General features: G+C 47.4%; 1 protein-coding gene, 2 non-coding genes and 1 pseudogene across 6 annotated transcripts; 2 read left to right on the top strand and 2 right to left on the bottom strand.

Annotated features, from left to right (window-relative positions):
* Positions 1-15,715: 15,715 nt before the first annotated feature.
* Positions 15,716-44,138, bottom strand: Incenp (inner centromere protein). Of its 4 annotated transcripts, none has more exons than XM_047519491.1 (19): positions 44,006-44,138; positions 40,986-41,138; positions 40,473-40,586; positions 38,861-39,627; positions 33,516-33,567; positions 32,316-32,373; positions 32,101-32,203; positions 31,125-31,176; positions 30,593-30,707; positions 30,386-30,520; positions 29,920-29,931; positions 24,185-24,294; positions 23,989-24,109; positions 23,492-23,614; positions 22,530-22,717; positions 21,042-21,117; positions 20,794-20,898; positions 18,973-19,123; positions 15,716-17,580 (listed from the first exon to the last, which is right to left on the bottom strand). In XM_047519491.1, exons 2-19 carry the CDS (start codon positions 41,123-41,125, stop codon positions 17,366-17,368), a joined length of 2,637 nt encoding a protein of 878 aa, XP_047375447.1. In that variant the 5' UTR covers positions 41,126-41,138; positions 44,006-44,138; the 3' UTR covers positions 15,716-17,365. The 4 variants fall into 4 exon arrangements, with proteins under 4 accessions (XP_047375447.1, XP_047375446.1, XP_047375449.1 ...); XM_047519490.1 differs by having other exon boundaries at positions 38,861-39,630; XM_047519493.1 differs by lacking the exon at positions 29,920-29,931.
* Positions 42,912-48,526, top strand: LOC124958457 (ubiquitin-conjugating enzyme E2 variant 2-like; annotated as a pseudogene).
* A 10,579-nt stretch (positions 48,527-59,105) lies between these two features.
* On the top strand, positions 59,106-59,211 carry LOC124960794 (U6 spliceosomal RNA). Its single transcript, XR_007104124.1, has one exon. It is a non-coding gene; the product is annotated as a U6 spliceosomal RNA (small nuclear RNA).
* A 25,080-nt stretch (positions 59,212-84,291) lies between these two features.
* On the bottom strand, positions 84,292-84,364 carry Trnaa-cgc (transfer RNA alanine (anticodon CGC)). Its single transcript has one exon. It is a non-coding gene; the product is annotated as a tRNA-Ala (tRNA).
* Positions 84,365-119,858: the final 35,494 nt, after the last annotated feature.

The following is a 119,858-nucleotide window of genomic DNA, read 5'->3' on the forward strand; positions in this document are numbered from 1 at the left end:
TTTATTTGTAGGTGAACTCCCGCCTCTTTGAGATCACAAGTCTATTATAAGTGGGGTGGGGAGCTGCCTACCCCAGACAGAGGTTTTGGGTATGAGATGTCATACTTCAAATCACCGAGTCCTTTCTTAAACCAGGAGTCCCCATGCCCTGGAGCTAACCTGCCACTGGGATTTTAGGACTGTGTTGCTCACTGTTCAGTCACATCTGTCCACATGGTGCTCAGTGCCTGGTATGTGTCCAAAACCTGTAAAAGATTGAATTCTCCTGGATGCATGAGATGTATGAGGATGTAGGGGTAGGAATTAGGGGAGGGGAAGGTTATGGTTCTCCCCAAGAGACTATGAGCCTGTGAAAAGTGGAAACCCTGACCTCTCCTTTCTGTGATGGTTTCCAGATGGAAGAAAGTGTCTCCATGTGGTGCCCACTGCAACCAAGACAGAGCCCATCTCCCCTCTTCCCTCTCTCTCCACCTCTCATCCCTCTCTTCTCAGAGACTTGGATAAGAAACTCCATGGGTCACAGGAGGGAGTGAGAACTTCCTATACATGGGAGATTCCTGGCTCAGAAGATCAGAGGAGGGTTCGTGTAGAGAACAGGTGGGTTGAACCAGACGAACTTTGAAGATGAGGCAGATAGGATGTGCTCACCTAGGTCAGGAAAGAGGAACCAAGAGGGAGAAACCCTCACTCCAGAGTCTGGTTCCTCCCCAGTTGGACATTCCCAGGCACCTGCAAGGACCTGGGAAGGGAGGGTCTGAAAGCTGCACCTGTGCTCAGAGACCCTGTGTGGAGCCCGGGGTCACTTGTGTGTTATTTTTTTTAAATGGAGTCCTTCAGAGGAAAAAAGAGGACCTTAAATGGATGGTATACAGGGACAACATAAACCAAAACTGTCACAAGAAAATTGGGATGTGTGGTCACTTGCTAGGAGCTGGGCAAATCATTTCACCCCAGCTGCAGGAAAAGGACACAGAGAAACTCAGAAACCTGCCGAAGAACACACAGCTAGGAATTGGTAGGACCAGGATAAGAAGCCAGGACCTCAGGCTGCAGAGACTCTATTTACTTCTTCAGCCTGACCCTCAGGGACGTCCCCTGCATGGACTGGTAGACTCCTGGGGCCTTGACTCACCATGTGCCTTCCAGGTGGACTTCTGTGCAAGCCCCACAGTTTTCTGCTCCAGGTCTTTACTCCCTGGGGACTCCCTTCCTCCTGCCTCAGTCACTCTGGGCTGAACACCTGACTCATTCCCTCAGCCACATCTAAGACAGCCCACGTCCTGTGCATCTCCAGGGACCTCCAGGTTCACAGGACCTCAGGGCTTGCCAGGAGCAGGGCTGTCCTGATGACCCCAGAGCCCTCCTTGCTGCCTGCTCTGTGTTCCTTGAGGGTGTGGCCTGGGAACCTCTTCTCTTCTTATGGCAACACCATAGACTAGGTACTTATAGTTTCTTTTGATATTAACGTTTTCAAGCAGAATATGATGTTATATGAAAAGTTCACTCTGCATGGTATTTTTGTTTTTACTAGCTCCATTTGGAAAGAGAAGACAATCTAACCAGAGACGTAGTGAAGGCAGAGACCAAAACCAACACCCAAACTAGACAGCAGTGTGACCTCCTGGGCACCACCACTTTGCACTTCCCTGGATGAGGACTTGGGCTGGGGTGGGAGGAATCAGAGATAGTTGGAAACTGGCCAAGAGGGCCTCAGTCTCTCTTTTCTCCACAAGTGAAGGTCACTGCACATGATCTAACCCTGATTCATCTAATGAGGTAGCCCTGGGAGTCAGATTTATAAGCAGAGCAAGAGTTAAGCCTCACTCCCTAGCTAATGCTTCTCGACTTCTTCCCCCAAAGCCTAAATTCTATTCAGCTTGACATTTGCCTACAACCTGTGGTTAAAACCTTCATTCTGTACACACGTGACACTGAATGGTCTCTTCAGATGTACACCAATATCTTCTCCACTGAGTAATTTTTTATTCTTCCAAAAGCCCACTTTTCCCTGTAGTGATCCCACAGTTGTGGATATCTTGCCCCCAGGGACATCAGAAGACTTATTGAGGACACGTGACAGTGAATCTTTCCACCAGTAGAACAGTGATTCCCAACAGGGACAGATTTACTCCTGACTTCCACCTGCCCCTGTGGACATTGGTCACTGGCCTGTGATCAGGTTCAGCAGGTTTTTGCTCAGATCTCAGCCTCATCTTAGAGGGACAGGTGCCGGGTTACTAGTCAATAAGTCAATAACTTGTGCCCAACTTCCCTTACGTTCTCCCAAGTGGGCAATTAATCTCTTGGTGATGAGCTGCCTGGGCCTGGGTCATGATTGACTTGGCTGTACTGTGGATTCCAATGCTGCAATGTGGATCACACCTGAGCCCACACCCCACTGAGACCAGCCCCAGGAAAAACACCGTAAGTCATTTGCCACGGGCAGCCTGCTCCTGGGTAGGCTCGTGGCCTCAAACCACGGCAACATGCCACAGTCTGCACGCTGGAATACAGTTCTGGTGCAGCTGCTGAGTTCTAAGCCTGGCACTTGTCTGAGTCCCGAGGCTCTGTTCGTGGGCACTGACCTGGAAAGAATGCCTGTAGTGTTGCTGGCTCTTTGCAGTACCAAATCCGCGGATATTTGTTACCGCCTGCAGCAACAATTTGTGTGGGTCTTTATGAGTGGTGGACTGGAAACTGAGCTACTTCTATTTCTGAGCTACTTCCTTACTTGCTTGCTTATTTATAAAGGATAGAGGAAATGAGGCTTACTTGCTTTGAGAGGAGAAAGAGAGAGGCTTTGCTTATTGGAGAGAAAGAGAGACTTTGCTTAAGAGAGAGAGAGATTACACTTTCAGAGATCATGTCTTCTTAGTTCTGCTGCTTCTTCTTAAAGATGCGTCCTGCATCCTGTGAACTAAGGGTGCATCTACCTAAGGAGCTTTAGTGATGTGTCCCGCGTACTGCGATCTGTGATCTGCAACCTAGAGATGTGTTCTCAGTTCTCCCCGCTGCGATCTGCCTTCCGCCGCTGCCCCTACTCGCTGCTTCTATCTGCTTGCCACTTCTTCTTCTTCCTTTCTGCTAATGGCTTCTCTGCTTCTTTCTGCTAGCTGCAGCTCTTTGCCTTCTATCTACTGCCCGCTTAATTCCCTCCAGGAGGCAGAGGGCAGGGCCACGCCAGTTGAGATCCGGTGAGGAGCCAGCTGTCCAATCATGAGCAGGCGCGAGCAGGAGCACTAGGGAACACCTGTGCACGTGTACCTCCAATGTGATCAAAACAACTTCTGGCTGGCTGCCAGGCGCCATCTTGGCGAGTCTGCATGGCATAGCCCCCAACATTTAGGATCAGCTCAGTTCAGTTTCAACAAAGGGCACCTGAGGCCCTTTCCATGGCTGGCAGTAATATGGGCCAAAACAAAAGCATGTCCCTGGGTGGGGGTCACGGGTCTCTATGCCTATGCACAGGGGTCCTGGGACTCTGCCCGGTGGTAGATCTTGCAGTGTTGAGCTGAGCCCTGAGCTCTAAGACAAAGCCCTGTGCTCGCTTCCCTCCGCTTCCCTCAGCAGATTAATCTGCAGACTGCTGGCTGTCTGAGGTTGGGAAGGGATGGAGGAGGCAATTCCTTGGCTACCTGGCCAAGGCAGGGCCAGATTCTCAGTCCTCGGGCTGGGCTGAGGCAGCACTGTTCCAGGTGCTGGGCTTTACCTTGGTGGCCTGGGACCAGCTTTGAAGTCGCAGGCTTGGTCTTAATTCCCTTTCCCTGCTGCAAAGGGGAGGTGTATCTCTGCATGCTGCGTGCTTACAGCTCAGGGCAGCATGACATGAGCAGCTCTTCCGTTCCTGCCATCTTCGATGTGTACTTTCCTGATATTACACTAAAAATAGGCACTGGGTTTTCTCACCTGGACTCCAGACCTCCTGTGAAAGTCGTCCTAATTAGAATAAGTTGCATTTCATGTTTATATAATTTTATCACAATGGATTCTACTGTCATGTATAACTAAGAACCAATAAAAAAAAAAAAATGTAACTTGGTGTGTGAGTAGCTGTTCAAATTGTGTCTCTGTGAAGACAAGTCAGGGAAAGAAAACTACACAACAAAATCCCCGATGAACATAGATGTGAAATAAAATATTAGCAAATCACAGTCAAAAACACATCAAGGAGATAATGCACAAAGATCAAGCAGTTTCATCCCAGGAACATGAAACTGGTTCAACATATGCAAGTCAATAAATGCAACTCACCACACACCACAATTAAGTACAAGAATCATGATCATTTCAGTAGATGCAGAAAAGGCCTTTGATAAGGTCCATTACCCACTCGTGTTAAAAACACTGGAGAAACTACAAATAGAAGGACCTTACCTCAATATTATAAAGGCTATATGACAATTTCAAGGCCAAAATCAGACCCAACAGAGAAAAAACTGAAAGCATTTCCTCTAAAATCAGAAACAAGACAAGGACGTCCACTCTCACCAATCCTATTCAATACAGTTCTTGAAACTCTAGCCAGAGTAACCAGGCAAGAGAAGAAAATTAAAGGGATACAAGTAGGAAAGAGAAGTCAAATTACCATGGTTCACTGATGACAGCATCCTATGTATAGAAGACCTAAAAACCTTCTCCAAGAGGCTTCAAGAGCTGATAAATGGCTAAGGAAATGAACAACAGACACTTCACAGAAGAAGATCTACAAGCAATCAACAAACATATGAAAAAATGTTCAAGAGAAATACAAATCAAAACTACCCTAAGATTCCATCTCACCCCAATTAAAATGGCAATTATCAAGAATACAAGCAACAACAGGTGTTGGCAAGGATGTGGTGAAAAAGGAACACTCATACATTGCTGGTGGGGTTGCAAATTAGTGCAGCCACTCTGGAAAGCAGTGCGGAGATTCCTCAGAAAACTTGGAATGGAACCACCGTTTGACCCAGCTATCCCACTCCTCGGCCTATACCCAAAGGACTTAAAATCAGCATACTACAGAGATGCAGCCAAATCAATGATCATAGCTGCTCAATTCACAATAGCCAGATTGTGGAACCATCCTAGATGCCCTTCAATTGATGAATCGATAAAGAAACTGTGGTATATATATATACAATGGAATATTACTCGGCCATAAAGAAGAATAAAATTATGGCATTTGCAGGCAAATGGGTGAAATTGGAGAATATCATGCTAAGTGAGATAAGCCAATCTCAAAAAACCAAAGGACAAATGATCTCGCTGATAAGCGGATGATGACACATAATGCGGGGTGGGAGTGAGGCAAGAATAAAGGAAGGAGGGACTGTATAGAGGGAAAAGAGGGGTGGGAGGGGTTGGGGGGAGGAAAAAATAACATAATGAATCAAACACCATTACCCTATGTAAATGTATGATTACACAAATGGTATGCTGTTACTCCATGTACAAACAGAAACAACATGTATCCCATTTGTTTACAATAAAAATAAATTAAAAAAAAAAAACAAAAAAAAGATTAGGAATAGAACCACCATATGACCCAGCTAGACCACTCCTCAGAATTTATCCTCAAGAATCGAAATCATCATACTACAGTGATACATGCATGCCCATGTTTATAGTAGCACAATTCACAGTAGCTAAACTATGGAACGAGCCTAAGTGTCCATCAGTAGGTGAATGGATAAAGAAAATGTAGTATAAATACACCATGGAGTTTTATTCATCATGAAGAAAAATGAAATAATGTCATTTGCATAATGGATGGACCATTATGTTAAGCTAAATAAGTCAAACACAGAAGGTCAAGGGTCATATGTTTTCTCTCATATGCAGAAGCCAGAGAGGAAAAAGGAAAAGAAAGGTGCAGAGGAATCTCATGAAAATCAAAGGGAGATCAGCAGAGGAAAGGGGATGGAGGCAGGGAGGGCAGGAGGGAATGCTGGGGAGTGATATTTGTCGAATTATATTGTTATATTGTGTGCATGTACAAATATATAACAACAAACTCCATCATTATGTACAATTATAATGCACCTCTAAAAATGTGGAAACAAAAACATAAAACAAAGAGAATCATCAAGTCCAAAAAAAAAAAAAATAGCTGATAAATGAATTCAATAAAACAGCAGAAGATCCACATTCGTGAATCCATTGCTTCCCTGTAGTCTGACAGTGATTCTGCTGAGAACAAAATCAGGAGAACTATCCCATTCACAATAACCTCAAAAAAAAAAAAAACTTGAGAATTAATCTAACCAAGTAGGGAAGATCACTGTGATAAAAATGAAAGAAAACCAAAGAAAAAAGTTGAAGACCTTAGAAGATGGAAAGACCTCCCATGTTCTTGGATAGGCAGAATTAATATTGTCAAAATGGCCTATCTATGCAAAATCAGAAGAATGAGAAGTTGTACTCCATTTATATATGATTTATCAAAATGCATAAATGCATTCTAATGTCATGTATAACTAATTAGAACAAATTTTTAAATTTAAATTAAAAAATGGCCATACTACCAAAAGCACTATACAGATTCAATTCAATCCCCATCAAAATACCAAATGCAGTCTTCACAGAACTAGAAAAAACAGTCCTTAAATTCATTTGAAAGAATAAGAGACCCATTAATAACTTCGTGTGTTGCCTATGGTCAGGAACAAGCAAATGGTTGGGGTTTTTCTTTGGCAGGGGCAGGTACTGGGGATTGAACTCAGGGGCACTCAACCACTGAGCCACATCCCCAGTCCTATTTTGTGTTTTATCTAGAGACAGGGTCTCACTGAGTTGCTTAGCACCTTATTTTTGCTGAGAATGGCTTTGAACTCGTGATCCTCCTGCCTCGGCCTCCCGAGTCGCTGGGTTTACAGGCATGCACCACCACACCCAACCAGCAACTGGTTTTTTACATTAATATCCTTAATAATGAAATAAGAATTAAATGGCCTACACTGAACAGGCCTCCCAGTGGAGAAAACCCTCCCAAGATCATGATGGACTTGCAGGCAGTGTTCCAAGGAGCTGTAGGGCTCTGCTCCTATGAATTTTTCACAGGTTGATAAGAGATCCAGTTAAGTTCCAGCTGTTTTCCTCCAGCATGTAACAGTCACTTGAATATGAAGGATTCTCCCTCAGGGCTAAGTTCCTTTTCTGCAGGGGCTGAGACTGCTAAGCTAATGTAGACTGCTAGGCTCTGCTCCAATACTCTGGTTCTACCTAAAGAGTTCAGCTTTCTTAAATGGTGTTGCAAGAACTTCCTTGTAGTGAGGCCGTCCAGGTCCTATCAGCTCTTCGTGACCACCCTCACACACTGTAGGTTGCAGAGCCTTGCTTCAGAGCATGAGGCTGATTGTAAGTTGGTACCAGGCTGTGGGACAGCAAGCCAAAATCGTCAGGGGACATTTCCAAACAAGAGGATCTTGAGTCCCCTGCAAACACAAGAGTCACTTAGAATGATGAAAATCCACCAAAAATTTCATGTTTAGCCTAAGGAGAAAAGAGGCATATGTTGGCACCCTGAAGAGGTTGGATGTTTTTAAATTCTGGAAGGACTGCGAGGAGAAGCAGACCAAATCAGCTCAGGACTTATGAGATGGAACCGGAAACGAATGGGCTGAGACCCACTTAGGGTCCTTGATACCATTTATGTTGCTTAATTTCACTGTTGGCTGTCACTGACTGGAAGAATCTTTCATCCCCAAGAGTCTCTCACACTAAAGGGGACAATAAAAGTGTTATGTGGGAAACCACACACGGAGGAGGGATGGAGAGAACTGAGAAAGCTGTCCCTTTGCCCTTCAATGATTTTCCAGCTTCTACCCTAAACTTCCCTTCTTCTTTTCTGCAGAACTCCTGGATCTAAACTGAGTTTTTCTCAGCACATGTTTGGATCTGTTTCCTCGGCTCTTCTCTCTGGTGGATTTCGTTCTCTCTGTTCTCCATCTACCAGGACTTCAACACTTCCAATCACGTAATGTCCCTGTGTTTTCTCACCACGCTGTTGAGTTCACTACTTTGTTTTTTGTTTTTTAAATCTCCTTTTTATTATTTTTGGAGATTTCAAAGCATGGTGAACAGATTAACCTCCCGCTTGTTCTGTTTTCCTGATGCAATCAGGGGCTGTGTGTTATGTGTTCGTTTTCATTGTCATCAGGTGGTTTGACTGACAGATAACTGTGACAATCACAGGTTTGTGCTAGCAAAAGGAAGTATTTTCCTTTGTAGGCAAATGTTACTCCTCCTAAACCCCCTTTGACATTTGCTTCTGCACACAGAGTCCCTAATCTTCCTAGATTTCTGGTAAAAACAGAGGAAGGTAATTCCAAGGAAGACAGTTGTTTGTAGCCACAGCAGAACAAGATGTTCCAGTTTCATTTACAGAAGGGAATTAACCTAACTGCCCATAGTCCATTTAGAATTTGTCCCTCTGTGGGACACAAGAGGTTCTCCAGAAACAGGGAAGAGGCTCAAGGCCAACTAGCACAACCAAAGACGTGAGATGGGAGTACATTTTTTCTCTCTGGGTTATATGGACTACATGGGTTTGGAAGAGCCACTACTCTTCCTGTGTCTCAGCAATTGGAGACAAGACCTTCTTTACATGTGGGTCCCAGGTTAAATGATCACATGTGTGTGAGACGCTCAGTGCCAGCAGTACTCAGGTGACCCCTTCCACGTGAGCCAGGCAGAAAGTTTCAACCTCTCCAAATAAGGCAGCTCTATCCTTCAATTCTCACGTCCTTGACCTTCCAAAAGACACTAAGACAGCAGTATCTTTCCTCTTTATTCCCCTTTATTAAGGCCAACCCTCAAGAGAGTCTCTACTGAGTTTCTATCTCAGTGTCTTCAGCCATGTAGCCCTCCATTTCTTATCCCCTTCTTTGTGGTTACGAAATATGAAATGATAGGCATAATAAGCAACCACTATGGGGGTGCAGGGCACTCTTTTGTCAAAAAAAGAAAAATTGGTCAGCTGCTTTGAACAAAAATAAACACGAGTGAAACGCATTTCCTTCGGTTCACTTTGAGCGCGAACTCAATCCCCACCCACACACAGGGACTAATGGCAGACTATAAATGTTCTGTGAGGTTCCAGATTCTACAGGAAATGGTGCCACCTTGAGGTTCAAACTGTACACTTACATTCGGTTTTAGAAAAACACTCCTCAGAATTGCTAACTTTTGCCCGTGCCTACACGCAACTTTGGTAATTAGGACAATAAGCACAATATTCCATGTTGTGCCAGAAGCAGACACGTAAGTATGACACTTCAAGACACCGTCTTTGGTAGAGATGAACTTAAGGAATTGTGGAAATACAGAAAACGGCCATGTAGCCCAGTCTGGGTATTTGGAGGAGGCTTTGTAAAGGGCAAGATTAAGAGAGAAAGAGAATTATTTTGTCAGAATGAACCTAAATATTACGTATAATTCTCTAATAAAAAAAGAGAGGGATAAATAAATATCTGGACCAGAGCATCATTCAACGTTCACCTACTTGCACAGGGACCTTGCAGCGTCAGCAACTTAGCAAGGCCCTAAGCAACTCAGCCAGACCCCGTCTCTAAATAAAATATAAACAAGGGCTGCAGGTGTGGCTCAGTGGTTAAGCACCCCTGGGTACAATTCCCAATACCAAAAAAAAAAAAAAAAAAAAAGCAGGAAAAACCTGTAGGGGTTCCAGACAGTTGTTTAATCAGAGAGCTTGGGGTTTTTTGTTTGTTGTGCTTGTTTGTTGTTTCAACAGTGTCTCACTAAGTTGCCCAGGCTGGTCTCCAACTTGCCATTCTCCTGCCTCAGCCTCCCATTTCCTCTTTACAGGCATGTGCTACCATGCCCAGTAAGGGAGATTTTCTTTTTTTACATAATTATGATAAATGTATTTGGTGAAATAAAAAACAAGAGGAAAACAATAAAAATCAAAATATGGAATTAAAAATATATCTGCAATGAAGAACACAATGTTTGCTTGTAACACCTTTTGCTACCTCGATATGGGATGCTGCAGTAAGAAATGTCTAAATGTGGGTGTGATTTTAGAACCAGTAATGGGAGGAGACTGGAAAGAAACACAGGCTCACACATTAAGGCCACACTGCCCTGGACAGACTTGGCAGAAGTCTGAGCTTTCACGGCACTCCCTGTTGAACACCCACAGGACAGAAAAACGTGTTATTAGAATGCAAAAGGCCAGGACTATTTGTGATGTGGTGGCATAAAGTTATCAAAATCGCTTGCTTGCTGACCAGATCGAGATACCAGCACGCCTGGGTTCTTATGTTACCCATGTCGTTCCAAACCAATCATTCTCTTTTTCAAAGACACTGCTCTCTGTCAATCAGTTTAGAGTCACACAGTCACAAACATGCAGATAGCTACACCCTAAGTGACAGAAGCAGGAGCCCACTAAGCTGTCAGTGTCCCTGCCACTCTTGCAGTGGTGGCCGCCCCCCGGCACCTCCACAAGGTTTCTGAGGTCAAGCCCACGTTGGGGGTAAACCCACGGTTATTTTGTTAAAGCATCCCAGCACAAGGACCATAGGGACATTCAGTGGGTCCCTTTCTCTACTATTCTCAAATCACAATTGAGACGCTAAATATACTCTTGAAGTTCCCCTGCTCTGCTTCTCTGGAACCAATTCTCCACTTCCACATACCCTTCCGGACTAGAGGCAGAGCAGACAGAGATCCAAACAAAAAATGTCATAGCATGCATGAGTTATTACCTTTTAACTCCAGATTAAGCTGAAATGAACCTTATATTACCAAGATTAAGGTTCGTAGCCCAGCGTAGTGGCCCACACCTGTAGCCCCAGCAACTCAGGCAGCTGAGGCAGGAGGATCACTAGTTTGAGGCCAATCTCAGCAACTTAGTAAGACCTAATATCAAATTAGGGGGGGTGTGGTTCAGAAGTAAAGTGGCTTTGAGTTCACTCCCCAGTACCAAAATAATAAAAAATAATAATAATTAAAACTGTGGAATTTTGTTGACTACCCTGAATCAAGTGTTGGCCTTCACGTCCATGCTCTCAGTAAATAAAACCAAGTGTCTGTCAAAGGCATGACTATGTGCAATGCACTACAAGAAAATAAGTGTGCTTCCCTTCCCAGGATGCAAGGTAGATTGCGTCTATGGAAATTTTTCAAACATATTAGACAGCAGTGGGGTGTGGTAGAGAGGACTATGCAAGTTATTTTTTATTCAGCTGATTAGGGAATCAAGCTCAGTAGGGAATACAAAGATGGTGCTTTGATGCTCCACTAACTCAACTTCCTTGGTTTTTTATGTGCTACCATCCAGGTTTCTGCAGATGTCCAAGGAAGCCTCAGAGTTGAGCTCCAAAAGGCTCAGACGACGACTCTAGCAAGGCTCCACGTAATTTGTAACTCCTTGGAATACAGGTGATGGCTTTACATGGTTTATCTCTTAAATGTCCTCTCCCTGCCACCACCCCCCACCATGAGGTGACAGTCTCTTCGCTCCATCCACTGCATGCTCAGCCAAAATGTTCTGCCTTGCCTCAGGCCCAAAGCAATGGAGCCAACTGACCATGGACTGAAACCTCTGAAACCTGAGAGAAAATAGATATATCCTCCTTTAGTTTTTTTTTTCCCTAGGTATTTTGTCACAGTAACGAGCAGCTGACTGACATAGGACTACTTCCCTTCCTTCCTCAAACTTCTCTAGGAATCTTGCACCATGGAAGCCCCAAGGGAGCAAAGGCTATGATGGCTCTGGCCAAGCAGAACCTACCCAGCTTCAGACTGCCATGGCTCATGGTCCTCAGTCCCACTACAGCACACGGACCTGGGCTTGTGCTGTCGCAAACACAGAGGGAGTCAGAAAGGTATGTGCCCCTCACGTGAGCCCTGCAGGGCAGGTAACTAGCTGCGGAAAGGTGTTGGGTAGGGAAGGAGTGGGCCACAGTGAGGGGTGGGGTTGGCAGTCAGGATGGGTCCTGCTGAAGCAAAGGAGCCTGGGTAAGCCTGTGTCCACTTCACTCTGGCTAAGGGGTGGAGATCTGGCCCACTTCTATCCCTGATGATGTAGTAGGATACATTGTTTGCACCATCCCTCCAACGGGGAGGTCAAAATAAGTTGGTGACTAACAGTGACTTCCAAAAACACAAAGGGGTTACACATATGTAATGGTTAATTTGAATTGTCAACTTGATTGCATTAAGAGATGCCAATGATTAAGAGACTTCTGGGTGTGTCAGTGAGGGTGTGTCTAGGAATGACTGGAATGTGGAGTGAACTGAAGTGAAGCCCCTCCCTAAGTGTGGGCAGCACCGCCCCATAGGATGGAACAAAAGCTGGAAGAACAAGGAAGCAGAGGCAGGTGCAAGCTCAGCTCTTTGTGAAAGGGTTCTTGATCACTGCTTCCACCGCATGAAGATACTGGACGCTCACTTCTTCACTCTTGCAAAGCAGACTCTGCCGGTGACTCTCCAGGGAGTTTCCAGAAGCCTTGGTCTAGGACCAGAGTAGCACTGTTGATCTTTCTTGTTCTGGGGCTTCTGCATCTTGGACTGTGCAGCTGCTGGTTCTTTCGACTCTCCAGCTGCAGACGGCCATTGTGAACTATCCAGCTCTGGTCGTGTCAGGCAATCTAATAATCCCCTTTCTGTAATCATACTTCCTGTCGATTCTATTCCTCTAGAGAACCCTAAGACAACATGACCGTAGAATCCATGTGTAACTAAAAAGAACCAATAAATTTTAAAAAATAAAGGGGTTTAATTTTGATGAACTATAATTTATTGAACTATAATTTATTGTCCTTTTTATAGTTCATACTTTTTGCGTCATGTAAGAAATCTCTACCAAACACAAAGACACTTAAGATTGTTTCCTGTTCTCTTCTACAAGTCTATATTTTTAGCTTTTACATTTAGGCTTATGATCCATTATGAATTAATTCTGATATATGTAAGGTTCTGATATATCCAATTGGACCAGACAAGATGTTGAAAAAGTATGCTTCCTACACTGAACTTCCTTTTTACCTTTATTGAAAACAAACCAATTATTTATGGTATAGATCTATTTCTAGACTCTTAAAATTCCACAGATCTCCATCTACCATTATGCCAATACCGCTCTATCCTGATTTCTGTAGCTTTGTTTCATCTTAAGAGTCCCATTGTGTGACCTCTCCAAATTTGTTATATTTGTTACTTGGGCTATTGAAAACTCTTTGTAGTTATAATATAAATTTTTAAACCAAATTTTTATAAACTTTTACCCTTCCATCCTCAAAAAAGGAAGACATTAGACTTGGTTAAGGTTGAATGAAATCACTTGGGGGGGAGTGACATTTTAAAAATATGAAGAATCCAACCCATGAACACAGTATATATCCCATGTCTCAATTCCTTTCCCTCAGAAAAGCTTTGTACTTTTCACTGCATAGGACTTTTTAAGTCTTTTTCTCAAATTTATCCCTAAGATTTCAATATTTAAATTACTGGAACTATTATTTCAATTTAATTGTGCATAGCCAATACACAGAAATATAATAAATTTTTGTGTATCATTCTTGTATCCTGCAACCATACTAAACTGACTTACCACCCACTAGTGTTTGGTAGTTGATAATATTGGATTACCACGACTCGTTTGTTTTTGTGCTACTAATTGAACCCTGGGCCTGTTGTGCCAAGCACGTGCTCTGCCACTGAGTTACACTCCCAGCCCCTGAGGTTTTAATTCCTTTCCCAATACCTTTTCCTTTTACCCTATTGCACTGGCTACGATCTCTAGTGAAATGACCAGAAGTAGAGTGGGCATCCTTGCATTGAACTCAGCAGGACTGCATTCAGACATTCAACACTTACTAAGATTTGTTTTGTGGGGTTTTTTAATAGATATCAAGGTGAAGAAATTTTCTTTAAATCCTAAATGTACTTAGAGCCTTTATCATGAATTATTCGCATAGAATTGTTAAGTGAATTTCTCCATCTGCTTAGTCATAATTTTCCTTCAACATTGTTAACATGGTGAATTTCATTAACTTTCCCAATGTTAACCCTACCTTGCATTCCTGAAATAAATCTCATTTAGTCTGTTAACCTGTATATATGAAGATATTTTGTAGAATCTGATTTGCTAAAATTCTGTCGAGAATGTGTTTATGTTCATAAGGGATGATGATATAGTTTCCTTCAAACACCTGTGTGTGGTTTGGGGATCAGGGCAATACTGGTCTCAGAATTAACAAGTATTCTTTCCTCTTCAGTTTTTGGAAAGAAGTTGTGTAGAATTGGTATTATTTCTTCCTTTAAAATGTAGTAACGATTACCACTAACGCCATCTATAACTAGAATGTTCTTTGTGAGATTAACTAAAAATCAAATTCTCGCATAGATAGGACTACTTAGGTTTTCTATTTCTTCTTGAGTGAACTGAGATAATTTCTACCTTCCAAGGAATTTGTGTTCATTTCATTTAAACCATCAAATGTGTTGCCCTAAGTGTTTCGGATACTCTTATGATTGTTAATACCTGTATGATGTGTAGTGTGTGATCTCTCTCCTCACAGTGGTAATCTGTCTTATCTCTTTTTCTCCTAACCAGTCTAGACAGAGGTTTATGAAATTTTTTAGGCTTCTCAAAGAAACAGCTTTTGATTTAGTTTTGTTGTTTTTTTCTCTGTAGTATCACTGATTTCTGCTCTGCTTTATTACTTTTCTTCTTATACCTCAATTTAAGATTTTTTTTTACTTTGGAAAAGTGGAAATGGAAGCTATTACTGAGACCTTTTTACGCCTATCATAGGCAGTTAGTCCTACAAATTTTCTTCTGAATATTGCTTTAGTTGCACCATAAGATACAAGGCCAACACACAAAAATTCATTTGTATTTCTATATACCACCAATGAACAAGAATAATTCAAAATTAGAACAAGAAAATTATTTACAATAAATGCCAGAAAATAAATATTTAGCAAAATATGTACAAGATATATATGCCAAAACTACAATGTGCTGATGAGAAAAACTATAAAATGCAAGTACATGGAGAGATGTCACATTCATGAATCAAGACTCACTATTGTAAGTACATGAGTTTACCTCCAAACTTATCTCTAATGAAATTCCAATGGAAACCCACGCAAGGCTTTTGTATAGATAGCCCTATTCTAAAATTTATATAGAAAGGTAAAATTAACAGAATAGTCAAAATAAATTGGAAAATAAATTGGAAAAGAAAAAGAAAGCCGGAGGGTTTGAATTATCAGATTTTGAGATTATTACAAAGTATGGCAATCTTGGACATGTGGTTTTGGCAAAAGGAGAGACACAGAGATGAATGAAGAAAAAAAAAAAAAGGCCAGAAATAGGCCCATATCAATGATTCTTGACAGCAAAATAAAAGACATTCAGTGGAGGAAGGACAGTCTTTTCAACAAATGCTGAAACACCCAGACATCCATCCACATGCCCCAAAATAAAACAAAAAGCATGACCCTCACACTTCAAAAAGTTATCTCAAGGTGATCATAAATCTAAATGTAACATGTAGACTAAGAAAACATTTAGAAGGAAACATAGAAAATCTTTGAGTACTGAAGTCAGACAAAGATTTTTTTTGGACATGACACCAAAAAAGTACAACCCATAAAATGATAAGTGGACTTGCCGAACTTAAAATTTTTGCTCTGTGACTGGTAAGTAAATGAAAAGGCAAGCTGCAGAATGGCCAAAAATAGTACAGAGCACACATCTGGCAACAGATTTGTATTCACACCATACAAGGATTCTTAAATTCAACAGTAAGACAATAACCCCATTTAGGACTGAACAAGACTTTAACAGATTCTTCACAAAAAATAATATACAAATGGAAAATAACCACTCAAAATAACATTCACCCTCTTCAGCCTTGAGGAAGAAGTAAATTAAAACCATGAGAAGACACCACTACACTCCTATTAGAGGATAAAGAAATACTGGCAACATCAAATGCTGGTCAAGACGCAGAACTGGAATCCAACTTCCTGCTGAATAACGGCTTCTTCTTGGACACGTTATATCGATATGCTTATCAGAGAGATACTTTGATGTTATGATCTCCAACAAAGACGCTCTCCAGTTAACACAAGTTTCCAGTCAAGAGAACGGAGGGAACAAGCCTGCATTGTCCACCACATTTGAATGAACCGTAAAATGGCTGTCTTTACGTGGGCAGTCTCCTGGACTTCGGTCTATCAGGTATGTTCACTATTTCCTTCCTTTTTAAAGCCTTCTTATATTTAGCCTTTATTTGGTCCTACAGCAAGGGTCAGGAAGTTTTTCTGTACAAGTTCAGACAACAGAATTTTTGGCTTTACAGGCCACAAGGCTTCTGCTGCATAACTTAATTCTACCTTCAGGAGACAGCAGATGGGGATGGACAGACCAACTGGCATTTCCAAAAAGTATGTTCCAATAAAACAAAAAATTTACTGCAGCTTGATTTGGCCCACAGGCCACAGTTTACCCGCCTCTATTCTAGGGACTAGAGCAGCGGGGCACCTAGTAGCCAGAACCAGGGTCACTCTTGACTGGCACCCACCCCTTAACCGGCTGCTGCCTGGTTTTAACATTGAGGAACACTCACTGCCCGCCAGCAGGGGTCCAAGTAGTCTCAAGGGGCCACCCCGCGCCAATCAGACCTCATGCTTCAGTGGCACCTGACCTTCTCAAGTCCTTCCAGCATCCCTGCCGCGAGGGTGGAGCCCGAGGAGCAGACGGGCTGAGGGACTACGTGCCAGAACTGTGCCAAGGCCCAAGTCTTTCCCAAAGAATGAAATTCCCCTACAAACAGGGAGCAACGCCCAAAACAGGAAGCATCTTCACCTGCCCCATGATGGAAGCCATCAGAGTGTCTCCCAAGGGTATGGGATTCGGCCGTCAGGTCAGCACTCTGGGGCGGGACCCCCTGACCAGTGACCACGCAGCAGACCCCAGTGAAGGAGCAGTGCCTTGGTTCTCCAGACCATCTCGTGGCCAGAGACACAAGAACGCAGGGCCAAGATCCAGGACATTGTGCTGCAGCGCCTAGTCTTCATGATACCCACAGCCGGCTGGAAAGAACACACTTTATTAATCTACCTCTAAAACACCACAGACTAAAATTCTGCTGACTATAACAATCTATTTACACAGTGCTGCCTGCAGGCTGGTTGGGGCTGGGCCTGCTTCTCCCCAGCCACCCACCAAGCCCACCTCCCACAGGCCTGGGGCCGTGTCCATCTCCACACAAACAGCCACATACAGAGGAGGCTCAGATCCACCTGACCAAGCCCTCAGCACTGACAGACCAGGAGGAGGGTGTCAGGCAACAGAGACAGACAGATGGGCGCTGAGACAGCAGGGAGGCGTGGGCCGGCTTCAGTACTTCTTCAGGCTGTGGGCCAGGCTGCCAGGGACCCTGATGCCCTGCAGGGGCGGTGAGTTCCAGACAGCCGAGCTGGTGCGCTTGTGGTAGCGAGGCTTGTTCTTCTTGAAGATGTCCTCCAAGTCCAGCTGGAGAATGGGTCCGAAAAGCTCAAGAATGTCCGGTGGGTCGTAGTATTGTTGGATGACGGCCTGCCTGAGCTGGGCGCCTGCGGGAATGCAGAGGCCTGGGTCAATGTCGGGGGTCCCCAAGAGGTTCCCTGTGCCTCGCCCCACACACTGAGCCCTGCCACTCTCGCACCCTCGCAGTCGGGCCTGCTGGTTTGCAGAGCCTTCCACGCGCGCCCACCACCTGACGCTGGTCACGCTCTTGATCGCACTGGAGTCTCTGGCAGCTGAACCAAAGTTCCCCAAGCACTGACAGGAGCAGGCACTTTACTCTCCCCATTTTGTGGCTGGAAGACTTGCCCCAAGGAACGCGGCCAACAGGCAGCAGAGCCAGGTGTGAAGACAAGCCCAGCTCCAGACCCAAGCGCCATCGTGCCGCCAGCCTCCCTCTCCTTGGCCAGCTACTCCCACCAGCCCCACAGGCCTGAGGGGCAGGGCACAGGCTGCGAGGGGACTGACTGAGGCTGCAGGAAGCATGGCCCTGCCAGCAAAGCTGAGGAAGACCTGAGACCAGAGGTGGGAGGCGCAGCCAGCACTCGCCAGGCAGTGGGTGCCACTCCTCACTCACTGTATTCCCCAAAACCTCCTCTGCCAGGTCTCGCCGCCAACCCCATAAACAGATAAGCCAAGGTGGCCCTGCTCGCTGCCGCCTCGCGTCACTTGACACTTCTAGTTAGAGAGACCAAGATTCCAGCTGTGGGGGTTCCAAGGAAGTGAAATTCACAAAAGCGAGTTGTCTTCTGTGGAGCACTGAGCCCTGTGGGGCTCCCAGCCCAGCCCTCTGGGGTCTGCACCCGCCCTGAACCCCGTGCAGCACACACCGCAAGCGCTACTGAGGGCACCAGGCCCTGCTCCACTCCAGCAGGCCTCGCACCCAGGCCCAGGGCGGCAGGCTCACTCGCCCACATGCTGTTTAGATGCTGGGGCCCGTAAATCCCAGGTCAAATCCTACTCAAGTGCCCCATGCCCCTCCTCAAGGTCTTTCCTGCCATTCCCAGTGAGCTGGAAGCCCTGACCCCAGTCCTTGGCACTCTGCCTAAAACCTACTACCACTCTCAGCCCTTTTCCTGCCTGAGGTTGCTTATTTGGGTCCAAGCCTCATTGGCCCTCCTGGGTGGGACTCTAAGGCAGGGCCCAGAGTCCATCAGAGCACCTGGTAGCCTGCCTTGCCTGGCTGGTCACAATGCTTTCATCGAGAAAACAGGAACCACCACCCTAGGCCTGGTCCTCAGATGAGCCCACAGGCCAGAGGGTGCCCCATCCTGCCCTAGGTGCATGCCTAAGGCCCAAGCGGCTTCTCGGGCCACTTTCTCAAGCTGCCAACACCAGCACAGCAGCCTGGACACCTGCAGCAGTCCACCTGCCACTTCCAGGGCCTGAGAAGGTGAGGACAGGCAGAGACCTGAGTCTCCTGAGTACTCGGGCCTGTTTACCTTCAGCCCAGCGGGGAATAGGCTTCCGGGGGTTGGCCTCATCGTCCGTGGAGTCATCGCTATTCAGGTCCATCCCGTAGTTATCCGAGACGATCTTGGGGCAGGTCTTGGGCCCTTGTGGAGTCATTTGATATGAGGTACAAACTGGAGACTGGGGGGAAAAAAAAAAAAAAAAATCAACATGGCCGTCACCTCCCTTCCCCTGCGTTCCGGCTCTCGCCACCTTCCCTCATCTCGCAGGAAGAAACAAAAGGTTTAGGGCCACATTTTAACCATTTTTTTTTTTATTTATTTATTTTTTTTGTAGTTGTAGCAGGAGAGAAATGCCTTTATTTTATTTTTTTTTTTTAATGTGGTGCTTAGGTTCGAACCCAGGGCCTCACACCTGCTAGGCAAGCACTCTGCCTCTAAGCCACAACCCCAGCCCATTTTTTAATTTTTAAAAGTCACAGAATAATATACTACTCTGTCTCTTCCTTTTTGATGAAAAAGGCTGAAACGCTCAGCAGGAACTGGCTAAATTCCAGTAAAATGAACTGAGACACAGCCCTCAAAAATAAGAAGTGCAGGGGGAAGTGTGGGGGAGAGACGCTGGCCAGAGCACACTGTTACACTGTGTGCACGTACAGGTGTGCAGCAACAGAGCCTATCACTACCTACAACCACAAGGCACCATGGGAAAATCTGCAACAAAATTGAAAAATGCACATCTCACTCCGGTTACAAGGGCAGACATCAAGAATAAAACAAAAATAAATGCTGGAAAGGGTGTGAGAGAAAAAGAACACTTTTTCACTGTTGATGGGATTATCAGTACAACACCATGGAAATCAGTACAGTGGTTCCCCAAAGACAGGAATGGAACCATCATGTGACCCAGCTACAACACTGCTCGATATTTACCCAAAAGAACTAAGTCAGCACTCTGTAGCAATACATATGTATAGCAATATAATACACATACAATGCACAATACCAAGTTATGGAACCAGCCTTGATGTTTACTGATCGATGAACTGATAAAGAAAACACGGAATATGTACACAATGGAGTTTTATTCAGTCATAAACAACAAAATTATGTCATTTGCAGGAAAATGAATGGAACTTGAGATGATGTTAAGTGAAATAAGCTAGATTCAGAAATTCCAGGGTCATATGATTATCTCTCATGTGCAGAAATTAGAGAGGAAAAAGGGAAAAGAGGCAGTGGGAGGGGAAGGATCTCATGAAAATAGAAGGGAAACCAGAAGAATCGAGGAAGGGTATCAGAAAAAGGAGGAGAGAGAGGGAAAGGGGAGGTTATGGAGAATGAGACTGATCAAATTATGCTGTGTGCATGTACGACTCTGTCACAATGAATTCCACTATTTGTATAATTATAATGCACCAGTAAAAATATAGGGAAAAAAAAAGAAACACATGTGTTGAAATGTCTATAATACATACTAAATGAAAAAAGAAAAAAAATCAAACTGCCAAATAGTACATAGTCATACTCATTCAAAAATATGCAAGTGTCTATGTATGAGAAAGTGTGCTTGTGTGTTTGTGTGTAAGACATGGTCACATACGTAAAAATCTAAGAAATATATTGAGTTTAGTAGTTTTCCAAGGGCCCCCTTTTTTAAACTTTATACTCTTATTAAAACATTGAATTTTTAAATAACAAATTCTACTTTTAGAATATAAAAATAATATACATATCAAAAACAGTAGATACGACAAGGAGGTGAACCTCCTCCTTGTGGTCCTAATACATACAGCCCCTGTCCCGGCAGACACGGGAGGGGGCCCTCGCCACCCTGGGCACTGGCCTCACCTGCACATCTATGGTCACGTTCAGGCCCTTGCTGGCTCCGGCTGCCTCCTTGGCTTTCTGCTCCTGCTCCTCCTGCAGCCGCTGCTCGGCGCGCTGCTGCTCCTCCTGCAACCCCCACAACAACGGGGGACTGTGTATGTGTGGCCCCTCCCTTCGCCCCGCCGTCTCCCCAGGCAGCAAGGCAGACAGGCAGACCCTGTACCAGCCCAGAGCTCCGCAGACCCGGGAAGCCGCGCCCCGGCCCCTACCTTCTTCTTCTCCTCCAGTTCCCTCTGCAGCCGCTCCTTCTGTAGCCGCAGGGCCTTCTCCCTCTCCTGCAGCTCCCTGGGTGCCCAGCAAGAGCCCGTCAGGCAGGAAGCAGAGCCTGGCCCTGTTCCCACCCCTGCTGGGAAGCCAGGCCCAGTGGGCACGCCTTATAGGACGGGCACCGACCCAGAGCCACAGCTGCGCTTCTGCCCCAAGGCGAGCGCGCTGCACCCTGAAGGGCCCCGCCTGGGACACCGCCTGGGATTCCACGCAGCTCCAGCTCAGCCTCGCTCTCCTCTTAGGCAATGGGGACGAAAAGCCTTTCATCTAGCATTGTCACAAGGCTCAAGGGAGGCCATCTGTGCTACCCGCAATCACTCTAACCCAGAGCAGACACCAGCTCTACGTTGGAGGCAGAGGAGGGGCCGTGGCTGGGCTTCGGCATCACCTCTACAACTCACTAGCTCATGACCTTGAACAAGTCATGTAACCTTTCGGAATCAGTTTCCTCCTCTGTGGAGCTGACGGTTCCTGCCACAGTGAGCTTCCAGTGAGGACTCGAGGAAGGGTGGTAAAACAGCTTGGCACCCACCGGGTGCCATTATGCCATTATGATTACCCTGCAGCCCCTTGTGGCCCCCAACCCCACCCTGCACCAGTCACTGCTGAAGCGACATTGGCCCGTCACTCCTTTTCCCTGTCTCAGACTCCTACATCTGACTCTGCCCACAGGACCGGGGACACCTTTATGTCAATCAATAAGTACCAGAAGCCGGCACTGTCAAGTCCAGCCTTTGCCTGCGACTCCTCACTTTTCTGTTAAGCCTGTACCCACCGCAAAGGCAGTGCTGCCCAGGAGATGGGCAGGAAGGAAGGCCCCGCTGGCTGCGGATTTTGCACACACGTGGGCACAGCCTTCTTAGATCTCCTGGCCAACAGTGAGAGTGGCTTTTGTCCCTGGCATCCCCAGAACCCTGCGTGACCAGGCACAGGGTGAGCCCCAGATAACAGCGTGTGAAACTGCGGGATTCTTTTCTGTTTCACAGAGCCGCTGCCTCTGCAGAGCCGGGAGATCCCAGGGCTGGTGGAGTCGTGGTTCCCCAAGTGGGCAGCCTGGGGAGGGAGGCAGCCTGAGTTGTCATCATCACTAAGGGAGGTACGTTTAGCAGGAGCAGAGGCCAAGGGTGCTAGAGGCCCTTCAAGCACCACAAAGATCCCTCTGGCCCAAAAGGCCAGCTTTGTTTGTAGAAAAACACCAGTCGCTTCCGCCGCGGCCCGCGCCGACCACAGCAGCGGAGGAAGGCCAACAGAGGTCAGCACCGCTCGAGGCAGAACCAGGACCAATCCAGAGGGACCCTGCCGGAACCTCCAGCAGACAAGGTGCACCCCATCCAGGGGCCCAGCCACCGGCACCTGGCCCTGAGGCCCCTGAAGCCGGGGAGAAAGCCTGCCACCCCCAAGAGAAGCCGCGAGCCTGGCGGCCACCTCACCTCTCAGCCTGGAGCCGCGCCTGCTCCTGCCGCCGCTCCTGCTCCCTCCGCCGCTCCTGCTCCGCCAGCTGCCGCTCCTGCTCCCGCTGCTCTGCCAGCCGCCGGGCCTCGGCCGCCTTGCGCAGCCGCTCCTGTTCCTCCTCCTTCTTCTTCTGCAGCTGCTCTTGGTGTCGCCGCTCCTCCTCCTCCTGAGACAGCCGTGCGGAGGGGTCAGGGCACTCCGGTCAGCCCGGCCCGGGGAGGAGAGGGGCTGCGCCACCACCAGACAATGGCAGGGGCTAAGCCGCCAGGTGAGGCTGCGTGAGTGCCGCCAAGGCCAGCCTGGCGACACCCACAGAGCAGATTTACCAAGCAGGGAAGAGGGGCCGACCCGCTAGCTGTGTGACACTCGGTAAGTCCCTTAACCACGCTAGCCAGGCTTCCTCATCCAGACTGAGAACAAGAGTAGCGCTGAACACCCAGGGGTTGCTGAGTATTCACACTCAGGACAGTGGCCAGCATAGAACTCAAGGCTGACAGATCTTCATCCCTAGGCCTAAGACGCAGTTCCCGGGAGAGGCAGGCCCTACTGTTCAAAGGATCGATCGCAGGGCAGTGATGTGGAAAACGTTTGGCACGTGCCAGGCACGCCTATTTCACATCCATAACACTTTTAACCCTCACAACAACCCTATCGAGAAGATACGCTACCACTTGAAGTAACAGAAGCAGAGAGGTCAGGTAACCTGCCTGAGGTCACACAGCTAATAAATGGCAGAGCAGAGACAGAAGTGAGAGCACGCACAGCACCCTCAAAATGCAGCCTCAGACAGAGAGGGGCAGTCACCCTCCCGCCCCAGGGTACTGCTGCACCTCCTGCTGGGCTCCAGGGAACAAGATCCACCAGGACCAACTGCACAAAGCAGGTCTCCCAGCAGGTCTTCAGGGCACCACCTCTTCCCTGCTGCCCCCTGCACTCGCACCTGCTGGAGCCACCTGAGCCTGCGCGCCTCCTCCTCCTGCTTCCTACGCGCCTCCACTTCCTCCATCTTCTTGGCCGCAGCCTTTTTCTTGGCCTTCTCCTCTGCCAGCCGCTCCTCCTTGGCCTGCAGAGCCCACCCACATGTGCCCATTGGTGCAGTTCCTCACACAACTCTGCAGAGCAGGGCCCAGAACTCTGTGACGGGTACCCATGCCACTATGAACCCCGACTGCTCCCCACAGCCCAGAGAAAGAGCAATGGCCACCATTCCAGAGGGCCAGGTCTGCCCACTCGCAAAGGGCTGCTGGGAAAACCCAGAGCCCAGGATTTCAACTCCTGGCTTGGCTCAGAATGGACTCCAGGGCCCAGGATACAGACAGGACAAGGGGTTAAACCCTAACTTCCCGAGAGGCCCAGACGACCCTCAGCCGACCAGGCCTGAAGCACGTGGCCCCAGGGCAGAGCCCACCTGCACTTGGCCACCCCGCAGGCCCACACCTTCTCGGTCTTCTCATCGATCTGAGCGAACTTCTGCTCCATCTGCTTCTTCTTCTGCTCCTTCATCTGCTCCACCCGCTCTCGGGCCTGCAGCACTTTGCGGAGGCGCTCCTCGCGCTTCCTACAGGCACAGAGCAGGCGTGAGGCCAGGGAGGGCCGCGGCCGGGGAGGCCAGACCCGGGGCCAGGCCACTTACAGCTTCACCTCCTCTAGCCGCCGCCGCCTGTCCTCCTCCACCTTCCGCCTCCGCAGCTGCTCGGCCTCCTCCTTCCGCCGCAGGTTCTCCAGGCGTTGCCGCTCCTTCTCCTGGGGGTGAGAGGGGCTGGGACCTGAGCAAGGACCAACCCCAACTCCAAAGGCTGCCCAGCCTCAGCCAGGTGGACGGCAGCATGAGAACGTTCCAAGAGGCAGAGATGCCCCTGGTATGCCCTCCGCTCACCCAGGCTGGGCCGGGGGCTTCGGTCTCAGCTCCAGGAGGACCCAACTGCCTCCTAGGGCCTGAGTCACCAAGCACCCTCAGCTGAGCCCTGCCAAGTGGAGGCAGCACAAAAATCAGGCTCAAAATCAGATGTGTATGCTGATTATATAAATGATGCATCTGAAAAAGAGAATGGAGACTGAGATTGGGAAGGGACAGAAAGGCAGCCTTGACAGCTCTGGCTAGCACACACACAAGCGCTAATTCATTACTAGCATGCTTTGTAACGTACACACTGTGTACACTTTCTTTCACGTACATCAACTCTTTCAGAAGCGTTGAAAAAATAAGTATCGCCAAGTGCTAACAAAGGTTACTACAGTGAGGCAAACTAAGGATGGTGTCTGTTTATTTTCCAAACTTCCCATGATATAATTTTTAAAACAAGTTTTTAAAAGTAGGAGTGGCTGTATAGCAGATTAATATAGCATCCCGTCCTGGGCAGACCCAGGAAGCCACAGGAGAGCATGGCCACAGCCATGGGCAGCCACAGGGGCCCCAAGCCCTCCCTGGCCAAGGACAAGACTGGTGTTTTCCCCCTGAATGGTCTGGGGCTGGAAGCAGAAGCTGAGATCCAGACCATGGCCCTCAATGGGCTTCCACTCCCACTGTGGACTCAGCTTCCAATAACCAGTCACTCCCACCTCTCTGAACTGGTCACTGTCCATTTCTCCCTGGCTCTGGCCAAATGGCCCGACGAGAGGAACACTCCCACCCAGAAGTCGGGCAGTGAGGTGGCACGATCCTCCTGAAGATGGAGAAGGGGCTCTGGCTAAGGGTCACAGCAGAGGAGAGACACTCCGCCTCTCCTTCCCACCAAGGCAGCCAAAACCCTGGGCAGATGCGAGCAGCAGCTACTTGAAGCCTCTGAAGAGTGAACAGTGGCAGGCAGATCTGGGAACAAGACCAGACTCTGAAGACCAGTCACGGGTTCTCCTTTATGGCCCCGCCCCAGCCCAGCCTGCTTTCAATGCAGCCTGAAGCCCCAGGGCGGTCAGGGTCACCTGGGTACAGAAGGAGAATGCCGAGAAAAGCCCCCTAGATCTGACTCAAGGAGCGGAAAGAGAAAGACTAACAAGACAGTACCAATACCCTGTTTGGGGTTTTTTTTCTTTTCTCCTTCCCATCACGGTAACCAGGGGCTGCAGCAGCTGCAGGAACCTGAATGCTCCTGAGAGTCTGGGCCAAAGTCTGTTATTCTTTCCTTCTTGATCCTCCTGCCAGGTGGCCCTGGATACAGTCACAGAAGAACGCAGCACAGAGCCAGGTAACTGAAGTCCTAGCTCCCTGGCTGCAGGACGGAAAAGGAGAGTCCTAGAGAACTGGAAATACTGAAGGGATCAGGAAAGGGATCCCATGGACTATTTATGAGCTCTGAGGCTCAGTTCCAGGCTGCAGATACAAGCATGTGACTCTAATTGTCACATCAAAGACAGACTAAACAGATGGGCACACACCCCGGACAGACCCATACAGGAAAGGCTTGAAAACCTGAACTGACCTTGGATGCACATGCCACAGAAGGCAGAGGGGAACCTGCAGCCTGAAACAAACCAGGTCGGTTGCTGCCAAATTGCAATGTTGGTAAAAACATCATCACTCCCCGTAAGATTTAAACAAGACCCAGAGCCTCAAGCCTAATATGAAGAACATTGAGGATACAATCCAAAATCACTCAGCATGCAGAGAACCAGAAACACCTCAACTGGCATGGCTTGTTAATCGTGGCACAGTTGTTGGAAATATCTGAAAAAGACTTTAGAATGGCTATGTCAAAAATGCTCCACCAAGTCATCGCAAATATTCTCCTGAAAACTAGATAAACAGAAAAACCTCAGCAAAGAAATAGAGGAGATATAAAGAACCAAATGGAAATTTTAGAACTAAAAAATACAGTAACTGAAACTCTGAAATTCAGTGAATAAGTTCAACAGCAGAAAAGAAAAAAACACAAAGATAGCAAAATTGAAGATAAATCAATAAACATTATTCAAACTGAACAGAAAGAGAAAAATTAACCAAACTCAGGGAACTGTAAGACAAAACCAGAAGGTCTGCAGGCTCAGTGGCCCATGCCTGTAATCCCAGCAGCTCAGAAGACTGAGGCAGGAGGACTGCAGGTTCGAAGCCAGCCTCAGCAACTTAGCGAGGCCCTGAGCAACGTAGCAAGACCCTGTCTCAAAATAAATAAATAAATAAATAAATAAATAGGGCTGATGATGGGACTCAGTGGTTAAGTGTGCCTGGGTTCAATCCCTGTTATCAAAACAAGAACAGAAGGTCTCATGTGATTCGTCAGTATCTTACAAGGAGAGGAAGGTGATACTCAGAACATTTAAAGAAACAATGACAAACAATGACTGATAATTCTCCCAAGTCCAGTGAAAGATATAACCATGGGATTCCAGTTCTTTGGGATTCAGTGAACTACATGATCTTGACCAGACAGATTCATCCAGAACTCTAAAGAAATCCATGACCATATGCATCATAAACAAACCTAAAAACTAGAAACAAAAGTAAAATGTCAGAATCAGCCAAAATAAAAGGATACATTCCCTACAGAGGAATATTTGGAATGATGAAGATTTCTTAGTAGAAGGAAGTTTTTAAAGTTTTTAAGGAAAAAAAAAAACCATATCCAATGTAAACATCCTACATAAAGAAGAAATGAGCTAATCAAACTCAGATGAAGGAAAACTAGAGAATGAGTTGGCAGCAAGCCTATTCTAAAAGAACCATTAAAAGTTTTTCCTCTCCAGAAAGAAACATAGAATATCCGGAAGAAAGGAACAGCAACAGAATTGCAAGATAGTTGGGTCAAGAGAAAATTCTTTTCCTCTTGAGAGCAACAAGATACATGGCAGCTGAAATTACAAAGTATCTAAATGGAGCAGTCAAACAGCGCGGATGTCATTTATAAGAGGACGGTGGAGGCGGGGGTCTCTGCACATCCCCACGCTGGTGAGATGGTGGCTCTCAACAGACTGGGCTGAGCAGAAACGCCCGGAACACCCACCGAAAGAACACTCCAGAAAGACACCAAAGTCACGACAGACAAACACACACGCTTTCTAGGAAGCCTCTGAAAAAAGAAAAGGGGAAAGAAAATAAGTAAAACGGCAGACCTAAATTCCAGCCTATCATTAAATATACACACATCAAATCGAGGCACTGACAGATGACTTTTAGAAACCAACGACATGCTACCTGTAAGAAACTCACTTTGAATCTAATGATTCAGGTGGGTTCAAAGACCTTAGGCAGAGAGGAGGAAGCTAACCGCCAAAGGTAACGTAGGCCCCAACAGAGTTTTCCTGACATTCTCCAAAAGTCACCACCACACTGATGGGGCTGCTGGGACTAGGGAAGGGAGATGGTGTGACGAAGGGGCATTCTAAAGGCATTCTGTGGTGACAGAGACGTTCTGTACCCAGACTGTGATGGCGGTCACATAAATCATGTTAAAATTCATTGAATCATACTCCCCAAAAAAGGCCATTTTAAGATCATTGTTTTAAACAAAATATTCTTAAAAAATAAAGAGAAAAATGGGAGGAAGGAGAGACACAAGGAGCCACAAAAGTCACGCTGGGAGCAGAAAGGGCCTGAAGGACACCGACCTTTGGGTGCTCCACGGGGAGGAAGTGAGGGCGCCATGCCTTCGGCAGCCCCTGGTCTGCCCTACCCAGACCCAGGGAGGAACAGAGGGTGGTGCCCCGCTGGCTCCGCCCCCCAGCCAAGCCACCTGCTCTCCTCGGAAAGCACCCCAGAAGCAAAGGCCATGTGGCGCTCCACTGCCACCTCTCCTGCTCCAAGAGCAGAGCAGACTCCAGCATTCAACAAGGCTCCGTGATCCAGGATTTTGTCCCAAAGCTCAAGTGATGACTTTCCCAGCACAGACCAGAGCACTTTATCTTGTTCCATTACAAATTTGATAAGAAAACTCGGTACTTCAGTCGCTCGTCTCAGAACATGCTTCTTCTATGCCTCAATCTCAGAAACAGGCTAGGTTGTCCCTGCTTCCCAGAGGCCACCCTCAAGGCCCAGGCAGAGGTTGGGAGGAGACCATGAGCCAGGAAGCCCCTTCTGCCTCCAGGGACCTCACCTGAGCAGTCTGTCATGTACCCAATGATGGCTTTATAGGTGCCTGACACAATTACCCTCTGGGTCACCAAATCTCCTTGAAGTACCCACTGGTCTCTTCATTTTGTGGTAATGAATACTTAGGCCCTAAGGTTAGGAAATGTGTCTAAGGTCCCTGGTTTTCCAGTTACCCACCAGACGCCCTGTTCAGGGACCTGGACTCCCTAGAGCAGAAAAGGGTAACTTCCTGGGCGTCTCAGTCACACCATGAGAACAGCAAGACTGCAATAAATCTGGGTGGGGGACACAGTGGGCCCTTCATGGAGGTTAGTTAACCCCTTCACTACTGCGGGCCCAGCAGCCTAGCAGGAGCCTGGCACAATAACAGGAGTGCAAGGCCTGGGAGCCTCCTGGCTGACGAACCGGAAGGCAACCATCACCCTGTCCAACCAGAGAGGATGAGGCTCCCTGCAGGTCAGGCAAGCTCAAGACCCACCTGGCCAGGTGCTGGGAAGCCCCTCCCACCTGCTGAGGTCCTCAGCTGGAGGCAGAAGCCCTTCTGGCAGCGGTGGACAGCCCTCCAGAACACCCACAGGAAACAAGGGAACAAAGGGGCCAGCCTCGCAACTGGCAGGAGCCCGGTCTGCAGGCTGAGCAGGCCCAGCTTCCCCAGACTCGGTTCAAAGTGGGTGACCTGGCTCAGTTCTGAGGTTTCTGAGAAGAGAACAGCTTCTGTGGCCTTATTTCCAGATGTCACCACTGACAATTCCACTCAGGTTTGACGTTTGGTTTTGTTTCACTTTGGTACTGAGGATTGAACCCAGGGCCTCGTGCATGCTGGGCAAATGCTCTTCCATTGAGCTACAGACGCAGCTGACAATTCACTGTAATGGCCCAGTCCAAAGCCAGACCTCCCTCCCCCACAGCGCCCCCAACTCAAGGCTACTGCTTAGGTCTGTGACCCAATAAATCTCAATGGTTCTGGGGACCAGAGACAAGCCGTCTGTTCTCTTAGCAGACCCACAGGCCCCCAGTGCTGGGGACAGGGAAGAGAGGGGGTTGTGGGAAACACCTGGAGCTGTAGTCCCAGCAAACAGCAACAGGACACACCCTGCTTATGTCCTCGCCACAGCAGGGTCACAAGCAGAGAAAGCAGGCTCGGCAGACGGAGGACACTGGACCCCAGAACTTCTGGGTGCCTCCAGCCAGCCACCCGGGGCGAGTGCCCCTGACCCCACATCCCCATCTCTTCCTAATGCTCCCCTTGCAGTGTTAGTGCCTCTACGGGGCTATCAGTTACGCAGACAGGGCTACCACAGGTAAGTGCTAGGTGCAGCTGTTTCAGGACAGGAACGGGCTTTACTTACGACAAAGCTGCACTGTGAAGGAGACAGGAAAAAGCCAAATTACTGCCAGGGCAGTAATCAATCCCACAGGGCAGGCCCCAAACTTGGCGGTGACAGCAGGTGTCTGCTTGGAGCCTATCTCCACCCCTCCCCAGCCTGCAGGCGCCTGTGCCTGCTCCTCACCTGAGCCCTCACTCCTAGCAGGTCTGCTAGGCCCATGCTGCCCTTCCCCGCCCAGGGTTCACCCTGAGCCAACCAAGCCCCTAGGCCACATTCCAGGGGGTGAGGAGCTCAAGGCAGTGGCCCCATGTCGAGCCAGCACATGGCCAGAGCCATGAACTGGCCCTTTACCAGAACCAAGGCACACCTGCCTCTACACCTGCCTCTGCCCAGACCCTTGCTACTCCCAGCAGCCCAGGGGATACGGGAGGCGTGGCTCTCCTGCCCCAGCTTGAGCAAAGCCTGGCCAGGGCATGGGCTCCCTCACCTTCGGGTCCACACGCAGGGGAGTATTGCGCTTAATGAAGGACTTCATGACACTGCTGCGGGACACCGAGGTCGGGGTCATGAGCATCTGGTTCCTCTGCACTGTGTGCAGGAAGGTCCGGAGGGGCCGTACCACCTGCCAGTGAGGGAAGGGGTTAGGCCAGGGCAAGCAGGACGGGGCGCCAGCCCAGGAAGGGAACCTGCTCACCTTGCTGGCCGGGCAGGGCGGGGAAGGGGTCTTACTCCTCGGGGGCTGCAGCTCCTCGTCGCCCAGGTGCTGCTCGTCCAGCTCACTCATCGCCTGCTTGTAGCTGCGCTTCCTCCTGCCCAGGCCCAGGGCAGTGTCACAGGCAGACCCATGAACCCTCCCACACCTGCCGCACCCCGTCAGCGGTCAGCCCTATGAACTCCTGGGCTCAGGTCAGAGGACTAGACTGGAAGGGACTGCAGAGTTGGGGTCTCCCTGACCAGCCCTCCGCCCCACACAGAGAAAGGCAGGTGACCAGTCCAGGGACACATAGGCAAGAGGGACAGGGTTCATGACTGGATCACCCCATTCCCAGGCCAGTGCTTGCCCCACAGCATCGAGCAGCCTCCTTCAGGAGGTCAGAACACAGGTCGTGACCCTGACAAGAAAGGAGCCCCTGGACAATGTCCACCTTCTCGTGCAAAGACTTTCAGTTCATGCTCCTCTGGGCCCCGTGACACAGACTCGCCCACATGCCCCTCCAGATACAAACCTGACGCTCGGGGGTGGCTCTCCGTGTCTGTCTGCTTCGTCAGTCTTGGCCTCTGTGAAGAGAGCAGTTTCAACAGGGCTACGGGAACAATGCTGGTGGGCAGGGCACGGAGGGGACAGAGGAGGGACAGGCTCTTCCTGGCAGCCCCCAGGGTGGCCCACGACAGAAGCATAAGCCTTAGCGATGACTGGCTCTGAGGAATCTGTGCTCATCCAGAGCCTGACACACTAACCCCAGGTCAGACTCCTGAGTCCCAGTGTCTAGCATCTGCGGCAAGAATGGCAGGACAGTCCCATTGAAGCTACAGGCCCTGAAGCTCCTTGCACAGTTGCTAAACTGTCAACAGGCCTTCAGTCGGTGAACCATGGCAGGAGGAGAGGCTCCTGTGCAGGGTCGCCATGTGGAGTGCAGGGCCAGGATTTGCTTCACACTAGGAGAAAGTGCCCCTTACTCCAAAGGGAGCCGTAGGCCTGCTCAGCCATTGTCCCTGACCCTGTAGTACAGAGGAGGAAGCCACAAGGCCTTACAGCTACAGTACTCTCCCCACCAGAGAGAGAAGCGCCCTTCCCAGGAGATGTGACCCTAACCCCAAGATCGCCCCAGTAGCCCAGGAAGCCAGCGAGGGCTCCAGGCCAGCTCCCAGAGCCCATGGTTCTCCGGGCCTCTGTCCATAGGGAAGGGACTACAAAGGTCAACAGTGAGCCAGATACAGAGACAAAGCAAGAGGTCAGGCTCTTCCCCTCCCCGCTGCAGCGGGCACCTCCACATTCATACCCCGATTCAGGCCCAGCCAGCCGCGCGCTCACGCAGCACCAGCAACAGCTCCAGCCAAGACCTGGGCTCCCTTCAGGTTTCACTAACCTTCGGCCTATTAGCCCAGAAAAAAGGGGTTCCTTATCCCGTGACAGGGCCAGGCTGAGACCAACAGGGCCCACTGTGGCTTTGGGGGCGCATGCGGCAGGTCAGGAAGACTCACCTTGCTGCCCTTCAGAGGGCACTTCCTGGTCACCAGACGCAGGCTTCAAGACGGATGCACTAAGGACGACTTTGACATGGGGGAGCCCTTGGTTCTTGGGGGCCTGTGAGAAGAACCAGGCCTGAGGGGCGCCACCTGGAACCTGAGGCTCAGGCTGACTGAGGAGAGCAGAGCCCCGCAGCCCTCGGTGCTCCCGTCCCTGGCTCCCGTCTTACCTCCGGCTCAGCAGGCTGCACAGGCTCCGCCTCGTCACCACGCTCCCCCTGCTCAGGGCTGAAAGCAGAGGGGGCACTGTAGGAACATCCCAGCAAGTCCAGGTCCCCACTCCCAAGGGTGGTCGGTGTCACAGGGCCAGACTGGGCCACAGACCGACAGCCCAGGCAAGGCATGACGGGGGGACGGCAGCCATGCCTGGCAGCTTCCCGGGCCCAGGACGTCAGCTTCTGAGTCTGGCCTCGTCTCTCCCCATCAGAGCTTTGATCTGGATGGGAGTCTGCTGCTGTTTGGTTCTTAAATGGCCCCAAAGGCCCCCATGTTAAAGGCCTGGTCCCCAGAGGGACGCTATTGGGAGGTGATGGAAATTTTAGAAGTGGGGGCTGGTGGAAGGTCTTAGGGTCTTGGGGGGTCCCCTGGATGGGGACAGTGCGGCCCCAGCCCCCTCCTTCCTTTCACTTCTTGGCTTTGCCCCACCACGCACTCCTACTGTGACGTACTGTGCTGCCACAGGCCCAAAGAAACAGGTCAGTTGGTCACTGAAACCACTAAAACTGGGAGCTTTTTCTCTGTATTAGTTGATTTTCTCAGGTGTTTGTTACAGCAAAGGAAAGCTGACACAGAGCCCCACCCCGGCTCATCTCAATCTCCTGACCCCAATGAGCCCTGTCTCTTTTGAGACCTGTTCTCCACTCGCCCAGAGACTGGTCGACCAGCAGGTAAGTCCAACCCAAGCAGCAGCCCTCTGCTCCAAAGGAAGGAGGGAGGGGCTGGCTTTGGTGATGGCAGAACATGGCCTCCAGGAAAAGGAGTCAGTGTCCTGGCCCCAAGCCCTGGAGCCCTGGAACGGGAGCACGCCCGGCCCTCCAGGCCGCCCCCAGTCTGCCCCACCCGCCCCAATCTGAAGGCGGTCCTTCATGGCTGCTCTGCCTCCCGTACCACCGATGGAGCCCACGCCCCAGGCTCAGGCCTGGCCACAGCTGACAAGTGCCACACAGAGGCCTGGCACCCTGCTGCTCACTGGCTGGTTAAATGGGCAGCGGGAGGCGCGAGGCTGCCAGCAATGCCAAGGACGGTCCAGACTGGGAGGGAGGGCTCGGGAGCAGGAAACGCGTCCCTCCCTGGTGCTCACTCAACTCCCTGGCCCCTCGAGTGCCCTGCCCACACCTGAGAGGGTCCCTAAGCCCTGGAGCTGAACTCACCTGAATTTTTGGGGCACCTCAACATTCAGAAGCCTCTCCAGGTAACTGTGACCTAATGGGAAAACAAAGGAACAAAAGGTGCCATCGGAAACTGATCAGGTGCCACACCGAGAGGTTCACAGAACCAGCCTGGCCAGGGCTTAGCCATCAGGCCCTCAGGGGACACAGGTCCACCATGTCCCGGCTCCTCTCCCTGGGCACTGGTCCCAACGTCCTCAACGGGCCGGCTGGCTTTACGCTTCGCTATTGCCTGACCAGCAGCATGGCCTTGAGGACACTCAGCTCCTCCACTCCGCATGGCCTGGGTCCCAACTCCCACACCGGCCCAACACAGGAGCCTATTCCCTCGACAAACAGTCACTGAGTGCCCACTGTGTACTCCAGGGGTGAGTAGAACCAGCAGCACCTCTCGGGCCTTCGCAGCCATCACCAAATAAACCTACGAAAGACAAGACACTGGGGCAACGACAAAAAAGAGGAAAGGATTTGCAAAGTGTACAGTGGGGAACTCTGAACTGGTCTGGAGGATTCCATGTATAGGACAGAGAGGGGGAGAAACGGGAGGGAGAAGGAAGGCCAGGCCTGGCTCTCACACGGTACTGTCCAACACCTGGATATCCCCAGAACTTTCCCGGGGTTCCATGAGGTATAACCACTTCACCCTAATACTAAAAGAGTTATTTTCCCTTTTCACTATGTTGACATTTGCCCGACAGCACAACAGCAGCGGGGTGGTGGAAGGGGTGCTGAAGCTTAGCACCAATCAAGACCACAGCATCAAACAGTATCATCCTGTCGCCCGTGAACAGTAAAGCACGGTCCTGTCTGATATGCGATGCTAACACACAATGGGGGGCACAGAATTTCACTGGATTAGACAAAAGGGAATGAAGGGAAGGAGGGAGGATGGGAATAGGAAAGACAGTGGAATGGACTGAGCATAACTTTCCTATGTTCATATACAAATACATGACCAGTGAAACTCCACATCACGTCCAACCACAGAATGGGATCCTAGTTAGAATAAGTCACACCCCATGCACGTAAAATACAACAAAATATACCCTATTGTCATTTACGATAGGGTAGGCCTAAAAATAACAAATAAAAAAATGTCAAGGAAGAAGTATTAATTTTATTAAATCTAAACTCAAGTGTGGGTCTTTTTAATATTGTGTGCAACATAATGGTAAGTATGTAAAATGTCCATCTACTGCAAACCCAGGTCTCCATAAAATGTGCTTGTTTTTGAGTTGTCAGCTAAACTAGCCATTTTTCTTCAGGGACCGGTATTTTTAGTTGAAAGACCAACTAGCAATCTTCAACTATTCAATGTTGGATATCTGGACGTTATCCTAAAAAATAAATGAAGTAATTTGGTCTCCTAAAATAAAACAACTAACACATTTGTGCTCCCCCAAAAAAGTAGAATTTTGAAAAATATGTATCCACACCAGAAGCATTGCAGTTTCCCAATACATAGACTTTTCTGATGAGATCAGAAAACAGATGTGCTTTTTTGGTATTACAAAAAGGAAGTTTGTGGATGTTTGGAAGATGTATAACCCAATGAAATACATCTTCCAGATGACCAATGCATGAGGTTATAAAACCACTTTGATTCAGTCAAAGTGCAAGACAGACTAATGAAGAATCAACAACAAGGTTTCATTGCAAGGAGTCTTCATGAAACTGTCACTTATTATACTGGGTGTAATAACAGAACGTGCACAGTTATCTGGAAAAGACAAATAAAGGCCCTTCCCTTTTCCAATGATACATGTGTGTGAGGCCAGATTTCTCCAAATACATCAACCCAAATAGCAAAATGCAGCAGATCAGATGCAGAATCTGGCTGTCTTTGGCTAAGCCACACATTAAAGAGATCTGTGAAGTGTGGAATAATAAGGTCAGTCTCCTCTCTATACTTTTGTTTTGGAAAAGTTGTTTCATCAAAAATCTTATGTTAAAAGGTAATGGGCTTGGTACTTTAATGTTTTAATATTAAGATATTAAATATTTAAATCCTTTAATATTAAAGATATTAATTGTTAATAGATAATAAATATTAATTTTTCTATAAAAATAAAATATTAAGTATTTTAAACACTTCTGAATTCCTTGTTTTTAATTTCTAATATCGTAACTAGCTTATAATCAAAAGCTGTTTGAGGTCCTCAGTGATTTTTAAACTGGAAGCTGGTGCTGAAACCAAAACTTAGAGCCACGGGTCCAGGGGGAAGGAAGAGACTGCAGAGCAGCCTCTGGGGCAGCCGGGGTCAGGCCGGGTGGCGCCAGGGTCTGTGGGCAGACGGGCAAGGCGCTGGAACAGCAGAGTGGCAAGGCACAGAGAAAAGGGAGCGAGAAGCAGGAAGTGGGGACCGAGAAGCAGGAAGTGGGCACCGCTCCTTTCTGGGTCTGGCAGCGAGGCTGGGAAGTGGGAAGAGCAGCTTCAGAGTCAGCCTGGCAGTCGTGGGGGACAACTGTTCACACCTGAGGGCTCCCCGCATCTCCCCAAGGCTTTCCATCCCGGCCTCCATTCCAGCCTCAGAGCAGGACTAACGTCAGGGAGATGGCCCAAGGCCAGGCAGAAGGCCCAGAGGTCTGCTTCCCAGGGAGCCAAATGGACTCTCATCTACATAGCAAAACCCTCGAGAAACCCTGCAGTGGCAACCACTGTTCCCTGCCTGTCCATCTCAGAGCCAACTTGCCTGTCAACTGCTGCCAGACAGCTCCCCCCGTAGATGTGCACCAGGCCGGGAGGGCCAGGGCTTCATGCCCCTGAGCAGCACTCTCCACCAGAGCTCCACGCAGGCTTCCAGAGGCCCCCTGTGCCTATCCTTTACTGCAGTCACCTTTTCCTGTCTCATTTCCTCCCCACTCTCCCACTGCAGGTACTTCCTTCCCTTCCAAAATGAATGAGTGGCACTCAAATCCCTGAGTCAAAGGCTGCTTCAGCAGAAAACCCTAACCACGACACCACTTGGGCTGCCCATCCAGCCACACCAGAGTCGGACGTCAGGAAGTAAGTCTCCACATCCCCCTTCACTGCCCAGACCTGGGCACCCTGGCAGCTCCCCATCAGAAGCCACATCTACTCTGAGCCTCAGGGGCAGCGCCCTTCCTGGGTCTGTCTTGTTTAAATGAGATCTACTGAGCATGTGCCACACCCAAGCGCTAGACAGGTTCTCTACCCACATTCAAGGCAGGTGCTATCACCACTTCACAGGTGCGGAAATTGAGGTCCAGAGAAGGGGTATACCCAAGGTCACCCGGGGTCTCTATGACTCCAGATCCTGGACCCTTCTTCCCATCTCAAGAAGGGATATGAGCACCGGGTTTGGAGTCAGACAGACTTGGTCACACACCAGTCCAGCCCGAAGACTACCCAGGAACAGGGAAGAGGCAGAGAAGGAAGAGCAACCAGAAGGGTTTGAGACCTGCAGGTCTGATGTCTGATCACGAAGCATGAAAGGAGCCCCAGATCCTCTCTCCCTACAGCCCCAGCCTCACCTGTCCCTGTGGACTCCTTCACCGGATCAGATCCAGGCCTGGGGAAACCTCCAAGGCAGATATGAGCCACCTAGGTCTTTCTAAGAATCCAAAATGGACGGTGTGCCAGACCACGCTGCACAAGACCCAGACCACGGGGACACGTGACCCAGAGCAGGGCCCCGGAGACACCCGCCTGACAGGCCTTGCCCTGGGGTTTTCAACAGGCCCTCATGTAACACCTGCCTTCCTGGAAAGAACAAAACAAGTGGGGTTCAAGCCCCAGCTTTCCAATTTATAGATGCCAGGACCTCCAAAGCCTGTTTCCCTTTCCGTCGAGGAACGGAAGTCCAAATAAGTGAACAGTGCTGTTTCACAGACCAAAGGAGATCACCTTTCATTTGCAAACCCCAAAAGTTCCAGGCAGATGCCAGTTACTATTTCCCACCCAATAATATAAAAATGGACCATCCTCTCTACCAACCTCACTGCTTAGACAACCTCTAGTCTGTCCCTGCAGCAGCCTCTGCCTCCCTGCCTCCCTTCCTCTTGGCCATTTTTTTTTTCCTGATGCTGGGGACTGAACGCAGGGACTCATACATGCTACGCAAGCACTGTGCCAGTGAGCTACATTGCCAGTCCTTTCTATTTTTCATTTTGAGACAAGGACTCAGTAAGTGACCCAGGCTGGCTCCTGCCTCAGTCTTGTATCTGGGGTTACAGGCCTGTGCCACTGTGCCTAGCCCTGTTGGACATTTTCACCAGGTGCCAGGAACCTTCCAACAACTATCACTGGGCTAATTCCTCTGCTCCAATGGACCTGTACCCAAGCTGTTCATACGGCAGCACATGGGCCCAGACACCCTATCACTTGTTGCTCAAGCTGTTCCCTGTTAGGGACACCTATCCCCACATTTTTCCCACCTGGCCAAAGCCCAGCCATCCTTCAAAACCCTCCCAACTCAGATGCCACCCCATCATGCAGCCCTGACTCACAGAGATGCCCATCTCCCTTCTGTGGCTCAGAACACTTGCCCCCAGCTGGGACACAGGTCCCCTGAACTGAGATCTGATGATAATAAAAGCAGCTAATGCCTTGAAGTCCTTCCCATGCCAGGCACGATTCTAAACACCCTACATGCAATGATCAAGAAAAGCTCAGGACACCCCTGTAAGGTGATGTTATTATCCCAGGTCACAGATGCAGAACCAAGGTGCCTAAACACCTTTATATACCTGCCCCAAATTACAGGGTAGATTAATGGCCCAGCTGACACCCAAACCCATACCTCTGGCTCCAGTCAACTTGATCCTCCTCCTCCTCCCAGAATGAGCCTGGGGCAGTGAGAATTCACATCTCCAGGCCAAACGCTATTTCACTAAAGGAGGGAGGCGGCTGATTTCAAGTCAGGCTCTGCAGCACAGGGAAGGGGGAGGGGGAGGAACACACTGGCTCTGAAAAGACCCTCCTCAGAGGTTTCAACTCCAACATGGCCATGAACCACAGGGACCCGGGGGCCAACCTCTCTGGGCCTCAGTTTCCTCATCTATAAAGTAATGGTTGGACTAGGCCCTTATCATCCAACATGGCAGCCACTAGTTACATGTAGCCATTTAAATCTAAATCAAATAAAAATGTCATAAAATTTAAATTTCAGCTCCTCTGTCAGTCTAGCTATAGTTTGAGAGCTCAAGAGTCAAACATGGCTAACTAGCAGCTACCACGCAGGACAGCACAGATATGGAATATTCCCAGCATCATAGAAAGTTTACAGGAAGTTCCCTGCTAGATGGTCCCTCAGAAACCCTTCAGCTGAGCCACAGACCACCTCACACCCGTCCCCCACACTCACAGATGATGCGGGCAGAGGCAGTGGGTTCCTTGGCAGCCTTCTTGGCAAACTTTCTGCTTGATCTGCGGCTGGTACCTTCCTGTTTAGCTACCAGGGGAGACTTGTGGGCTCCGGGGGAGGATGGGGTAATCAGGCTGCGACGCGCTGACCGGGAGCCCGTAGGGGTGGAGAAGTTATCTGGCAGGATGGGGGCCAGCACCCGCTCCCTCCACGGAGAGTCTGGAGAGCTCGGAGAGTCCCGCGGGCCTGGGGAAGCCTGTGCGATCTTGAGCTTGGATGCAGACCGCCCAGTCCCAACCCGACTCTTGGTGTCCTGGGGTGTAGCCATCAGGGAGCTCACTGTGACAGACTCCAGTCTCCCAGCCTCTGACTTCTTAGGTGTTGATTCGTGATCCACAGTCATGATGCCCTGGGAAGCCGGAGGTGACGCTGGAGCCGGGGTTGGGGACGGAACCCGTGACAGAGCCGGGGCAGCTTTGAGCTGAGTGAGGTGCTGCTCAGCACTCCGGCGCTCGCTCAGGCCTATCTGCACCGTGAGCTTCTTGGCCGGCAGGATGGGAGACCCAGAGGTAGGCGAAGGTGCAGCTGGGGTTGTGGAGGCTGCGGCAGCTGCTGCTGCGGCTGCGGCTGCAGCTGCAGCTCGGGTCACCCGCCGCAGCACAAGAGAGTCATTCTCCCCCACCACCGTGGCCAGCTTCTCCACCTTGTCCTTGCTACAGAGCTGCCGGGAATTCAGCTGGCTGCTCCGAGTCTTTCTGCGGGATAACCTGCTGGGAATAGGAAAGCAGAGGCTGACATAGCCCAGCAGGCAATGAGGCAGCCCCCCAAAATCAAGCCAGAACAGACGGATCTCCCCAGGAGCCTCCGGCTTGGCTGGAGTATGAATCAGAGGCCTGGAGGCACAAGATCAGGGCTCCAGGGCCTGCTCCACCACTGCTGGCCATGAGACCCTGGCTGCCCCCTCTGAGCCTCGGTCTAACTATAAACTAGAGACAATGCCCCAGTCCTCACAGAACTGCTGGGGAGATTAAATTAACAAACTTCCCTCTGACTGAGGCCACACTGTCTAACACCCTGCTACAAACTTCACACGTGATCTCAAGCTGCAAGATGACCCTGGGGAAAGCAGCACCATTATACCCACTTAGGGGTGATGAGGAAACAGGATCAGAGAGGCCCAAGGATGCACAGCTGACAAGGCACAGAGCTGGGGTTTGCATCAAGACTGCCTGACTCTAAGACTTCACTCTAACACTTTGCAGTCACCATTTCTATGAGGAATTATAACATGCCCAGCAACAAGAGGGCTGGGGACCAACCATCTGGTTCACACCTCTGGTCACTCTAACCCATTAGAGGGCTGGCTTCTCTTTCGTTTCCCAATCTGGAATCCTTCCCCTCCTCCACCCCCACATTCACAGGCACCCCCACGTGTGCACACGCTCTGAACTTCATGGTCTTGGTTAATGCTCCACTGCCAGTAACACCTCACCCCTCAGCGCGGGGCACCCACCAGCACTGCTGCAGGCAGCTGCCCCTCCAACATCTTCCCAGAGGGCACCGAGCTCGGCAGAGACCACCTGCCCAGCTTACTCGCCCCGGCCCCTACTACCTCTTCCTGATGGGGTCTCTGTTTTCATCCTGAACACAGGAAATCCGTCTCTTCTTCCGTCGGTTCTTCTGAGAAGGCGTCTTGGGCATCAGCTCTGGCTCTCTGCTGAATTCTCTGTGTGGGACAAGGACAGTGACACCTGAGGCTTCCTAGCAATGGCCAACTCCTTTCTCCCACTGGCCTGCCCTCCTCCCGTTTCCGAGCAGTGACAGGTCAAGCTGGGTTGCCAGCACCAAGAAAGCGCCCCAAGGTCACGTGCAAGTCACCTGCCGGGCACTCAGAGCTTCCTCCTGGAGACACGGCAGGGAAGCAAGTTCCCAGGGGAGCCTCCACAGCCCCTCACCCGGAGAGCCCAGCCCCACCAACCACAGTGAGCCCGGCACTGTCCTCTCCTGCCCATCACACTGGGCCTCAGGAGGGGGCCCTGCCGGGTGAGGACCTGTCAGGAAGAAAGTGAAGCTGCTGCCTCCAGAGGCAGAGCAGCCCAGGAAGCCCCGCCAGCACCCGCTTCACCTGGTGAACATGCGCTCCGCCTCCTCCTCGATCTCCTTGAGCCACACCAAGTCCTTATTGTCCATGTTGCAGACAAAGTCCATGAGCTTCTGGTCACACAGCTCCAGCAGGTGAATGGGCCCTGGGGCGGTCGTCCCCATGGTGGCTCTTCAGCTGAAGGCACGAACAAGACACGGGGTTCAGGGTTAGAGACTGGAACTCTGTCCAGGGGAAGAGTTGCCAGGCCACAGACCCCCACCCCTAAATCACCACAAGACACCCAGTGCCTGAAGCAGGGCCCCTCTCCCCATCAGGAATTCCAAACACCAACCCAACGGTTTACACCTCCCTCCCCTCAAACACTCTCAGAGCAAGGCTGTCCCGAAAGTCCACGCTTCCCATCCAATTCTAACATGAATGTCACGAATCACCTTTTTCCGGCTTTAAGATGACAGGGCACTACCACCTGCCTTTCTGGATGAGGGAGAAAGCAGCCGCCCCAGCAGCCCTCTCCCGCTCAGCCACAGGCCTGCTCTACTCTCCTACCAGCTTTCCTCGCAGCACTAGCAGGTGGGCTACGTAAGGGCTAAGACACAGTCAGCCTGTGCTGCACATGAGCTGACCCCAGACATCAGGCCATCAGGCTACCAGTCATCGATCCAACTGCCTCTTTAAGAAATCAGTAAACAGAAAGGTTCAGGTGCCACAGGAGTAAGAAAGTAGGGGTCCAGGGATATGTTCTCCAAGGGGACCCCACAACCCTCTCCCTAGAGCTGAAATGCCCTATAAATGGATAAAGAAACATGAGAGGAAGAGATAAGTGATTTCTTACTTTTAGGAAAACTTGTCTCCAAATATCAGGAAAGGGAAAACACAAGTCTTTTTTTGGTGTTTTTGTTTGTTTGTTTGTTTTGTTTTCATACTTTGTTAAAAAACAAAAGCTTAGATATCCTCCTTACGACTTGGTAATAAAATCATCACAAAAGTCCCAAGCTAGGAAAAAGTATTCTATTACAGTCATAGCAGGGGCTCAATAAATATCCCAACTGTTAAGTGAACCAAAGAACAAAAGTGTGGGTGATGGCCATAAGCCATAATAACAGACCACACACCTCATGTCACCAGTGTCACCCTGATTTACACCTTCAAAACCAAGCCGAGACGTGCAGCTTAGCCTCCCACCTAGGATGGCAGGTCTGGAAGGAGGGCCAGATTCTTGACCCTTTGATCCTTTTGGAGCTTAACACCAGGTCAGGCTGCAGCCTCAGGGGACTTTCTTAGCCCTAATTTTGGGGCACACTCTAGCCTTTGTTCTTCAAAGGAGCTCTGGCCTCCATCTGGAACATTCTCTCCCATTTTCTATGGCTACATCACTTGGATCTCAAATCCTCAGGGAGAACCTGACCATTAATCTAAAAATAATCCCAGTCACAACCCCATACATTAATTCAATTCCCCGCATACCAGTGGGTGATTATCTACTGCCTGTCTCTGCCCACTAAACACTGCTCCCCAAAGACAGGCCCTTGTCTGTCTTGCTCATCACTGGAAGCCCAGAGCAATGCACAGCACCTGGCACTTGTTGAATGAATTTATCCATCCATCCATGAATCGCATAGGAACCCCTTCTCACCACCGCCAAAGGCAGCAACACTAAATGAATAACTCAAGGAACAGGTTAGGGCAAGCCAATACACATCCAAAGCTACTGGTCCTAAATGCCAAGAGCAGCACTTACTGGGGCTGGGCCAAACAGGCAGAAATGCACAGGCCCTGGGCAAAGACCTCAGCTCTGCAGTCAGCTAGACATGGGCATCTCCTCTCCACTGCCAACCCTGTCCTGCCCCCCAGCACTTCTGCACCCAGAGCAAAGCAAAGTGGTTTGTGGAGGAGCTAAAGAGAGCAACAACAGGGCAACTTTTTAAAGTATTTGTTTAAACTGGCAAAATGGATGAGCGATTCTTTCAGTAAGTTCAAAATACCACTTGAACTTCTATAGGGAAGTATGCTTTTAGCAGACCTTAAATTGGCCATTTAAAAAAAAAAAAAATCACCACAAGCTAGAATAGAGGGGACCCCGAGAAAAAAGGAACGAGTGTCATCAGTCTCCTGGGAAGAGCAGCAAAACCCCCACTTTCAGGTTCAGAAGCTCTGAACAGACCCTGACCACCAAACATCCCACTAAGAAGGGAATTCATCTTCCTCTCCACAAACACTTCTTCCACACAGTACACCAAATAAGAGCCCCCACGGCCCTCCTCCGCATCTCCTCTTCTTTTGAGGGTGCAGGAAGGTGGGCATCTCTCTTCCGCCCCTCCGTGAGGTGTTATAATGGAGTGGTACTCCATGCCAGGGTCAGGTAGCTCACATTTAATTCTCACCACAATCTCCAGGATACCCATGTGCAGTTAAGGAAACGGGAAGAAGTCTAAGTCACCCAGTAAATCAGGGGCGGAGCCTAGATTTAAACTGCGCTCTTAACCACTAGCTAGAGGTCTCCGGGACACTGGACTCAGAAAGGCAGGCGCCAGGTCCCGGCGGCAGGCACCCTCACCGGCAGCCTGCAGCTGAAGGGAACTAACTGCACCTCTGACAGCGAGCAAGCTCGGCGAGTGACAAAACAAGCCACGGCATTGACCTGTGCAAACGGTCGGTTTAAAATGCTGCTCAGCTGGGGCGCAGGAGGCTGAGCAAGGGATTTAACGGTACAGAAACGTCTTCCCGCATTATCCCTCCAAACCACCCGGCCGGTCTGGGACTGCCTGCGAGACCAAGTCAGGAAAGAGCCTCCTTGGCACAAAACCCGGCGCTAGAGCCGGGGTGGGGAGGGGACCGGCTCTTCTCTCCGACCCTGGGTGCCTAGGTGGAGGTGGGACGGGGGTCATCTCAGGTCCCAGGACAGGCAGGTCTTCTCGCCACTCGGAAGACGCGACCCCTACATTCCCACGTTGCAAGGGGCCGGGGTGAGGGGTCACGAGGTGGGGGGACCTCTCCAACCCCGCTACCCTCTCCAACCCCGCCCGCTGCCCGCGCGCACTCACTTGACTGCACCGCGTCTCCAAAGGGTTGTTCCGATCCAAGTCCGCGGTCTCCCTAGGTAAGCCCCCGCCTGCCCAGACCCACTCGGCTCCCGGCCTTCTAGGCTCTCGGCACGGGAGGAGCAACCGGGCGGCGCAGCGCGGGCGAAATCTACGATTTTCAAAACTGAAGGCGCAGCCAATCGGCGGCAAGTTTGTCCGGACGATTGCAAAACTCGAAGCCAATCAGATATTAGGAAGAACCAGACTGGCCACTCATTGGCTTTCCTGATTGCCAATCGGAAGGATTAAGAGGCGGGGAAAGGAAGCGTGGACTCTTTAACCCTCCTCAGCTTCCCGGAACCGCAGTCCGCAGCATCTTGACCTAGTCGCCCGCGGTCTGGGCGACGCGCGCCTCCCGGAACTACAACTCCCAGAGTGCACTGCGAGGGCGCCGTGCGGCGTGGGAGGGTCGGAGAAAGGGTTCCGCCCTGACGTTGATGTATCTCCCCAAGCCTTCAAATTCGCCTCCTCTATCTCTACCGCTTCCCCTCGCAAGTAGTGATAGCCTTGCGACATGCGCCGCTTGTGAGAAGTAAAAAGAAAATGCTTTTTAAATCGGAGTTTGCTTAACATAGAGTCTTCCGTCATCTCTGTGGGACAGTCACCTGGGTCACATCTACAGATCCCAAGTGTTGACTTAGAACATTTCTCAACCGGAAGTGGTTTTGCCCCCTCCCAGCACACATATTTGGCAACGTATGAATACCTTTGTTTTGGGGTGTAGCACAGCCACCACGACGACGAATTATCTGACCCTATGTATCAGTGTTTCTGCTGTTGAGAAACTGCTCCAGGCACTCTGGGGCGGGTGCGAGGGGATTGCCATGATCTGTAAAATAAACCAGCTAAATCTCCAAGAGGTTTGCACATCCACCTTCTTTGCAGCATTATTCACAATGGTCAAGATTTGGAAGCAAACTAAATTCCCATCGACAGAGGAATAGGTTTTTTCATGTGACGTATGCATGTAAGGGAATACTATTCTGCCTTGTAAAAAAGAACAAAACGGGGCTGGGGAGATAGCTCAGTTGGTAGAGTGCTTGCCTTGCAAGCACAAGGCCCTGAGTTCGATCCTTTCCCAGGGGTTGGGTGGGCAGGAAAAAACAGATATTAGTCAATGAATTTCAGTTTTGCCAGAGAAAAATGTACTGGAGATCAGTTACACAACAAAGTGTTTATGTAGACACTTTTGTATGTTTTTTCACCACAATTTTGAAGATGCTGAATCTAGATTGTCTGTCAACTCCTGTGTTTCTGTGGTTTTGCTTTATTCTGGTTCTTCTACCCATCTTGATAGACTGTACTCAGTTCTAAATAGTTCTATGGTCTTCATTCAATACATGCCCCATCCAAGATTCACTGCCATCCCCCCAGATTCTTGCTAGCCTTGGAGTGTGATCCCCTTCAGAGGTGCCCTGAGCAGCCACAGTTGCACCTTCTAAATGAGGGTCAAGATAGCCTTGGTGTTAAGGCAAACTTAGAGGCATGGATGTGGAAGGAAAGCTTCTGAACCCTAGTGATAAGTCCTGCTCTGCTCTGTCAGCTGTACAACCTGTTTGTCCTGAACACTGGCCAAACGGAGCTCAACCTCCGGAGGAATTCCCAGGATAGTGAGAGCTGAAACCTTATGCCACAGCTGGTATTTTCTGAATGCCTTTCTGACCTTGTCCTTTTCCATGCATTATCTCCTCACAGTGAGACCTAAGGTTTTTCTATCTAATGAGAAAGAGGATAAACACCTGTCAAGATACCACAACTAGAAGTATTAGAGAACTGGTATGAAACCTCATGTCTCCAGAGGGAGAATTATTTAAAGGACCAGGAAGATGGGTAGAGAAGAGAGATTTATTTAACTGCCTTAAAGTAATAGAAAGGCCATCTTATGGGGCTGGGGAGATAGTTCAGTTGGTAGAGTGCTTGCCTTGTAAGCACAAGACCCTGGGTTCAATCCCCAGCACCACCAAAAAAAAAAAGAAAGAAAGGCCATCTTATTTTGAATGAATCAATTACAATTCTGCGTATCCAAAACCGACAACTTCCCCTAAAAATCAGGTGCCTCCCAATTCTACTTCAATACAGTGCTTGTATTCTGGATGTTGTCATGATGTTAACACCTAGGCAGGTACTTTTAAGGGCAATCCCCTGTGCTTGGGGCGCGGGAAGCTGCTGTCCTTGTGAATAACCATTAACTTCCTTCAAAATTGGACTTATTTGTTTCAGAAAAGGTCCACCAGAGAAACTCGCAAGGAACCAGCCTTATGGTATTCCTCTAAGAATAACTTATAACTTATTCTGAACTGTGCTTTTTAGTTGACCCAGAGTCATCTTTGCTCATCATGATACTAAATGCTGCCGGGCACAGCCAGTGCACTTGGGTAATTCCCAGTGACTCAGGAGGCTGAGCCAGAAAGATTCCAAGTTCCAGGCCGACCTCAGCAACTCAGCCAGACCCTGCCTGGAAATAAAAACCGAAAAGGGCTCAGGGTGTAGCTCGACCTGGGTTTAATGTCCAGTACTGAGTGAATAAATAAATACATAAATAAAGTTGGGCTTGAAGGACTTCAGGAAATGCAATCCCAAAATATGCACATTGGCATGCATGGGTTACTTGAAGCTGACGGAACTGCAGATGCAGCAGAGGGGCTGACCTCCAGACTCCTGTCTGATCAAAAGCAAATCCTCCAGACACGACCCAAGGGTCATGCTCCCTGAAATTCTTAGCTATCCTGTCAGGGATGATCCATGTAGCATAGGTAGGAGAGACTAGAATTTTCCATCCTATCCAGACAGGCGATTGCCTCTCCATTGGAAAGCCCATTCCTCTTTCCATGAGAACTCCCTGCATCTTCCCCTCCCGTCTCTTATAGAGAGGTTACGTAAACAGCATTCTCCTTGGGAGTTTAGGTTACACTAGATTTGGGGGTGTTCACTTTCCCTTCTTGTGATGCCCCCATGCACAGTAATAATAATAAATCTTATGCCATTGTCTTCTATTAATTATCTGTCTGTTGTTCAGATGCCCAATTATCAAGCCCACAGAGGGCAGGGAGGGGAAGCCCTCTTCACCCCTACAGGACGCTAGAGAAGGATTTCTGACCTCGACTAAGAGCGGAAGTCACAGCTAGAGATGGCGTGGAAATGACCGTGATGGACTGGTCCGACTTGAAAGCAAGGAGGAAGTCCCTCTCTGATGGGCATGCAGCCCTCCACTGCCAGAGCCTTTGAGGATCGTGGTGGGACCGGAAATGTGGATTCCTTATGAGATTAGGGGACCCTTTTTACATCAATCTGGCCAAGGAAGAAATTGGCATCTGTAGATCTGTAGAACAAAGTGGGAGAACATCCAGAGATCTACAATAATAATTATCAAGTTATTTTGCTCTACGTCAAGTAAGAAACTTTTGAAACTCAGGTGTACATTTTCAATTGACCTCTAAGTTCTTCTCATCGTTTCAATGGTTGCAAAGAATGTCATTTTCAGCGAGTGGTAAATTTTGACACTCTAAAACAGGACTCTTGCATCACTCTTTTAAATAGGAGGGAGGCTGCAGGAGAAGACACCAGTCTCTATGGGAGTTCAGATTCCTTGTCGTTTTCACTTGTTGGAAGAAATTGAACAGAAGGTGTAGGTGATGGTACCAGAAGCTGGGGCCTTGAAGAAGATAATGAAGATGTGGTGCTTGCAAGGTGGACAGGCCTGATTTGGGGGCCACCAAAACTGAAATAATTGAGAAAGACTGAAGGCGGGGGTGCAAGGGGAACCTGCCTTGGAATAAACCTTAGGGGATTGACTGGTAGGATTTCAGAAAGTGATGATAGGGACGAAGAATATTCCAGATAGAGAGGAAAGGATGACAAATTATGAAAGCAGAGTGTGTGGCCAGGTGCAGAGGCACACACCTGTAATCCCAGAGGCTCAGGAGGCTGAGGCAGGAGGATAGCGAGTTCAAAGCCAGCCTCAGCAAAAGCGAGGCGCTAAGCAACTCAGTGAGACCCTGTCTCTAAATAAAATACAAGAAAGGTCTGGGGATGTGGCTCAGTGGCCGAGTGACCCTGAATTCAATACATAGTACCAAAAAAGAAAGAAAGAAAGGAGAGTGTGTGACCCGAAAGTAGAAGGTAGAACTACAACCCAGAAACTCCTGCATCAGTTAGAGATATAGCAAAAATTAATATTAATGGGGTGGATAATTCTAGTGGGATGGTGGATATACTGAGCCTACTTGCATTAGTAATATGGCAAAATTCACACAGCATGAAAGTCCCACTTCAAGAGCTAAGACGGGGCACTGTGATGTAGCTCTATGTATAGGTGTAGCTCTGTGGTAAAGTGCATGATTAGCATGCACGAGGTCTTGGCTTCCGGCCCCAGTACCACAAACAAAAGAAAAAAAGAAAAAACAAGAGCTAAGACATCCAATGAGGTCCAAGGAAAATATGAAGCTTCCACAGCCACCAGAAGAACAAACATACCATCTTTAATTTTAGTGAATCTCAAACTCGTCTTGAATCAACAGCCTTCAACTCATATTGATGTCTAAACTAAATATCACCATGCAAAACACCTACACATCAAGAAAAGAATTCCAGTTGGTAAACATGACCCTAGACACTTGTAAAAAATTATTTATACATGTACAGTCGCTATGTTTTCAGGTGATTGAGGGGAACACAGCATGATTTTTTATTCTCTTGTTCAGGCACTGTTGTTAAAACATGAACCTGGTATGCTCAAATAGAATTCAGGTTTACGAGATGAAAGCATGCAGTGGAAATAAAAATCTCAAGAAGGAGAAACAAAAACAGCTTTACTCATCTTGCTTAGTAAAAGCTGTGGTTGAAATTGTCGAATGTAGTCCCTAAAAGGAATGTGGTCAGAAATGGGGGTAATTTTTGAAGCAGTGTGGGTGTAATTTCTAGAATGATATGTTCAGGATTTTTTCAATTCCTGCTTTTATAATTTAAAACACATGTTGGGGGCAATGGGTTTGTTTAAATGGTTCCTGTGTGTTATGTGTAGTATCTGTTTGCAGTGCTTATTTAACAAATGATGCCTTTCAGCTTCAGTGGAGTCAATAAAAAAGGAAATAGGTGTCTGGCTGCGTGCTTCTGAGATGACTCTTCAAAGGTCAATGAAAGGTGGAGTGTGTCCCCAGAAAAAACTTTAAATAAATGAAATAATAAGAAGGTCCCATGGAATCAAAATACCGTTGCTATTTGGTACCCACGCTTAAAGTTTGGATCTTCAATGTCCCCCAAAGCTCATGTGTTGAAGGTTGGTCCCCAACTGGTGCTGCTGCTGGGAGGTGGGACCTGATCGAAGGAAGTAGGTCACTGGGGGCATGTCCTCCGTGTATATGGTCCCTGCCTCCTCTCTCTCTCCCTTTCCCTCTCTCTCCCTCTCCCACCTTCCCCCTCCCTGACTCCTCCTCTTCTTTCCCTCCTTCCCTCCTCCCCCTCCTCCTTCCCCTCCTCCTCCCCCTCCCCCTCCCCCTCCCTGTCTCCCTCTCCTCTCTCCCCTGAGTCCTCCTCCTCCCTTCCTTCCCTCCTTCCCCTCCTCCTCTCTCTCTCTCTCTACTCCCTCCCCTCCCAGTCCTCCTCCCTCCCTTCCTCCCTTCTTCCTGGCCCACGTGGGGTGAGCAGCTTTGCTCAGCCATGATGTGCGGCCTCTCCACCAGCCCACACTGATAGGGCCAAGCAACTGCGGACCCAAACCTCTGAAACCATAAGCCAGAATAAATCTTTCCTGTTGCAAAGCAAGGAAACTGGGTTACAGGGGCTGGAGGGTACAGCCCTTGCCATAACTCTCTCACCCTCTCACCCTAGCTGTGACGGAGATACCAGACCTGATTGTAAAAGAAAATTATAAGAACATTTTGCTGAAGAACCGAAGTCTGGGGAAGGGGTTTATTTTCCTGTGCTTTTGTAGCTTTCTGAACTCTGTGGGATGCAGCTACATCACTTAACTGCTAGTATAAACTGTAGTTTACCTTGCTAATTAACTGCTGGACAGCAGTCGACTTAGTTCTTAGAGCTCTTCCGTGGCGAACTCCAGTCATCCTGAGTGACTGCCGCCTGTGAAGGCCACTTTGCTCCACACCTGTGGACGACTTACCATAAATTCCCCACGCATCTGAAGGGACATTGGCCTTCACCACCTGTAGGATAGCACGTCCCTCTGCTAGCACTCAGGTTACCCCAGCTCTGGGTTCCCTTCACTACCTGTGCAAGGTAGTGAGAGCCGTTCATCAAACACGGCTGTGAGTTCTCCCAGTGAAGAACCGAAGCCTGAGGAAGGGGTTTATCCTACAGAGTGGGCACTGGACAATCCATCACAAACCGACACGGTTCTACCACCACCTCCAGTAGCACCGTGAGCTTGGCCAAACTTCTCCAGGAGCGTGGCATCTCTGCTAAAGTACGTCCCAGCCTGACTTCAGACACCCCTTTCTCCAGCCCTTCCTAAAGCCCCGCTATCCCTTCCACACCTCGAATTCCCCATCTCACTCGCCCTGCCTTCTCCCTTGCCCTTGAAGCCCCGAGCACATGTCTCTGAAAGATTTTTGGCCTCCCCTCGAGCTGAAGCCTTCCTCCAGGAGATGTACGGCTTGAGATCCCCCTGGAACCCTCCTGATGGGGCCAGGTGAAGATGAACCTAGTGAACAACCTGAAGTGGCTGAGGATACCAGAGTGCTTAGGACCCCTGACACCCAGGAGATTGGAAGAAGCCAAGAGGCAGAAATTGGTCGACAAAAACCAGACTCTGCTGTTGATTTAAATTCAGGTCACAGCTTATGGGGTGGACTGAGGAGGAATCAGAGTCTGCCAATCATGGCGGGTAGCTTTGGTGCTCCTGTTTGCACATCGTCACCCAAAATGAGTAGCCCAGAGGAGGACTGAAGCTCATCGTTACCTGACCTCTCCTACAGGTTAGCACAGGAAGCAGAGATAGCGCTGATCTGATCGAGCAATCGGTTCTGACTTGAGAGAAAAGGAACGCTGCAGAAGGGTTGGGAACGTGGAGAGGGCCGTGGAGAGGTGGAAACAAGACCAGGCTGAGGTCCTGGTGGATGAAGTCCGGTAAACTCAAGTATAAATGAGCAAGCCATGAGTGTTTGGAGACAGAAAAGGAAGAAAAGTTGAACAGATTCCTTCAGTCGAGTTTTCCTGTCTTAAAAATAAAAGGTGAATAGAACCAGGCGCAGTGGTACTCACCTGTAATCCCAGCGGCTCAGGAGGCTGAGGCAGGAAGATGGCGAGTTCAAAGCCAGCCTCAACAAAAGTGAGGCGCTAAGCAACTCAGTGAGACTCTGTCTCTAAATAAAATACAAAAAAGGGCTGGGGATGTGGCTCAGTGATTGAGTGACCCAACCCCCCCCCAAAATGAATAGAAAATAAATTCAGTAATATTAAAACACACCAAAAAATTGAACTTGCTGACACCTTTACTTCTGGTGAGCATAACCAGGAGAACCTGCCTGGGAGGATGGGAAGAGAAAAGGAGCAATTTGTATGGTCACTCAGAGAAAGCTCTTCCAAGTTTTGATGCACCGACCTATCTGTTACTCAGATAGTAGCGAGATGCTCAAATGTTACTCTGCAAATGTCCAGTTAAATTATGCTTCCAGCTAATGGTGTGCTCAAAGCATTAGCAAAACAGGGAATTTTATCTTTTTCATTAGAACATAAGTTGAGACTCCTCTTTTCCTGTTTTCAGGTCTTTGAGCCATTGTGAGCTCAGACAACATCCAGATTCCTTTGTATTAATGATTATTGAAAGCTCATTTTTAAATTTGTATTTTTATACAACATCATTATGCTTTGGATGTGAGGTGTCCCCCAAAAGCTCACATTGGACACAAAGCAAGAAGGTTTGGAGGAGAAATGATTGTGCCATAGCCTTAACTTAATCAGTGAATTAATCCCTAATGGGGTAACTGGAGGCAGGTGGGTGTGGCTGGAGGAAGTGGTTCATTGGGGGCGTGGCTTTGGGGTACAAGTTTTGTATATGAAGAGTGGAGTCTCTCTCTGCTTCCTGATGATGTGAGCTGCTTCCCTCAGTCACACTCTTCCTCCGGGATGTTCAACCTCACCTTGAGCCCCGAGGAATGGAGCCTGCTGTGGATTAAGACTTCTAAACTGTGAGCCCCTAAATAAACCTTTCCTCCTTTATAGGGTTCTGGTTATGACCTTTTAGTCACGGCAGTGAAAAAGCTGACTAAAACAAACATACAAAAACAAAAACAAAAAACCAAAAAACATGGGTAGGGATTGGGAGAGATTCACTTTAAAAAGGAAAATATGAGTAAATTGGAACCAAGAAAATTTCTTTTTGAATATTTTTTCTGGATAATACAGTGTCCAAGGAAGACAAACATCAGTTGCATGTCTTTCACATTTCCTTAGAGGCTGGAAGGGGTTAAGCCAAAAGTGCAATCTTTAGGAATTAGGTTATGTTGTATATATTTATATACGTAAAAAATTTTTTGTAAGGAAAATTTTTCCAAAGTGCACTCCCTCATATTTTTAATGAAAGATGACATGTATTTGTGCAAAAATTCTCAGGCACACTATATTATTATAAATGAAGTAAAACCCAGGTGCTTGCTCTGAGAGTGTGTTTTTTGTTGTCATTTTGTTGTGTTTTATTAGGTAAAAAATTCTTCCTCATTCTTGGTATCTGTAGAATTCGAGAACAAACGTAAAAAAAAAAAAAAAAGAAGAATTCCCTGTGCATGGCCTTTGGTCACACAGGCCAAGAATTCAAACCCATTGATGTTGTAATGGTTAAGAAAGAGATGTCAAATTTCCTAGAAAAGCCCCATGTAATCTCAACTGGGGGCCCAGAACTTCAGAGCACTAGCTCATCTGGGTCTGCTGGTGAAAATAAACTGAGCTCTCCAATCCTCCCAGTGGTGCTTGGTCTCTTGTTGAGCATGATTTCCATAATATTTTCAATAAATCTCTCACCCTCTCACCCTAACCACAGAAAGGTACAAAGGCAGTCATTCTAGATGAATATGTTTCTAGAACAGAATTCTTCCTTTCTGTAAGTCTAACATTCCTGAGTGTTTCTTTTCCTGGGGTCAATAAATTAGGGATCTCCAGCCAAATCCAGCCCACCACATGTTTTGAGCTTGTTTTGGTTTGTTTTGTTTTAGGTTTTGGTTCAACTAAAGGTTGAACCCAGGGGTGCTTTACCTCTGAGCTATATCCCCAGTCCTCTTTTTGTTATTTGTATTTTGGGAGAGGTCTAGTTAAGTTGCTGAGGCTGGCCTCAAACTTGGCAATCTTCCTCCCTCAGCCTCCCAAGTCAGTAAGATTACAGGTGTGCACCACCTAGCCAGGCCACCTCATGTTTTTATATAGGCCCAACCAGCCAAGAATGGCTTTCACATTTTTCAATAGTTGGGAAAAAAAATCAAAAGAATATTTTGTGATGATGAACACAATACAAAATTCTAATGTAAGCAGCCCAAAATAAAGTTTTACCAGAGTCCAACCACTGTTAGACAACACTGTCTACAGCTGCTTTGGAGCCGTTGCCATAGAGAGTACCACACTCATCTCTTCCCACTGCTGCCGAGCATGGTAAAAATGGCACAGACGCAGCAACTTGCCAGCATTTCAAGTACCATGTGTATTATACTCCACAGTGTTCTACTTGTTTAATTACTTATCCATCATGCCAAAACAAGAAACAAGGATTTAGAATATGGTGCTTCTGGGGACCAGGGGAGCATAGGTTACTACTTTATCTTCTTAGATGGCAAAGCCTTGTGTTCATTAAGCTATGGCAGGAAGCTGTGCTCAAATAATACAGTACACATCAGCTTTATCAAACCAATCACTTGTCCTAATATTTCCAACTCACAGGAAGCGACGATCAGAAAAATTAGAAAATTTAAAACATTATATCTTATCACAGCAGAATTTCTTCACAGAAATGAAAAACGAAAACTTGGCTGTAACCCAAGTGAGTTTTCTGAGCTTCATTTGTTAACGAAGCAAGGAAAACCATGTACTCCTGGTGAGTTAACTAAATTGTGTTTGATTGCAGCAGAAAACTTTTAAAAATATCCAGAGAAAATAAATTTCTGTACAACCATAGAAACAAAATGACATACCCCATTTGTGTACAATGAATCAAAATGCAGCCTGTAGAAAATAAAAAATAATTTTTAAAAGAAGAAAAGAAATTTCTTTAAAAATTATTAGTCTTTTTGATGAGAGAGCTGCTTAAAGAGTTGTAAGTATTGGGAATAGTATCAGTAGTTGATGGGGGAAAGTCCTCAAAAACATATATCCAGGTCAAATTATTATGCAGGTGGACCCTAAACCCATGATGAGCATCCTTATAAGAGACAGAGAAGAGACACAGGGGAAAAGAGATAGTGTGAACATGGAGACTGAAATTGCAGTGATGTGGCCACAAGCCCAGGAAACCAGGAACTACCAGAAGTTGAAAAAGACAAAACAGAGTCCCTCATAGAAACTCCTGAGGGTGTGTGACCTGCCAACACCTTGATTCAGACTTCTGGCTTCCAGAGATATTTAAGGATATACTTATGTTGCCGGTGCAGCGGCCCAAGCCTGGAATTCCAGGAACTCGGGAAGCTGAGGCAGGAGAATTTCAAGTCGAGGCCGGCCTCAGAGATTTAGCAAGACCCTGTCTCTTTAAAAGATAAAAAATTAATCAATAAAAAGGACGGGAGGTGGGCAGGGGCGATACAGCTCAGTAGTAAGGAGCCCCTAGGTTCAATCCCCAGTACCAGGGGGGAAAAAAATACATTTATGTTGTTCCAAGCCACCAAGTTTGTGGTGATTTGTTACAGCAGCCTTAGGAAACTATTAATCAACTGAAAAACAAGTTAAACGATTTTGAGTGTTTTTTATTGCCTCTTCATGAAATGGGGAAGGTTACTGTAGTGAGTGTTTATGATTTGATGTTGCCTCAGCATCCATTTTTAAATGTTTAATTTTCTCACACCAGAGGAAGGGTTCAGCCCCCCTTGACAGTTTCCAATAATATACCTGCCCAGGCAGCTGCGGCCCATGGCCAGAGGTAAACCAGAGGTAACTCCCTGGTCCAGCAGGTTGAGCTCCCAGAATTTTCCATGGGTTCCTTTAAAAGGACCTTTCAGATGTGACCACCTCTCCATCACGTGGTAAACCAAATCAAGCTCCCTGCTGAAACCTATTTGGATGATACCCAGGACCCCACGAAGGCATTTTCCCATGAGTCCCCAATCGCCCCTCCCCTCCTCCTCCCCCTCTTCTCTCTCTTACTCTCTCCTTGATCTTTCTTTGACCTCTGTGTATTGTCCTCTACCCTTGTTGTGCACTCCTCAGGATTTGTAAGAATTAAAAAAAAAAAAAAAAAAAAAAAAAAAACTTTGAAGTCTCACATGGCAGTTTTTTGTCTTTGAAGCTGAGCCTGCGAGGACCCTGACCGGGGAGTCCTGCAGTGCCCTTGTCTCTGGGTCTCTGATGACCGCTGGGGAGAGTAGCTACCAACTGAGCTGGTAAGCAAAGAACCTATTCACAGCCCTTACTGCTGCTGCTCAGCTATTATTTACTGAAGGAGTTCATGCTGAGGTTGACTGAAGAGTGAGCCCCTATAAATAGACTGCAGGAACAACCACAGCAGAGACTATTTACAACTCTGCTAAAATGTGTTACAATGGATGGTGGCGGAAAAAGTAGAGAGCAGAAAAAAACGTTCATGGGACAAATTTACAAAGCTTCTGCAAATGTAAAGGGTCAAAAAACGGTGGTTGTCCATTACATAATTTTTGTTTGTTTTTGTTGGTTTTTTTTTTTTTTTTCTTTTGGTACCAAGGATTGAACCCAGGGGCACTTAACCACTGACCCATATCTCCAGCCTATTTTTTATTTTTAATTTTGAGACAAGGTCTGCCTAAATTGCTTAGGGCCCCACGAAATTACTGAGGCTGGCTTTGAACTTGTAATCCTCCTGCCTCAGCCTCCAGGATCACAGGCATGCACCACCAAGCCCAACCATTATGTAGTTTATCAGCAGACACTTGCCAACAAATATTAGAATCTATCTATCATGTGTTACTAAACCTGTCATGTGGTACTGAATCCTATGTACTCTACACTAAGAGTGTCAGTAGTAAACTTGATTCAACCTCATACCTTGGCTGTCTTCAGTTCCGTGTTCCATGAATTTTGACTTGGCCTATTACCAGGAGTTCAGTGGATTACTAGTGGTAAAGATTTACTATGTTTTTTTGAACTCAGGCTGAAACTGAAATTTTTCTGAATGAGAACTGCCCTCAACTTCTGTTATGGAACACTGGGTGGCTTTAGAATTTAGCTTTTACAACATACTTCATAATGTTTTTAGTGAATTCAACCTAAACTACCCTAAGATTTCATCTCACCCCAATTAGAATGGCGATTATCAAGAACACAAGCAACAATAGGTGTTGGCAAGGATGTGGTGAAAAAGGAACACTCATACATTGCTGGTGGGGTTGCAGATTAGTGCAGCCACTCTGGAAAGCAGTATGGAGATTCCTCAGAAAGCTTGGAATGGAACCACCATTTGACCCAACTATCCCACTCCTTGGCCTATACCCAAAGGACTTAAAATCAGCATACTACAGAGATACAGCCACATCAATGTTCATTGCTGCTCAATTCACAATAGCCAGACTGTGGAACCAACCTAGATGTCCTTCAGTTGATGAATGGATAAAGAAACTGTGGCATATAGATACAATGGAATATTACTCCGCCATGAAGAATGATAAAATTATGGCATTTGCAGGCAAATGGATGAAATTGGAGAATATCCTGCTAAGTGAGATAAGCCAATCTCAAAAATTAAAGGGAGAATGATCTCGCTGATAAGCGGATGAGGACCTATAATGGGGAGTGGGAGGGGTTAGCATTAGGGTTAGGGTTAGGTTTAGGGTTAGGGATAAGGAGTGTGGTAAGAATGAAGGAAAGAAGGATGTATAGAGGGAAAAGAGGGGTGGGAGGGGTGGGGGGGAAGGGAAAAAAAATAATGAATCAAACATCATTGCCCTATGTAAACGTATGATTACACAAATGGTATGCCTTGAATCCATGTACAAATAGAGAAACAACATGTATCCCTTTGTATACAATAATAATTTAAAAAAAGAAAAAAAAGAGTACTAATATGCAAAACTTCAACGTGGCAATGTCCTTGTGATGACAACTAACATTGTCTTTTTGTGAAATGATTTTACTGGGGCATTCCATTTATTGGACTATCAGTGTCAATAACGAGTGAAGTCAAGTTGCATTACATGCTTCCTGTGATGTCAAAAGTTGAAACAAAAATTGACATCTCCACTTTTTGCAAATTTGCGCAGACATATTTTCCAAGCTCAAACTACAGTTCCACTTCCATGAAAGCGTGAAGAAAATTGCCATATTTCAAAATACATTTCACTGTGCAATTAAGAAGCTTCTACCTAACGTTCATTTGGAAGTAATTAACTTGCAATGTAAAGACCTGCTAAAAGACAAGTCTCCAGAAAATAATCTAATAGAATTATATAATGGTGACTGTGTAATGATCAATTGAATGCATATGCTGTGCACAATGGCCAAGTCCAGTAATCCCAGCTACCCAGGAGGCTGAGGCAGAAGGATCACAAATTTCAGGTCGCTTGGGCAACCTAGTGAGAGCCTGTCTTGAAATAAAAAAATAAGAAAAGGTGGGGGCTGGGGCCTAGTTCAGTGTTACAGCACTTGCCTAGCATTTGCTCAAGGTCCTGGGTTCAATCTCCAAAAAAAGCACTTCAAAAGTGGGGTGTGGCTGGCAGTGAAGCCCAGTGGCAGAGCACTTGCCTAGGATGTGCAAAGCCCTGGGTTCAATCCCCAGTACCAGAAAGGAGAAGTGGGAGGAGTCCTATGCTCATGGCCTGGAATTGGTATTTAGTGCACTTATCTATATGAAAAGACATTTCAGAAATGAAGCAGATAAAATTTTTTGTTGTAAATCTGCATAAACAGATGAGCCCTGCAATCAGCTGCAGGAAGATGGGGTGCTGGGGGTTAAGTCCAAGGTCTCAAGTTTGCTAGGCAAGCACTCTGCTACTGAGCTACACTCCCAACATTAACTCTGAGCCATAGATATTCTGTTGTTACATTTTTCATTTTATCAATTAAAATATTGTGGGACTGTGTTTTCTCTCTTGTTACTCAAGCTCCTACTTAATGTTCCAGATGTTTGTCTCTTGGTCCAAAGAGTTCAAATTATCAACTGTCCAACCCTTTTCAGAAGGCTACTGACCTCAGCGATAGGGCTTTTCTGGAAGTGCATGAGTAGCTCTTTAAGAATCTGCAGGGTCTGGGAAGATAGCTCAGTCGGTAGAGTGCTTGCCTTGTAAGCACAAGGCCCTGGGTTCGATCCCCAGCACCCAAAAAAAAGAATCTGCAAAATTAGGGCTGGGGATGTGGCTCCCTGGTTAAATGCCCCTGGGTTCTATCCTTGCTACCATTAAAAAAAAAATTGCATAAAACCATCCAAGGGACAGCTGCTACAGGTCCACAGCCAAGACCCTCCCCAAAGGGAAGGTAGCATCTCCCTGAAGCAAGAAGGAGCATGCAGAGTCAAGTCTCAGTGGGCACCTCCGGGCACAGAAAGTCCAAGGCCTGTGGGTGGAGGAGAGGAGAAAGAATGCTGAGCAGGGCTGTGCATGACCCTGAGCAGCTTTGCCAGAGTGCTTTGTACCCACCTTCCTGAAGGCTGAGGCTAAGTCAGCGCCTTTTGAATCTAGTAACTGCGGTGGATGCTCGGCCCTCCATCAGGGGGGGTCGTGCTGTGAGTGACGGATGGACCTGGGGGCAGTCCTGGCTTCTCTTGACACCTACAGCTATATCGGAATGAGGTTTTCTTATTCAAAAAATAGAAAATAATTCAAAATATAGATAGATCGCTCACTTTGGCAGCATAGATCCTAAAATCGAAAGGAGATGGAGAAGATTAGCATGGCCGGGGCTGGGGAGATAGCTCAGCTGGTAGAGTGCTTGCCTCGCAAGCCCAAGGCCCTGAGTTCAATCCCCAGTACCGCAAAAAAAAAAAAAAAAAAAAAAAAAAAAGATTAGCATGGCCTCTGCACAAGGACGATGTGGAAATTTGTGAAATGTTCCATATTTTTTAAAAAATTTCAAATGCAAAGTATAGAAAACTTTTCCAAAGTAACCATCTTTTTAAAAAGGTAGGACAGTCGTGTACTGCTTACATAATTTTGCCATACAAGCATGCCTTTCTAAACATATAGAAAGCAATAGAGAAGGGGGTGCAGTCCCTCTGATCAGCCACCACATGCCAGGAACTGGCTCTTTGTGGGTTTTTTTGTTGTTGTTTAAATCGACCTTATTGTAATATAAACATATATGACTATATTTTAAATGTACAGCTCTGTGAGTTTGGGCAAATGTATGCATCCTTACCCACTAGCACCCCAAACTAGATGCAAAATGTTTCCATTACCTCAGAAATTTTCCTCCTACAGTTCTGTAGTCCAACTACACACACACACACACACACACACACACACACACGGAATCCTGTAGAATATTCTGCTTTGTGTCTCACATCTTTTGCCCAGCATTGTTTGTGAGATTTGTCCATGTGCGGGTATCAGTAGCTGGTTCCTGGTTGCTGAGTAGTACTATGTAGTATCATGTATAAATATTCCACATTTTGCTAAACCGTTAACCACGTAGGTCGTTTCTAGTTGGGGGCTGTCTTTTAAAGTTGCTATGAACATTCCTTAGGCAAGTAGTTTTGTGGATGTACGTCCTCTATACACGTGAGGAAGGGCACTGGAAGGTCACATGGCCAGTACACATTTAACTTTGTAAGATACTGCTGGACAGTTTTCCAAGTGGGTATGTCATGTCACTCCCACTAGCAATTCATGAAAATTCCACGGGCTTCATATCTTCCCTACTTCACAAGAGACCCTCATACAGATTTCTTTCCCTGTCCTGAGACACTGTCCCCAGTTCTCCCAGCTCTGATAATCTTCTCCTTAGCTCACTGGATTTTAGCTTAGGGCAACTTGGGGCATAAAAACAAGGTGATCCCTTCTTTTAGAGGTTAGTTTCTCTTCCTGCGGTCCAAAGCCTGAAACAAATTTCCTAATTTTTTGTCTGGTGTTCTTATGGTGGGGGTGTTAACTCTGTATCGGTGACTCCATCATAGCTGACAGCTGACGTCCCCTATGCTGTGCTATTTGGGGGGCCTGTATGTTGACATCTCAAGGACTCACTCTTATTTGTTGTTGCCATATGGTATTGAGGGCTGACTCGCTTAGGCTAACTCAAAAATGTGCAGAAGGCAGGTTAATAAAAGAGCCTGTGTGTGTATATCAACTTGCAGCAAAGAATGAAAGTCAGACCAAAATCTCGGTGTGCGTGTTATCCGTGCCATCTCCTTCCTAAGCAGGGCATGTGAGGGAACCATCATCCAGCTCTTATGGAGGACTTACTGTGAGGAGTCACTGTCATGGGTAGCCAGAGTTAGGCTGGACTCCCATGCCTTCTCTAAGGCACAACAGAAGCCACACATAATCTGAAGGTCACCCCTGCTCATAGATTCAGCGTGGGCGGATAGAGGACAGCCTGACACATCCAATTTATAACAGGAGAAGTCTTGCCAGGGAGATCGAGGTCCATGAGGTCTGTGCCCCTCTGCACCCCTCCATCTCCACCTTTCCTTTGGAACAAGAAACACTTGAAGTTTGGTGACTAAAACTCATTCTCCCCCGAACAGCTCTTCGACAGGAAGTGCCAGCTTCTGCCTCTCTGAATTTCCTTTTGCTTTGCTCGGTGGCAATCCCATTTCCAGGTTCATAAGGAGCATGTCTCTTTAGCTCCAAGTGTTGAAGGTAGGTGGGCACTGATTCTGGGCTGCATCCTAAGTCAAACCTCTGCTACAGAACATCTGGCCCTGGGCCGACCCCCTTTCTAAGGGTACTGCTATAATTTGTATCTGGAATGGTCCTCCAAAGCCCATGTGTTCAAGGCTTGGTCCCAGGTGGTGCTACTGGGAGGGAGAGGAACCTGCAAGAGGTGAGGCCTAGTGGGAAGTCTTAGGTCCTTGAGGTGTGCCCTGGAAGGGGACCGTGGGATCCTGGCCCCTTCCTCCTCCTCCTCTCTCTTTTGTTCTCCAGCCGTGAAGTGAGCAGGTTTTCTCTGCCTGGTGCTTCTGCTGTGATATGCTCTCTCCTCACAGACCCTCGGCAACAGGGCCAACCCATCACGGACTGGAACCTCTAAAACTGAGCCAAAAGAAGCATGTCCTCTTTATAAGTCAAGTCACTAAGGTATTCGTTACAGTGTCATCCAGACGACAGACAGAGCCCTCTTTTCTGCCTTGACCGAAGGAGACAGTGTCCAGGACTTCCTGTCCAAGATGAGTCACTGGACTGTGATCCTTCCATTTGGTCATCATGATACTCTGATCCAAGCATCCCCGCAACTTGAGATTTCTCAGTCGATGGCCGCTTTGGAGAAAAGTCGACTCACTTTGATTCTGTAAAGGTGAAATATGTGGGACAACTGTGCCGTTTGCCAGGGAAAGCTCTATAAAAATCTATATTTATTTGCTTTGCGCTGCCAGAACAAAGTACCCCAAGCTAAGCAGATTAAATGACTGACATTTATTGTCCTACAGTTCTGGAGCCCAGAAGTCTAAGATCAAGGTATCGCAGGTTGGTCCCTTCCGAAGGCTGTGAGGAGCATCTAGTTTGTGGGCAGATTTCGGCATGCCCTGATTTCTGTCTCCGTGTTCCCATGACATTCTCCCTCTGTCTTTGTCCTCCAAAAGCACATAGCCTCCTCGGCCACCAAAATTCTAGTGGGAGGCACACTGAACATAGGGTGGTATGTTTTCAAGGGTAGAGAAAAACTTTCTCCCTACTTCTGAAGGTTTGATAACTGACTCTACAAAATAAATTGACAGTAGGCGGACTGATGAGAGAAAAGCTAGTTTAATTACATACCAAGGTGCGGGAGTCTCACAAAATCTGAGACTGGAGGAAGGAGCAGATGATTGACGTTTTTATAGCATCCTGAGCTACAGAAAGGAAGCAGGGCTTTCTGGAATGTGGGAGTGAAACCTAAGCTATGGGGTGAGAGTGGAGGAGGAGGATGTGGTGAATAAAGGTTGTCTGGTTTCACAGATAAAAAGTCCTTCAGCCAAGCCTTTAATCCCAGTGGCTCAGGAGCCTGAGGCAGGAGGGTCATGAGTTCAAAGCCAGCCTCAGCAACTTAGGGAGGCCCTAAGCCACTCAGTGAGACCCTGTCTCAAAAAATAAAAAGGGCTAGGGATTGGGGGTGTGGCTCAGTGGTTAAGCACCCCTGGATTCAATCCGTGGCACACACACACGCACATACACACACAGAGCCTTTCAGGTAATAAAATTATCTCATGAGAATAGGTGACAGTCCTCAGCTTCCTCTCCTGTGATACTGGGAGATCCATCTTCAGTCAGATAAGGGAACTTCAGAGGAAGTCATTCCCTGCAAGTGCTGTTCCTCAAATGCTCTCAACTTAGCCGTCACCAGGAAAAGGTGGCATATTTAGGGGTGATATTTCCAGAATTCCTGCACTTTCTTGTCCTGATGTAGAAAGACATGTGTACAGAGCTAGCTGGCGTGTGTGCCGCCTCAGGAAGCTGCAGGGTGGTGCAATGGCACTGACCAACGACGGTGTAGCTTGGGGAGCAGTGTCCCCACCTCCACAGGAAGGAGTTGGGACAGATGGCTTCTCAGGTTCCCTCCAGATCTCCGGATGAATTCCTTCAGCACCTGGGAAGTCAAGTTTTAATTGCTGGATTTAGAGATGCGCTCCATGCTGTGGGTCCACTAGGGGGCAGTAAACTTCTGCATTTGGGTCCACAGTCTGTCAAGAAGAATGGGGAGGACAAGGACTCTTTTCAGCTCCTTCTCATTACCAATTTACTCTATGGAAGAGCTTTTAAGTCATGGCCATTTGGAGCAATGAGGGGAAAAGGAGAATTTTGATGTCCACATCAGGCTGAACGTCCCTAGAATGACCCTTTACCCTTGAGCAACCACCTTTTTTTTTTTTTTAACCCACACATGTTAAGGTTGGAGACATTGACTTGCTCCTAAGGGAATTCAGACTTGGAAGTGACCCTTTGGAGTTGAGCTGGTTGCCGAAAGCTTGGTCCTTGTCCTTGATGAATTCCAAAAATGAGGACACAGTTTGGGGGGAAAGGTTTATTACTTTGCTAGCAAAGGAGAAACAGGGGACTCCTGTCCCAGAGGCTGTGACTCTGCCCATCAGGAGGGACAGGGGGCTTTTACAGAGGTGACTCAAAAGCCACATTCCACATTCTGTCTGGAGTTGTAACTCACTTGTTAATTTGGGAGACAGTCATTTCTGAGACCTTCTGGTGCCCTCCCCGAAGGTTGGATGACTTCATTCCCTGGTGGGTTCGAGCTCAGGGACAGAAGGCTGTCTAGGATGGGGAAGGAAGGTGGTCCTATTTCCCTGAGATTAGGGAGGGGGAGAGATTAGGGAGGAGCAGGGAGAGGAAGAGAAAGAAACATGTCCATTTTAAAAATAAGTTGCAGAGGCGGAGCCACAAGGGCTGCTTTCAAACCTAAAGTGGACACTGTTACAAGCTAACAGTCCAGAGAGGGCAAGAGCTAGCTCAAGGTCACAGGAAAGGTTAGTGGTGGGGCCAGGAATAGACAACATCAAAGTCAGTTTTCTGAACTGTATAATGAGAGCTCTCTGAAATTCCTTTGGGCCCAGAGTCTGGTCTCTTGGTCTTGAGTGTCAGGCCAGTGATTTCTGCCAGCCCTCCTGGTAGTGGTTCTGTGACATCAAATCGTACTGACAGAATGTGTAGAGCTGGGTTTTCAAAACCTTCCTCATCAGAGTGAGATTAAGTTGCACGAAATCTCTTACCTCAAATTAAACTCAGAATGAATTCTTTAAAGCTCTGAGTCTCTGGACTTTGGGATTTCATAAAGTAGTAAAACTTAGAAAAATGTTCATCATCTACAATTGGGTTCATTTTACTGAACTAATATGTTTTCATTTCAGACCCATCACTTATTATTGTCTTACCGTCATTTTTTAGGCAGGGCATTACCAGGGATTGAACTCGAGCACTCAACCCCTGGACGCATCCCCAGCCTTTGTCATCACTGAGTGACTTGGCGCCTCGCTGCTGCTGAGGCTGGTTTTGCACCTGCGATCCTCCTGCCTCTGCCTCCCGAGCCGCTGGGATTACAGGCATGCACCACCACGCCTGGTTCTTATCTTACCATTATTTTAAAAGACATTTTAACTTGGAAAGTAGAGGGCACACAATCTCAGGATATTTCACAATGACAATAATCAATTTCCTTCATGAAATACTGCATCCTTCTTTTTTTAAAAATTTTTTTAGTTGTTGAGGGACCTTTATTTATTTATACATGGTGTTAAGAATCCAATTCAGTGTTTCATATATGCTGGGCAAGTGCTCTACCACTGAGCTACAACCCCAGCTCCTGCACCCTTCTTATTTCTTTCATTTTGTACAAATCAGTAAAGTGCTTGTCACTGAATGAACCCCCAGCCTGCAGAGCAGCCTTGAGAATCTCTGCTTCTTTTGTTTTTTTTCTAGAAATTCCTTTAGCAAAGAGCTCTCTTGCCCATGAGTGACTATCTTCAAGAGATGACAAATTCATTTCCAAGCTGAGTGAGAGGAACTAGTGAAGGTAGGAAAGTATGTCTTTTTAAAAAACTGGACGTCCAAAGAACTTCCTGAGAGATTTGTAATTTCTTTCTTTCTTTCTTTCTTCTTTCTTTCTTTCTTTCTTTCTTTCTTTCTTCTTTCTTTCTTGGTACTAGGAATTGAGCCTAAGGGGGCTTAACCACTGAGCCACATCCCCATCCCTTTTTTATTTTTATTTTGAGACAGGGTCTCACTACATTCAAGGCTGGCCTTGAACTTGTGATCCTCCTGCCTCAGCCTCCCAAGCCACTGGTATAGGCATATGTCCCCATACTTGATGGCAACTGCTATTTATAAACAATAAAACATTCTTATGGCCTAAAATGTACTAAAAGTAGACTGGGCTGTGGTCAGGAGAGGAGAAGCATCCTTCTGTGAATGCAAACGTGCTTGCCCAGGAAGCTGTAGCTTCGATCCTGGTGCAGTGGTGTAGGCTTCCAGTGTGTGGGCCCCTCACACTCACATGCAGAGAGTGTCCTGGGAGGAATCGCAGTAATCCTGAAGACAAATGAGACCCTGGAATTCTTGCTTTCACATATTTAGTGCCTTTTTGGCAAACTGTCTAATTCCGGTCTACAGTTTTAACAGACAGCATAATAACAGTATCTGCTCAGAAAATGCTTTAACTTCTTTTTTAAAAAATGGGATGGTTTGGACAAAGCATGTGTTGTTCACAAAAGTATCTGCACTTTGTTTTAATGGTCTCCTGAAAAAATACATACTTAGAAAAGCAAAAACAAAAATGCAACCCTTTGTGGGATTTATACAAGTATATGCTGGTTTGATGGGCAGGATACAAAGGTCTGCCCACATTTGCCAGTTGTCCCCATGTGGGATAAATCAGATGGGTCGTGTCAACTGCAGAGCTACCTGAGTTACTTCCTCAACCCCCCCTTTTTAAAAAATTATTTACTTATTTTATTTTGAGACAGGGTCTTGCTAAGTTGCTTAGGGTCCTGCTAAGTTACCAAGTCTGGCCTCAAACTTGCAATCCTCTTACCTCAGCCTCCTGAGTCTCTGGGACTACAGGTATGTGCCACTGCATCTGACCAGAAGTTGGTTGTACGGTAAATCTTTCTGCTTGTGCTGAGGTTGAATTTAGAGCCCCAGTAGGAGCCAGAGAGGAGATATGCAACCGAGAATATTTGTCCAGCAATGCTGGTGCATGAAGAACATTAGACAAAAGTTGCATTTGCAAGTGGACAGGGAGAATGTCAGGCAGTAGCAAGCAGGAGGCCCATAAATAGTTATGATCCCTGCAGAGAGCAGTCGGTGGGTATCCAGCCTGTGTAGCTGATGATGCGCACAATAGATGCCTCATTATGATGCAGCAGGAAAGCTCTCATCGGCTGAGCAGATGCCAACCCCAAGCCTTCCCAGACTTCCCAGCCTCCATAACTATGAGCAAAAAAAACTTTATTAAAAAATGTACACACACACACACACACACACACACACACACGCGCGCGCGCAATGCTCCTCTTGGTCTGACCTTAAAACAGAGATGGCCAACTCTGGCTGCATGGTGAGAAAGCCCTGGAGGGAGCTTTTGTTTTTGTTTTAATTCTGATGTCACAGCTCTGCCCTCAGAGATTTACATTTCATCATTTCTCAGAAAAGGCCCTGGAATCAATCTTTAAAATAACTCTGTAGGCGGTTCTGTAGAAACTCACACACTCAGACAAAGAGACATTTACCGCACACCAAATACTTAAATAAGATCAAGGGGAATTAAGCACCTAAATATAAAAGGCAAATCTTTAAAATTCTTTTCAAAACAGAGATGACTATTTTTGACCTTGGGATACAGAAAATCTTCATAAGATTCAAAATGCATAAACCATAAAAGAAAAGATTGATATATTTGGCTTTGAAATACAAAAATCCGGTAGTTCAAAAGACACCATAAACAAAAGGAAAAGATAAGCCACAGAATGGGAAAAGTGATCTGAGTGTTGAATAAAGGACAGCATTAGGAATATAAAAAGAATTTAAATGTGCCAGCAAGAAAAAGATGAGCTAATTATTACTTTATCATAAGGAGAATAGCTAAATAAAAAGGGCATAGTTATACAATGAATTTTTAGCAGTAAAAAGATAATTAACTAGAGATTATTATTAATTTAACTCTTAAACACAATGTTGATCAATAAAAGTCAGACCTTCAGAGCTGGGAATATAACTCAGTAGTAGTGCAGCCCTGGGTGTAATCCCCAGCCTCACAAAGAGAGAGAAAGAGAGAGAGAAAGAGAGAGAGAGAGAGAGAGAGAGAGAGAGAGAGAGAGAGAGAGCGAGCTCACATGATCCTCAGAATGACACACTTTTTAAAATAATCGAACACAAATCAAAACTATATATGTTTATGGATACATGTATTGGTTATACAAGTATGCATACATACATGGGTCTGAAAAACATGATTCTGAATTTTATTTTTACCTCCAAGGAAAAAGGAAAATATCTAAAAATTAGTGTGGCATAATCCTCTAGAGCTAATTTTTAGATATTTTTCAATATTTTTACATACTATTTTAAGACATTTATTTAAAAGTGTAAAATAATGATACAGCGTTCAGGTAGTTACGACTCAGTTGAACAACTAAAATACTACAGATTTATTGGAAACCTTGATTCTTATCTCCCTTCCTCTTTGGTCTGATTAGCCTTCTTTTGTGAAGTATCACTTTTAAGAGAAGCAAACACTTAACCCATCCTTAGGAGACGCGGCGGTTTGCACTTCCCATGTGTGATAGACCCTAAGAACCGCTTGAGGGCGCCAGAGCACAAGGCAGGCCGGCCAGCCCGGGTTCTCCCTGGGGAACGAAATGGCTGATTCGCTTGCTACACACTGGATTTTTTGTTGTTGCTGCTGTTGTTTTCCTTCATTTCTGCTTATTTATTTATTTTTGGTTTTTTGATCGCTTGCTAGTTTGTTGTGATGCTGGGGCCCGAATTCAGGGCCTCATGCCTGCGAGGCAAGCACTCTAGCATGAGCTACACCGCTTACTGTACCTCTGGGTGCCACATAAGCAGATAGGCAGATGCCCCAGGTGTGGTCCTAGCGGGCTTCCAGCGACACAGCACCCACAACCGCAGCAGGCAGCTCCTGTCAATGCCCGAGCAAAGACCCCAGTTCACTAGCGCAGCGAGAGGCGCTAGCTCCCGGGAAGCTCCAACAAGGGCCTGACTTTGACCCAGAGCCAAGTCTTTCTGTAATGGTTAAGTTTTCAGATGGAAGAACCCCCAAGTGGAGAAACAGAAATACAGAAAGAAAAAACAAAAGGGGTTTTTGATTCACAAAACCCGTGTGGGTGACCTTGATTTCGCCAGGGATCTGCCAAGCTGGCAACCACAAACCCAGAAATTTTGTTAAATATGTCTATTCTAATTGCATATTAATAAATGTTCATTTTCAAAGAAAAAATAGAAAATCTAAGCAAATATAAAGAAGAAAATTAAATTATACCTACTCCTTGCTCTCTTTATCTCCTTCTAATTTTTCTTCCTCCTGCACTTCAATGTACAAAATAAGACTATATTGAAAATACATCTCATGTACTATTATTTATTTTTACATCATATTGTATTTACTCTCTCAAGTCAAGGCATGTAACTTTGTTTTTTATCAAAGACATACATGTACATAAGAGTTGGTTCTCCTTCATGGATCCTGCTCCACAAATCAAAACTTGAAATATTTTTGCCAATTTTGGGGAAGTTACCTCCATGTCCTAAAATAATATCTGTAACCATATACTGCCACCTCTTGGCATGTAACCATCAGATAGTGCCTACTGACTTCTAACTCTGGAAATGAGGGTTCAGCCCTCTCCCCAGACCACCCTTCGGTCCCTAGTATTCCCTGGTCATCAGGAATATGTTTTCTTCCTGCACTTTTTATTTTCCTAGATTTAATATTGTCCTTACTCTGTTTCCTCTGGGTCTATCTCCAAATTTCTTTGAAGTGTAAAATTCCTTTGTACACACTTAAGTGTGGTCTTAGTCTGTTTTCTGTTGCCAATAACATTGTTCCTCAGATTGGGTAAGTTTTAACAAAAAGAGGTTTGCGAAGCTCGGTTCTGGAGGTTCAAGGGCTCACAGCTATTTGGTGATAGCCTCCTGGTTGGCAGAATCCCAAAGCAATGGCCTGCATGGCGTGGCAAGAGCGGGGAGTACTGGTGTGTCTTCTGAATTCTCTCCCTTCTTATAAAGTCACCAGTATTCAACCATGGGGCTCCGCCTGGAGAATTTATCTAAGCCTAACCACCTCCCAAAGGCTCCATGGATTAAGTTCTCACCCTCTTACTATGCACAATGGTGTTTAAATTCCAACGCAGGAACTCAGAGAGGACACATTCAAACAATATCCAGGCCATAACGAGCCATGAGGCCCTTTGGCAATACCTTCTTCTTGAGGTACCTTTCCCAGACCCCTGGACTGGGTCCCAGATGGAAAGGTTGCTGTCTTCCTGGGATCTCCATGTGCCCTCACCCTGAGAACTTTCCTCTGGCTCTCGTGTTGAGCCTTGGGCTCCTGGATCTCATGGCCTTGTCCTTCAGGAAGTGGGTACGTAGTACCTACAATTTTTGAAACCTCTGCCTGTCACTGAATGACTCTGTCAGTTCTCATGCTTGACTGATGATCTGGGGAGGAAGTCAAGTCAGGGTCAGAGGTCATTTTCCCACAGATCTTTTGAAAGCAAGTGTTACAGTTTCATTTTTGATCCTTTGCATGAAACCTGTTTTTTTCTCAGTAGCAATTTAGAAGGGATCCTGTCTTTGTCCCTAGGGCTCTGAGGTGTCATAATGATGCCTATGGTCTAAGTCTGCATTTATCCATTGAGCTTGGTGTTTGGTGGTCCCTTTAATTACAGCAACTCAGGTTCTGGAAAATTTTCTCAAATTATTCATTTAACAATTTCTACCTTCCATTTTCTTGGTTCTCTCTGTTTATTCAGAGTTTGGGCTTCCTGGCTTGTGCCCTTGTCTTATGTCAGACAAATTTTTTTAGCCTTGGGTCTTTGTCTCTCCTTGAAAGATTCCCTTAAATTTCTCTTCCACCCTCTCTTTTGCACTCCTAATTTTACTGTTTGTGTTAGTCGCTTTTCCATCCATGTGACAAAATAGCTGAGACAATCAGCTAGAAGGAGCAAAGAGAATTTTGTAGCTCCTGGTTTTAGAGGTTTCTGTCCCAAGGTCCCTTGGCCCATGGCTTCAGGACTGTGGTGAGGCAGAATAGCATGGTGGGGAGCGCACGGTGGATCAAAGCTGCTCACCTCCTGGCAGCCGAGAAAAAGAGAGAAGAGAGGGAACAGGGTTCATTCAATATGCCCCTCAAGGGCGCATCCGCAGTGACCTAGCATCCTTCCACTAGGCCCCGCCCCCCAAGGTTTTAACACCCCCAGGAGGGTTGAGGCAACCAAGCCTTCAACACATGGCCTTAGGAGAACATTTAAGGTCCAAACCATCACATTGTCATATTTTATTAAAACCTGAGACGTGTGTGTGTGTGTGTGTGTGTGTGTGTACATATAGAACCCAGAAGGGCTTTTACCACTAAGCCACATCCCCAGTCCTTTGTATTTATTTCATTTATATTTTTATATTTTGAGACACGATCTCACTAAGTTGCTTAGGGCCTCACTCCATTGCTGAGGCTGGCCTTGAACTGGCAATCCTCCTGCCTCAGCCACCAGAGTCGCTGGAATTGCAAGTGTGCACCGCTGTGCTCGGCAGTGTGATGGATTGTGACACCTTGGTTTTTGCTCTCTGTCCCTTTTTTATGGCATCCTCTTCTTCCGTGCATGGATCAACATCTTGTGTCTCTTCTTTCGATCCTTCCTGCCTTGCATTGTTTCCTCCAAGCTGTCTTTTCTTCTGTTCCTTACTTGTCCTCGATCCTGTCTTTCATCTGCGTCCTTACTCAAATCCCCTTGGCCCTCAGTTCCTATTGTTAAAAGATAAACTTCAGCAAGTTAAAATCTGAAAGTTTATTTGAGCAGACAGCAATTCATGTATTAGACAGCTCCAAATCACAAGCAATTCAGGGCTCCATCACAGGGTCGCCAGGGTAAAATTTGTAGAATGTGTTCCTGGAGGCAAAGCAAGGAAACTATTTGATTGGTTAAAGTGGACCAATACCTTGAAGCGCCTAATTTTAGAGGTTGGTGGATGGCTTTTGATTGGTAAAGCTTAGTTTTCATTTTTCTGAGATAAATGACTGCCCTTGCTGAATTGGGTTTTGATTTGCTTACTTAGGAACGTGGGATGCTGCGCCAGCTTGCTCTAATGACCTCCCAGTTGATTATTTTTTAACAATGCCTCCCCTTTTGATTAGTGTTCTGTAACAGCCCATCCTGGCGGATGAGAGCTGGCTGGGAACCCTATGTAGGAGGGGCTGTGAGGCCAAAGAGAGGCAGACAGACCTCAGATTGCACAGAGTGTGATTTCTTGATGACTTATTGGCTGCAATGTCAGTTGGAGCCCCACAATTTGGCCCAGAAAGAGGAGCCTATTTATGGGTTAGGACAAAATTGATTTCACCAAGCCAGAACGTACCTGGTTTATCTAAGCTAATATCAGAGTCAGGCACATTCCTGGAGCCGTGTTCTGGTTGGAAAGCTCCGCACACCACTCTCATAGTTTTGTCTATTTATAATTTGCTAGGAAACGAGGCAGAAAAACTGACTAAGGTTACTCTGGGGCAAGTACGTCAGTTACAACTCAAGATGGCTGCAGTCATGTCCAGCTGGAGGTACACTCTCAGCCTCTCATTTATGAGAGATTGACCAAAACTTGGGGATGCGTGGCAGTTTACATCACCAGCATGGCTGATCTGTCTTTGTCTCGATGAGAAACTCAAAAGTCATGAATCCCAAACTAAATAGCTTTCTCTCAGCAAAGGAAACTATCAGCAATGCGAAGAGAGAGCCTACAGAGTGGGAGAATATCTTTGCCACTCATACTTCAGATAGAGCGCTAATTTCCAGAATCTATAAAGAACTCAAAAAACTCTACATGAAGAATACAAATAACCCAATCAACAAATGGGCTAAGGACATGAACAGACGCTTCACAGAATATCTACAAGCAATCAACAAACATATGAAAAAATGTTCACCATCTTTAGTAATAAGAGAAATGCAAATCAAAACTACACTAAGATTCCATCTCACCCCAATTAGAATGGTGATTATCAAGAATACAAGCAACAATAGGTGTTGGAGAGGATGTGGGGGAAAAGGTACATTCATACATTGCTGGTGGGGATGCAAATTAGTGCAGCCACTCTGGAAAGCAGTGTGGAGACTCCTTAGAAAACTTGGAATGGAACCACCGTTTGACCCAGCTATCCCACTCCTCGGCCTATACCCAAGGGACTTAAAATCAGCATACTACAGAGATACAGTCACATCAATGTTCATAGCTGCTCAATTCACAATAGCCAGACTGTGGAACCAACCTAGATGTCCTTCAATTGATGAATGGATAAAGAAACTGTGGTATATATATACAATGGAATATTACTCAGCTATAAAGAATAATAAAATTATGGCATTTGCAGGCGAATGGATGAAATTGGAGAATATCATGCTAAGTGAGATAAGCCAATCTCAAAAAATCAAAGGGAGAATGATCTCGCTGATAAGTGGATGATGACACATAATGGGGGGTGGGAGGGGGGCAAGAATGGAGGAAGAAGGGACTGTATAGAGGGAAAAGAGGGGTGGGAGAGGTGGGGAGGGAAGGAAAAAAATAAGAGAATGAATCAAACATCATTACCCTATGTGAATGTATGATTACACAAATGGTGTGCTGTTACTCCATGTGCAAACAGAAACAACATGTATCCCATTTGTTTACAATACAAATAAATTTTTTAAAAAAGTCACGAATCCAAGTCTGCTGAAGATTTGCTCCTGTTGTTGATCTCATTTTTGTTTTCTACGTGCCATGAGAGCACCTGACATACTGTTGATGATCCTGGAGAGAAGTCAAGCAGCCGGGAGATTACCAAGAGGGCAATACTGAGAAGATGGAATATGTACCTTAGCCCAGGCTACCGGAGGCCAAGCAAACTAAATTTAAAAATAAATAAATACATAAATAAATAAAAGTTAAAGCCTAGGAAAACTACAAACTCAGTCCCTGAGTCCAGAGAGCAGTTAGTTGAGATTTCTAGATTTCAGCCAGAAGCAGCTTTCGATGGTGGAATGAGGAAGGCAGGTGCAACGTGATGGTTTGCAGTCTGAAAATCTCTGGCTGTGGCATTGGGCACTTTGGTAAAACTTTCCAAGTGGCCCATGCAGCCGCAGGCATGAAGTGGGGAGAATGAGGTTGATACCAGGCTGTCCAGATCCATCTTGTAGAAAATTAGGAACAGGGAAGTTTGTAGAGAGAGAACAAAATGTTAAAATCCAATGAACATGCAAATATGATTCCAGGACCCGTATGACTACATCATGTGCCGCCAGAAGAATGAGAAGCCATTCTCCATCTATGTATGCGGTGTCAAAATGCATTCTACTGTCTCGTACAACTCATTAGGACAAATAAAAATATTGTTTTGGAACTTAGCCTCCCTCCCAAAAAAATCAAATGTACAGGCTGGGCCCGATTGCACATGCCTGTAATTCCAGTGGCTCAGAAACCTGAGGCAGGAGGATCGTGAGCTCGAAGTCAGCCTCAGCAACTTAGTGAGACCCTAAGCAACTCAGCAAGACCCTGTGTCAAAATAAAAAGTAAAAAGAGCTAGGGATGTGACTCAGTGGTTAAGCACTGGGTTCAATTCCCAGTACCCGTCCCCGAAATTAATGATAATAATCTCTTTAAGTCTACTTTACTGAAACTTCTAATAAGGAATTTCAGATTAAACTTTTAAAAGCCTCTCCAGGGACTGGGGTTGTAGCTCAGTGGTAGAGCGCTTGCCTAGCACATGTGAGGCACTGGGTTCGATCCTCAGCATCACATGGAAATAAATAGATAAAATAAAGGTATTGTGTCCATCTACAACTAAAAAAAATTTTTAATAAATAAAAATAATAAAAGCCTCTCCAACCCAAGAAGTAAGTCATGCCAAAAACTTGCTGCTAGACTTTGCCCATAATACCTACAGATTTGTGGGAATTCCTCTTTTCCTCTCTATTCAAGTTGCCCAAAAGTACTTCTAAGTTTCCTGAGCCATTTCGATTTAATCTGTAAGGCCAGGGAATCCTTAAAGCTGGGTACAGGCCAGTTTTATTCAAGGGACTTTATTGGCTCTGTAAAATCAACCTTAATTGCTTAAAAACTGTCTGGGGGCTGGGGAGATAGCTCAGCTGGTAGAGTGCTTGCCTCGAAAGCCCAAGGCCCTGGGTTCAAATCCCCAGCACCGCAAAAAAAAAAAAAAAAAAAAAAAAAAACCTGTCTGGTCCGGTTCTATGCACATTCTCAACTCTGACTCTCCAGTCCCAGCCCTGGTAACATAGCCGATGCTTCCCTGTTGTGTCCTATTATAAGGAAAGCAGATGCTTACTGAATTTAGGCAAATAAAAATGTGCAGTTATATTTTTTGGATTCTGGAGGGATCAGATAAGGAGAAAATGCAAGTGTTTCAATTCTATTAACAAAAAGTGTTCTTTACCAAACTTCAGAACAAGTTCCTTTACATCCAGTCTGTTATGGGAAAGTCCCAGGAAGGCTCTTATACTGAAGATCCCCAGTGCAGCAATGTTCAGAGGGGAACTCTGGGAGAAATGATTGGATCATAAGGACTTTGACAGCATCAGTGGATTAATGATTAATTAATGATTGACTGATTAATTACTGGATAAATCCACTGGTGGACTAATAATTTGATGGCTTTATTGGGAGGTGGTGAAACTGTAGGGGGGATAGTTGGAAGAAGTAGGACCCTGCCAGAGTGCCCTGGAAGGGTATGCCTTGTCCCCTAACCCTTCCACTCTTCTTCTCTGTTCCTAGCCACCATGAGGCACGGATGCTTCCCTCCTCCATGCGCTTCTGCCACAATGCTCTGCCCATCTCAGACCCAAAGCAATGGAGCCAGCTGACCATGGACTGAAACTGTGACCCAAAATAAGTTATCTCCTCCTTTTAAGTTTATATCAGGTGTTTTGTCACTGCAATGTAAAGCTAACCTACAGCCCAATGGTCTGATCTAAAGGTTTTCAGAAATCTACACTTGTCAGAGACCTTTCCATGAACCTTCTCAAAGACACAGCACTTTAGGATTATAGTTTCTTGCAAAAGCTTTCAAGAATTCATCAGTTAAAATAATTGAGTGATGACAAAATACTTAAAATGGCGATGGTTAAAAGAGCTGATGAACTGGGCTTGGTGGCACACACTTGTCATCTGAGTGGCTCAGGAGTCTGAGGCAGGGGGATCGCAAGTTGAAAGCCAGCCTCAGCAAGTAAGCAAGGCCCTAAACAATTTAGCAAGACATTTCTCAAAATATAAAACAAAGAGAGCTGGGGCTAGAGTTCAGTTACAGTAAAGTGCCTCTGGATTCAATCTCAGTGAGAGAGAGAGAGAGAGAGAGAGAGAGAGAGAGAGAGAGAGAAGGAGAGAGGGAGATCCAATGAAAATCCATTATAATGCAATCGAGAAGAAAATTTCATTATTTTTGTAGAATAGAATAGTATTGAATAGAATCAATAGAATTATGACTGATAACATTACATCAAGACATACAGAATTCCAGGAATCTAATATATTTTTTAACACATAATAATAATAACATATTAATAAAAAGCATTGTGTAATACTTACATTAATAACATAGATCCAGCTAGGCATAGTGGCACACACCTGTAGTCCCAGCTACTTAGAAGGCTGAGGTACAAATATTTCTTGAGCCCAGAAGTTCAGGGCCAGACTGGACAACATAGCAAGACCCAACGTCAAAAAAAATAAGAAAAATAAAATAAAATGATCCATACATATATAACCTATATTGAATATTGAACATTGCCCTTATTCAACAATGCTTCTGACACAATCTAATGGAATAAGCCTAATTAGTTTAACATCTCTCTTCTTTTTTTTTTTGTAAAAAGAGAATACAAATTCTTTTGAGGTGTTCCAGGAGTTCTCTGGAAAGTTCCAAAGTTAGTTTAGGATCAAAAAGACTAAACACAGAGGTTGATTTTGAAAAGTTTTTCAATAAAATTGAATGATTTAAACAATGAATTAAGAGGATCACAGGTCACTGTGAAACAACCAAAATGGTAATTAAAAGACTTCAAAGCAAGTACAGAAAGTTGCTTCATTGGAAAACTAACTTTAGCCCTTTTAATGGAGAAGACTCTGTTTTCTTAATTGATCAAAGACCTAACAAAAACAACGCGAAAGCACAGGAAGTAATTTTTCTTGATAAAACACAGTGTTTGTTTTCTAGGCAGACTTTACTTAAAAGGTGAAGAAAACCATTTTGCAATTTCTTAAGAACAGAACAATTTGGTTTTTTTTTTTTTTTAATTTTTTGACAGAAAACAAACTGTCGTTTTCAGAGAAGACAAGGTTCTAGTTTTGCATCAGTTTGCTTTTGAAATTAATGCTCAATTTTTTAAACTTATAAATAAATTCATTTAAGTCTTAACCAGCTTGAACACTGCTGTGGTTTTTACATTAAATGGGCCGTTATGTCCCTAGAAGCCCTTTGTGTTGGAGGCACAGGTCCTTAGCCTGTGGCACTGTTGGAGGTAGTGTGACCTTTAATAGGTGGGGCTGGGGGGTCTCCAGGTCGCTGGGGCCTACGCTGGAGAGGGTAGTGGATCTCAGCCCTACTTCCTGGCACAGGTAAGTGGTCTTGCTCACACGTGCCCCTGCCTTGGTGTGCTGCCCTGCCACAGGGCCAAGACAACAGGGCCAATCAGTCACAAATGGAGCCTCTAAAACCACATGCTAAAATAAACCTTTTCTCTTTATAGGTTGATTATCTGTTTTTGGCTATAGCAACAGAAAACTAAGATAACTGCTGTGAACTCACGGCCACAAACGACAAAGACAGGAGCCGGGAAGCAAATCTCCCAACAGCAAGCTTTCCTTATTCTGCAGTGAGGTCCATGGATCAGGCACGGGGTGGGGGGCCTATTTTCTGGGTATGGAGCTGGCCCCCAGGTTACTGAAGGAGTCTGGGCTTTTATAGTTTCATTGGAGACTGCGGACATGCAGTCTGAACAGTCAGGGGCTTGTTGTGCAGGTGAAAACTTCACCTTAGGAAGGTAGTCGTAAAAAGGTTGAAACTCCTTGTCTGGGGAGATAGGAGTGCAGATCCCAAGGATGAGTGCTCAGATCTTGCCCATTGATTTTCTTTCTCTGGGATCCATTGTTTCCCAGAGATTCAATATTTGCCATGCCTCCATTTAGGACCAATTGGCAATGGGGGGAAGGTCGAAATCCAGGGCCCAGTGTTCAGTATCAGCCCCTTTCCTTCAGGGCCTATTGTTATTAGGAAAGGACTTACTGGGAGGTTTAATGTTTGGCTAATTTCCCTTCCTCCTCCTGGGCAACACTGTCCCTCCATTTTTTCTTGGGGAGCTGTCTTATAGGAATATTATTTTCCATAACCCTTCAACCACACATAAAATTCTTTTTCCAAAATTCCTTCACAAATCTTCTATGACTTTCTTATACTGAATCAGTTATTATCCTAGACTTTCCTCTTATTGTGAAACAATCAGTCTTTCTATTTTAGGATAGAAATTACTTTTTTTCCTTTAACAAAACAGAACCCAAAAATCCATGTTCTCCTACTTAGTTGCTTTCTCTATCGAAAGCATGTCTTGGTTTCCTTGCATATACCGTTGTTTCTCTTATTATGTTTAATAGTTTGAAATTCCATATATTAGTTAGAATTCTTAGCTCTTGGTGCCTTTAATTTTTGGTGAAAGAAAGTAAGCAATTGTGAACCAACACCAACATTCTGTAGATTGCCAAATCTATGAATGCACCATTTCATAATCTCTGGGAGCATATGCTTCTTTATAGTACAATTTTTATGTTTGTTAACAGACCAAAATATCTTTAGTCCCCTTGTGATAAGAAGTCAAAATTAGAGAAATTTATGTTCAACAATTGATGCTTAATATTTTATCATATTTGGACATGATCTAGACACTTGGTGAATAGTCATCATTCAATTTGGCAAAATTCAAAGGCTGTAAGTTGCCAAAGAGATTTGGGAAAATGTTAAGTAGAGGTTCTAATACCAGACAAGCCTGGCCGTCATGAATAACATGTTTATTTGATGAGTTAATCCAGATAGAATAAAAGTTGTGTAACCAGACACAACGGGTTCACCTTTCATGAGTGCAAAGCCAAGAAGCACAACCAGGAGATAAAAGAGAAGTTTATTACTTATAGCAAGTAGGGAAAGTACAGTAGATAACTCCCAAAGTAGTCTTCTCCCGAACAAATTAAGCACAGGGTTTTTATTGTGGAAATGTATTCACATCCATGTTGGAAAGACACATCCTCACGTGTAGAAGCAGGCACATTCCCAATAGCTCTCAGTTCCAGGTCACATAACACGTTTTTAAAAAATGGTGGACAAGCAGGCACAGTTGCACACGATTTAGGAGGCTGAGGTCGGAGGATCGCAAGTTCAAGGCCAGCCTTGGCAATTTAGAGGGACCCTCAGCAACTTAGCGAGATCATGTCTCAAATTTCTTTAAAAAGATTGGGGATGCAGCTCAAGTAGTAAAGCACCCTGAGTTCAATCCCCAGTGCCACAAACAGGGGGAAATGGTGGACACCAACGCTCTGGGTGGAGACGTTAGCATTAGAGTGAGCAAAGTTCCTTCTGTGCCACCTAAAAAGAATGAGTCAGAGTGACTTGGCAATTTCAAGTGGATCCTGGCAAGTTTCTTTGTATCAAAAACAAAACAAAACAGATGTGGCCGCGAACAACTGCAATCCCAGTAATTCGGGAGGCTGAGGCAGGAGAATCACAAGTTCAAGACCAGCTCTATCAATTTAGCGAGGCCCTTTGCCATCTAACGAGACCGCATCTCAAAATAAGAAGTGAAAAGGGTTGGGGATGTGGCTCAGTGGGTAAGCGCCCCTTACAACGTAAGTATACAGATTGCATAGCTTTCATTCTAAAACTTAAACCAGGTACCAGATACAGTGATGCAAAATGGTTTTGGTTTGTTTTTTGTGTTTTGTTGTTTTGGTCTGTGCATCTTGGTTTGTGTTTGATTTTTGTGTTTTGTGTTTGTTTATGTGGTGTGTTTTCGTTTTATGTGTGTTTTGTTTTGGTTGGTTTCTGTTTGTTCTGTGTGTTTTGTTTTGTGTGTGTTTTGTTTCTTTTGTGTGTGTTTTGTTTTGTGTGTGTTTCCAGCTATGTTGCTCAGGGATGTGGCCTCAAACTTTTGACCTCAAAGGATCCTCCTACTTCAGCCTCCCAAGTACCTGGGACTACAGGTGTGCACAACTATGCCCAGCCCTAACCCTCACTACTTATAGACTGTCTTGATCTGGATTGTGATGTGGGCAGATGGAACAAGTTAAGATTACTTACTCTGTTATGGATGCAGCAGCAGTGCACGCCTATAATCCCAAAGATTTGCATAAGTAGGAGGATTACAGGTTCAAGGCCGGTGTAGGTAAGTCAGCAAAACCCTACCCCAAAAGAAAAATAAAAAGGCTCCTCAGTCGTAGAGTGCCCTTGGGTTCAGTCCGCAGCATGGGAAAAAAAAAAAAAAGCCTTTTGCTAATACTTGTGGGAAATCCTTTTAAGACTTTTTCATTTGCCCGATTTCCACATAGCTTCTGATACCCCAGGCATCTTCCTCAGATTTAGTCACGCTTCTCCTCTGGTGCAGAGAGGGAGAATCCCTTATAAGTGGAGATTTCTTTTATAAATGTAAACTTCCATTGCAAAAGCGACTCAAAAATACTAGCCAAAATAAATCTTTATTCCAGGACCCATAATTTGGAGACTTACCAGATGGTGGCTTCCCAGTGCTGTTTTTGTGTTTTAAACTATATTACTGATCTTGGAGCAGACCATCTTGATCAATGTGGCAAGTATGTTCTATGCCTGGTCTCAGCAGGATAGGCCAGAATGTGTCAGAAATAATACTTCTAATCTTGCCTTAGAGTCAGAGACTGGTTCATTGTTTTGGTTTTGTTCAATTTTGTTTATTTAAGATTAAAAGACAGAATACTTTTTTAAAGTCAGCTCTTTCTTTTTAATGAACTCTAGGGAATCATTTGCTCTTTCCCAGCCTTTGAAAGCCTATCCCTGGAAGATTGGGGCTTTGATATTCTTCTCAGGTGCCTTCTGTCATCAGAGGTCCAAAGAGTTCTCAGAGAGGGGACCTCCACTCAAAATCTGCAGGGTTCTTGGCATATGTGACGCAAAAGAATTTCAGCACATACCAGTTAGAGACACAGACAAAGGTTTATCTGGGAAAGCAGAGGCGCAATCAAGGGAGAATGCAGCTATCTAAAATGAGAGAAGCTTTGGGGATAAACCCACGCTCAGGGCGAACGCAGCCATCAGGCAGAGACAGCAACTGGTGGTGTGGAGTGTCCATATTTATAGAGGGCTGGTTGCTAGGAGCTGGACCAGAGGTGGAGCCAGGGCGGAACTACACAATTCTTGCCAGTTTTCCCGGCGCCAGAGCCTTGCCCTCACAATACTTTGTGCAGGCCAAGGGCAAGGGCTGGGGCGCTCGGGAGTTGCCACTGTCCCCGGTGCTTCCTGCATCTTCTGCATTTCAGTGGTTCTGGGGTACTTCCTTTGCCAGTCAGTACCTCTTCCTTTATTCCCACATTCCTATCTCCAGTCAGCAAGCTGCAGGCCAGGACGTGGCACAAGGACTCGGGCTGCGTGTGTGAGGTAGGAGTTCAGGGACACCAAGACAGGGAGATGAGTCACTGTGTTCCCATCACCAAGTCCCATTACCATGACAACTCCCTCCAAGGACCTAGCACCCGTGATGGTAAGACAGAAAACATGGTAAAATGGCCAGGTAGTCAGGGTAACGGGCCTGTGAGGAAGAACTTGACACACATAATGCCATTTTGAAACATAGCCTCCACCTTCTAATGCAAGTCACCTCACAGTCACCCTGATAAACCCCAGATAATGAAGCCAGAATTAGGGATAGGTAGTTAGTGTAGAAATAGGGGATCGGGTCAAATCAAGGAAATAAAGGCCATGAAAGCCATCTGCCTCTGGAAGTTGGAGACTGCCCCTGGGAGAATGGAATGTCAAGGATCTCCAGAGCCCATTGATTACCCAATTTACCTGCCCTTATCAAGGACTGCAAGCAAGGAGCTGCTAATTAGTGCCCCATGGGCTCTTACCTGCCTGAATCACCTTGGCCTCCCCCTGCCCACGGCTTTTCACTTTATGCAAACCCAGGCCTAGTCATGTAGAGATAAGGGGGAGAGAACTGGAGAACAAAAGAGACTTTAACCTATAAAAGATGTAGGTTGCGCTCACTTCTTGGGACTTTAGAACATGGCCCCCTTCTCCCTCCGGGAGAAGTCTGTATTATTACCTTTAAATAAAACCTGCTTAATATGCTTGCCTTGGCGTGCTTCTCTAGTGTTCAATCTTCAACATTAGAGGGAGAAGAACTCGTCACCACAGCGGTATCAATAATACCCCATGGGAATACGAAGAAAGGAAATTGCGTCTGAAACTGGAATCCCGAAAAGCCCCTGGTTCAACCCACCTCAAAGAAAATAATGCCTGAGGCTGGGGAGATAGCTCAGTTGGTAGAGTGCTTGCCTTGCAAGTACAAGGCCCTGAGTTCGATCCCCAGCACCACAAAAAGAAAAAAGAAAATAATGCCTAACCACAAAGAGGTCCCCTCTCCCTGAGTACCCCAGCTGGTAAGCAGAAGACAGGTCTCGGTCTCCAGGTTTGTCCCCAGCACACCGGTGTTACAGTTGAGCCTTACTGATGAGTCCCCTCTCTATTTCCTTCATTGGGTTCTTTCCTAACAGGGCCTCAATTAAGGTCTTATTCAAATGTAAAGACCACTCCAAGTGGTAACTGGTGGAAACATCCAAGCCAACTCCTCTGGGTGGTAGGGATGAAAGAAGCGGGTGAACCCCAATGGAATCACAGGAAGGAGTCAAACTCAGAGGCTAAGGGACACAGCCAACAGCCTGGGTGATGTTTCAGTGCCTGTTTAACAGAGATTTTGGTCAACTCTTACCCGAAGACTACATAAGCGCCTGGGTTAGAGGATCCTGCTATCAGATCCTCTCCCACATCCTGGGAATCCCATCTCTTCTCTTCTCACTTAAATAAATCCTACACCATTAACTCTGGCCTTCCATTGTTGACTGGGGATTTTACTCTTCAAATTTGCAAGAAACCCAGAAGGAAATTGGGGAGGCCTGCAGCCTGCACAAACTCCATCTGCCAACAGAAGCTGGGGCCCCGTTTCGTCTCAAACTCCACTTTCAATAACAGCCCTCACACGTTCTGTATGCTAACATTAACAGTGGGGGAAAGTGGACAGTATTGTAATCAGGAATCACGAAAATCAACGGGAATCAGTGGGTAATCAGGTGTCATAATGTAACCAAAGGGAATGTAACAGTGTCCACTTTACGCTTTGAAAGCAGCCCTTGCAGCTCGGCCACTGCAACTTATTTTTAAAATGGACTTGTTTCTTTCTCTTCCTCTCCCTGCTCCTCCCTAATCTCTCCCCTCCCTAATCCCAGGGAAATAGGACCACCTTCCTTCCCCATCCTAGACAGTCTTCTGTCCCTGAGCTCGAACCCATCAGGGAATGGAGTCATCCAGCCTGCGGGGAGGGCACCAGAAGGTCTCAGAAATGACCGTCTCCCAAATTAACAAGTGAGTTACAACTCCAGACAGAAGGCATGGAATGTGGCCTTTGAGTCACTTCTGTAAAAGCCCCCTGTCCCTCCTGATGGGCAGAGTCACAGCCTTTGGGACAGGAGTCCCCTGTGTTTCTCCTTTGCTAGCAAATAAACCTTGTTTCTCCTTTTTCTCAAAACCGTGTCCTCCTTATTTGATGAGCATCAGGGACAAGGATCAAGCTTTTGGCAGCGGGACCAAATGGGGTAAGGTCTTCGATCAGGCTGATGCAGGGAAGAGACCCCCACACACAGCCCAGCATATGAGACGGGTTTCCAAATGGGGCCTGGCGCCTCACTCCTTGCTCAGCCCACTCTCACCTTTACCTCCAGTGAATCTGTACCTTACCCTGACCTCCGTGTGTCTTTTCAGTTCTTTGTGTACCAAGGACCTGGACCCCAACTGGACACCCTAACGATAATATGTTGTTCACAGTTGCTTTTATCACATTCCAACAGTTTGTGGACATTTCTCTTTTGAGACTGAGTGTTCTCTGTGTGTCTATAAATTTCTATCTCGCCCATTTTACGTGAATGAATTGGTAAATATCACAAAGTCTAAGAGCATAGCTCCAAGGAGAATTCTAAAATCCACAGCGGCTGGGCACGGTGGCACACGCCTGTAATCCCAGCGACTTGGGAGGCTGAGGCAGGAGGATCACAAATTCAAGCCCAGATTCAGAAAATGATCAAAGGCCCAAGCAACTCAGTGAGACCCTATCTCAAAATAAAAAATGTAAAAAATGGGGCTGGGGATGCAGCTCAGTAGTAAAGCGCTTCTGGGCTCAATCACCTGTAAATAAACAAATTCCTCAGCAAATTTTTTCTTTGTTTGATCTATTTTTCGGGGACAGGGGTTTACCTGGGATTAAATCCAAGGTCACTTAACCAATGAACCACATCCCCAAAATCCTTTTTGTTTTTTTTATTTTGAGACAGGGTCTCACTAGGTTGCTTAGGGCCTCACTAAGTGGCCCAGGCTGGAACCTGCCATCCTCCTGCCTCAGCCTCCAGAGTCGGCGCAGTGACAGGCGCAATGACAGGCGTGCCCCACCGTGTCCCGCTGTTCAGTTCCAGTTCTTGTTGCCTTTTGTTTTCCCTTTTGTTTCTCCTGAACTAAAAGCCACCTTTGCCTCCTGACACCAGGAATATAAAAGAATCCCCCATCTCCCTACAGGATTTTGGATGTTATACCAGAAGCACCGTCACTGAGGGGAAAGAGCGGCAGTCGGGCCTGGGGACACAGGTACTCGGTGTTATTTGGGGGAAATATGCCCAGGTCTCCAACAATCCCGAAAACGATGGGATTGGCAGCGGCTTCCTACAAGTGACTCCTGGTACTTAAGGAAGACTGCAGCCAGACAGGGAAAACGCCACTACCGAACTCAACCAAAGGACCTGCCATCATCAGAACTATTTATTATGGTGTGGAAAGGAAAACAACAACAACTTAAAATGGCCCTATTTTGTTCTTGCTTTGTCGCCCAGGCTGGTCTCAAACTCCAGGGCTCCATCGATCCTTTGGCTGAAGTCTCAGAAATGCTGGGATTATAGGTGCGCATCTCTGTGCCTGTCAGAGTGGCACCGTTTTACCAGTTGGTTTTTTTTTTTTTTTGGCGGTGCTGGGGATTGAACCCAGGGCCTTGTGCATGCGAGGCAAGCACTCTACCAACTGAGCTACATCCCCAGCCCCAAATTTTTTTAGTTGTTCATGGATCTTTATTTTATTCATTTATTTTTATGTGGTGCTGACAATTGAACCCAGTGCCTCAGACAGGCTAGGCAAGCGCTCTGCCACTGAGCCACAACCCAGCCCTACCCATTGGTCTTTATTTGGGGGTCTGCCTGGGATTAGATGTTCACAGAACATTCGATCAATTTAAAAAGCAGTTATGCAGTCTCTTACTTCTTTTGAATACATTGAACGCAACAGAATATATTATCCCAAAACAAATAAATAAGGTAAAATCCATAAAAAATGGACATCTTATTTCATCATTGCTGGCGTCAATGAGAGGGTGCATAGCGATGCAGACCCGACGTTACTGGAAAAACCAATGATACCACTGTAAAAACCTGTTTGCTCAAAAATCAGGGTATACTTAAATAGAGTATAGGCAAGGAAGCTTTGTCACGTCTCAGACTTCACCTCAAATGTCTTCTACCTTACTTTTTAATCATTAATTCTAGGATAGGTAACGTTTACCCACGGTGATGTTTGTTACGTTCGTAATGGATTTACATTAAGAGCATGTGAGAGAAGACAGACTATACCAAATAGAAAAACAACTCACACCAAGCAAAAACCTTTCACCTCTGTAATTAACCCTCATCTTCTCCACACCGTAAGTCAGTAAATTAGTATTTTAAACATCTTTTCCCTCTTACTCATCATACAGAGTCATACCTACTCGAAACTGTATTTTCTACTTGAAACATACAAAATAGACGAAAAAATACTAAAATGTGTGTACTTTTGGCATTTCCTATATACTAAACTTAAGACTGTATATTTGTCCTTTCAGGATGATATTTAAAATTGGTTTAGATTTTAGTTTTAAAATGAAAAGATTATAAACCAGGTGCAGTGGCCTATACCGTAATCCCAGCAACTTGGGAGGCTGAGGCAGGAGGATCCCAAGTTCTAGTCTAGCCTACTCAACTTAGCAAAACCCTGTCTCAAAATAGAAAATCGAAAGGGTTGGGGATGTAGCCCAGTAGTGGAGCACTTGCCTAACAAGTGTGAAGCCTGGGATTCAATCCCCAGTCCTGCTAAAAAGTAAAGAAAACAAAACAAAACAAAAAGTCCACTGCTAATCCTTGGAACCTGTAACGACATTACATAGCAAATGGGAATTCAGGTAGCACACAGAATTAAGGCTGCTAATCAGCTGAGCTTAACATAGGAAAGTTGTCTGGATTGTCCAGTGAGCCCAGCGTCCTTACAGGGACTTTACATGTGGAAGAAGCAGAAGTGATAAGACTCAGCCTACCGTTGCCGGCCTTGAAGATGGAGGAGCGACCTCAAGCCAGGGAATGTTCGTGGTCAGAGAGTCTGGGAGAAACAAGGAAATAAATTCTCTCTTTCGTCCTCCAGGAGGGACTGCAACCCGCAGACACTCAGGTGTTAGCCCAACGAGACTTCTGATCTACAGAGCTGTAAGACAATGACCTTATATTCTTCTAAGCCACCAAGTGTATGGTAATTTGTTACAGCAGCAATAGAAACTTATGCAGGAATTTAACCAAGGTAAGCTCCTTAGAGCAGTAAGATGGTAAAGGTAACTAACCAACTCTTGGGTCAGTTTTTTAACCAGTTTACTAACTTACTGGTTTAGATATGGTCTGGGTGTGTCCCCCTCAGAATCATGTGTTGGAAGCTTGGTCCCCAAAGTGGTGGTGTTGAAGTGGTGGAACCTCTAAGATATGGGTCCCATGGAAGGTCCATGGGTCACCCTCAGAATGGATTAGGGGTGATCTCATTGAGTGTGTTCTCACAAGGCCACTCCACAGCCTTGACTTCTGCACTTAGCCATTTTCCTTTCCATTTCCCCCACCATGTTCGGACACGGCTAGGATAGGAGGCTCTCAGCAGGATGCTGACATTTGTCATTTCGACCCTCTGGCCCTAGCATCTTGAGTCAAATAAACACCTTTACTTTATAAGGTACCCAGCCTGAGATATTTTGTTATAGCTACAGAAAATGGACTGATACACTTACAGAGAAGATACTCCATTCAGCTTCATCCCGGAGAGTATAAAAATGGAACCACCCAGAAAACAGAGCTCTTCCTGGTCTCAATCCTGAGTTAAACTGTACAAGAAATTGTGACCAATTCACAGATGTGGATTTACAGAGCCCAATCTTGGGGATGGGCAGCAGGATATACTGGATAATTTATAATAATTGAAATTTATTTCTCGCAGTCCTAGAGGCTGGCGAGTCTAAGATCAAGGCACCAGCAGCAGCGTTGATGAAGGCCTGCCCTCTGCTTCCCAGATGGCTCCTCTGTGTCCTCGCATGGTGGAAGGAGGCAGGGGAGCTGCCTTCAATGGGAGGGTGGCCAGTCCCATTCAGAGGGGCGGACCCTCATGACTTAGTCATTTCTCAAAAAAACCCACCTCATGATATTATCACATTGGGGATTCAGTATCAAACTAGGAATTTAGAGGACACCAATATTCAGACCACGGCAGAGAGGATACCGTTCCCAAAGCTGCGGGTTCTCCCTGTGCAGCAAGTAGGTAAAAGTAATGAACTCTCTCCTCTGCCGGTCTCTGAATAATGCACTAACTTACCTACATGATTGCTTTCCTCACCCACAGAATACCTCCTTTGGCATCTGACCAGAGGGTTATAAAAACAGAACCGTTTAGAAAACAGCACGGCCTCAGTTCTGCCTTCGACTTACTGATTTAATCATCAGAGGCTTCCTCAAGCCCGTTGCAAAGGCCAGGCTCTCTGTGCGCCATGGTGGCCCCGCCTCCCCTCCCTGCCCTCTGCAGAGCTCTGCAGCCTTGTCTTTGCTTCTCTAGGGTTTCAGCTGGAGACATCACTGTCTGTCCTTCAGCGACCTTTCCATAATGGATGCACCCCTGAGGACCAGAGGGAGCCACACTTCAAGTTAGTGCAGAAAGGATTTTAACCCTTACGCTCCCCAGAACTCCCAGCGCACGTGTGCTGGCGGGGCAGGAAGGATAGAGTATTAAGGCCTCAGTCCTAATGAAGGTCAAGAGGAAATTACTAAACGCACCATGCCAGGGTTTTTCCTAGGCTCTGCTGAGGCAGAAGGAAAAGAAAAATAAAGAATGATACCATGCTCCCTGTCCCCAGGAGCCCACCATAAACAACTGGAGGAAACCAGGGGCCCATTGGAGAAAGGTCATTATTTACACACAGTCCCACCGGCCTCCAGGGAACTTCCGGCTTTCAGTTAGATCCCAGGAGGGCTCTGACCGCTCAGTGCACAAACCCCAAACAACTCTGCGACTGGAAAAGGATGATGGTTGCACATTGGGACTGCACTTAATGTCACTGAATTGTACACTCCAAAGTGGTTTAAAATGGCACTTGGCGCAGGAGGGCCCTCCTGTAATCCTAGCTACTCAGGAGGCTGAGGCGGGAGGACCACAAGCCCAAGGTCAGCCAGGGCAATTTTGCAAGACCCTGTCTCAAAATAAAAAATAAAAGGACTGGGGTGTAGCCCCCAGGTTCAGTCCCCAGTTCCACTAAAATAAATAAATAAATAAATAAAAATTAAAATGGCAAATTCTATGATCTATGTTTTGTTCACTTCTAAAACCTAGGATCCATTCTTGATTCGCTCCTTTATTCACCCACACGACCAGCCTGTCAGGGACTCTGGTCACGTGTACCTCCAGGAAACATCTGAATCGTCCCCTCCGTCTCCACAACCCTAGCCCCAGCTGCCTGCCCTCCTGACTCACCCAGCTGCGACCCTTCCACAACCCATTTCCCCAACAGTCAGAGGGAGTTTTTAAAGCTTAGCTGAGATCACAGTGTCCCCTGCCTGAAACAATAGGTTCCTCTGGCCCTTGGGATAAATGCCAAACTTCCTCCCTGGCCTCCAGGCCCCCAGGCCCAGCCTCGGCTGCCGGGTCAGCCCCATCTCTTCCCACTTTCTTGCTCACCATGTCCCAGCCACTGTCGTCTTGCTGTTCTTGGAGCATGCTAAACACACGCCCACCTCAGGGCCTTTGCTCTTGCTGTTTCCCCTCCTGGGAATGCTCATCCCCAGGTCTCTGTGTAGCCGCCTCTTCCTGGCACTCAGACCTCACCTGTCACCTCTGTAGAAAGGCCTTTCCAGTCTGTCTGGTCATCGCCCAGCCGCTCTGGCACACGCCCCTGTCACATCTTCCTTACAGTCACTCCTTCATAGTTCCTGTCTATTTTTAAAATACTATATTGTCCATCTGGCTCTCCTAGAAGCAAACACCACAGAGAACAGGAGCCTGCGCTGCTGCCCTCGGCACCTGGAATAGTCAGTGACACACAGAAGGTGCTCAACAAGGATTTCCGAGGGAATGGGTGAAGAACTGAAGTGGGAATGTCACCTGCAGTGGGTTAAGTGGTGTCCCCAACAAGACCCGTCCCTGCCCTAGAACTCGCAAATTCACCCTTATGGGGAAAAACAGTCTTTGCAGATACGATGCAGGATCTCGGGTGACATCATCCCGGATGACCCTGACAGGCCTGAAATCTGATGACAAGCATTCTTCCCGAGCACGGATGAGAGAAGGCGCAGAGAAAGAAAGAAGGGCGTGTCTAGACAGGACGGGGCGGGCGGGAGCCATGCTGCCCCTGCGGCCTCCAGAATCCTCCAGAATCCAAAGACGCTCGGAGAGACCCTCCCTCAGAGCCTCGGGAAGCCCGCAGCCCTGCCAACACCTTGATTTCGGATTCCTGGCTTCAACACAAACTTCTGGGTTCGTGGTGCTGTGCTACGCCAACCCTGGGAAACCCACACACCTCTCAAGGGCCTGTCCCCGGGATCTCTGGTCTTCTGTCACATTCTTCCGCCAGCGTCCATTCCAACTTGCGGGGTGCAGTTCTACCACGGCTCCTCGCACCCTCCCCTTTGTCCTACCTCCCTGTCGGAGGACGAATCATAATCCCCCAAAAGGCCTGTTGAAGTCCCAGTACCTGTGCCCGTGATCCTAGGTGGAAATAGGATGTTCTCAGATGGAATCAGGTTAGAACCAGGCTGTTTTGCCTCGGGGGTGGGCATGAACCCAATGACGGGGGTCTTCACGAGAAAAGGGAAACATCCACCAGAGACCAGACACCCACAGAGGGGAGACAGAAAAGATGGAGGCAGAAACTGGAGTGGTGGAGCGAGGAGCCACGCACACCAACCCTAACTTAGGAAGGATTTCCCCCCTAAAGTCTTCAGAGGGTGCACAGCCCTAACCTGCCCCGATTTCAGATAGTCAGCCTCTGAAACTGTCAGAGAGGAAACTCCTGTTGTTTTAAGCCCCCAGCTTGAGGACTGTTGTCATGGCAGCCTTGGGACATTCACGTACTCCCGGGTTCACCTTGTTTTGAACTCCTCTGGGTTTGCTTTGATGCTAACTAACCGTGCAGCCAGTATATGATTATCTTCTACATGGTTTTCATATTTCCACCACCAGGTTGCTAAAGGGAGGCTGTTAGCACTTGACTTCACAGCAGTTTGCAAGGTGGTGGCGGAGCGGGGACTCAGTAAACAGCTATTGAATGAAGGGTATGGAATATCAACTCATCAGCTGCTCAGAGGGTGGTTAAAAGAGATGACGCAGGTATAATGATAGACCCAGAGGGCTTTGCTGCCATTAAAACTCCAGGTTGATACAGTGTGGATTTAATGTCGGCTTTCTCCGCACCTCATCTGCAGTTCCTCGACCTCAGCCTTTAGGTCCTATGGCCTGAGTCCCCCCAGAGCCAGGCCACGGCGGAAAGAGTTTTCAAGCCTTGTTCTCTGACTGGTACTTGTGAAATTGTCAAAATGACTGCATGCCAGCCACCAGGAGGGCCAGGGGTTAATGTGCTTTGTTCTCAGTTCTTTGCATGCTCTGTCTGTCAGGGCATGTTTGAGTTGGGACCTTCCCAAGCAAAAGAGGAAGGGACAGTGGAAGAGAAAATTAAGAGGAAAAAAAGTCTACAAGAAAGCCCCAGGGAAAAGCAGAACCTTTGGAATTGGCTGGTCAGTAAAATCGTTCTGAACAATAAATGTTGTGTTTCTGGCCTTTTGGGCAGGAAATGAAGAGGAAACCCCTGGGTGCATAGGGAACAACAGCCACATTAGGGGACAGCGGGCGATCGTCTTTTCCTAAGTCCACACCTCTGGGTTTTCCTGTTTTTTGTTTTTTTTTTTTTTTCTTATGAGTTTTTTTATTTTTTAAAATTTGCTCTAATTAGTTTTACATGACAGTGGAATGCACTTTCACACATTGTACACAAATGGAGCACAGCTTCTTCCTCTGACTGAATGTGGTGAGGAGTCGTACCAGTAGTGTAATCATACATGTGTATAGGGTACTAATGTCCATCTCATTCCACCATCCTTCGCTGGGTTTTCCTGTTTGACTGGTGTTTTCCACTTTCCCTTTCCTGCCCAGCTTCTCTGGGGCTCCTTGTGCCCCTTTACGACAAAGCTGGATCTTCTCACTTTGTAGGAGAGAAGAGACTTTGGAAATGTTCCAGGGGTCCATGGGACACCTCCCCACTTAGGTTAGAATGTTCTGAATGGGTCCTGGTCATGGCCAAGGCAGGAATGGGAGAGGAGAGGCTGGGAGGGCAGCCTTCGGGTGGCGGTGCTGGGATGAGCCCCGGGATAAATTTTTAAGAACAATTTTTGTAAGCTCAGGGGTACAGCTAGCGGCCAAATAAAACCAAACAAAAAGCAGCCGAAGCAAGCTGTACTGGAATTTGGCTCTCAGGCGAAATTCCCAGCCCCCCACCCCCACCCCCACCCCCACCCCTGTACAGGTCAGGTAGGGAGCGGGAGAAAATCGCACGTGGCCCTGGCTGCCCAGGGTTTTTATAGGCCGGAATGGGCGGGGTTCCTGCTGAGTGACAGGTGGAGTTAAGGGAGTTAAGGGTCGGCAGGTGGAGTTAAGGGTCAGTGGAGTTTTCTTGTCCGTTTGATTGGTCACCGTTTGGCTCGCTGCCCTTTGTCTCAGTTGCTCCCCTCTCCCTCCTACAGTCGCCCAAATTCCGACCTAACAATTTTATTCTCAAAAAAATACAATACACACTCAAAGAAAAATTTTATACTTTAACGTAAGTCCAAAACACACATATAAAACCAGCTAATGGCTTTAATAAATTATTACAATGCAAACACCTCTGGAATCACCATACAAGTCCAAAGACATGACCCTTCCTTCCCCTAACACACCCCTCTCCTGACTTTTAAGGAGACTACAGATGATTTTTTTTTTTTATTATTTTTATCACCCAGGTGTGCATCAATGCTTAGTCTTGCTCCCTTTTAAATTAGATACAGCTTTTCGGTCTCTTTCATTTCTGGACTCCCCTGGATCCTTCCCTTCCCTACAATTTCTCTGGGGCAGAGCCCTGGCAATGTGACCTGAAGAGTTTCCCACAATCTGGATTTTGCTGGTCACACCACAATAGTGCTGCTTAACATGTCCTTCAGTCTTTGTATCCTGCAAACTGACAGCTGGATCAGAGCCTTGCAAAGACCCAGGTTCAACTGGGGAACCAATAATGGTCACACTGAATGGACCAAGCAGCTGGAGAGATGAAAGAAAGGGGACATAGGTCAGTAGGAGCAGCCCACGAAGCCTGGATTTGGGACCTCAGCAGCTACCTGAAGAGTTCGCATCCCAAAGCAGCAGTCGCTGGGCCACTTGGGCTCCGAAATCGGGGCAGCCCCAATGCAGATGGTACGGTTCCATTGTGCTTCCTGGCCCTGGCACCATATACTAAGATGAGCACTTTACAAGCATTGTTCACTTAATCCTTATTAAGTTATTGTTCCCTCAGTTTACAGAGAAGGAAACTGAGGGACATGGAGTTTAGAGTCACTTGACCAAGAATTCACTGAAGGTAAGGAATAGAACCCAGTTCAAACCACACCCCTGACTCCAGATGCAGCACTCTTAACTCGGCACCCCCTGGGGCATAGCTAGGACTGGTAGTCAGCAGCCACTGCCAGGGGTCACCCCTGAGCCTTCTCTATGGTCAGCTAGAAAGGACCAATTTCGAAGGCCCGGGCTCCTGGGACGTGGCTCAATGCTTTGGAACGCAGAATCCCTGCCCTCACGAAGCTTAAAACCAAGGGCTGCCCCTCAGGGTCTCCGATCTACATCTCCTGGACTCTGGTTTGGTTTTGTCTCACTGCCACCAAGTGTCCCTTTCCCCACCCCTGGATCTGTATGGACTTCTTTCCTTAAGAAAGAAGAAAGGTCTTCCAGTAAAATGATCCGACCCACAGGTTCAGATCAGCACACCATGGTTTACTAGTTGTATGACCTAAAATACCTCTTTAAGCTCTCTAGGCTTGAGTTTCATTAGCTCTAAAATGAGAAATGTCAGGTCCCCCTCCCAGGGCTATTGTGAGGATCAAATAAAGTACTAAGGCAAGTCCACAGGCAGGCAGGTAGTGTAATGAGCCAGTAGTGTCTCTCTATCCATGTGAAGGTCCTTACCCCTTGATCTTCTGTCTTGGTCTGTTCAGGCTACTATATCAAAATACCATAGACTGGGTGACTTATAAACAACAGAAATTTATTTCTTATGAGTCTGGAGACTGGGAAATCCAAGATCAAGGTGCTAGTGATCCAGGGTCTGGTGAGTGCCCACTTTCTGGTTCACAGATAACACTATCAAGTCTGTTTTATATAAAAAGGGCATAAAATCCCATTTTCAAGGACTTTAACCTTATGACCTAATTACCTTCCACATCCTAATACCACCACCTTAGGGGCTAGGATTCCAACATGGATTGGGGGAGAACACCAACATTCAGACCATCCTACCTTCCCTTCCCATTATATTCAGATGTAGAGTTGATTTTCTTGGCATTGATACCCAAAGGAAGTAGATTAGCATGGACTGGGAGATGAGTGCAGGACCACTGCAACCACCCTGAGCTGTGAGGCTGTGAACGGATGAGGGAGGGATGAGGTCCAGAGATGGGGTCAAAGCACTGGGAGCTCCTGGCATCACTGGATTTGAAAGTCTGAGGATTTTCTGCTTTTCTTAATTTCTTTCTCTTTCTTGTCTTCCTTCCTTTGAGCAGGGAAAGCCCTTGGCTACTGCTGTGGTTTGGGTATAGTTTGAATGTGTTCCCTGAAGGTTCACAGGTGGAAAGCCCAGCCTCAGGTGCGGAAATGCCGAGATGGTGAACCTACAAGGGATGGGACCAGGCGGAAGGTGATTAAGTCTCAGGGGCGCCACCCTCAGAAGGGACCGCTGCAGTTCTCACGAGACGTGACTAGTTTCTGTAAGCATGGGTTGTTGTAAAAAGAGCTCCCCGACCCCAGTCCCTTGCTTCCTGTTTGACACTCTGAGCTCCTCTGCAGGTGTTCCTGTCCCTGAGACGCCATTCACTCACTGGGCCCTCAGCTGAGCCAAGCAGATGCTGGCACTGCAAGATCACAGGCGAGCCCTCCTGTGCCCAGTTCTAGTGATATTTTGGGGTGCATTCTTACACACCAGGAGCAGAGGTAATAGCTTGTCCCCGGGCCTGCCTGGGGGCTGTGCTGTGTCTTGGAGCCCAATCCTCAGCTCAGGGAAAGCACAGCTGATGGAGCACTTAACTATGTCTCATGTCCTGACGCTCCTTCAGTTAAAAACAGTTTAGACTATTGTTTAGGAGCAAGATTCCTGCCACCACCTGCCACTCCACTGGAGGAAGCAGGTCTGCTGATTTAAGGGTGGCAGTTGGGGGGAGAAGGGGGCAGGGGCTAAGGTGGCCAGGAGCAGGAGGCAGGGAGACGGGGGAAGGCTGGATTCTGCAAAGAACAGAGCGGAGGGGACCGGTTTGAGGAAATGTACTTATCGTTTTTTAAATGGAACTTTCTGTTCTGGAAATACTCAGACTCACATATGAGAAGAGAGAATCACATACCGAACCTCCTTGTTCCTGCACCACGTTCCTCCTCCATTATCAACATCTTACATGTGAAAAGTTGTGGAAGGTGAGACTGAGGAGGTTTGAAGACTGGTCACGACATAGTGGGAGAAGGGGAGGATCCAGGATGGCCCAGGTCTCTAGCCTGGGTCGGGTAGGAAAGGGGAAGGGCCTAGGCAGGCTGGAGGAGGAGACAGCACCCTCTGACCCATATTCTCTATGCTGATTTTTACTAAGTGAATAAGCAAAGAACCCACTCAGGGCTCTCAGCGCCCCCTGCAGGACCTGTGCAGCCTGAGGGCTCAGCGAAAGGGGATTAGCAGCACTTCCCATTTAAGATCCCTCAACAATCCTTTTGGTTGGCTTCGCCCCTGGAGGATCTCTGAAAATGAAAAGGAAGCACCCAGCCTTTTACCCCAGAAAAACGAGAGATCTAGCATATGTAACAGAAGGTCAGGAAAGAACGTTCTGCAAAGAAGTTTGGGAGATGTACCCACTGGGGCAGATGGTTCTCCTTCCCGGCAGAGCATCTGCCTGGCCCTGCTCTAGGGTCCTCGTTGCTGAGCACAAGAATAAAGTGCAGTCTTACTGTCGCCCGCATTCTCTCTTTGCTGCCTGTTTCTGACAATACGTTCAGGGTGCACGGTGTAGGAGATCAGAGGGATCCTGCAAGCCAAGGATTCTGGAGGCGGACCACACAGATCTGAAGAAGGTTGGGATGGGGACTTGGTCTCTGTGTGTTCTGTGCAGGGAACTGCCTGTGTTGCTTGCTGTGGTGACACTGCTGTGTCTCCGTGGATATAAGGAGGTCCCCGCTTCTCCTCCCCTGTCCGTAACCTGGAGTGCGGTCGCCCTGGTTGACTGACCTTAATATGTTCCAAAGCAACTCAGAAAACAATGGACAACACCAAGAATGATCTTTGAGGCTGGTTTTATAACCCCTTGGGGTACAGATAACTCAGAGATACAGACCTGAGTCACTCCTGCTCCTTTCATTACCCAAGCATTACCTATGGCGTTCTGGCTGGGCCTGCGCTATTGCACTCTGTCCTCTGCCTTCTGGCCAAAAAACAAAACAAACTACTCCCCGCCTATTAAACTTCTGGACTCAGTTTATGGTCTTCAAAGTAACCTGTGTTTGCGCAGCAATCCCGCATGTCAATTTGAAAACAAAGTATGAGTTTGTATCTATTGTCACTATGTGGCACCTTTCCTCCTGCCTCCCAGCTGGGTTCCAAGCTCCTTGAGGACTTGCTGCTGCTCATCCCCTAGAGAAGCAGGGGAAGTCTTCATCAAGTTTTTCTTCCTTTTCTTTGTATTGTTATTTTGTTGCGGTGTGTGCTGGGGATGGAACCCAACTTCCCCAAGGCCTGGGGACCGGCGCACCCTCCTCCCATAGTCACAACGGCAGCTCTCACCTGGCCCAAAACATTGAGTAGAAGCCTCAGGTAGTAAAATTTCCCTAGCACGATGCAGGACATTTTGAAAGGACTTCAAGAGGAAAGCTTAGGTAGATGTAGCCCCAGGGTGAACCCGTGCTGAGAGTCTCATTTTAGTTACTAAGACTTCTAGACATGCCTCTAATCCCAGAGGTTCAAGAGACTGAGGGAGGAGGATGGCAAGGTTGTGGCCAGCCTCCGCAACTCAGGGAGGCCCTGTCTCAAGATAAGAAATACAAAGGACTGGGGTAAAGTGTCCCTGGATTCAATACCCAGTACCATATTATATGTACATTTAAAAATTTTTTTAGGGCTGGGGACATAGCTCAGTTGATAGAGTTCTTGCCTTGCAAGCACAAGGCCCTGGGTTCAATCCCCAGCACCGCAAAAAAAAAAAAGAAAAAAGAAAATTTTTAATTGACATATGGCTTTATGGTGTACAATGTGATGTCTCAGCATATATGCAATGTATAAGATCAGATCAGGGTAACTGGCATGTCACCTTAAATGTATCTTTTCTTTGTGTTAGGAACTTTCAAATCTTCTCTACTAGATTATGTATTCCATCAGTTGCTGTCAACCAGAGTTATTGTACTGTGCTCTAGGACATGAAGGTTATTCCTCCAGTCCCCTGTGCTGCACCCCGTCCCCCCTAACCACCCTCTGTGTACCCCACCCACCCCCACACCTCTGTTAACTACTAATCTCTACTTCTCTGAGAGCAACTTTTTGGCTTCCACATATAAGTGAGACTGTGGTATTTAAGATTTTGGCATTAAGCACCTCCATGTCATTTGTTCAAAGCCTCCCTTGACATCTCCCAGAGAGCTAGGGCTTGGAGTGGGGAGGAGGGTGAGCAGGGGGTGATGTGCTTTCTTACACCTCTTGCTCACGTGCACGTGTGTGTGTTGTGTGTGTGTGTTTTGACCTCAGCACAAGGATGAGGAAACCTGGGGTCTCCCTAGGACCCCCATGACACGCGGCCCATTCTTTGTTTTTGTAACAGCCCTTAGTCCATAGTTGTTGCCCCTTCTCTGTCCCACATTGCCATTGCTCTCTTTCTAGGGGGTCATCCAAATGCTGCCTCCCTGGGGACATGGCTCTTGGTTCTTCAGTCTCTTCCCCCAGTGTGTCCCAGCTGGGCTTGGTGCTTCTCAAAGTCTCTGGCTGAAGGACCAGGCCGACTTTCCTGACAGCCAATCTGTGGCATGCAGGTGAATGCTTCTGTATCACACGTTAAAAATTACTAGGAAGGTGAATTTTTTAAAGACTCACAAAATACAAGTCCCGTGTTCAGATTCAACAGCCAGAAAATTATGCTCTCAATTTTGCTATGAAACTTTCTGAAGAATTCCTCTCAGTCTCTGTGCTTTGATCTTCTAGGCCTGGAACAAAGAGATCGTGTGTAGGCTCCTGTCTCAGGTGCACAGTTTGCACAGCACTAATCTAGCCCACCTTGAAACAATTTGTTATATTTTAATAAAACTCATTATTTTTTATGATATCAATAATACGATACTGTTTATAATTTTTAAAAAGCGTTTATCCTTTCCCCGTATCAACTTCTCCCCCCACCATTCCTTTTTTTTTTTTCTTTTCTTTTCTTTTCTCTTTTCCAGAACTACCTGGATGGCTTGGACATTTTTGTGAGGTAACTTACCCTGCGTGTTGCAGCTTTTCAGAGAACGGGTGGGCCCTGAGCCAGGAACCCACACTGAGCTGCGCCCTGTGGCTGGAGGCTGGTGTCCAGGGCGGAGGCGGTTGGAACAACCCTGACATAGTTAACATTGCAGGAGGAGCGATAAGAGACACTCAGCCTTTGTTAAGCCCTGGGAAGGAGAGTTCCCGGCATCCCCCGCAGGGAATGGCCTTGTCATTCATCTCCTGCCGAGATCCGCTATTCCCGAGGCCACTCCTTCTCCCCACCTGCCTTCCCTGTGAATTCCAGTGCTGGTTTGGCCACTTCACCAATCTGTGTCCCTTCCCTAGTGACCCAGGCTGTGGGCTCATTGTGAAGCCTTCGGTCTCCTGATTACCACAGTCAGGACGACATCTGCCCTGCGATCGCCAAGGTGGTTGCCAGATAACGATTCCGTTCCACTTCTTTCCTTCAATGCCCACTCATTAGTGGCAGGTGGAACTGTAAAGACAAACCAAAGATAAGAATTATCTGAAGTTCAGTGAGGAAACCACCAAGTGTCACACTGGGTCATTAAGCCATATGAAGTGAGGCCCCCCCTAGTTGGATACTGGGGAAGTTTGGGTCCACACGCAGTAGTCAGGATGTTTGTAGCTTTGTGTGTGTGCATGGTGCTGGGTATTGAACCCAGGGGCCCTCTGAAAGAAGCGCCTGGATCCACAGTCCAAAGCTAATCACCCGGAGAAGTCCCGTTTTAATTTAAATATGCAACACTTATATAGGGCTGGGAAGAGGCTGATTGGTTGGGGCATGAAACGGTCTGAGAGGTGATTGGGAGAGCCTTGTTGCTGGGGGGGCGGGCGATGGCTGATTGGGTGAGCCTTGTTGCTAGGGATCTGGGAGGGGTGTCCAGCGCAGATTGGGTGCAAGTTTGGCTGGTTGGGGGTGGGGAGGAGTTATGAGGAGTAAAATCAGGAAGAGAAGCTTGGCCAGCGCCATGTTGGCACCTAAGGGGGACGGGGTGACCTTATACCCTCTACCACTATAACTTTTATTTTAAGACCTTTGTAATTTATATTTTGAGACAGGGTTTTTCTAAGTTGCCCAGGCTGGCCTTGAATTTACAATCCTCCTGTCTCAGCCTCCAGGGTAGCTGGGATTATAGGCATGCACCATGGAGCCCTGCTAGGATTTTGCATTCTGTTCACTGGCCGAGGGGAGAGAGGACTGCAGACATGGGGTACAGGATGTGCAAGGGGGTGAGGGCAGAGACAGCTCAGGTCCTTGCTCAGGAACCAGGTGGTTGGAACTGTGGTTGCCTCAGAGGAAGAAGCAGATGCTGCTGGTGAAGGAGCTTGACCCAGACCCCTGTCAATCTCATGAGACCCAAACCAGATGTGTCCCTAAAGTCTAAAATGTTTTCTATCTGGTCCTTCAGAGAAAAGGCTTGTGTGTCCTGATATATAAGATGCTCACACAGGATTTTTTTTTAATAACAAGAAACTGGAAAGATTTTTAAAATTCATCAGCAGTAGAATAAATAAACATAAAAAAATAAATGAACAAGGCTCATATAATGAGGTGGATATGGTGGCACAAACATGCAATCCCAGCGACTGTGGAGGTTGAGACAGGAGGATTTCAAGTTTGAGGCCAGCCTTAGCAACGCAGAGAGGCCCTAAGCACCTTTGCAAGACCCTGTCTCAAAATTTAAAAAATAGAACTGGAGAAGTGGCTCAGTGGTAGAGTGCCCTGGGTTAAAAAGCAAAAACAAAACAAACAAAACCCACCCATGTTTCTAGACTGAATGTTACCTAGTAGCAGAAATGAATGAACTACAGCTACAGGAACACTGAGGAGGATTCCCAATACCGAGCCAATAAAACGGGACCCAAGAACAACATGAACAGCAAGATTGTGCTCATATCAAGATCAAAAGAAAGCTGCCTACTTTCTATAGGATGGTAAGTCATAAAGAAAAGGAAGCAATCACCAAAAAAAGAAGTCGTTAACAGTGACGATTCTAGAGGTGAGGTAGAGGGGGTCACCGGAAAGGGCACGTAGAGTTTTCTGGGCTGTTGTGCAATGTTTTACTTCCTGACCTTGACGGTGGTTACTAGGTTAACCAGGTAGCAGCTCTTTTTTTTTGGGGGGGGGGGCAGGGGAGGTGCTGGGGATCGAACAGCCGAGGGCCTTGTGCTTACAAAGCAAGCACTCTACCCACTGAGCTATTTCTCCAGCCCCCAGGTAGCAGCTCTTGATTTGTTCATGGGGTTGTAGGCCTTCGTCTCTCTCGGAGAGTCCACTGGTGAGCCACTCTACAGGAAGGCTGCAAAGCCAACTTGCTGGGTGATGTGGGCTCAGTGGGGCCAGCAGCTCTGGTCAGTCTGCAGAAATGGGCTGCTCAGTGTCTTGGTTTTGGTCTGAAGGTTGGTGAGGGCAGCTTTGGTCACCTATATGCTCATGGCCCTACTGGAGGCAGGCAGCGCTTCTGCCCTCATTTTATGTGGCCAAGGTCAAGAGTTAGGGACTATGTTCTGCCCACAGCAAGGCAAAAGGGATGAAGAATTGGAACCAAAAATGCCGTTATGTTTCTCCCCAGGAAAAGCATTAGTTGGGGGAAATTGAGGGGTGCTATGGGGCTTTCCAGTTAGGCAGTTAGCAGTTAGAACCTGGAGCTCAGAAAGATCTAGTATGTGGACCACAGTGTGGCTCTTCTGCATTTAGGTAGCAACCAAAGCCCCACCAGACACTACGTTGTCTGGGGACCCCAACAACTAGGCAAGCACTTCATCGGGCTCGGGAAGATAATCCAGGACCAGAGGTGCAGATGGGCAGACAGGCTGGGGGCAGAGGAGAGGGCAAGGAAGGAGAGCTGAAGACTGGTTAGTGTCTCGGGTGGAGTGGAGGGCTGAGCAACGTGCGGGGTCATCGCTCCAAGGCGCCACTTTAGAGAAAGCACTTGCCGCCCTGGGGGGACCGAAGCCCATCACAGTGGGTACAGGCAAAGGGGCTTGAAATGGTTTTCTCTTGCAGTGTGGCCCCTCCAACCTCTTCTCTCCCTCCACCCCACGCTAGATTAGTACACCCCACTGCCATCAGTAGCAGGGGTGACTTTGGAGAGTTGTCACCGTCTTCCAATCCCATTTTAAGAAGCACTGTGGTGAAAAAAAAAATGAGGAGTCCGAGCGGAGGTGGCTTCTACACCCAGAGGGACTATCGCGCTCCTTCCTGCGGAAGGGTTCGGATCGCTGCGCCCCACCAAGGTGAACTCGTGCCGTGAGGAACGTGTCGCCCTCGAGGGTCCAGGCACACGGGAGGGATGAGGGCCTGGGGAGGTTGTGGACCAGGTCACAGACGGCTGATTCCTGCCGTCAGAGCCACTAACCAGAAGCTGACCAGGCCTTGCACACCCAATGACGTAAAGCCCTGCCTGGTGCTGAAAATACGCTTTGCATTATGTAAATAGTGCCCCAAACAGTCTCTTTTCTGCCAGTCATGATGTCTGGGCTTTCCACTTTGGCCCTTCCTGTAACCCTCGGGAGGGGTGCGGTCCCAACAAACCCTGTCCTGTCCTGCGGCTGTCTGCTGCCTGCTGACTTCAGCTCTCCTGATGCAATAACAGTCCTCAGAAGTGTTTCCTCAGGAGAGAAGTCTGCAGTCCCCCTGTTTTGAAATCCATGTGCCACAAGAAGCTGAGTCACTTCCTAACTCAGCCCACCACTGAGGCCTCTCCCTCCTGGATCAGCACACCCCGTGGGCACCTCCCGCGAGCTCCCTGAGCAGGCGGAAGTGACCCGACTGACAGCGTGACTGACTCCATGCCCGGTGCAGGGGCTTGCAGTCTGTCCACAGCGAAGTGACCTTTCCGGCCCTCGAGATGGCGGTAGGAAAGGGGAGCTGAAATGTGATCAACTTCAACACTGATTCAGACTTTGGAGAAGAAGACTGCCACCCGGTAACTTAAAAAAGGAGGAAATCAGAAAACCCAATGCTTCTCCTAGCTGTGCAGAAGAGTGGGACAAATGGAATATTTTACTGGGTGACTCTGTCACTAACCAGTTCTCCTTCTGTCATTGGAGACATACTCACTGCCAGGTTAATGTGGAAGGGAAGTTAGGGAAGGACCTGCCTTTTCTCGGAACTCACCGAAATGTATGCTGGAAGGAAAATGTTCACTGTGTTCTGATTATTATTTTTTTAATTAGTAACTAAGAGCTAACCCCAGTTTCTGTACTAAACTCTTGGTTTACACACCTTTATTGTGTATTTATTTATTTATTTCAGTATTAGGGATGGGACCCAGGTACTGTGCCACTGAGCCACATCCCCAGCCCTTCATATTTTTGATTTTGAGACAGGGTCTTGCAAAATTGTTGAAGCTAGTCTCAAACTTGCAAGGCCTTAGCCTCTCGATTGGCTGGAATACAGGCATGCACCACTGTGCCCAGCTTATACTACTTTTTAATGTTCTTTTTTTTTGGTACCAGGGATTGAACCACTGAGCCACATCCCCAGCCCTTTTTCGTATTTTTTTTAGAGACAGGGTCTTCCTAAGTTGCTCACGGCCTCACTAAGTTGCTGAGGCTGGCTTCGAATATGTGATCCTCCTGCCTCAGCCTCCTGAGTTGCTGGGATCTTAGCGGGGGCACCAGCTACACTCCTTTTAAAAAACGGCTGTTGCCTTTTCCCACAACAGCAGTTCCCTGCTCCCCTTGAACACCCACCCTGAAGTGCTCCATGTCTGTCTTCAGTTGTGTCCTGGGCTTCAGGTTGACATTTCCCACGTGTGTGTGCTAATCCACTTTCACGTGCCTGCGGGTGCACGCCCTTCTTCTCCCTGTACCAACTTTGTAAGATCTACGGTTTCCGTGGGGAGGTACTCTTCACACTGTGGCCATCACATTTCATTTGTCCTCCCACCCCAAGCCCCAAGTCCCTGTCCTATAATGCAGAAAACAGACTGGGTCCTACTGTGCTCTTAACACATATCATACATTTTTTTATTTTTTAGATATTGATGGACCTTTATTTTATTCATTTATTTATATGTGGTGCGGAGGATCGAACCCTGTGCCTCACACATGCTAGGCAAACGCTCCACCACTGAGCCCCAGCCCCAGCCCCCCACACCAGCCAGCGTCCAGGACCAACTGGGTGTAGGACAATTCAATTCAATTGGCGCGAACTACAAGGTGTCCGTTGGATTCCACAGGGTAGATGCTTAGTCCCACAGGACTCCCCACTTCAGACTCCTAGCATGTGACCAGGTCTCCCGTCCTTCCTACGTACTCGCTGTAAATCAAGGGTTCCCACGCCACCGCTCACAGAACTCCGGGAAGCTCCTAGGTTTGCTGGTTTATTAAAAAGGAGATTGCAAAGGATACAGGTGAGCGGCCAGGTGAGGAGGTACACGGGACGGGCGTGGAACTTCCAGGCCCTCCCCGGGCATGAGGCCCTCCACCACCCCGCACGTTGGGCACCCTGGAGCACCCTCGTTCAGGCTCTCCCAGCCTTGACCTTTAGGGTTTCACGGAGGTTCAGCACCTTAAGCCATTGGCCAATGGTCACCAACTCAACTTTCGGCTGCTCTCCCTTCCCCAGAGATTGGAGGGACAGCGAGCAGTCCCCTCCAAAGTTCCAAACTTCTCGTCCTGGCCTCATCTTTCTGATGACCGGCCCCCACCAAGAGTCACTTCATGCATGCCTGTCACCCCAGTGACTCCAGAGGCTGAGAACAGAGGATCAAAAGTTCAAGGACAGCCTGGGCAACTTAGCGAGACCCTATCTCAAAATGAAAAAACAAATAAAAAGGACTGGGGGGTAAGTCTCAGTAGCAGAGCGCCCCTGGTCCAAACCTCAATACCACAAGGAAAAAAAAGAAGAAGAAAGGCCAGAGAACCCTGGGAACGGCCACCCCAGACCCGCCTCCTGTGGGAAGTCCCTTCCCACCTTGGACTACCCACCAAGTAGGCCCCACATGTAGCCCACTCAAGAGCGGCTTCTCCACCAGCTCGGGTCTCCTTTTACTTCCCCTCTTAATGTTTTGGGTCATGAACTCATAATCACCTGTACTGACATGGAGTGGGTACTTTCACTGTTCTAAGCACTCAGCAGGTATTCGCAGCCCTGGTACCCATTTTGCAGATTGTTAAACTGAGACACTGTCCACTGTGATGATCTCCAAGATCAGAAAGAGAGCAGGGATAGGAAGCCAAGCCACCAGACAGACCACTGTGTCCTCGGGAAGTACCTTACACCTCAACCCGGGTCAACTACCGCTCCCAGAGCACATAAGATTCGCACGAGTTAGGCTCCGTTTGCTCTTGAGCCAACCCTGCACTTGACACTGCAGCGTTCAGAAGCTCCTGGATGAACACCTGCAGTCATCTCAGTGGCCAGGTTCCCTGGCAGCTCTGCTGCAGCAGAGGCCCCGGGCAGCTCGCTCCCTGAAGACAGTGTGCCCCAGCCAGCAGGCCAAAACTGGACCTGAAGCGAACATTCTGTTTCCCAGGGAGCCCCACTTCTCCGCCCAGCCGGACAGCAGGGCACATGTCACTGTGCTTGGCAGATGCTCCTCTGTGTCACCAAGTCCCGGGGACTGCAGAAGGCCTGCTTCCCCAGCCTGTGGGGCTCTGCAGCCTTTGTTCTGACCTCAGGCGCATTGTTCTCAGGGCCTCTCTTTCTGCTTTGTCCCTTGTTTTGATCCCTCCTAGTCACTGATCATCAAGTTCCTTTCCCCTTTCTTCTCCTAGCTCCAGCTTCCTCTGCTTGTCCCTGCTGACTTTTTCTTTCTCAGGCTTAAACAGCATCGCGTCCACCTGCCTTTCCTTCATCCTTCCTTCTTCCAACCCTATGCCGGTCCAGAGCTGGTTCCGGTATGGCGCTTCCTCTGCCCCGCCCGCCTCCCCGCAGGAGGCTCCCCCTGGCTGCTCTGCGCAGGCTCAGCGACCTTCCCTTGCTCTGCCCTCTTCCTCCTGCTGTCTAGAGGACCAGGGGAGAGGGTGGCCTCCCCTGGTGTGTGACAGTGACTCTAACTTGTCCTTTGATGAGATTTGAATATATGACCAAATAGCCCCAGCTGCTGCTTGCTGAAGTTTTGATCGATTTTTCTTCTCCAGGCAAAGTGACCGCTATGAACTCTGTTGGTATCGCTTTCATTTCTCGGGGGAATAGTCTCCTTCACTCAGCTCTTCCGGTGAATGCTGATCACTTCAACCCATCCCGTTTCACCTCTAATTAGTCTTCCCTCCCCCTCTCCATCGTGCCCTTGAGTTAACTATAAGGTCGCCCCGGGCTGTGAAATGTCCCCACCCAATCCTACTGTTCAGGCACCTGCACAGATCATTTCCCAGCACCACCTGACTCCCCCACAGCTGACCCCTGCTACTCCTCCAGGACTCCCCAGAATTTTATTCTTGGTTCATTTGTTACCAAATGTTCTGTCCTTGTCCCCAACACCAATCCAATAACAAGGAGAAAAAGGAAAAGAAAAAGGAAAAAGGTTTATTGCTTTGCTAGCGAAGGAGAAGCACAGGGGACTCCTGTCCCAGAGGCTGTGATTCTGCCCCTCAGCAGGGACAGGGGCTTTTAAAGAGGTGACTCAAAGGCACACTCCACGTGCTCTCTTGGGAGTGGTGATTCACTTGTTGATTTGAGAGACAGTCATTTCTGAGATCCCCTGAGATCTTTGGCAGCATCCCCAAAATCAGGATTCCTTCTTCCTGTGGTGGGTGTGGACTCGGGTCTCATAACTCTGCCTAGGATGGGCAAGAAAGGCGATCCTGTTTCCCCTGAGATTAGGGAGGGGGAGAGATTAGGGAGGAGCAGAGAGGGAAGAAGAGAAAGAAACATGTCCATTTTAAAAATAAGTTACAGTGGCATAGAGCATAAAGTGGACACTGTTACATTCATACCTCAAACCTTTTCTTTTCCTTTCCTTTTTACTGGGAATTGAACCCCGGGCCTCTACCTCTGAACTGTATCCTCGGCCCTTTTTTTTTTTTTTTTTTTTGCAGTGCTGGTGATCTAACCCAGGTTCTTGTGCTTGGGAGGCAAGCACGCCTTTTGTTTTTTATTTCAAGTCAGGGTTTCAGTAAATTTGCTGAACCTGGCCTCAAACTTGAGATCCTCCTGCCTCAGCCTTCTGAGTCACTGGGATTATAGGTAAGCGGCACCATGGCCCAAACCTTCACACCTTTTAACAAAAGACAAAATCTGAGCTACCCAAAATTTAATTCTAAGGGCCCAGAGATGGAGCAGGAAAGCAATGAGGGAGGTGAATCAGTTAACAGCTGCAGGAGGAACCAACAAAAGACTTCCATGTTCCTGAAAGTATGTGAAACCTTGACACAGCTGATCACCAGGGGCTCCGTGACCTGGTTAAGTGTGAATGTCCCGGACTGTTAGTTTCAACCAATCCAGAAGCAACAGGCGCGGCTACTTCCGGGCGGCCGTGGTACCCACAGGCCTCCCTCCACCATGTCATGGGCCCCTCTGGTCCACTGTAAACTCCATACTCCTTCCTCCCCCAGTCTCTTGTTATAAATACTCTTCGCTCTAGGTCTGGTGGACACTTTCCCAATCGCTCTCCAGTTTTGCTGCTGGCAATTGTGGGAACGTGTGTCCCAGGGCCTCATTCTGGCTAGAATCTCTTAACTGTTCCTCAAACCCTTTTACTTTTGAGGTCTTTCAGTCTCAAAAGAGTATGGGCTTCACGCTTGGCTCTCCCTGTCCTCCCTCCTTCCTTTCAAATCAAATCTCCAGCTGCACAGACCCCTCCTCCACCCGACACACACACACACGCACACACGCACACACACACGTCTGCAGCTGAGAATGCTACCAGGTCTTTCCAAGGACGGGGACTTGAGTCCCGCCTCTCCTGGACAGCGGTCACTGCTCTCTTCTCTGGCTCCTGTAGCTCTCTCTGCAGCGCCCAGGTATGATCACCCTCATGGTACCACCTGACGTGGCTACAACAGTGTTTATTTGTCTGTGTTTTTTGCTCAAATAAGATTCTTTACTACTTCAGATTTGCAGATTCTGGGTGGTAGTTGGGACAGGAGCGTGGAGCCCTGTGGAGATGCGTCAGTCAGTGTGGCCTCTCTGGTCCCTCCCTCCTGCCAGTCACCTGCTGCCTTCTTCTGTGGTCCTCTGCAGGCACATGACACTTTCTCCTGCCAGGCTGCAAACTCCTGAGGTGAGGGGCACACGGCATCTCCAAGATGAGATCTTGTCTCATCTTCCCAGAACCTGGTGCCAGTGTTGGGGGTGAAGAACAGTTCAGTGGGCACAGAAGTCAGGAGCCACGGTGGCCTCTGCCCAGAGACTGGTAAGCAGCAGAGAATGGGAAACTCCAAGGGAGAAGGTGAGGGATTAGAAGGCTTTGGGCGTCCAACTGATGGAAAACCAGCCTTTTCATTTGCAAGTCCCAGAAGAAGCAGCCTAGGCAACTAAACCCCAGGCCAGGGGTATCTTGGCCCCAGGAATCCTGGAGGAATTAGGCATTGGAGGCCATCATGCTGAGCTGATGCAACTCTGCAGGTCAGGGCCTGTAGTCTTGGGAGCCCTTTGAATCTTTGGTTTAGAGTTAGAGCTAACTGGACTCTAGTGAAGCAGAGGAACGGGTGCTGAGGACTCAGGGAACTCAGCTCTGCCATCTTGGCTCAGAGATGTCCTCCCTGAGCTGCTTCTTCCCTCATTGTTCCCACGCCTGCATTCATTCCTATGGCTGCTGTAACAAACTTCCGCAAGCACAGTGGTTTAAAACAGCACCAATTTATTATACAGCAGTTCTGGAGGACAGGCGTCAGAAATGGATCTTTCGGGGGCTAAAGAAGACGTTGGCAGGGCCATCTGTGTTCTTTCTGGAAGCTCTGGAGGAATCTATTGCTTGTGTTTTTCCAGTCGGAGGGGCCGCCCATGTCCACTGACAACACTACGTCATCCCACCTTCTTCTCCTATCTTCATGCCTCCTCTTGACTCTGACCCTCCTGCCTTTTTCTCAAAAGGACCTTTTGGATCACATTAGATCTACCCGGATAATACAGAATAATATCTCCATCTTGAAATCCTTAACCACATCTGTAAGGTCCCGTGTGCCACATAAGGTAACATACACACGGTTCTGGGATAAGGACCACAACACCTTTGGGGTCTACCCCAGTGCCGTGTGGGAGACTGTGCATGGCCAGCTGCTTTTATTTGTGAAATATTTCAAATTTCAGATATTTCAAGCACAGACAAGAATGTAATAGAAATCCGTGGCTGGCCACCCAGTTTAGTTCAGTCTCAATACCCTATTTGCTTCTTTTTCTCAAGTCATTAAATATTAAAATAAAATATCAAGAAGGCAGCTGGACGTCCTGAGCAGATCTTCCCAACCTTTTCCTCTCTTCAGGAGAATTCAAGCATTCCTTATATATAGCACTACCGTCTGCATGCATGGCTTCATATATTCAGTGGCTCTTTCTGAATACAAGTCACCGAAGCCTAATAAGTCACAGGTACACATGATGCAATCTCACAGTAAGTCAACATCAGGAAGCTTCCTTGAACAGCCCTCCTACCCTCACCATGGCCCTACTCAAAAAGCACCCGTTCCAGAATGGGGGAAACCCTGGTTAGTCAGTTCCATGGAAGAACAAGATGGTGGCTCCCCACATGAGATTTTCACCTCACACCCTGACTTTGGATCCTAATCCTACCTAAGAAGCAGGTCCGAGGGCAGGAACAAAGCTTCAAGGCACTGATAGGACTTAGCCAAGGGGAATGACGAGGACTTTCCTGGCGGAGGGAACAGTACCTGCGAAGGGTTGTCTGAAGCATGGGCATTGGCTGAAGTCCTGGACACACATGAGTACTGGCAGGGCCCAGACCATTGGGATCCTGTGTGCCGCGCTGTGGAGTCTGCATTTCACTCTCTGGGCTGGGTCAGTCCGTCCACAGTAGGGGATGCGGTTGATAAACCTGGGAAGGAACTCTGGCTGTGGTACTTCCCGGCCTGTGTGGCCACTGGGAGGTTATCAGCCTCTTTCATTCTGTCTCTTCATCTATAAAACCAGCATATTTCTTTGACTTGTTGAATGAACTAATGATTAATATACATGAAAATTGCCTGGAACACAACAAGTATCGACTAAATGGAGATCCGACCCATTAGTATCATATTAAAGGGGCTTTTTTCCTGGTCCATCCTGAGCGCAGGGAGGAAAGAGGATTTGTAACTCCAAGGGCCTGTGGGCAGATCTTTTCCTGGCTCGCTCTACAGAAGGTTCCAGGAAAGTTGGCAGGCACGGTAAATGGTGGGAATTTCCCAGCAACTCAGCCGCCCAGGGAGCCAGAGAGAAACTTGAACCATGCCTTTTCAAAGCCAGGATGCCCAGCGTTCTGGGATTCCCCCTGGAGCTCCAGGCCCCGCCCCCTTCACTCTGGCAGCGCGAAGCAGGTCAAGGGGGACTGGCAGCAGATCCACGGTCTCAGGAACTTGGATCCTTTCCTGACTCTGCACTGCTGAAGTCAGAATCTTCTCTGATTGTCTCGGCCTTCCGCCCCCACTCCTTGTCCACCCACTGGACCTGCCTAGGAAGTCACATGACTTTGAGTCACTTGAGAATCCTCTCGCTAAGTTGGATGCCTAGAGAATGGGCACTTGTTGACTACTGGACATGGGACAAGGTCATTTGTTGCTTGCCCTGGGTCCCTCACCTGCCAGAACGGCTCCTGTTTCTGAGAACCAGGCTCAGATGCCAGAGGACCCGGGGCAGTAGGTCCCCTGTGGACATGGAACACCCTCTTCACAGATGAGGGCTCAGAGCATTTGTCCTCAGGCAGTTGACTGAGAAACTGGGGCACACAGGCAACTGTGTAATAAGTCACTCCAAAATGCTGTGGCTTAAAACACCAGTCTCAGGATCTAGGAGTCAGCTGGGTTCAGCAGGAAGGTTCCCACCCGGAGTCTTGGTTGCTGTCAGCTGGCAGGAGGGGCTAGAGTCATTCAAAGGTTTCTTCACTTGAAGGCCTGGCCCCTGGGCCCCAACAGCTGGAGCAGCTGGAGGATGCCAGGCATCTCTATCTGCTTCTACCACTTACCTAGCTTGGGCTTCCACGAGCATGACAGTCTTTGAACTGTCAGAGTTCTTTTAAAATGACCAGCACCACCCTCCACACCTATCCAAAAGTTCCAGAGCAGACTTCTTATGGCCTTGCCTGGAAGACCTTGGATGTCACTTCCGCCTCCCATGGAAAGTTCACTCCCTTGCCAGGTGGGGCAGAGTCATTGAACTTGGTATGAGGGAAGGAAGGTCCTCATGGTCGCCATCTTTGGATTCTACCTACCATTAGTCATCTGGAGGCCATAATATGAACTCAGTAAGGACGCATCTGGGCTAATCTGCAAAGAGAAGGAAGAATGAGGTCTTACACTGAGGCACAGAGAAGCCCTGAAGGGAAGGAATTGAGCAGGGAGTGGCAGGAGAAAAGGAACTTTCAAAGTGCAGAGGGAAGCCAGGAAGGTGGCACACACCTCTGATCCCAGCTACTCAAGAGGCTGAAGCTAGAGGATCGCAAGTTTAAGGCCAGCCTCAGCAACTCAGCAAGACACTCAGCAACTTAGCTCTAAATAAAACATAAAAAGGATTGGGGATGTGGTTCAGTGGTAAATCCCCTCTAGGTTCAATCCTCAGTATCACCAAAAAGGAAGAGGAAGAGGAAGAGGAGGAGGAGGAGAGGGGGAGGAAGAGAAGTCGCCTAGAGGGAGAGAGGGGTGTTAAAATGCCCTTGGATGCATTTTTTAAAAATCACTTTGGCCTCCAGTTTGGAAATGAAGTGGGGCGGGGTCAGGATCTAATCAAGGGAAAATGGTAGCCGGAGCTGAGTAGGAGTGATGTAAGTGGTTATAAGATACAGAAAGAGAAACCATCTATCCTTCCTATGGAACATTTATTGAAAATCAGCATCGTGAAATCCAAATCATTCTCTTTTTTAGAGCCTATTATTGGGGAAAATCTTGAACATCTAAAAAGCAGAATAATATAATGAATTCCTGTGTACTCGACATGAAGATTCAGCAACAGCCAACGCTGAATTAATCTTGATTGATTTTTATCATGGAGATTGATAAAGAGGTATCTCAAACTTTCAGAAAAGTTGGGAAAAGAGTACAATAATCACTCATTTATAGTTTATCTATGTTTAGAAATTGCTAACATTTTGCTAACTTTGTATTATTCAAATATGTGTGTATGACAAGCATATATTATTTATTTCATAATTTATTTCCTAAGAGAAAAGACAGTCTTGTATAAAACTATGATATAATTATCGCTTCAGAAATTTAACATTATCTAACATACAGCATATATTCAAAATTTCCCATTTGTTCCCAAAATGTCCTTTACATCTGTTTTTCCCCCTATTCAGGATTAAAACAAAGATCATGCATTGCAAAAAAAAAAAAAAAAAAAAAAAAAATGCCCTTGGAGGTCCCTGAACAAGGAGTTCCTAAATTCTCTGACCTTGTGACATTATCAGTGAGGCAGCTGGGGCCAAATCTCCCACAGGATCCACCCTGGGAAACCCTAAAACAGACCAGGGAAGGGCCAATCATGTGGATGGTACTTCACTGTTTTTTATGGGAAAATAAAAACCACAAGTGACATGAAGATGTCACTTATGTTACTTTTTGTTTCTCCATTCACCAGTTAATGAAGATTTGGGTTGTTTCCACTCTGGCTATTATAAATAATGCTGCTACAAACATTGAACAGATACAAGAGTTTGTTGAAGTATTATTTTAAATTTTCTTGGGTATATAACTGGGCGTAGAATTGCTAGGTTTTATGGAAATTCTATGGTTAGTATTTTGAGGACTACCAAAAAGTTTTGTACGATGGCTGAACCATTTTACATTCCTGCCAAAAATGAGGATTCTAATTTCCCCACATCTTTACCAATACTTCCCACTTACCAACTTTTGGTTGTTGTTGGTTGGTTGTTTGCTTTTGGTCCTGGGGATTAAACCCAGGGGAGGTGTATCTCTAATCCTTCTTATTTTTTGAGACTGGGTCTCACTAAATTTCTTTGTATCTTGCTAAGTTGCTGAGGCTGGCTCCAAACTCGCGATCCTTCTGCCTCAGCCTCCCAAGTCACTGGGATTTATAGGCTTGCCCCACTGCATCCAGCTGTATTTTTACTTATAGCCATCCTAGTGGGTGGGAAATGGTACTCATGGTATTTTGATTTGATCACCATGTGCTTATTGGCCATTCGTATATCTTCTTTGGGTACCTCTCTATTCACGTCCTTTGTTCATTTTTTTTTTTTTTTTTTTTTTGCGGTGCTGGGGATTGAACCCAGGGCTTTGTGTTTGCAAGGCAAGCACTCTACCAACTGAGCTATCTTCCCAGCCCCCCTTTGTTCATTTTTAAAATGAATTTCCTTTTATTGTTGAGTCATAAGAGTTTTTACAAATATGTATTCTGGATCTTAGATCTTTTTGGATACCTGCATATTTTCCTCTTCTATGGGTAGTCTCTTCAATTTCATGATAGTGATCTTTTATGTTAACTTTATAAAGAAAAGAGATTTATCTGGGCTCATGGTTCTGGAGATACAAGGTTTGGGGATTACCCCTGTGATGGCCTTCTTGCCAGCAGTCCCAGGGTGGCACAAGGCATTGAATGGTCAGAGAGTATGTGTGTACGTGGGACAGTAGTGGTCTTTGATGCATGAGAGTTTTAAATTTTAGTGAAATTAACTTTGCCTGGTTTTTTCATTTAATTGATTGTTTGTGCTTTCAGTGTCGTGTCTAAAAATCCACGGCCAGATTCGAGATTATACAGATTCATCACTCTACTAGTTTCTTCTAAGAGTTTAATAGTTTTAACTCTTACATTGAGGTCTTGGAACCATTTGGATTCAACTTCTTTCTTTTGTACCTGGATATTCAGTTGTCCCAGGACCATTAATTGAAGAGAATCTTTAGTCCTCATTGAATATTTTGGCACCTGTGTTGAAAAATCAGTCACTCTTGACAGGTTCAGGTTTAATTCTGGACTGTCAGTTGTATCTCATTGATCTGTATCATTAACTTTTTTGTTGTCATGACTGGAGTCTGAACCCAGCAATGGTTTACCACTGATCTACATCCCCAGTCCTTTGTAGCTATCGAGTCAAGGTCTCCCTAAGTTGCTGAGGGTCTGGTTAAATTGCTGAACTGGCCTCGAACAGGAATCCTCCTGCCTTAACCTCCCAAGTTGTTGGGATTACAGGTGTGCACCACCACACTCGGCTTATCTCGCTAATTTTTAAGGCATGGGAAGAAAGGGCCAAATGAACATGGTCCAACTTCTTGGAGAAACAAACATAATAATGCAAAAAAAGGAAGAAGAAAATACCTCACTGTACTAGATTGATCTAGGCAGAATTTGGGTGGGGGTGGGGGGTTCATGATAGATTTTGAGTCCAAATACCCTATCTGAACTTTGACAGTTGGTATACCCGCAGTTTCTACTTTACTCCAGGAGGAGAACTCTTCTGAGCAGCTGGTCGTACACACACTGAGAGCTGCTTCTCCTCTTTCAACTAACTGTCCAAGTCAAATAAGCGCAAACTGGCTCTTTCGGCCCTCGGCCTAGAGGTTACTTTCCCGGGAGAAGTCAGTAGCCCCTCTCTTGTCAGTGCCCTTCTTATGGAGCCCCCATAATCCTTCCAAAAACAAAAAAGACGGAGTCCAACCATATGTGTTGGGAGAAATCCTAGCTCTTGGCTGGCAGCAGTGAATGTCTCAAGTGTGTAAGGAAAACCTTCGCACATTCACGCCTGCCAGGAAAACCTACGGAGAGGCGTATTCCGCTCTGGTCACCAAGGAAAGGACAACTGCCCCCTTATTGACCTAGTGTTACCAAGGGAACCTGCATAGGAGCCTGGTGGTCTGATCCCCCGTGGCACATTGTGATTGGGCAAGAAGTCTATAAAATGTATAGCTGTTCCTGCAATAAACGAGTTTGCAGGCTGCTCGCCACAAGCCTGCTTCCACCCAACTCCCGGAGCCTGGGGTCTTGACTCTGCAGCCCTTGCCTGTGCCTGAGCTAGCCTGGCACCCCTACACATATGGTCTGGGCAAGAGAAGAGCCCTTGGTCCCCTGGGTGGCGGCAAATGGGGCCTGGGGTCGTTACTGGGAGACTGGATCTCCCTGAGCTCTGCGACCTGCAGTCCTGCAGCTTGCAGCCAGCTGGCAGCCAGCTTCCCTCCCCGCCCCCACACACCCCTATCATGGGACAGAAAAAGCTGCTGCCGTGGGCGGGAAGAATTTCAGAGAGAGGGAGAGGGGGAACTGGGCAAGGGAGGGAGGCCGCTGGTGGCCCTGAATAACATCTTTCTTTGCTCTATTTGAGGCCCAGCCCAGCTGCTGCCTTGGAGCTTGTCCTGAGTTACTGCCCGTGGGCCCGTCCTTTTTTAGTACCGATAGAGAACAGGGTGGTGACACTGGCCCCTGGGTTGTCCTGGGGATGCCTCTTCCGCCTTCCATCTGTCCTCCTGTCCATTCCCGAGCGTGCGTCAGCCTGTCTCCAAAAGCATCTGCTCATGAAGAGTGAGGGAGTAGCCTCAGTCCCAGGCCCCCCAAACTTTCAGGAAACACGCCACAGCCACAGCACCAGCATGTGGCCCTGATCTGCGGTTGGCCGGGGGACTGACAGGCTGTGGCTCAGGGCCCTATGGCAAAGCTAGCTGCCCGGTGGGCCTGGCCGGTGGGTCTGCATGTCCCTTCCGGAGCTGACAGCGAGCTTTCACTTCCTCTGGAAATCCCTCGCACTTGACCTCTGAGGCTCTGCAGTGTGTGTCCTCGTTCCCCAGGGGATTTTGGCTCACCGGTTTTCTATGATCTTACTTCAGTCTCCTGACCCAGGAGAGCAAAGGTTGCAATCCCAGCAGAACCAACACCCAGAAACCCAAAACATGCAGAAACTGGTGAGTGAGTTAGAGAATATGCACCCTAATCCGGATTTGGCAACAGGAAAGGATTCGAGTGGTCACAGGACCTTGGGCAGGCCTGGGGTGCAGCCTCCGAAGCTGAGTGTCCTCTGAGTTCGATTGTGTTCACTCTGAGTCACCTCCTAGGTGCAGTTCTAGGTTAGAGACCCAAAGGAGAGCTAGGGGTGGCCCTTGCCTTCCAAGGGCGCACTGTGCCAAGGCTCACACCACCGGGTAGGGAGGATGAGGGGGACGTGATTGGGATCAGTAAGCACCAAGGCTGTCTAAGGGTGGGGCTGGTTAACAGGAAGGACTTTCAGAGAAGGTAGGGGGCCTGGAGGAGGGATGACAGAGGCAAGGGCCCCTGGTGTCTGTGTGTGGGCGGAGGTCATTCTGGGGCAGTAGGAGGCCACATTGGAGGCTGTAGGAAGCTCTAGTCCCTAGAGTAGGAAACCAGCTGGTGAGCTGGTGCACCCTCTCCCCAGAATTCATGAAACTGCCATTGATTGACAGGAGTCACCTGGTTATTCTCCCCTGGGGGGGCCAACTGCGGGCACGGGCTGCCCAGCTGCAGGGTCACCAAGCCCCATCCCCTTGCCTCAGGGTAGAATCAGGCGGGGGAGGGCCTCCAGCAGAGAGCTGCGTGGCTTGGCCTCCACCTGCCCTTTCCTGCTGCCCCTTCCCTTGCCCGTTCTTACCCTGAGAATTCACCCTCAGTGAACCATTTGCAAAAGACTCTCTATGCACTTTTGAGCACCTCCACCCGATTAGAGGCAGCACCAGGGACCTCGGACGCTGTGTGACCAGGAGGGGCTTGCAGGCACCCAGTGGAAGGACACCGGCTCCTTCAACCTGCTCTCGCCTCATCAGTGCCACCTACTTTTGCAGTTCAGCAAACCAACTGGCCACTCTCACTTTCTCCAGCCGTGGGCTCCCAGGTTAATATCCCTATGGAAACAGAGAAGTGCTTCCAATGGATTTGCTCCGAGAGGCTGGAAGTCTTCGACTTTAGGCAATAAACAGTGGCAGGCGTGGATCCTGCCACCCCAGAAACTCTTCTTTTGGGGGCTGTTCCATCTTATAGCTTGACCCAGATTATAGAGAGAGTGTCAGTTCCTTGTTGGTGGCAGTGTTTAAAGGAACAGAGACAATGGGATGAACTTCACATAATCAGTTCTTCAGAAGGTTACATTGTCCTTCTGAGGAGGTCCCCCAAAAGGGAAGTGGACCTCAACTCAGGCCATGCAAGTCTTTGACAAAAGAGACTGTGGTATATATAACAATGGAATATTATTCAACCATAAAGAAGAATAAAATTATGACATTTGGAGAATATCATGCTAAGTGAAATAAGCCAATTCCAAAAAACCAAAGGCTGAATGATTTCTCTAATAAGTGGTTGATGATACATAACGGGGACGGCAGGTGGGGGGAGGTAAGGGAAGAATAGAAGAAGGATGTTTTGTAGACAGAAATAAGGGGTGGGGAGGGGGCAGGGAAAGGAAAGATAATAGAATGAGACAAACATCATTGCCCTATGAACATGTGTGAAGATGCAAATGGTATGCCTCTACTTCATATACAACCAGAGAAACGACAGTTATACTCCATTTGTGTGCAATGAATAAAAAAAAAAAAAGGTCAATATTCTATGGCAGATTACTCTGCTCTTAGGTTGCATTCAATAACTGTTTATTACATGTTATCATTATAGCCAAGAAGTATTTTTACATAGTTGTCTTAATTTCAGTTCAAACCAAAAAAGAAAGCTTGTTGGTCTTTTTGTATCATTTTGAGCACGTCTTTTTGTGTTATTGTGAATACATCTTTTCTTGGTAGGTAGAGAAACTCAGCCACAGAGGGCTGAATTTCCCAAAATTCCAATGAAAGTGCAATATACTCACTGATCCCTCAGAAAAATAGGAATCTGAGGATGGGCAAAGTGAGGTACAGATGGTGTTTATTGAAAGAAAGAAAGAAGCACGCCCTCTGAGAGCGGGGCGGAGGCGGGCGTTAGAGAAGAGGCCTGGTACCGCAGCCAGGCGCATTTGTAGGTGTGACTAGTCCAGGACAGGATCTGAGAGGTGTGCTCAGTTCTCCCTTGGGTTGGTAACTGGGTAGTGGACCATGATGGGACGGGGTGGGGTCATTTCCTGACGTGTGGACCATTATGGAGATGGGAGTGATTTACTGATGCATTGAGTTCTTACTGGGACAGTGGGTGATTTTCTTTTTCGTTTCTGACACGTTCTGCTTTGTGAACATGGCACTACATAGGTATACCTGTGGATAAGGTCTAACCGTTGATTTAACAGTCTTGTTTGTGATCAAGATATGTAAAAGCGACGTTTAAATCTGGACTCTAAATCAGGGCCACTCTTGGGTTGTCCGTCAGGTTGCCTTTCTTCCTATTCTTATGTCTTCTATCCTACCTCAAAACTATGCTTGAGTCTATGAAACTGAGACTTCAAGGTCACCTTGGAGAGCTGAGGGAGTTACAGGTCTCAGAGCTGTTAAGCTATGAATGGCTGTTGGGTTGTGGGGTGGGTCAGTGGTTGCAAAGATCTAGCCTGATGAGCAATAATACCACCACGAGGGCCCTGGACAGGTTATAAAGTGGGCATCACGCACATCAGTTCTTACAAAATCCCAGGAGGTGAGCAGAGTGGGAATCACATGCAGATCTGCTTCCCTTGAGGGGCTTCCTGTGGTCCTGCCAAGCTCTGGATCTTTAAGACCTGCCTTTAGTGTTGGAGGGAAATGGGAGTGGTCACCTTCCCAAAGGATGCCCTCCACACCCAAAGCCCAGGCTGCAGGCAGACCAATTCATTGAAAAGCAACTGGCCCCAAAATCAACCCTTCAAAAATCAGTTCAACAAATTCACCTTAGTGTCCCTAAGTGGTAAATGACTTCTCCACCTTCGAAACTGTCTTCTGGAAAGCATTTTCATTTATTTATTTATTTAAGAAATAACAGCTCAATGTGTCATTAAAAATTTGTCCCTAGGCCTGGCACAGCGGTGCACGCCTGTGATCACAGCGGTTCAAGAGGCTGAAGCAGGAGGATCGCAAGTTCAAAGCCAGCCTCAGCAATTTAGCAAGGCCCTAAGCAACTCAGAGAGACTTTGTCTCTAAATAAAATATACCAAGGACTGGGGATGGGGCTCAGTGGTTAAGCAACCCCAGGTTCAATCCCCGGTACAAAAAGAAAAAAAAAAAAAAAAATGTGTCCCAGGCAGTGGACTCCCATGGTCCTCTCTTCCTCCCAAACTTGGAGTCCCAGCCAGCGGAGCTGAGACTAGACCACTCATTTACTTACACAGACCCATGACCATTGCTTGAAAAACAAGCCTCTCTGTGATCTTTCAGCGCTCAGAGCCACAGAGCTCTGCTCTCCTCTTCCCAAAAGAGGAGCAAGAACAGCGTACTGACTTCCTTCCCTGTCATAAGCCCAGGGCTGACCGTCCAGTGAATTAAGTGTTGAGTAGACAGTCATGAGTGGAGGGCCACCACTACTGCTTCTCTGCCCCGGCGTGGGTGCGAGCTCGGAACGTTGGCTCCTACCTGTCTCTTCCCCGGGAAGAGAGCAAGGGTCTCCTCCGCCCAGAGAGTCCTCCATCCTGCCCAAGGGGATTCTCCAGAAAAGCCTCCCATCTACTGAGTTTAGAGCTACGTGGATTTGGATACTGCAGACCTCCTTCTCAAGACCTTTTGCTTCCAAAGCTTGGTCTCTGCACCCTGAACAAAGGGCTCTGTTGTCAGATGGAGCCTTCCTCAGTCCCAAAGCCAGCCTGCCCCTTGTGCGGCAAATATTCCACCTGGCACCCCATTATCTTGGAGAGGCCGTCCTTACCTGAGCAGGGAGGTTCCTGAGCAGAGGTGAATGAAACCAGGCGATTCCTCTGGAAACCAGAGCATAAAATGCAGAAAGCACTCCCACTGCCTGTGGAAGAAGATGCTCCGGGCAGGATCACAAGCCAGGGGGACGGAATGGGTGATCCCATACACGGTGCTGCAGCAGGGACTCACACCGCCGGAAGTGCAGCTCACACTTGCTGAGAACCAGGATGCTTCCCAAAGGGACTAGAGATTTAAATGTGGGTGGGGGGCACACCTGTAAACCCAGCAATTCTGGAGGCTGACGCTGGAGGATTGCTATTTTAAGGCCAGCCTCAGCAAAAATAAAAAAATCAAAAGGACGGGGGGATGTAGCTCAGTGGTAAAGCTATACTCAGTGGCACGGGTTCAATTCCCAGAACAAATAACTAAATACATAAGAAGATGAAACTTGGATAAGCACTGAAAGAAAGAAAAACAGCATGGCTTAAACTCTGTAATTTGGAAGTGGGGAAAACTTTTCTGACTCAATATCTAGAAACAATAAGGGGAAAAAATGCTTTAAGGAATTGAGTTTTATATGGAAAAACAATTAAATAAGATTAAAATAAATAAAATGACAAATGACTGACAAAAGAAAACTACAACCTACATGACAGATACTATTTATATATTTTGTATAAATATATACTAATGTTCTTTGACTATAATGAGCTTCTAATATACACTAAAAGACCAACAACCCGATAAAAAAATGCACTGAAAATACTAATAGTTTATGAAAAAAGAAAGGCAAATGCTTCAAAACTGTGTAAGACACTCGACTTTGCTTAGTACTGGATCAGGTCTGCCACCTTGCTGCCGCCAGTATTCTGCCCCCCACACCAGTCTGCAAACTTCCTAGCCAGCCATTGGTCCAGATTGCTAGCCTGTGAACTTCCTAGCCAGACATTGGTCCACATTGCTAGCCTGTGAACTTCCTAGCCAGACATTGGTCCAGATTGCTAGCCTGCGAACTTCCTAGCCAGTCATTGGTCCAGATTGCTAGCCTGCGGACTTCCTAGCCAGCCATTGGTCCAGATTGCTAGCCCGCAGACCGTCTCACCAGCCATTGGTCCATTGTTATTAGCCCTTGAAATTCCACTACTTAAGAATAGCTCCCCCCAACCGCCATATTCTTTCTCTATGTCTCTCTCTCTCTCTCTCTCTCTCTCTCTCTCTCCCTCCCTTCCCCCGCTCCCTCATTCTCACTCTCTTGCTCTATCTCTCTCTTTTTCACCTGCAGGCAGACCCCTCTGCCTGTCCACTTAAAATCTCTTGTGTTAGTTCCCCTGTCCAGAGTGGTTTTCCTGGGTGCTTTCCCTTAGAGTAAAAGAAATGCAAACTGCCCCCAGAGAACTACTTCTCACTGATCAGATTGGCCAGAATCCAAATATCCAACACAAGCCTCTCTTGTCCCGGCTGTGAGAAAACCCCCATTATTGTCACACACTGCTGGTGGGACCCTGAGCCGGTACCATTCCTGGGCCAGAGGGCTTGGCAAGATCTGGCGAACCCGCCTGGGCCTTTGCAATCCAACTTGTAGGACGCTTCTAAAGATGCACTGCAAGCAACACAGAAAGACACAGGCACAGGCTATTTATGGCCTCGCTGTTTGTAACAGTGAAAGTCTTGGAAAGAAGCCAA

Source organism: Sciurus carolinensis, chromosome 11 (genome assembly GCF_902686445.1).
Source record: "Sciurus carolinensis chromosome 11, mSciCar1.2, whole genome shotgun sequence".
Taxonomy (NCBI): Eukaryota; Metazoa; Chordata; class Mammalia; order Rodentia; family Sciuridae; genus Sciurus; species Sciurus carolinensis.

What these genes read in the sequence shown, in the direction of transcription:
- Incenp (XM_047519490.1), bottom strand. Translation starts at nt 41,125, where the DNA reads ATGGGGACGACCGCCCCAGGGCCCATTCACCTGCTGGAGCTGTGTGAC. An exon ending in AGAGACCCCATCAGGAAGAG is followed by an intron (nt 39,631 to 40,472) that starts GTAGTAGGGGCC and finishes TCCTATTCCCAG; the next exon opens with CAGGTTATCCCGCAGAAAGA. An exon ending in GGCTCAGGTGGCTCCAGCAG is followed by an intron (nt 22,718 to 23,491) that starts GTGCGAGTGCAG and finishes CGGCTGTCTCAG; the next exon opens with GAGGAGGAGGAGCGGCGACA.